This window comes from Chelonia mydas, chromosome 8 (genome assembly GCF_015237465.2).
Source record: "Chelonia mydas isolate rCheMyd1 chromosome 8, rCheMyd1.pri.v2, whole genome shotgun sequence".
Lineage (NCBI taxonomy): Eukaryota > Metazoa > Chordata > Testudines > Cheloniidae > Chelonia > Chelonia mydas.
The window spans coordinates 44,592,036-44,736,214 of record NC_057854.1 but is presented as its reverse complement, the minus strand read 5'-3'; the positions used below and the strand labels follow the sequence as shown (position 1 = coordinate 44,736,214).

The window sequence follows — 144,179 nt, the reverse complement described above, 5'->3', positions numbered from 1 at the left end:
ATCCTGTAGACGTCACCACAGCTGACAGTTTATTACACAGTCATAGTGGGGCTGAGCTCTTATCCTCATTAGAGTAAAACCTCGTCCGTTCCTCTGGGATGGGAGGAGCCTTTGTGGAGCAGACAAAGAGAGGAACTCTGCACTCCTTTGCAGAGCTTCATGCCAGTTGCACATAGCTCTGGGTGGTGTGGCTGGGACTGGGATTAGCCTTACTGCTGGCCACAAATTTCAGAGAGGGAGTGTGGGGACTCCAGGAGACCTGGCTCTGCCACTGGCCTGCTGGATGACCTTGGGCAGTCACTACCCCGCTCTGTGCCTCAGTTTCCCCATCTGTAAAATGGCAACAATGAGTCCCTTGGCTCTTTTTATAAGCACTTTGAGCGCTCCAGAGGAAAAGGGCTACATAAGTGCGAGGTAGTACTAGGAAGCTAGCGGGCAAGGATGGGCTGCAGAGTTGCTTGACACCCGCTCCAACGGTTTGGGTGTTGATTCCCTTCCCACAGCTCCTCTGGCATGCTCTGCCCAAAGCCCATTTAGTCAGGGAGAAAAGAGGGAATTTCACCCAGGTTGAATGAGCAATTGGGTGAATGATCGTACCATCCTGGGTCTTCTATTTAACAAAGCGCTGCCACCCTGCCATGTGACTGCTACTGTGGTCCTTTGCATTGAGAAGAAGTTGCTCTTCAGTAGCTAGTTTCATTTTAGTCCTAGAAGGCGCCTGCTGTGAAAGTGTAATTGTGATATGCGTATGGATCGCTGTCAGGCAGTGACCTCCCCATCTGACGGCTGTTTCCGTGCCCTCTGAGAAAGGCGTGCCGTGGAGTTGTGTTGCTGTGAATCTATGAATAGTTCAATCATCTGCTCCTTTAAAAATGTCTGGCTGTTCCACTAGAAGAGGGAAGGGGCTGGAATTTAACTGGCTGTGAGTGATCCAGGCATCCGAGTGGAGCTGTTTTTTGAAGACCAAAGTCTTCTGGGCAGTGCCCCACGTTTCTAATAAATCGATTTTAGCCGTCTGAGCCGACGCTAAGTGTACTGGTTTACGTCATTCCTGGCCTAGGATAAGCAGCTGTGTAACTGACGTTGGTGTTGTAAGGACCTAGATTAAGAAATAATCAACCGAGACCATTGTTACTATCTAACGTTACATTGTGGTAGTGCCTATAGGCACTTAGGTGAGGTACAAATATGTACTAAATGATAGTTGCGCTCCAAATGCTTTCAGCCTGAAAGCATTTGAGAACGGTGTATTGCACGTGTTACACACATTCTTAACCGACACACTGGAAAGACAGACCAGGGAATAAAGGCAGCTTAGTTTAGTTAATTGATTGATTATTCCCTTGATTGATTGCACTGACGTTCATTGCAATAAAGTGCCCAGCGTCTTGCATATGAACGAGACTGTTTGTTGTGGGACTGAATAATTCTGCCTCTCTCACAATAAACCCAGCCAGTCGCTTCCTGCTATGCTGCATTTGTGTTTGTTCATTTACCATTTACTTAGACTCCAGCTCCAGTGGCACAGAAATCCAGGGATTCTTTTTTTTGAGAGGTCCACACAGGGCAAAGGCTGTGCTCAAGTCTGACAGTTTAGCAGGCTCTTTAAATCTGTTGCATTTGTGCACTTGTGTTCAGCCGCCATATAGACCAAGCTTTCTTCTGACGTGATCCTGATCCTGAATGCATCACCTTAATTTCTGCTCATGAGCTATTGCTGGCCTGGGCCCAAACACATAAGAGCTTCATGGATTACTTTCAGGAACTGAAAGCCTGAGAAGTGGAAAGACAAACATCACAAGGAGGGCCAGGTTCCATGACGCAATGTGTACAGAGGAGGGAACAGAACAGGCCTGTTCCATCCTACGCTGCTCTGAAGCAGCCCACCATGTGCCAACTAATGCCAGATGCATTACTGCTGCAAATTGGGAAGAGCCCTCCTGACCATTCACCTCCCACCCACAAAACAATAGAATGAAAAAATCCCTGTAAACTCTGAGCAGCTGTAGTCCTGGGCAGAAAGTCTGAAGGCCTGTCTACATAATTACCAGCATTATTATACTGGTACAATTAGCCAGCTAGCAGTGGCCTAAGTGTGCACCCAGGCTAGTTATACCGGGATAGCTATTGTGGTATAATTATAGTGATACTGGTAAATTTCCCAAGCCTTTAACTATTGCAAATTTATAGAAAATTGATCTAATCTGGCTAGTTTCACAGCCTGTGTAACTTACATTTCTGTGACAGCGGAAGGGCAGGCATCATTTCTAACTCCCTCCTTCCAGGAGATGTTACAGTAGCCATGGGAGTCAGTGACACTGCCCCCTACCATGTGGCAGGGGTATTATCCTCTGTAACCCTGATCTGTGTAGAGTGACTACGGCCAGGTAATAAACATCAGGCTTTCACCAGCACTCCTTACCCTAATTACATAGTCATTTCTTGGCTTTTTATAACCGTGTATGGTCTTATGGTTAAAGCACAGGACTGGGGTTCCTGACCTGGTTTGGGTTCAGCAGCCTTCTGTTGTGAGGTTAGGAAAATAATTCACTTAACCACGCTGTGCCTCAGTTTGTCTGTAAAATAATACCTCCCCCCATACACTTGGGGTGAGCGAGGGAGCAAGGGCAAGTTAATTAACATGGAGCTCTTTAGATGGAAGGTGCTGTGCAAATGCAAACTGGCACAATTAACATTTGCCATTCTGTAATGGTTTCCAGCCAGGGAGCTTAATGTGTTATTAGTAATTAACTCCAGGAGTAAACAGCAGCACGTTTTTCCTTTGGAGATTTGCATGAGAATTAGAGTTATTAATCTGCTCTCGTCTCATGCTGAAACTGCAACCAAGACACATGCCACGAAGGATTCCTGCAAGAATGCAGCAGTAGCTGACTCTAGGCATTCATACATCCCCAAGAGTTGGTACGTAACCCTGACTCCTAACACTCTGGAACAAATTACCAGGAGTTGGCCTACAAAACAGGGGCCAGAGCAGGAAATTGCACTGAATGGGGAAACAGTCAGGTCCTATGCACATGGTAAGTTCAGTTGTTCATTTTGCAACATTAGTTGTGTAATGTAACGTATCTGATGGGTGTCAACTGCCTAAAAGACAGTGAGGTCTTGCTGCCGGGCTAGGGAGGGTCAAAGAAACATTTGACCCTCAGATGCATGCGACTGTCCCATGCTATCAGAGACAGCTGCTGCCCTGGAGAGGCATCATGGTGTCACAGGCAGTTTTCATATCTCCTTCCCCTGGGCGAGGCTGATATGGGAGCAGATTCCAGGGGATTCCAGGTGGCCTGCACCCCTGTTTGAAATGAGCGAGAAGCGAAGGTGTGTGGAATGCTGTTACGCTGTGCTAGTCGGCAGGGTAATCTCACAGCTATGCGCAATCAGTGGGAAAGGAGAACGGATGTGCTACAAAATATCGTCATATTTGGGTGTATGAAAGTGAGGGGGAGTTAGGCTGCCAACGCCCTTCAGTGCCATTGACAACCCCAGCTGTGATCGGGAGCAAGGCAGGACATCTCTTGCTCAAAGGGGGGGAGTTTGTACATCACTGTGATGGCAGCTAGACCCCACACTGGCCAATTAGGACATTGGGTGGCAACTACAGGGTGTGTCAGGGCCAATGAAGGATGAGACTCAGCTGTCAGGGGAGCTGGGTGGTTTGTATAAATTTAAAGGAAGGGCGTCAGGGCAGAAGGAGATGTCTAGGCCTTGGAAACATATCCTGAGAAGGGATCCCAGGGCTGTGAAAGCTGTGGCCAGGCTATAGGACAGACGTGCGCGCCTGTGGGGGGCCTGGATGGAGGGGCAGGGCTGTAGTGAGGGTCTCCAGGGGCAAAGCCCTGGGACTGGACACTGAACAGAGAAGAGACAAGGAGGAACATGAGCTGAAGGCTTGATCATCGATATCTCAGCAGATGTGGATTGGTGCAGCGTGTTGGTACCCTGGGATGGGTGGAACTGAACATGGCTTGGCTGGAGAGCCGAGTTACCACCCCAGTACTGAAGCAGCTGTTAGCCAGGGGGCGCCAGGGGAGGGGAGCCTGCTAGGCTGTCCCCAGCCAGGAGGGGCACACCAGCTGGTGAGTCTCTCGCCAACAATCCCCAGGAAGTATTTGGTCTCCCATAGCATGGCTTGCTGTGAATGCCAGCAGCACTGCTGAGCTTTCTATAGGCAGCAATTATTCCTGCTCTGCCCCCAGAGCTGGTGCCCAGAGCCACTCCTAGCTCTGATGTAGCAGTGTCTGGAATCTGGATCGTTCCTGTGCTCAGATGGCCAGTGGTGTCCCTTAGCCTCACAAGCAGCTACAGGCACAGACCTTTAATCTGTAATTTGCTTGCAGTCTCTCTCCCAGCCGGCCACCATGATTCCTGGTGCCAGTGCAGGCAGCTCCACTCCCCAAAGCAGTGCTGCTTGGAGTTTGGGGGCAGCTCCTCAAATACAGCTCAGCTGCCCCATGTCCTGGTGGGAGCCCAGTTCAGTGTGGGACCCAAAGGCTCCTCTGCCCCTCCCTACACTCTTACACTGGGTGGAGGCTGGTCCATTTGGAGGTGGGGAGTTGGTATCAGACTGTTTCACACCCTGCCCTACATGTTAAGGCTGACTCTGAAAGATTCCAACCCCTGCCCACACCCTCTGCCGCTACAAGATCAGAGCAGCTGTAGTAGTGCGAACTGCCCTCCTGCTCCAGGGGGACGCCCCCTGTTTGCTGCCCCACAGGTGCACGCGTACGTGCTTCAGCCTCCCCAACAGCTGCTGCAGAGGAGGAAAGGATGCAGGGCCCAACTACTGCTTCCCAGAGCGGGAGTGCTGCAGGTACTGCAGTTTGCCTCACTCTTGTTTAGCCCTAGAGCTGCCCCATCGTAGGTGGGGGGTTGGGATCAGCTGTCCCAGATGTGACCGGAAATGTCTGAAGAACGGGAGGAAGGGAAAGCCTGGCATGACTGAGGCCTCCTGGGCAGGGGCTGCACAGAGCCGCTCACTTGTGGGAACAAGACGAGAGGGGTATCTGCCATGGGGAGTGGGCCCCCTGGTCTAGGGGGCTGGATGCCCTCATCCCTTGGAAGAGCGGAGATGAACCAGTTTGCATGGTGCAAATTAGTTCGTCTTTCTTTCAGAGAGACTTCAATGCATTGCTCAGGTTCCTTTAATATAACATTCCCTTGCAAATACGGCCCCAGGCAGGGGCAGCCTGCAGGACAGGAGGATTCCCAGCTGGAATCCCAGCTTCTTCTCTGATTGTCTACAATCTCCCAGCACAATCGTTCTGGCTGTATCCTCAGTGGCCTCTAGTCCCTGCTCGCTTGGCCACCTCTCCATGGACCCAGCTCTGCTCCTATGGTGGTTAACGGAGAAAATTCCCAGTGAAAACAACGGAAGCGAGAAGGGGCCCAACATCGCCACATTTACGGGGCTCTCCTGCCACGGCTGCCAGATTGACCCAAAAAACAGATCGACCCAAAAATCTGAACATGTCCCCAAAAGATTAAACTATGATTAAAAAGAAAAGGAGTACTTGTGGCACCTTAGAGACTAACCAGTTTATTTGAGCATGAGCTTTCGTGAGCTACAGCTCACTTCATCGGATGCATGCATCCGATGAAGTGAGCTGTAGCTCACGAAAGCTCATGCTCAAATAAACTGGTTAGTCTCTAAGGTGCCACAAGTACTCCTTTTCTTTTTACGAATACAGACTAACACAGCTGTTACTCTGTAAACTATGATTATTATTCTTGCCCTGTGTGAGTTTTCCCAGACTCCCCCAGCTCATGCCCAATGTGCGTGTTTGACAATTACAGGGTTGCCAAAGCTAGCAGATCTGTAGTGAGGAAGGTGATTTTGGGCCCCCGCTGAGATCAAGGCCCCATGGCCAGCTCATGACTATTCCTGTACTCAAAAGGGCCCCCATCTCTTGTTATTGCCACTGGGGATGAAGCCAGCAAGATAGCAGCCACTTCCCTACAGTCGATCTGCATGTGGGTGCGGAAGGGAGGCAGCCCTTAAACTTGTCTGCTACCTCCCACTGTTTTTAGTGATTTTGAAGCATTGCCCACTGGCAAAATGGCTGCCAGTGTATGGTTGGGGGTGGGGCTGGACCCAGGGATTGTGAGAAGCAGCAGAGACACCCTGCAAGGTAGAGTGGGAGACCCAGAGGGAGCTAGAGGTAGAGTGACCAGATGTCCCGTTTTTAAAGGGACAGTCCCCTTTTTTGGGACTTTTTCTTATGTAATATTACCCTCCACCCCCTGTCCCCTTTTTTCACAGTTCATATCTGGTTACCCTAGCTAGAGGCAGAGTTAGAAGTTGCAAGGGAATGCGGTGCAGGAGGATGTGGGGTCAAGAGGGGGGCCCAGAGGAGGGGGGAAGGGTGCTGGAACAGGGGGAGAGGAGAGTGCTGCCCAGTCTCTGGCAAAGAAGTGGCAGGGGAGCAGGGAAGTATTGCTCCTTACAAAAGGTAACCCAGTCCCATATTGTTTTTACTGAGACGTTATTGCTAATATGACTAATTGATAGCAGGTTAAAGTTTGTTAAGCTGTATATCTGTAGTTCATCGACCGCAGCCAGTGATATCTAAGTGCGAGTGCGAATCAATTAATGGTCCTCAAATTGTTTACCATCCAGCCCTCCTTTTATCACAGGAAATAACTGAAGAGAGCACCCAGACAGGAATAAGAAGTGAATGGCAGGTCCTCTTTCTGAGGGGCGAGGAGAGGGTAAATGGAGTCTCCAGCTGAGGAGCAAGGAGAGGTGTGCGTTAAAGGTTGGCTTTGCCACCTGAAATTATCCTACACCCATTGGCAGAGGAGTGTCAAAAGACTAAAGCACATGGTTTAAGTCAGTGGTTCTCAAGCAGGGGTACACGTACCCCTGGGGGTACGCCGAAGTCTTCTGGGAGTACATCAGCTCATCTAGATATTTGCCTAGTTTTACAATAGGCTACATAAAAAACACTGGCAAAGTCAGTACCAACTAAAATTTCATAGAGACAATGACTTGTTTATAGTGCTCTATATACTATACACCAGGGGTAGGCAAACTTTTTGGCCTGAGGGCTACATCGGGGTTCTGAAACTGTATGGAGGGCCGGGTAGGGAAGGCTGTGCCTCCCCAAAAAGCCTGGCCCCCTCTCCCTCCCACTTTCCGCCCCCTGACTGACCCCCTCAGAACTCCCGACCCATCCAACCCCCCCTGCTCCTTGTCCCCTGACCGCCCCTTCCAAGGACCTCCTGCTCCTAACCACCCCCCCGGGACCACACCCCCATCCAACCCCCCCTGCTCCCTGTCCCCTGACTACCCCGACCCCTATCCACACCCCTGCCCTCTGACAGGCACCCCTGGACTCCCACGCCTATCCAACCCTCCCTGTCCCCTGACTGCCCCCTGGAACCCTCTGCCCCTTATCCAAGCCCCCTGCTCCTTGCCCCCTTACCATGCTGCGCAGAGCACCAGGACTGGCAGCCGCACCGCCTGCCTGCAGCCAGCCATGCTGTCGCGCAGTCTAGAGCAGTGGTTCTCAAAGCCGGTCCCTGGGCCCGCGCCGCTTCCCGCAGCCCCCGTTGGCCTGAGCGGCGAACGGCGGCCAGTGGGAGCCGCGATCGGCCGAACCTGTGGATGCGGCAGGTAAACAAACCGGTCCGGCCCGCCAGGGGCTTTCCCTGAACAAGCAGCGGACTGGCTTTGAGAATCACTGGGCTAGAGCACCAGGGCAGGCCGGCGGCTCTCGCAGCCGTGCTGCCCGGCAGGAGCTCGCAGCCCCGCCGCCCAGAGCGCTGGTGGCACGGTGAGCTGAGGCTGCGGGGGAGGGGCCGGGAGCTCAAGGGCCGGGCAGGAGGGTCCTGCGGGCCGGGTGTGGCCCATGGGCTGCAGTTCGCCCACCTTTGTTATACACTGACATGTAAGTACAATATTTATATTTCAGTTGATTCAGTTTATAGTTGTATGGTAAAAATGAGAACAGAAGCAATTGTTTAGTAATAGTGTGCTGGGACACCTTTGTATTTTTATGTCTGATTTTATAAGCAAGTAGTTTTTAAGTGAGGTCAAACTTGGGGGTACACAAGACAAATCAAAAAGGGGTACAGTAGTCTGGAAAGGTTGAGAGCCTTGTTTAAGTCTCATGGTTATTTGAGGCCAGCCCCATGATTTTGGGGGTTCCGACTCATGATTTTGGATCTCTTGAGGCTGGCCATACCAAATCCCTGCTGGGCAGGGCAGGATTCTAGCTGCAGAGGGCCCTCCAGGGGAAAGGCTCTAACGCTCACTGGCACTGCCTTGCGGCATCCAGTGCCCCTACATGCTGATGTGACACTGGGGTGTATAAACCCCACCCTGCCACAGACATGAAGGGGTTAAGGGACAGCATAGCTGCCTCCCCAGCTGTGCTTAAGTGTTTGACCAGCGACAGTTGGGATAAGAGGCTGCAGCCCAGGTAGAGCAAGTGGCCACCAGAGATGGTGAGGGCTAACCTCTGTCAGTCAGTAACAGGCTGCCAGCAAGCTGCCCAAAGAGCAGGACCAGAAGCCAGACTCCCTGGGGGAGACCCTAAGCGGCTACTCCTTTCCCTGCAGTGTGAGAGCTAGAGGAGAACTAGGATCTGGCTCCCAGGCCCAAAGGGATTTGAGGACCGCTGGAATTGAACTGGGCAAGCAAAGGGCTGGTTTATTTCCAAAGGACCTGAGGCCAGGTGAGAGGGGCAGATGATTGAACCAAATGCTGAGCTTTTAGAGCTGATGCGGGCCGGGTCTTCCATACCCTGGATATGTAGGTAACATCTCCCCCACACTGCTCTCAATTTCACATGCTAGCTCCTGGGTCAGTTCCCCACCCTGCCACAGATGCTCTGTGTGACCCTGGGCAAGACACTTGGGCAAGATCCTTAAAGGTATTTAGCACTTAAAGAGCGTGCTGCTTGGGAGAGAATGAGAGCATCGTGCACACTGACTTCTGCTAAGGGTGCTCATTGATCAAATAGTCAAACAGCAGCACTGTAATTAGAGATCGGCCTCCGGCACAAAGGCCCCAATCCTGCAAGTTGTCTGGTGTGCTCATACCCCTACGATGCCCCACTGGGTGTGTCTACATTGCATCTGGGAGCAAGCCTCTCAGCCCGGTTCCATAGACTTGTGATGGCAGGGCTCCCGCTAGTGCGCTAAAAGCAGCTGTGTAGACAGCGCTTTGACATTGTGGCTCAGGCTCTAAGCCCACCCCAGGTTTCAGAGCCCAATGTCTACACGGCTGTTTTTAATGTGGCATGAACCTGTGGCCCCGGGCTGGGCGGCCGGTTCCCAGATGCAGTGTAGGCACACACCGAGAGAACAGCTGCCAGGAACTGTGCGGCAGTTCCAATCCCAAGTTTGCAGGCTGCTCTAATTGTAACCCCTTGTATACAGTGTTTGGCATTTGATTGCTTCTAAACTCTTCCTGTAACTGGTGGTGGTTCTGGGCTGAACAGCAGCTCTCTGGAGTCTATGCAGGCCATGGGCAGTGAGGACTCACAGGGCTCTGTCTTGAGTGCAGCTATTCGCGCTCCAGCTTAGTTTCTGTGGCAACTGAGCCCAGGGCATTTCACTTTCAGTCCTTGTAATCATAGTCTCCCTTTGCAGGAATGTTTTGGGGGAGGTTGGCATAGTTCCAAATGCCAGAACTATCCATATCTCTGATCAGCCAGAGAAAATGTGTTCCTGCTGTAAATGGACCCTATTAGCCTGTTTTTCTTATCTCGTTCCAAATTTTGTTAACAGTCTACAGATTGTCTCAAAATAAATCCTGCCCAACAAAACAACCCAACGTTCCTGGACAGCCCTACAATAACAAACCGGTGCTCATGAGCCACTCGGCAAAATCAAGCCAATGTTCACAGCCAACATTTATGAGCAACCCTACAATAACAAACAAGCTTTGGCAGCCCAGTGCTTACAAGCAAATGTACCACACCAAACTGGTGTCAGGACTTGGGAATCCCCCAAAATTGAATTTAGCCAGCAGAGAAGCTGCCAAAGGAACTGCTGCTGTTGTGATTGAGAGTGGAGGTTGGGGAGACATGGAAGAGGGGTATTCCTCTCTGAGAGTGAGTAAGGAGGCATCTCAAAAGGTCACGGAGGGGAAAAGTCACAGAAGGGACCGGACCTGGGAAGTGGGAGACGCGGTATGAGGGCTGCAGGGGTTCAGGAGCAGAGCTGTGTGAATAACTGATTTTTCCAGTGTGGTGGTCAAAATGTAGGGGATGAGGAGGGAATGGCAGGGGAACCTTCATCTTGGGTCAACCTGAAATTAAACTTAAATTTTTTGGCAAAACAAAAAAAAAAGCTTTAAAAATTATGTTGAGTCAAACTGAAGGGTTCACTCGGCCTGAAACAAAACTTTTTCATTATTTTTTTTTTTACAAAATCAAGGTAAAATTCAGCACAAAAAGGCATTTCAAAATGAAAAACTGAAACAACACAAAAACAATGAGGAGTCCTTGTGTCACCTTAGAGACTAACAAATTTATCTGGGCATAAGCTTTCGTGGGCTAGAACCCACTTCATCAGATGCATGGCATGGAAAATACACTAGCAGGTATATATAAATGGTAAGGCAACTCCCATCTTTTCATGTACTATGTATATATACCTGCTACTGTATTTCCACTCCAGGGAGCTGATGAAGTGGGTTCTAGCCCATGAAAGCTTACGCCTAAATAAATTTGTTAGTTTCTAAGGTGACACAAGGACTCCTCGTTGTTTTTGCTGCTACAGACTAACACGGCTACCACTCTGAAACCTGAAACAACACAGTTCAACTTCTTTGGAATGTGTGTTTTTTTGTTTGTTTTTTTTGCTGAAACAATTCATAAAATTCATCAAATTTGACCCAGATCTCCATTTATTTCAGTGGAAAAAATTTCACCCAGCTCTCCTCAGAAGTTTTTGAATGTTTCCTGCTGTGCACTGTTTATCTAGCCTCACCTGAGCTGGAAATCTCATACCTCCCTGTTCTCACTTGTTTGCTTTTCTTGAAAAAAGAAAACAGGCCAAGTCCGCTCCAGCCAAATATCTGGAAATCAATCACCCTTCATCTGCTTGGCACCTGTGGTGTTCTTTCCAGGATCTAGCCCTTCATCCTGTTACTTGCCTTCTACCGGCGATGAGGGAAACCCCAGACGGCTCCACAGTAGGGTTCATCTATGTGGCAAAGTGTCCATGGCCGGGGATGGTGATAGCAGATAACACTGCCCTGATGAGCCCTAACTGTACTGTGTTAGACTCAGGCTAAGGGGTACAACTTCATTATAACCCAGTCTGTGCCAGCTTAAAGCGAGCTGGGTTGCAAGCCAGGCCAGACAGAGGTAGGGGACTCTGGTAAGGCTGGTCAGTGAAGAGCAGCCCGGTCTAAAGCAGCACGTTCCATCTAGCCAACAGGTCGTTCCCACCCCAGAGTAGTTCTTTTAGCGACGTGTTGCTGTGTCCATTGGTGAGAGAGGCCCTGATTCTGCAAAGCATTCCCACATGAGGGACTAATGATTAATAATGAGGGTAACTAACACCGGAACAACTTACATCTCTCCATCTCTAAAATCAAAACTCAGTGCTCTTCTAGATCTGTTCTAGTTCAACCAGCGCTGGTTGAACTAGAAGCAGGAATTAACCCTGGCCACAGGCCTTTCCTGAATTATGCAGGAGGTCAGACTGGATGATCACAGTGGCCTCTTCTGGCCTTAAACTATGAATCATGTGCACTGAAGTGCTTTGTGTCGAGCTGTGTAGCTCATGTAGGGCCCAGGTGGGTTTAATGTGCATTTCAGGTTGTGGAAATAAGTAACGGTGTGTTTCAGAGTAACAGCCGTGTTAGTCTGTATTCGCAAAATGAAAAGGAGTACTGGTGGCACCTTAGAGACTAACCAATTTATTTGAGCATAAGCTTTCGTGAGCTACAGCTCACTTCATCGGATGCATGTTCTTGGGTTTGGCATGGCTCCTATTCGCTAACCTATTCACCTCCCAGCAGCAGTCAGACAGCATTCAACTACCGGGGGGTGGGGGGGAGTGGTGGAGGAGAGGATGAACCTGGAAAGCAGTTGTTTGGCTTCAGGCTCCTTGCCAGGCTTTCCCCAGTTCTCACTCGCTTGTCTGGAGCGGGAGAATCCTTCTACATCTACATTAGTTAAGGGCTTGATGCAGGAATTACTGGGTGAGGTTCTCTGGCCTGGGTTATGCAGGAGGTCAGACTAGGTGACCACAGTGGTCTCTTCTGGCCTTACAATCTATGGGTCCTTTGGAGAAGCAGAAATTGACAGCACAGACACATCTTCCAATAACTCTGTTGCCCACCTAGGGGCTGGACTAAACCGCAGCATCGTAGATTCCAAGGCCAGAAAGGACCATTGTGATCATCCAGTCTGACTGCTTGTACAACACAGGTCAGAGAGCTGCCCCCAAATAATTCCTAGAGCAGATCTGTTAGGAAAACATCCAGTCTTGATTTTAAAATGTCAGTGATGGAGAATCCACCGTGGCCCTTGGTAAATTGTTCCAATGGGTAATTACTCTCCCTGTTAAATTATGCCTTATTTCTAGTCTGAATTTGTCTAGCTTCAATTTCCAGCCATTGGATGGCATTAGACCTTTCTCTGCTAGATTGAAGAGCCCATTATTAAGTATTTGTTCCCCATGTAGGTATTTATAGACTGTAATCAAATCACCCGCCCCAACTTTCTCTTTGTTAAGCAAACTACATTAGCTCGTTAGAAGGAACACTTAAGGAGCGGCACACGGCTAATTATCTGCAATGAGAGTATAACACAATACATTCCAGACACCTGACAAAGGAATGCTAATGCGATCAGTAACAACCTCAGATTAAAGGCACTTTCTTACCTCTGTGGTGGTGGCCAGTCTTGGGGCACAGTGCATGCTCATATTGGCAGGTCCTGGTGTCCTCCAGGTCACCAAGCATCAGTCCTTGTAGTCAGTGTGCTGTTAGATTTTTTTTTCCCCCCACCAAAATGGAACTTTTTTTACTTCCTATCGCTGGAGGGAAACAGGGAGTGATGGGTAAATTTAAAAACAGTTGGAGAGTATTTTCCCTCACTTTCATACCTCTTTCTGCCCTTTAATTTTCCAGTGGAAAAATGGTGTTGGGGGGAGGAGAATAATTGGGGCGGGGGGGGAATTTCCTGCAGAAACAAATGCTTCCTCTCCCAGAAAGTCTGAACTTCATTGAAAAATTTAAAAGGTTCAGAAAATGTAAATGAAAAATTTGCCATTTCTGTCCAAAAAATGTTCGGAAATTATAGGCAGAGCTGGTGGAACTGCTTATTAAGGTGGCCCAACATGTCCCATTATAAGACCATTTTCAGTTGATTATAACTTTGCCAACTTTGTCCATTTGGACTGCTATTTTCCATGCCAGGAGTCTGCCTCAGGCTGAGTGTTTTAAGTAAATTTCAGCCAGGACAGTTCAGCCATTTCCGGGAACCAGGTAGGGGAAAACATATCATTGACCATGTCAAAAAATTCAGGTAACCTTTTCTGTGAGCAGCTCTGGTGCCTCATGCTTGGGAGGAGTCCCAAGCATGGGGCGCCAGAGGTGGGGTGGCCTTTGGAACAGGGAAGTGCTTTTGGCTGTTCCTGGGAAATCCTCCAAATTTTGCCAAGCTGTCACCTCTGAAAAAATCATAGGGACCACAAGGGTCATCTAGTCTAACCCCCCCAGCCAAGATGCAGGACTTGTTGTGTCTAAACCATCCAAGACAGATGGCTGTCCAGCCTCCTTTAGAAAACCTCCAGTGAAGGAGCTTCCCTGACCTCCCTAGGTAGTCTGTCTTCGATTGCACTTGCACAGCTCAGGAACTGTTCTTAAATTCGGGAGCTTTTCCTGAGATTTAATCTAAATCTGCTGTGCTGTGGTTTGAGCCCATTGCCTCTTGAACTCCTGCCCTCTGTGGCAAGAGAACCACTTTTTTCCATCTTTTTTTGTGGCAGCCTTGAAGGATTTGAAGACCTCTATCATGTTCCCCCTTCATCTCTTTTTCCAAACTAAACATACCCAATTCCTTCAGCCATTGCTCATATGACTTGCATTCCATCCCTTGGATTATCTTTGTCGCTCACCTTTGGATCCTTTCCAGTTTCTCTACCTCCTTTCTATATATTGGTGACCAAAATTGGACACAGTACCCAAGCTGCGGCCTACCCAGCGCTGAGTAGAGCAGTACTATCCCCTCCCGTGATTTCCATGCTATGCCTCTGTTAATGCAGACTAAAATTGCAATTGCCTTTTTATTATTATTTATTTATTTATTAATTATCGCAACAGCATTGCATTGCTGGCTCATATTGAGGTTGTGATCCACCACACCTCCCAGATCCTTCTCAGCAGTGCTGCTGCCAAGCCAGTTTCCCCCCATTCTGCATATGTGCATTTGGTTTTTCTTCCCTAAGTGTAGCACCTTACATTTGTCTTTGTTGAATTTCATTTTGTTGTCTATAGCCCATTTCTCCAATTCATCAAGATTCCTCTGAATTTCAGCTTTATTTTCCAAATAGCAACCCCCCCCCCCCCCCAGCTTTGTGTCATCTGCAAATCTGATCAGTAGGTTCTCTATTCCTACATCCAGGTCATTAATAAAGATGTTAAACAACACTGGACCTAGAACAGCTCCCTGTGGAGCCCCACTTGAGCCTCGCTCCAAGCTGATCGTAGGTTGCATGTGCTCCAAAGAAACCTCTTAGATTTGTAGCAGTTATATGCCTGAAGATTCTGAGCAGGACTTTCCCTGCAATTGCAGCTCTGGTTTGCTGTGGGCCATGCTGGGTCCAAGCACCCAAACGGAGAGCAGGGAGAGCCTGTCTCTCCTGAGCTCTCAGCAACCCCCTGGCTGGGCCCAACCAACCTGGAGGAGGAAGCCACTGCCTGATTCAAATGCAGGGTGGGACATTTGTGGGGGACATTTGTGGGAGGAGGGAAAGGGGACTGGGGTGGGGGAGAGGGAAATGCACTGGTGGTTGAGGTCGGAGCAGGAGCGTGCGCAGAAATTTAACTTTGATATCTTGGGGGGGGGGGGCACGTTCTGTGTCCCCACCCTGGCCCGGTAGGAGGTTGCTCTTCCTTCCCTTGCCCTCCAGCCCCCAGGGCTGGGAGGAGTTCCTGCTGCCCCTCCCCCCCATTGCGCACACCCCTGGGTCAGAGGAAGAGGGAGAGTGATTGCAAAGAGGCAGATTGGGAGCCTCAAATGAGGACTGAGACTGGCTGGACAAGGAGAGTGGGACTGAGAACCAGTAGGGCAGGGGCAGGGAGGCAAAGGAGGAGGAGAGACAGATCTGACGAGGAGCCAGGGTGCATGAAGAAAACTGGCACTGGGTGGGCAAAGAGACTGGGGCGAAGAGCTGGGGGCACACTGAGCTTGGGCAAGGAACCCAAGGAGTTCGACTGGGACAGGGAGCCAGTGAGGATGGGAATATGGACTGGGATGGTGGTGACTGGTGGGGGAAGGTGGGGAAGAGACACAGAGTACATGAGGAGCCAGGAGAGGGGGAACTGGGACTGGCTGGGCTAGGAGAGCGGGGGTCCAGAGGAGTAAGAGTAGGACTTGCTGGGCAAGGAGGTGAGGGGAGTGGGGCTGGGTTGAGGAGCCAGGGGTGGGGAAAAGCCAGGATTGCAGAGGGTGGGGTTGGAGGCTGAAGGGCTCACGGTTGGAGGGAATGAGCAGAATGGTCTGTGCTGGCTAGACCCCACTCCCTTCCAGAGGAGAATTGGGGCCTGATCCTGACTGGTGCCTTCATTTGCTGTGGTAACAAATCTAGTAATAACAGTAAACAAAGAACAATGTCCAGTGAGAATTGTTAGTGTAAAAAAGGGCAACAAGGAAACACTCTTACGGCAGCATCAGCCTTCTCTCTCTGCACAACCCGGTGTCCAGGATGAAAGAGACAGAGAGGGGCTGTCTGTCTCCTCACAAGATTGTTACTGTGTGTTATCTCTAGGATCCCGGGGTGGGAGAGTATCTATTTTTGCTCCTGAGCTGTGCAAGTGCAACTGAAGACAGAAATAGAGGAGGGGCTATCTGAGGAAGTAGGATATGCAAACCGTCTGGCTTTTTTAGAAGGTGCGAATGTTGCAGTTTCGGAAATGTGTTTGCAGCATTCCTCTGGTGGAGGAAGAAGACGCTTTCTGCAGCCAGTGTATATGTGAAAATGCTCTCTCTGTGCAGAGAGCTGTGGCAGTGCTGAGTTCACAGGTGTTGTTTTGTTGTTAGGACTTCCCTGTAGGACTTAAGGCTCTGCACAGACTGTAGGGAGTGTGTACTTTTTATCTCTCCCCACGAAGACCCCATCACACTCTGGTCAGCCACAGCCATGGGTAGCAGGTAGCATAGATCTCCCCAAACAGCCTGGTGTAGCCCCGCCCACACTCCGCTCCCAGCCCTGCTCCTGCCTGCTTCCAATTCCCTCCCACTCTTCTGTGGCCAAGAGGCTGGGGCAGGCAGGCTGTGGATGGTGCTCACAAGGCCTAGGGCTGAGGGCGCTCCGGCTGCGTTGCCTGCCCAGCGCTCTTGGGCTGGGGGCATGGGCTGTGTGTGCTCTGGGCTCTGGTGGGGAGGGGGGATGAAAGTGGAGGGGCCAGGGGCTAGTCTCCCCCTACAGCTTGTTCGCCCACAACCCATGGCCACAGCTGAAGCCAGGATTTTTCTAACTAGCAATGGCTTAGTGATCGAATGGAATGCTTCTCCCCCATTTGTCCCAATTTCATCCCTGATGCAACTCGGCTGTTGTCAGTGGAATGACACCAGGGATGGGGCTGGCCCATAACCCTGTCGCTTGACAGTGGAGATGGATTGCTGACCGGTGTTTGTCTTTTGCTGCACAGCCAACTCCTGTTGCAGGCGGTAGGGGTGGGATTGTAAATTCTTGTGGAAAGACATTACTCTACAAGTCTTCAGCAGCCAGCCCTGCTGATCTGGCCCAGAGCATGGCTGTGTCTGTCCTGAGCTTTAAATCACATTCTCTCATCTGTGCATCTGAAAATTGACCTGTAATTGCCAACTATTCACTATTTGTATTCTGAGTGGCAGAAGGCATCCATGCAACTCCCCCGCTCCATTTTACCAGTGTATAAGTGTGCTGTTCAAACGTAACCTGTTTTCTCAATGAAGACACTCACCAGCTTAAGGAAAGCTAATACAGTGATGGACTGAGAAACATAAGCCCCGATCCTGCAAACAGTGAATCTTAATGCTGAACTCGAAGCACCTTGTGAGTGGGAATGAGTGCGGGGGAGCTGCTGATGCTCTGAGCGCAATGGAGAAGCCAACAAATTGATAAAAACAAGGTCTCGCTGTGAAGTGGCCTCTCCCGGGCCAGCAGCATGTCTCACACCAAAGGGGATGCTGGAGACAGGAGGGCCCCTGTCTGGGGAAGAGCAGTGACCCCATCATACTGCCAAGTCACAAGCACTGAGGAATGCAGTCCCTGGTGTGCCGGGCCCCGGAGATTCCAGTAACCTGCTCTTCTATTTTTAAATCTCTTTTTTTTTTTTTTGAAGGGGACTGGAACTTTGGTTAATTTTAGTGCTCGTGGGAGTGGACAAGTGAGAAACTGATACCCTGAGCAGTGCTGAGGTATGTCGAGCCTGCCCTGTAGCACCCCTGCTACTTCAGGCCGTGGCTCCGTTCAGCTCTGCCTTGTAGCAGTCTCTGCTGTTCGCTTCCAAGCCCCACACATAGCTTGTCAAAGGGAATAAAAAAGGCCTTCGGAACTGTAACACTTAGCTCCTCTGTGGCTCTCTTCGCCAACAGATCTGGGAGCAGCTTTACAGACGAGGTCAGTGTCATTTCCTCTGTTTTACATGTGGGGAAACCAAAGCTCAGAAAGTTCAAGTGACTTGCCCAGGGTCACCCAGCAGGCCATTAGCAGAGTTAGGAATAAAACCCAGATCTCCTGAGACCTAATTCAGTGCTCTAGCCACTTGGTCACACTGCTCAGGAAGCAAGGCAGAAAGCAGGCCTCCATCTGCCAGTGGGGTGGATTCTTCATCACTTGAAGTCTTCAGATCAAGGCTGGATGTCTTTTTTTCTTTTTCTTTTCTTTTCTTTCCTTTTCTTTTTTCCTTTTTTTTAAAGATGCTTTCAATCAGACTAGATGAGCATAATGGTCCCTTCTGGCCTGGGAGTCTTATGAATCTATTGTCTGTCATCATATGCCTAGATTGTAAGATTTTAGGGGCAGTGACTGTCTCCTTATTACGGTCATGTTCCAGTAAGGCGCTGAGCAGTAAAGCACTTAAGGGGGGAAATGGGTGAAAACTGAACATTTCTCAGTTTGGGAGTTGACTGATGAAAAACTGAAATTTTTGGAGGAAACTTTCTGTGAAAATTTTCCTGCAGTTGAAAACCCAATTCTCTATCACCCCCCACCCCCAGAAAAAAAAGTTTTGATAAGTTTTTGACCAGTCCTAAAGTACACAATCCCATTAAAGTCAATGGGATTACTCACATACTTTAAATTACATGTGCTTCAGTACTTCTCTGGAACAGGGGTCAGCATGCTCAGCAACTTGCTGAACTAAATCCTACCTTACAGTGCCTGTTGTCATGGGACCTTGATCCCTGTCTTGGTCCTCTCTAGACTCTAAAATAGTAAGAATCATCACTAGGGCCCTACCAAATTCACAGCCATGAAAAACATGTCACGGACCGTGAAATCTGGTCTTTTTATGTACTTTTATGCTATACTGTACAGATTTCATGGGGGAGACCAGCATTTCTGACCCCAAAGGGACTTGCAGGGGGTCCAAGGTTATTTTAAGGGGGGGGGGTTGCGGTATTGCCACCCTTACTTCTGTGCTGCCTTCAGAGGTGGGCGGCCGGAGAGTGGCATCTGTAGGCCAGGCACCCAGCTCTGAAGGCAGCACCCCGCCAGCAGCAGTGCAGAAGTAAGGGTGGCAATACCATACCATGCCATCCTTACTTCTATGCTGCTGCTGGCAGTGGCCCTGTTTTCAGAGCTGGGCTCCTGACCGTCAGCTGCCGCTTTCCAGTTGCCCAGCTCTGAAGGCTGTGCTGCCACCAGGAGCAGCTCAGAAGTAAGGGTAGCAGTACTGCAACCCCCCTACAATAACCTTATAACCCCCCCCCACACACACACACACACACACACTCCTTTTCAGGTCAGGACCCCTACAATTACACCTCTCATTATTTCAGCTATTTCAATCTGAAATTTCACAAATTTACTATTTTTAAAATCCTATGACCATGAAATTGACCAAAACTGACCATGAATTTGGTAGGGCCCTAATCATCACCAGTGTGGAGAAAGATGAGCCAAAAATGGCAGAGAAACTGAACTTTTAAAAACCTCTCTTGGAAAGAAGTTTGAACAGTTTTAAAGGAAGGAACATCCTGCTGAAATAAAGATTGGTGAGGAGCAGTATAAGGAGTGGCAAACACATCTGTATGTCCTGCTCCTTAGGGTGTGAAGTGAATTAGCTAATGAACTTATGGTACCATTGGCAATTGCTTATGAAAGATAAGCATGTTTCTGTGATATCAAAGATAGATGGATGGCAAGGAGACTTTTGAAAATTTATTGGGTTTTTTGGGATATCTCCAGTAAGGCTCCTTTCAGCAAATCACTTGAGCACATGCTTAACTTAAGCCTGTGATTAAGGCCCATTGATTTCAATGGGTTTCTTGGACAGGCCCTGATTTGGGAAAACATTCCTAAGTGCTTTGCTGAACAGGGATGGCTTGTTGAATCAGGGTGTAAATCAGTAAGTGATATAGTGCTATATCAGGGCCTATATCAGAAGATTTCCCAAAGAACACATTATTTAAAAAAACACCAGTGCAAAGCGCTCTCCTGGAAGCACTTTAATGCAATCTCTTTCATGGTAATTCGGATTTCAAGAGCTGCAAGATAGGTGGTGTTCAATGTATAGCTGATCTTTTAAAATCAAATTATTTTCAATTCTTTTGGTAACCTAAGACCTGATTTTTCTTCCTAAATAAATATTTGCCACCAGTATTTAGAGATGTCTGTAACAGTGTTAGAATGGGAGAATTCATGTGTAATGGCATGAAATGTAGCAATCAATCCAACACCTGAAGTACAGCAATATTTCTTGATGCAGGCTCTTTACTGGAATCCAAAATGATGCAAAACGGGGGAAAAAAGCAAATGGTGGAGACATAATACAGAGAACTCTGAGTTACTTTACATGCTTAATATAATATGGAATTGGATAAAGCTACACAAAACTGGGAAGGGCTTTCTATTTTGTCGTCTTTGGATGTTTTCTTATGCAATTTTATGCATCGCACAGCAATAAAGATCAGAAAATGCCCTGATACACAAATGGACTTGAGAAACTTCACAGTGCTTGTAAAGAAAGAAAAAAATAAGATTCTTGGTGGTATAAAAGAAACACTTCTTTCCATTATACCTCAGATCACCCCAATCCTGATCTACACAGGCAAACCTTTCCATCACATTGAAGCTATTGGAGTTCAGTGTGGGTACAGGACTGCCCATGGCCCCGATCCAGCAAAGCGCTTAAGCACGTGATTAGCTTTAAACACATTATTGGGACGCCTCCTGTGTCTAGTTAAAGATGTGTGTATCTGCTTTGCTGGATCAGGGCCTATGGTTGTCAAATCAAAGTCCTCACAAATGTAGGTATTTCTCTGTATGCCCATTTCAATTAAGGACCATCTTTTTACTAAACCTCTTAAGTGATTTGCTGAATGCCCCTCAGCCTGGTGAGAGGGACAGTTTAATTTTAGTTTTGCAGTTCCCCTTTAAGTGCTAAAGCTCTGAAGCAAACTTACTGGTGTCCTGGTTTGTTCATAATCAGCCACATTTAAATAACCTCCTGGATGGGTTAGCAGTAGGGATTGAACCTGAGACTGTCTTCACTGCAGAGTTAGCCCAGGTGATTGGCACCCAGCTGCGAGCCCTTGGGTTAGTATAGCCCAGGTGTGAACAGCCACCCTGCAAAAAGGCCTCCCTGGAGCTGCACGCTCTCTGTGTGTGTCATGAGGACTTCTCTAGGGGCACATCCCTTGGTTCTTTGGGCTGTGCTAAGCTGAGTCCCTCCCCTCTGTGATTCTGTCCGAGTGAATTGTGGGAGAATTTCTCTGTCCTGGACATACGTGGGGGAATGGTGGGAAGGTGTTGGAGGACAGTCAGCATCCAAGTGGTTTAGTCTATGCCCACTTTGCAGTAATGGACGGGTTAGTGGCCCAAGCGAAAGCAGCACCTAGGCTCTAACCTTACCTCTAGCCAGGCTGGGATGAAAGCCCCACTCAGGTGAGAGGGGGATCAGCAGCAGCACCTGGGCAGAGCTGCAGGGAAGATCTGCCCAACTCCAAAACACAGATTGTTGCCATGTGAGCTAAAGGGCTATGGCCTTTGGGAGCTGCAGCAGACAGCTGTCCCCAGGGATCAGCCATAAAGGGGGACAGATTCTTTTGGTTCGTATGTTACAGTTATCATCAGAATCCAGACATTTTTTGTCCTGAATCAGTCCACTGGGCAAGTTGTTGTGTAACAACAAAGTTACACTCCACGCTTGAGTCTCATGCTCCCCTGACTTCTAACCTGGGAGCTCCAGACTTCTATATTGGTTGCTATCATCCAGATTGTGTCTTTCATTTGTGTGTGTATGCGTAGGAATTCCTGCTCGTGATGGCAGCAGGATGTTAACAGATGGTCAGAGCAGGTCAGCTGCTACTGTCTTGTGTTTCTAACAGGCGGAGGGAGGGACAGCTTACTAAATATGCCTTCCTGAATGAGCTAGGTTACAGAAAACTGATCACTTCATTCCACACAGAATCCCCTTCCTCGCAAGCTCAGCAAACTTTCCAAATCCATTATCATGATGTGTGTGAGAGAAAACCAGGGGATCAGACAGAGACTGAGTTTGAATTAATTTCCTGTATGCAACTGTGGTGCCATTCTTTTGGCCCCGCCAGGTCACTGTGCTGCCTTCCATCATGAAATGCCATTGGCACACCCACCCTCTGGCTTCCTTGGGAATTGGGTAACTGCAGGACTGAGTTGGCAGCATTGTTCTGGTTGTGGTCACTCCTTTCTGCAACTGGGTAAATGCCAGTGGTGGAGGATACCCCATATCTGCAGTGCATGGATGTTCCTAACAACTGGAACCCTGCACTATGGCTTGCTTACTCTGCTCTGGCTCACTCTAACCAAAAACCTAAATACCAATGAGCCTGTCGTTTCCAGTAGGAGGTGCAAACAGGACACTTAAGGAATCCCATCTGGTTCTGTGCTGTGGTACCAGCATCTCAGGGCTGATGGGGGCTTGCCTTGGGCTGCTGCTAGGGGCTTCATCTTTCTGAGGGAATGTAAAATCAGAGGTCTCAGCCTACTGTGATTGTTCAAAGTCTCCTAGCTCTGCTTGTGGGAGTCAGGGTGTGTACCGAGGACCGAGATGCTCTAGCTACCTCACCATGTTAACAGGTGTGTTAGGCAGGTCCATGGCTGGGGTAGTTATGACTTGTTAGATCCACTCTGTATTGATAGTGAGAATGGCCCTCTGGGACAGGGTGCTGGGGCTTGGGAGGAACCGGTCCTGAGGGGGAGGAACCCTAGAAGCAGCCCAGCTTGCAGGGAAGGCTTACGATGAGGTTCGTGCACAGTTACTACCTACAAGGTAATACCAAGACAGCAGCCCCACGAGGGATTACTTTCTGGCTCTGCCAGTCAAGCTTTTGTCTGGAGCAAGGTGAGGATGCCACCTATCGGTAAAGTATCCTGGCCCAATCCCATCGGGAATATATTATTTTCTGACCCTCTAATTTCCCCCTCCCATTCCCTGCTCTTTCTGTTGGATGCACTGGGCTTTTCTTCCTGCATTAAACTGTCATTTTGTGCTGCAGAGTGGCTGCCTGCCCCGCCTGCCCCCGCCCCCGAAGAGCTGGCTGCATTTCAATGGGCTAAGAGGTGATCCCTGTGGATAGTTCATGAATGTGTTGGCTTAAACCTCACTGGGCTCTCCTGGGATGCAAAAATCTTTTAGTGGAGGAGCATCTTTCCTGGGTGTTCCTGGTTAAACTGGGATTAAAACCAAACATGCGGAATCAATTACTTTAAAAACAAACCAACCCAACCGTGGCTGCGTAAAGAAACCTTGTCCCGTCTGCCTGCGTGGATCCCTGCAGTGCTCTCCCGAGCTGGAGTTTGACACACGGCTTGCCACGCCGTTGCAGTCAGTTGACAGTGACACATCCTTTCGGTCGGACACAGGTAGCTTGGTGATGGTCCGGGTCAAAGTCCTCCGGTTCAGTGCAACGTAACTAAGCCTGATTGCAGTGGCAGGGGCAACCTCTGAGATCATGTAGCTTCCCAGCTAGCAGCTAATACAATTGCAAATGAAGAGAGGCACTTTAAGCAGGCTGACTTCTCTAACAGCAGCAGTTGCTGAACCTTTCCAGCCCAACTGGTTTGCCCTGGAAAGTGTGGTAATAGATGAGAGGCATTGAAATGACACTTTTGTCAGCAGCTGCTGTTCCCTTGAGGCTCTTCTCAAGCCCCCACAGCCAGGCTTGTCTCAGGGAAGAATATTCCTTGCAGTCTGAAGACATTGCACTAGCCCCTCGGTTGATCTGCAGCATGGTGGTGGATCCACATTGCTTCTCTCCCAGCCCCACCCAGCTGCAGAAAGGGATCATCCTAGAAATCCTGATCCCTGTACAGAGAAATCTCATCATGTCTGGAGCCCTGTGCAAGGGGGTGGGGTCAAGAATTTGCCCTTTGTATCTTCTGAGTCAGGCCTGCTGACTGGTGTCCCAAGCAAGCATCTCTTCCTCTCATCTCTGCAGAGCCCTTATAGCTGTGAGAGAGACCTGGGCTCCATTCTGTCTTGTACATCACCAGAGCTGACAGAAGTTCCCGCTGCAGAAACTTAATTGCTGGTGTCTGTGGATGAGCCAGAGACAGGACAGCCACAGGGGTTTCAGATTTCAGGGGGAATCTGTGGCGGTGGCTGTTTAGAAAGATCTTTTAATTTGTAAACAGAGCTGATCTGATCTAGAATCAGTGAAGGGGAATAAATATGGAACCCCTCACGGTCTGTTTCCAGAGCCCCTTGGTTGTCTATTACCCCCACTTTGTAGAGGAAATGGAATAAAATGAACACAGGGTAAAGCCCAGGGAGGGAGTATGAATTCTCTTGTTGAGAGCCAGTTTTGTTCTATTTTTAGTCACACTGAGCTGAATTTTCCTAAGCACCTAAGTGACTGAGCCCAAGTCCCATAGACTTACAATGCCTCTTAGGCTCCTAAGTCACTTAGGTATGTTTAGAAATGTTACCCTATTCTCTGCTGTGTGTAGTGGAAATCAAATCAAATCAAATCTGTGCTACCCTAGCATAGGTGAGGGCAAGCTGTGGGTGGCTGCAACCTGTGGCAGATGGCTATGGAGTCTAAGGGACCATACACCTGCTGAGCCTTGGCCATATGCATAAGATTCCCTTGTGCTGGGGCAAAGCAGGGGAGAGGATATAACCCAGGGGCTTGCTTCCCTGGCTCTGCACCAGCTGACATCTCCCCCACATTGGGGGAATTCTGTGCAGATCTGGCTGCTTTCTGGATCCGTTGCTCCTCAGGCAGTGCAAAGGGGCTAGAACCTATTTAGAATCTGTTCCATTGAGTAAAAGAAACAGGGTAACCAGGTTGTGCCCAAATGACCATACACATAAAGTTAAAACTGCTCAGGTAATGTATAACGTGAGTTACATCAGCCTGGATGCCTTTCAGCAAGTCACTCTGCTTGGACAGTTTCCCATAGTGACGTGCTCCAGTCAGATAGGTACTAGTCCTGCTCACTTGAACAGATCTCAAGTTTGGGTAGAAACATCTGGCTTCCTAGATAATTTGTCTAGTGAGTTATATCTGACAGGTGGCCACTTGTAGACTTCAGGCAAAGGTGAAGCCTGTAATAAATCCTTTAACAAGATGAACAAGTTTGAGTCACCTGTATTCCTCAGCCCTCTGTTGCATGTACCAGCTGACGTACAAGACTGCCAATTTCCAAAAGGTTTAGTTTGGAATCAAACTAAATGAAAATGAAAGAGAGAAAACAAATCTTAATTCCCCTCCTGGCCATCTGTGCAAACCACTGCCAAGGCCTTCCGCTTTGGGGCTGTTATTGGAGAAAAGACCGTGTCCTGTATGGAATGTCAGGACAGGTTGGCAATTTCATCTCTGCCTGCAAAAACGGGAAGTTGCCCTGTGGGGAAATATTTTGGATGGCGTGAATAGATGCAGAAACTACACTGGTGCCATGGCACTGTCTTCAAGGGAAAGGAGCAGAGCTTTCCTTTTCAGACAGAGCCAAGGAATGGGCACTGCACACTGTGAACCTCTTGCTGACATGTTAACTATCTGAAGACCGTGGCTTTATCTGTTAAAATCATGGGTGGGTGGTTAGGCCACCTAGGTCTATGCGTACGTGACTCTGTTTCAATACTAATAATAATACCTAGCTCTCGCATAGAGATTTTTCATCAGTAGATCTCCAAGCGCTTTACAAAGGCTCAGTATCTTTATCTCATGGAGGTGTGTATTTGCAGTGAGTTATACAACATGCCCTGGCTTATTCTATGAAGAATGTAACATCTATTCCTTTATGTCAAGCTCCATTGTATGTGACTTTTACTCCTGTCCTGGAAGTTTACTTTTTACACTAGATTATATGGCATTCAAAAGTGTTCACATTCCACTTGCCTGTACAAAGAGACATGGCTCTCCTTTGACAAGTGCTTTGTAAAGAGGATTTGTCAGGTCAGCAAAGCTGCAGTTGGGTGTCGACCTGTTTCCCTAAGGCCTTGAATGCTCAGAGAAGCCTGGTTTTGATTCCAGAAAGTGACACCCATAACTACTCTTGGGAATTTGTGTTTTTAGGAAGGTTCATGCTGGATTCTGGAAGCTTTCATGTGACTCGCTTGAAATCTTTGTTCTTTCTGCTTCTCTCTGGTATAAAGTTCCTCTCATCTAGTCAGGCAGCTGAAACAATAGACTGTGACCTACATGATCAGTCACACACCACAAATAGTGAATATCCAAGATGTATTTCAAGCAGATAGTTTGCGGAACGTGCGTTGAAATGGGTCTTCCATGACGTCTCAGTGGAACAATTTCAGATAGGGGACAAATTCCTAAAACTCAAACTGTGATTCTCAATTACTCTGTTCCTGCACTTGGGATGGGATCAGGGTGTGGGGTAAAGGTGGCTTTAAACCCTCTATGCTCCCTGTATTATGTGGCTATTTAAAGCCCTGCTCCTGCCCTTTGTATAAATTACAACCACCTCTGGGCTGCTCTAACTTAGTTCTGAGCTCTGGGTAGCAAAGAGTCATTGGAAGTCTGTGCTCTGGTTTTGCCCCCTCTTTGCACCTGACGCACCCCCTATGCTGGGGCCAGGGTAGAGTCCTTATACCAGGTCTATGCCAGGCCCCTGCATAGGGGATAGCCTCAGGGGTCAGTTTCTGTCCCCTTTATGTTGCCAGACTGGCCTACAGAGGCCTGAAGGTAACTGATTCAGACCCTAAGTCAGGAGTTCTCAACCTGGAGTTCTGGACCCCTCAAGGGGTCACGAGGTTATTACATGGGGGGGGGGTTGTGAGTTGTCAGCCTCCACCCCAAACCCCCTTTGCCTCCAACATTTATAATGGTGTTAAATATATAAAAAGTCTTTTTAATTCATAAGAGAGTCGCACTCAGAGGCTTGCTATGTGAAAGGGGTCACCAATGCAAAAGTTTGAGAACCACTGCCCTAAGTCTGTTTGTCAGTGACTTGCAAGCAGGAAAAGGGCAGAATCTGTCTGTATTTAGCTGTGATATTCTGAGAACGTTTCCCAGACCTGAAGAAGAGCTCTGTGCAGCTGGAAAGTGTGGCTCTCTCACTTACAGAAATTGGTCCAACAAAAGCTATTCCCTCCCCCACCTTGACTCTGCACATTCAGACCAGCTCTAATCTTGGATCTCATCTGATTGGCGTAACCAGGCTTCCTGGAGCCTCTTCACCAGAAAAGCCTGAGTTCTAGAGCCAGACTTACGCTGCCAGGGGCAGCTAGGAGCAGTTTGCACCTCTCTGTGTCCCTGGGCATGTGCACTAGGCAGTGGATTCACTAGAGACAGCAAGTGATGCCATAGGTGCTGTTCTCCTCAAGAGGAGAAGCTGTAAATGCCACTAAGCACTTGTCCCTGAGCCTGCTGCATGGCACACTGGGATGCTTTGTGAATTTTCCTGAAGTTTGCCCCAGAAAAATCCTTGTCCACTTTTCACAAAGCCATGTGGGCATGAGCACAGAGTAACAATCCGCCCAGGGCAGGTTTCAAGGCTTTTTACAGACCAGCTGGTTGAAAATTAGAACAGTGCCTGCTCGCGGGAGGTCATGCAGTCCTTGCCAAGAGTCATTGGTTGCATTATTCACCTGCCTGCCAATGGGGAAGGCTAGAAATCATCCCCTGTCTGGGCCAGACCTTTGTGTAACTGAGGGGTTTGTGCCTGTTCAGTGTCCAGGTACAAGTTGACGGGCTCAATAGCGGCTTTGTCACAAGTGCTAAGTAAGGGGCAGGACAGAGAGGCACAGTCTGGTCCCTGGCTATTCTGGGGGAGAAACAATCGGTGCCAGCCCTTCAGCTGGCACAGCTTTCTTCCCCTGCTGTGCTGGCTCTGCTCACTCCCTGCCCCTGGCCACCCATTCCCAGCCTCCCCTGCACACTTCCTGCCATGCAATAGGGTAGAAGCCCCCTCTCCTCCCCGATTGCTCTCCCTGCCATGCTGCTGCCTGCAGTACAGGTGGTCTGTGCAAGGGAGTAAAAGAGTGCTTTGTGCTCCCTGATTGCCCTGCAGGAGCACGTCACCAGGGTCACACTAAGCCCTGATGCTAGTGACTCAAGTCTATTTGTTCCATGAATTATATTGCAACCAGTAGCTGAAACCCTGGTGTTGGTGAAACGCAGTAACCAGGTGTCTGAGTCCATGCATATTTTAACCTTAATTTACTTAAGTGAATTTAGTGCTGGTGAAAAGTGCCAGGAGGAGATTCCTGGAAATGGAAATCCTTGACTCCCAGAACCTTGACGGCAGGGACAAGCACCGTTGGCCTGCCAGCATGCCCCAACTGTTACCACCTCTAGAGAAGCGAGAGCAGGTCTGTCCCTGTCCATTCTTAGCTTCCCAGCTGAGATTCTAAACAAGGGGTATGTCTGCACTGCATTGTAAACTTGGGTCTGTGAGACCTGGGCGTGTGGACTTGGTGTTTCCACACCCATTCTTGAGTGTCTAATGCTGCATTGTGAACCTGGGCTTACAATTGCTGGGCCTGGGTCTCTCAGCCGTGCTAACGCGTTCACACAGCACTGTGCAGACCTTCTGACTCAAGTCTGTGGCTTGAGTTGCATCCACACTGAAAAATGACTGGGCTTGGACCAAGTCACTGCAGGACTCTGGTCTGACCCACTCTCTAGCAGTGCCCTGGGACCCAGGTCCTGAGTCCTTGCTGACCTGAATTTGTGTGTAGATGGAAGTGGGGTTTGGGCTCAATCCTGAGTCAGCGCTCAGACTTAGTGTGCAGTGTAAACATACCCAAGAAGGCCAAGTAGAGCTAAATGGGATGGGGTTTTGGGATGAGGATGCTGGCCTAAGACCACAGATTCTTTCTATACAGGTCACTCACCAGCCAATGTGGCTGGGTGGGCTGAAGGATTTTGTAACAGGATTTGGGATGGGATTCACAAAAGTACTTGGGTACCTAAACCTCAGATTTAGGCACCCAAATCCCAGTTTTTGGCTCCACTCCAATTCACAAAAATTCCACTGAATGCTGTAGACACTTGAGATCATTCGGCACCTAAGTTCCTGCCTCTGAACATGCACCTTGCTGCCTCCCTCTAAGCGCCCAGATGCTTGCCTCCTGCGAAAGCCCCAGAGAAGCCATGAACCTGGGGAAGGTAGGCATTCACCCGCTTATGTCCAGTGCAGGTCCTGGTCCAGTAGGTGTGCACTGAGGCTGCCTACCAGGTCAGGTCCCATTCAAAATCTGGCAGGAAGAGACAGAGGAAGTGGTGGTGGCAGCAGTGGTGCTGGTGTATAGTTTATAACTTTTAGTCCAGTGGTTAGTGCACTCACCTGGGATGTGGGAGACCCAGGTTCAATTCCCACCTTCTGCCTGAGGGGGAGAGAGGATTTGAACAGGGGGCTGCCACCTCTCAGGAGTGCTCTGACCACAGGGCTGTAGGATATGCTGGTGCGGGGGGGCTCCCTCAGTTTCTCCTGTTGAAGCTGTTCTGACTAAATGCCAGACCACAGAATCATGCTCACTGGCCCGACGACGACTCCTCCTCCTCTTCTGGCCACTGTGAGTGGAGTGAGGAGGCCTCTCACAAAAACAGGCTTGGGTGCCAACACCAACTCACTCCAGGAAAGCAATTCCTGTTCGTGGGCCACTAGTAGAGCTAGGTGCTTCCCTACAGCCTGGACCTAGGCTCCCGTCTCCATGAGAGGGGCAGGTTTTAGGACACACCCCTGTCATCAGCATCTCCCATTGGCTAGCTGAGGCAGTTCCCCACCTAGAGTGCTGGCTTTGTGAATCGCATTCTAAGGTGCCTCTCTCTCTCCCCACTCATATAGGGAGCCTCCGTGCCTAAGTCAGGCTTTGGAGGTCATCGGGGTGTTCTTGTGATTTATTTCTAGGTGCCTAAAATGTAGGCACTGTGACACTCCGCATCACAATGCCTGCATGCCGTTGTGGATCTGGGCCTTGGAACACTAGTGCTTCTAGGTGACCAGATCTCATCATGCCTGGCTTGGTGACAATTGAAAGTTGTGTTATACAGAAAGGTGCTAACGGCTGGCTTGGATCCAAAGACAGTCACAGAGCTCACTAAAGCTAATGGATGCCGAGCACTCCTTCAGGCTCAACAGAAAGCGCAAGCAAGCAAGCCCCTTTAAGTATGAAAAACAGCTAGGAGGTACTGGGAGCAACAAAGTGCATAGCAGGTCAGAACTAAGCTGAGTGGACTGAGGTGTTTCTCTGGCTGCAAACACATGCGCTAGGCTGTTGGTTGTAGGCTGTGTGTGTTACAGGCAGAAAGCCAGGAGAGAGAATTGTGTGTGAGACACGGAGAAAAGCAGAGACAGGGGTTCTTGGGAACAGAGCTCACTGGAGTGGCAGACATGAGGTGTGTCTGAGTGAGGGAACTGCCTGCTTTTTGATGTTGTGTATATTCTTTGTACATAAACGGGGTTACACCAAGAATACACCTGATTTAGATTGCTGATTTCTAATCCAAACAGAACCAAGCCTGCAGGGTCCCAAACACTGGCTAATCATTAGGCTGCAGGGACCTTAGTGTCAGGGACCATTTTAATTTCAGTTTCTGATGCATCAGTCAGCTGTGACTCTAAAGAAAATATCACAGCAGTTAGACCAGCATAATGGTTGTTAAAAGAGCAGGCTGAAAAAATTCTAGCTGTAATTTTAGAAAGCGTGAAATGGGTGGGACTGGGACCCTGTGGGGGAGAATGAATATATATATACGCTCCTAGCATGGGAGGATTGGGAAACAGTCAAAGCCGATTTATAGCTATATTCACTTTCTGTAACTCAGTGCAATTAGGCATTTAAATAAAACACAGTGAAAATTCAAGCATGACAGAGGTTGGTGACCTGCCCCATTTTTGCAGATTAATCAACTGGTCACGTTGACCTTTGTTTTAAATCCAGAACCTGGTTGTTCCAACAGCAGCACCTGGCTCATGACAGACTTTAGGTAAACTCCAGATACAGTTCCTCTCTTTCATGTAGCTACCTTATGATGCAAGGAAATGATTTCAGGACCGTACACATGCATTACTAATATACGTACTTATACGGCACGCAGGTGCAGATTTGGCAATGATCTATTACAAACAGGATCTGTTGCAAGTGATAACTAAGTCAATATCCTTGTTGGAAGTTAATCTCTGGTGTGAAATCTTTCTATAGTTGTTAGGCGAAAACTGTACTTCAGACAGAGTTCATGTTGTACAGAGCCAGCAAATGCATCAGAAGTAAAAGGATTGGGACTTTGTAGTTTCGCAGATTCTGAGGCCAGAAGGAACCATTGTGATTGACCTCGTGTACAACAGACGACAGAGAACTGCCCCCAAATAATTCCTGGAGCAGATCTGTTAGAAAAACAGCCAATCTTGATTTTAAAATTGTTGTGGTGGATTCCCCATCATCACTGATCCTTTGTAAATTGTTGCCATGATTAATTACCCTTGCTGTTAAAAATATATCTTATTTCCAATCTGTATTTGTCCAGCTTCAACTGCCAGCCATTGGATCAAGTTAGACTTTTTGGAGGCAGTGAACTTAATAACTTAATAACTGCTGTGAGGGTCCAATGAGAGGGACTGGACACTGCAAAGGAGACTTCTTTTGGGGAGACGCAGGGCTGTTGGTGTCAGCCTGCAAGGAGTAATCAGGCTGGTGGAAGCCAGGGTGAGGCCACTGTGCCTTGAGCAGGCAGCTGGTGTCAGGGCTCTGAGCCACAACCGCACCACACAGGAGCGCCCAGAGATAGAGCGCAGATAGCGACACAATCCCTTACTGCTCTGGGTGAACCCCCAAAGCATCACAGTCAGGCTATGCCCCCATCCTCAATTTCTGCCGAAGGTCTTGTTGGTCTTCCATATCAGTCAAGATATCCATTTGCTGGTATCTTATCTCAAGCCCGCCACCTCATGAGAAGACACTAGCCTCAGCACCTTAACTGATAGAACGTCATTTGCCTTCTATCTGGACAGGATAAGAACCTTTAGGGATTCCCCCAGGGTGTTTGTATCCTTCACTGAAAGAATGAGGGACAATCAATTTCCATGCAGAGACTCAGTCCTCCCCTGCCATGAGGCCACTGAGGTGCATCCCCTCCAAGAGTGAAAGCTCACTGCAGCAGGGCTCGGGCCACTTCTATAGCCATTTTTAAGGATGTTCCTGTAGTGGAAATTTGCAAGGCTGCAACCTGGTCCTCAGTTCACGTGTTCTCCAAATGTTATGCTATACTACCTGCATCCAAGTCAGACATAATTGGTGATGCCATCCACTGAACTGTCTTGGGTCTGCCTCCTCAGCCCCTGCCTCCATGCTGAGCTACTGCTTGGGAGTCTCCTGTGGTGGAGCACCCATAGGGACATCTACTCAAAGAAGGAGACGTGCTACACCTCCTGCCCTCAATCACCTCTGCTGTGGATATTCTAGGCTCTGAAGGTGAGAAGGAACTGGAGCAGTGGAACGTTTACATCTCCCTATATGCCCTCACTCTGGAGCACGAGGTTGGGCAGTGCATAAGCAATGACCCATGGACACTGCTAATTTGAGAACTTGTGGGCATGGTCATACCCTAAGATGGAGCACCTATAGGGACAAAACATCCGGAAGGACTCAAGTTACTAATACTATAAGGTAAATAACCTCTCCTTCTGCAGTCAATTATAGGCTGTAGTTTAAAAATTGGATTGATGACTTATCATTTTTACTATGGTAGTTCATCATCTTATCAGAACTCAAAAACCAAGTATAACCGATTTAGCAAGGTTTGAGTCACTCAGTTATAACCCACATAGTGTCATCAGGCATGTACAACCCTTGATTCACCAAGGGTCTTTAAACACACTCCTTGCTATACGCATGCGAGTATTCCCAATAGGACTAGTTTGGAATGTACCTTGCTGAAGCAGGGCCCGAGCTGAGGGATTGGTAATTGGGCACATAGTCTTTCTGGTGGCATATTGTGCTTCTAGATTGCTGGGTTACATTTGGCTTGAGCTGGTAGTGGCTTAAATAAGTTACAATGTCATGGCTATTTGGTGGTCTGTGTGAAATGAATTTCAGGTATTCTTTGTTCAGCTCCTAATTGACATCATTAAAGCTACCATCACAAGGGGTGCTTGTGATACCATCAAGAGGCGTTTGTTCTCCAGGGCCATCTGCCTGGGACCTTTCACCAGCCCTAAACTCCAAATATCTTTTCATAAAGAAAACACACATTGTTCCTGTAAGGATTTAAAATTCACAGACATGTCTATCTTGAATGATAACTCTTTCTGTGTGAGTTGTATACACTTTATCCCTAGATGTACTAGGGCCATACTTTTCTTCTTGCAACACATGGGATCAGTGGTACTCCAGAGCAATCACCCAATCAGAGCAAACCTGGCTTCCAAACCTTCCTCCTCCCTCATTGAAGGAAATCACCATCTCTGGAGCAATACTATGGGATTATAAAACAAGCCAGTTCCACTCTGCCTGTTAGCACCATACCGCTGAACTACCACTTAACCTTGATTTGAGAGGAAACCTTTCCCCTTGCTCCGAGCTGTTTTTGGATAGATTATTTCAGTCACATTTCATATTAAGGCTCTACTTATACTTTGCAAAGGGTTAACAAATGATTGATAGATATTTTAGTAAATGGCTAATTGATTTGTTATGAAGTTCAACAGGTCAATAGGTTGCTTATTACCATGACGTATAACCAGCTATAACCCCTTATCCTGATGTGCTCCTAACCATCAATCCATACTGCTCATGCCTGTAGCATGCTTCCAACAATCATTTATTAACCTTTTATACATGGAACCATAACATAAAATGTGACCATTATTTGATTAAAACAGCTGTGTTAGCACAGTTACAGTTAAGCCACTGAAACCCACCTAAATGGCATAAAGGGACTATTCTCCTGGAAGCAGGGTCTGAATGAGCTCTCCCCTGATAGCTAACTGGGGAGGAGGAGAGACTTCAGGAGCAAACTGTATTTACATGAACACACCTACTCTGCTTAGGTATCCAGCAACACGTGGAACTGTGTTGCTCAAAGTGATCAACTTTGGTTGGTGTTGAGTTACAAACCACTTCAGTACTGAATGCAGGGGTAGTGAAATGTTATCAATGTTGTTATCTTTATTGTATGAGTAAAGGTGAGCAGAACTGTGCTTAATCTGTCCTGATTGGAGGGGTTACCCTCAGCTGAAAGGAACTCACTAAGCCAGGGGCTCAAATGCCAGATCCCCATGAAAGTGAAGAGGGGTGGGCAGAGATGTCCTAGCCAGGTGGTGTGGACTCTGCATAAGGGTCCCTGGTCTGGTTTAACCTGTTCCTCCCCACTGTTCAAAGATAGCACTAAATAGGCTCCATTAGGAGTCTTTTGTTATGTTAAGTGCTCACTAGAGCTGAAATCGCTTGTAGTGGGACAGCATTTCTGCCCAGCCTCTTCAGGTTCCCCCATTAAGAGCTGACAATCACTAAGAACTGGGTAGAACATCAAGAGACTTACCTGCAGAGATCCCAGCAGAGAGGCAGGTGACAGCAAAAGGTGACTGGTGAGCTGGCAGCTGATGAGGGTGGCCAGCGAGGTGGCCAGTGAGAGCAGCAGCTGGCAAGGTTGCCAGCAGAATGGAATGGCGGCTGGCAGGACGGCCTGCAGAGTGGAACGGAACAGAACAGTGGCTGGTGGGGTAGACAGCGGAGAGGAATGAGTGGCTGGCTAGGAGGCTCAGATGGTGGAGCAGTTAAGGTGCCTCCTTCTTCCCTGGGTGGGAGGTGAACTCTCACAGATGCACCTCTGAACCCTGGGTCCTCACTGATGAAGGACAACCACAGTGAGTGGGGTATGGTGAGGGAGCAGAGGGGAGCACAGTAAAGGAACTTTTGGTTGTAGAACTCAAGAACATGAGGCAGAAGACTCTGCCTCACGCACGCTGGGGTGGGTGTCTTGCTCACAGCTATATGATTATGAATCCTGCTTGTGGCATTTTCCCTAATTAATGTCGGGTGACTTCCCTCTTTTCATTAAAAGTTTCTTTGCTACACTCAGACTCTGTGCTTGTGAGTTGGGAAGTATTGCCTCTTAGAGGTGCCCAGAGGTGATGTGTAATTTTCCCAGGTTAGTGAGTGGGGGCTTGAGCCAGTTCTGTGTTGTATTGTTGAACAGGCACCCCTAGAAATTGAACCCGGCCCTGCTTGCTGCTGGCTCCACTTGGCAGAAGGGTTACACTCCCTTCAGTGAAGGATTAACAAGGGGAACTCAACTGAGTGCTATACACAAAGGCCCTATTTATTGATAGGACAGTAGACATCAAGGGAGACCATGCACTCCTAGCAATGGAGTTAGCAGGACACAAGTCTCTGTATTCATGTCATTGATTCATTTGAGGAGGGTGTAAGGTATCAGGCTGATGTACCCTGGAGCCATATCCAGGATGCATGGTGTCTGTTCTAACAGGGCAGATACGGTATGGGCAGCGGCAGAACAAGTCTGACTCAGAATCTTCCCTATCAACATGCTCCAACACTGCCCTGAAGGCACCATCTATAGGGAAGAGAGCAGTTTGGCCTCAATTCCCATTCAGTTCTTGGCCCTTGTGGACACTGCCAACCAGTGCTTATGCTGGTTTTGTGATGTGGATACTTGCCCACTCTTTGGGCTGAGGCCACCAACACCTCTCACAGAAGCTACTAAACAGGCATCGTATAGAAACAACCTTCAGTTTGGAGTCAGACAGCCCAGAGGTGAAAGTCTCTCTGTATTTCATAAAAATCATACAAATGTAGGACTGGAAGGGCCCTCAGTAGGTCATCTAGTCCAGTCCCCTGCACTGAGGCAGGACTAAGTATTATCTAGAGATTCTAGACCATCCCTGACAGGTGTTTTTCTATCCTTAAAAACCTCCAAGGATGGAGATTCCATAAGCTCCCTAGTGCTCCTGAGCCATCTGGTCCCCCTTATGTTTTATGTCCAAGAGCCACAGGCTTTCTTCTTTTCAGGTGGGCATTCCACCCCTGCATTCTGCCACTTCACCGAGGCCCTACCCCCACTCTGCCCCTCCCTCCAACACCTCCTGCCTGCCGCAGAGCAGCTGATTGGCAAGTGACATTTTTTTTCCATGGGTGCTCCAACCCCAGAGCACCCATGGAGTTGGCACCTATGGTCACACCCACTGCATTACTGGGAGGATAAAGCTGTTGGAACCAGTGAGTCAAGCTGTCAGAAGCACAAACCACTGAACACAAACTATCTCTCGGGGAAGTGTTCTCTATTTGACGAGGTTCTCGAGGTATTCAGGATTGCTTTGTCAGCTTGGGTAGAGCTGGCATTGCTGTTGGAAAGGAGTTAGCATTTCGGTGCATGGGTGCACCGCCTTGACACTGCCTTGGCTGGAATTTCACGTGCTCACAGAGAGCTCTGACTCAAACAGGGAGCTGCCAGGGGACTGATATCACAGAGTTATTTCCTGTAAGAAAGAGATGAATATTGTAGACTATGGGCGAAGATGCTCACTGTCAGACTTCCCCCAGGTGCATGAATTAGGAACAATAGTGTAACCCATGAGTCAACATTGCCCAGAAGATGCTAGTAGGAGACTGGGAGTCAGGACTCCTGGGTTCTATTACTGACATGCTGCACAATCTGGGCCAAGTCACTTAGCCTGGGGTGTCTCAGCTTTTCCATCTGTAAAGCAGGGATAAGAATATTTCTCTACCTCACAGGGGTGGCAGGACTTCAGTTAAGTCTTGCCTGTGTTATGGCTTTTAACCATTGAGCAGCAAGGTTTGCCTCCAGTAGCTACACAGTTAAAATTTGCTGCCACAGCTGAGTTGTTTTCTCACCCTTGCTAGGCTGTACGTAGAGTGAGGAAATGTAGGGGACTCTCCCACCAGTGCCTTAGTCCTGCTGCGGCTACCCTGGTGGTAGCAATAGTGAGAGCACTAGTGTAGACAGACTTTCACCACGGTGTGGTCAAACTCTACTCAGAGCAGGCCTAGATGAGAGAGGGATTAAAAACCTGCAGAGAGTGGTGGGGCCTCTGCTGTTGCACTCGCCCAAAGAGCTGTACCAGTGGTAGCAATGGTGGGCAAATTTAAGAAAAAAGTCTAGTGTAGAGAAGACTTGACAAAGGCCATGTGGCAAGTCAGTAGTGGGACCCAGGGGGCAATGGGACCTCAGGACCATATGGCAAGTCAGTAATGGAATACAGGCATCCTGCTATATCCTCTAGGCAACACAGTCTCTCATGAATTATATTAAGCAGGGTAAGCTGAACATGGTGATCCAAATACCAGTGGCCGGTCTGTGCTAGGTCTGGTTGAGCTGTATCAGTGCTGACACAATGGTAGGGGGACTTCCCTACATTTCTCTGTGTAGCCAAGAGAGGCCTCAGCTGGCACCCAGCTGTCTCCTGGAATGGGTTCCACAGACTGGTTTTGTAGTGTGGGCAGGAGCTCACCATGTTTGTGGAACCGGTTTGGCCAACTGTTCTTCCTTCCAGCTCTCTGTGTAGTAGGACATCCCCAAAGTCCCGCTAATGCCACACTCTATGCATGTCCTCCAGGCATTCTGTCATCCTACTGACACATTATGGGGTAGGTATCCAGCGTCTTCCCACAATGCGCTCATACACACATGGTTTAGGCAGCCCGGTGGGTTCAAACATGCAAACACAGCTGCAATCACAGACAAGCCATTGTGTGGACACACAGACTAAGATCCTCAAAGGTATTTAGCTATTTGAAATCAATGGAAGAAAGGTTTCAGAGTAACAGCTGTGTTAGTCTGTATTTGCAAAAAGAAAAAAGAAAAGGAGGACTTGTGGCACCTTAGAGACTAACCAATTTATTTGAGCATGAGCTTTTGTGAGCTACAGCTCACTTCATCGGATGCATACTGTGGAAATTGCAGAAGACATTATATACACAGACACCATGAAACAATACCTCCTCCCACTCCACTCTCCTGCTGGTAATAGCTTATCTAAAGTGATCATCAAGTTCGGCCATTTCCAGCACAAATCCAGGTTTTCTCACCCTTCCCCCCCGCACAGACAAACTCATTCTCTTGCTGGTAATAGCCCATCCAAAGTGACCACTGTCTTCACAATGTGTATGATAATCAAGGTGGGCCATTTCCTGCAGAAATCCAGGAGGTATTGTTTCATGGTGTTAATGGAAGAAAGGTGCCTAAATACTTTTGAGGGCCTGGGCCAAACTGACCCATGTTTCTTGTAACTGGTTAAGATGACTGTGCCTGTAACTAGTTACAAAATCATTATGATAACCACCCTATAGATGGGCCCCTGTGGTTTGTAACGAGCTTTGAGCTCCTTGTAGGAAAGGTACTGTAGAAATGCAGTGCACAGTCCTGCCTACAGAGTGTTAACAAAGCATATCTTTATTACATGAGCTTTTGCCTGACTTCTGTTTATACTGGGTCTATTCATTCTTTGCCCGGGCAATGATTACACATTCTAATGGATTGCACACTAATTGTCCTGACATGAAGACCAGTGCTACCCTGTATAAGGATAGGTCCCATTAGCAGAGTTTATGAAATATGGTGTACAGTAACCATTTATATCTGGTGTAGTCCAAATCAGGGGTGCTCAAACTTCCTAACTGAGGGGCCAACTTCCCAGGAGCCTAATTTGCAAAAAAAATTGAGCAAATTGCAGCTTCCTTACCTTTGCTATGGAAGTGATCTGTTCATCTAGACATGACCTTAGAAAAGCACACTGAAGGCAATCATTCCTCACTCTACCTCTCACAGAAAGGCACTCTGCTCCTCACAGAAGATGCTCTGCATTTTACAGGATCAGGTACTATGAGTGTGACCTCCAATTATCCAAGTGTCATTAGACCCAGAGTTAGGACGTGCCCCTGTATCAAAGTCCTCTTCCCAGTGCACATTATTAAAGCACTTACGAAAGAAGAACAGAAATTAGTGTGGCAAGAAATCATCAGACTTGGTAACACAGATGTATGTATGAAACCACTGATAAAATCAGGGGGCCAGGTCCTCTGCTAGTAGAGCTATGTTTAATCACAAAAGCTGGGGCTCTGTAGTGCACATTTCCTACACACGACAGGGGAAGGAAAGAGGTTGCCTTTGTTCCAAAGTATAAACTCACCTCTGTATTTCTTGAGTTTCTAAGATTTGCTATTTGTTCTCCTTTTCACCTGTGACATTCTTGTAACGAGTATGCACTCAAAACACAGCTATGTACCTGAAACCTTCTGTTGAGCCTAAAAGTAATTGGTGCAGAAGTCCATACATAATAGAGCTATTAGAGATTGTCAGAAGTGGTATTTTCCATGTGGAAAATTTCAATTTTTTTGGCAGAAATTCAAATACTGAAAAGTTTTGGCCAACATCTAAAATGTTTCCGGAATTCCATTTTTCAAAGGCAAATCAAAAATTTCAGACACTTCTTGCAAAAAATATTGCTGAGTCAAAAATGCAATTTGCCATCCACAGCAGTTTACATGGAAAATGTTCAACCAGTCCTAATACATACCTACATACTGCATGTCTGTCTTTTTCATAGGCATCGAGCACAGAGCTTCACAGTGGTCACTTTGAGGGCAAATATAATCTGTATTTCTGGAAGATTAATTTGTTTTTTTGTAATGCAAGTTAATGCTGAATCCAGTGTGTTTTTCCAATTTCTAAAGAAGAATTTCTCCCCACCCAACCTAATCAACCACTAACTAATCTTGAAATTCAAATCCAAGCTGAAACTTGCTCTGGAATGGCACATTTTGTTTCATATCCTGTGGATCACATTCCTCCCTGGTGAAACACCACAGGCTTCTAGAAAGAGACACCAGGGATTAATTTGGCCCTGTGTATCTGGGTTAATTTATGTCAAAGCTCTTTGTGTTTCAGACAGTAAAATGGGAAATCCATTCACAGAACCAGCCGCTGGTCATCTGACAAACCCCATACACTAAAAATGTTGAAGGTGTTAATTTTTTTAGACATCTGAGTTAATTGCTTCAATATTAAAGTCCATGTGAAAGGGATTTTGTAAGGAGTATAATGCTTAAGAAGATCAATAGAGGATTTTGGCCAGCTAATCCTGCTATAGATCAATGCCTAAGAGGTTGGAATTAGTACTCTGTTGGAGATCTTTTCCTTGCTATTAACAGTTATCCACGTGAGGATGTCTGAAGTTAATGGGAGACATAAGATGTATAATGCTGACTGGAAGAAATATCCCTGTTGAAAGTAAAAGAGGAGTGGCTCATTGCAGGAGGGGGGGTAGTCCCTGGTTACTTGCGATGCCACTGAGATTTCGTGTCCTGCCAGGGATCACTAGGAGCACTACTGATAAGGTCTGCTAATTGCTACAAGATTAGATTTGAGACACTTGGGCCTGATCCTCAGCTGCATTGCTGCTCATCTACATCATGATATGCCAGCACGGAGGGGTCTTAAAGCAACCATATCCACCTGCAGGAGGATCACCCCAGTGTAGGGAGATCCTCCAGCGGTGAGAATTTGCAAGATCCTCCCAGCAGGGGCCATGGGAAAAGGGGGCATGGTCAAAGCTTCTGTATGACCTGGTGATCTCCAGTCAAATATCAGCCCAATCCTTAGACTGCTCTAACTTCTACCAGGGAGTCAGCCCTGCATGCAGTCAGCCTAGGATCTTACTGAAGAAGTAAAAAGGCTGCAAAGGCAATCTGTCCCCCACTGATACTGCCCCATTCTGGGCACATTGCACCTTTCCCTGACAGACAGCTAGGTGCTCTGTTTCTCTGTCACCACAGCAGCACTTGCATAGCTTGCCTTGCCTGAGTGTGGGTCCCTGTGGCTCTAGGAGAGAGGCTGGACTTTAAAAACACCCATGTGGAGGAGATAGAAACAAAGGGAGGGGATCGAGACCACAATCAGGACGGGATACAGCTATGGATTATGCCAGGGCAGTCACTAGAGTGGCCAGGCTGCAGAGGGAATCTGTTTTGACATCTTGTCTGAGGGCCTGTAAATCTTGGCTATGGCCCTGTATCCATGCGTTCTCCTTTAACTTCAATGTAGTAAAATTCCTTCCCTGGTCATGGTAAAATTCACGCCTTGTCAAATGGCATAAATGAAGAAGGTTATGGAGAAACATGTAAGTATCAGATGCAACACCTGTCTCCTCCTGGAGATGCTTGTCTAGATCCTCAGCTGGGGTAAATCAGCACAGTACCCTAGATGCCAGTGGACCCACCCTGATGTACACCAGCTAGGGATCTCAGACAAAGTTGTTATTAACCAGGAGGACCCAAAGAAACATTATACCTCACTGGTTTCAGAGTAACAGCCGTGTTAGTCTGTATTCGCAAAAAGAAAAGGAGAACTTGTGGCACCTTAGAGACTAACCAATTTATTTGAGCATGAGCTTTCGTGAGCTACAGCTCACATCCGATGAAGTGAGCTGTAGCTCACGAAAGCTCATGCTCAAATAAATTGGTTAGTCTCTAAGGTGCCACAAGTTCTCCTTTTCATTATACCTCACTGTAACTGCACTCTTCAGTGCAACCTTTAATTACTGTGAACTTGTCACCAGTGCTCATTATAGGTGAACCTGGTTGCCTGACACTTTCCATTACAAGACTCCATTTTCAGGTACTTCTAACTTAGCCAAATTTTAATAGTTTGAGAGGAACTTTTCAATGCCTCGGGCTGGATTTTTTTGAGGGAACGTTTTAACCAGAATGGTTCAGTCATTTCAGATGTTCCTGTGCTCCTTAATTTGTCCCCCTGGTGCATACGCATTATGATACAGCCTTTAATTATTTGATCACATTCTGTTTTTCCACAGGACCCTGCCCCATTCAATGGACAGGCTGGATAGTGTATTGCGGATGAAGCAGGGTTGTGCAGTGAAGGAGTCTGTTGTCTGCCTCGTTTGTGGCAGGATTTGGAAGCCCCCAACCCCTGCCGCTTGAGGGTGTTTTACTAGGCAGCTTTCCCTAAGGCAGTGTTTTCCAAATTTCGGATGCCGTTTGTTCAGGGAAAGCCCCTGGCGGGCCCGGCCAGTTTGTTTACCTGCCGCATCCGCAGGTTCAGCCGATCGCGGCTCCCACTGGCCGCGGTTCGTTGTGCCCGGCCACTAGGGGCTGTGGGAAGCAGCGGCCAGTACGTCCCTCGGCCCTCGCCACTTCCAGCAGCCCCCATTGGCTGGGCACTGCGAACCGCGGCCATACAGCCCGACGTGTGGTGAAGGCTGACCTTTCTTTGGCGGATTCATCTAGCGGTACCTGCCAGTACCCCTTGGGTAAGTCCAAGGTAGAGATGAACTGGGCCCGTCCCAGTTTCTCTAATAGTTCATCTGTGTGTGGACCTGCGGATGCGGCAGGTAAACAACCCAGCCGGGCCCGCCAGGGACTTTCTCTGCACAAGTGGCGTCCCAAGTTTGGGAAACACTGCCTTAAAGGGTAGCACAGTGCCTGGGATACAGGAGACCTGGGTTCTAGTTAGGGTTGCCAGGTGTCCGGTTTTCGACCGGAACGCCCAGTCGAAAAGGTACCCTGGCGGTTCTGGTCAGCATCACCGACCGGGCCATTAAAAGTCTGCTTGGCGGCGCAGTGCGGGCCTGGGGTAAGACTGGCTCCCTACCTGCCCTGGCTCCGCATGGCTTCCGGAAGCGTCTCCAGGTCCCTGCAGCCCCTCGGCGCATGGGCAGCCAGCGATGCTCCGCATACTGCCCCCATCCTGAGTGCCGGCTCCGTAGCTCCCACTGGCTAGGAACTGCAACCAATGGGAGCTGCGGGGGCGGCGCCTGCAGGCACGAGAGCAGCATGCAGAGCCTCTCTGGCCGCCCCTGGGCCTAGGGGCCATAGCGACCTGACAGCCACTTCCTAGGAGCTCCTGCAAGTGCTGCTAGGACCCCGCACCCTGAACCCCCTCCCACATCCCAACCTTCTGCCCCAGCCTGGAGTCCCCTCCCACATCCAAACTCCCTCCCGGAGCCTGGAACCCCCCACGCCTCAATCCCCTTCCCCAACCCTGAGCCCCCTCCTGCACGCCAAATACCTCATCCCTGACCCCAGCCCTGAGCCCCCCGCCACAACTGAAGCCCTCACCCCCGACCCGCACCCCTGCCCCCGCCCGGTGAAAGTGAGTGAGGATGGGGGAAGAGTGAACAAGGGGGGAGGGGGATGGAGCAAACAAGGAGCAGGGTCTCGGATAAGGGGTGGAGACAAGGTTGTTCAGTTTTGTGCAATTAGAAAGTTGGCAACCCTAGTTCTAGTCCCAGCTCTGCCACTGGTCTGTTGGGTGCCTTGCTTCCCCACTCTGTGCCTCAGTTTCCCCATCTGTAAAATTGGGTTAAACAGAGCATGGGCTGGGTTGGGTAAAACGTCCCTCAGACCTTGGAAGGGAGGGATAGCTCAGTGGTTTGAGCATTGGCCTGGTAAACTGAGGGTTGTGAGTTCAATCCTTGAGGGGGCCACTTAGGGATCTACGGCAAAAATTGGGGATTGGTCCTGCTTTGAGCAGGGGGTTGGACTAGATGACCTCCTGAGGTCCCTTCCAACCCTGACAGTCTATGATTCTAAGACCTATGACGAAAACAGCATCAAGGCCCTGGAAAACTACAACCCCCAGCCTCCTCAGAGAGCCTTGGCCAATGGCTGCCAGCCTTAGGGCTGCAGCGATGCATGCTGGGATCCAGCCGAGAGCTACGGTGTCCCGCGGACTTGCTCACCCAACCTATTCTTGGGCCACAAAACCTCTCACTTTCCCTCCCCGCCCATTCTCCATAAGCCGCCCCTTTAGTTTGCCCCGGCTCAGGAACTTTCATCTTCGGGGACCTCAGCTCCCACCAATCAGGGCTCAGCTCTCTCGGGGCGGCGCCCACAGAAAGCCTGAATATAGCTAGGTCAATACTGACAGGTTTCAGTGCTGGCCGTGTTAGTCTGCTACCAGTCGCCCGGAAACGTTTATCATTATGTTGTAACTCATTTCGCTTATCTGTATATTTTTGTTGTTACTTCTATTATTAATTCTTCTAAAGACGCTTAAATCGGTCCTGGCTTTGGGGAGGGCACCCCTGGTTCGCCGCTCTCTGAGAGGGCACGATGCCGAGAGAAGACTACAACTCCCAGGGTGCGAGGGTCTTTTGAAGAGGCCCTTCCGTTTTGTAGTCCAATCACAGTGGGAGTTCTGACTGCGGGCTGGGGATGGTATCAGTCAGTGGTCCCTCTGAGCCAATCACTGTGAGGGGTGGGAGGAAGCCATCGAATGTGCAGGCCCAATTGTGTTCTGGCGACGAGTGGAGGCGTGGTTTATGTGAGGGGAGGTGACGTGACGCGTCTTCTTCCAGCTCAGCGCGTGAAGGGGGGACTTGGGGGGAGGGTAACGGCTTCGCTGGGTCCGCTCGCGCTGCGCTGACCTGGAGATCGCCCTGAGACGGGGGCAGCGGCGCGAGGCGGCTGGAAGTGTCTGAACCCCCAGCGAGGCTCCGGCTCCAGCCCCGCCGCTCTGGTCCCCCTCGGCAGCAGGCGGGAGGATGCGCCGCCGCCTCCTTGCCGCGGGAGGCAGAAGGGGGAGACGATGAGGAAGCCGCCCCGCCGGCTCCTGGCCCTGGCTTCCTGCCTCTTCTTCTGCTCCCTTCTCTGGTGAGTGGGTCTCTGAGCCCGGGGCAGGGGGCTGGGCCGGGGGGAGTCCTGCCCCGGGCTGGGAGGGGCGGTGGTCTCACCGACCCCTCTTCATGCCGGACTCCGTGGCCACTCCGAGCACTCCCCCAACCCGAGCCCTTCCCAAATGGAGCATGGGGGTCGCATCTGTTGTGTATGGCGGGCTCCCCCACTCCAATGAGGCCCTGGCTGTGGGGCACGTTCTCCCTCACCTGTGCTGTGTATGGCGGGCTCCCCCACTCCAATGGATCCCTATGGCACTGGGTGTGAGGGGTGCCTTCCATCACCCATGCTGTGTATTGCAGGCTTTGCCACTCCCATGGGGCCCTATAGCCCTGTATATGGGGGTTGTCTTTCCCCACCTGTGCTGTGTGCTGGGCTTTCCCTGCTTCTCCCTGGTCTTATAGCCCTGGGAATTAGGGGTGTCTTCCCTTGTGCTGTTTGATGGGATTCTCCACTTCTGTGGGACCCTGTAGCCCTGGGTGTTGGAGGGTTTGGGTGGTCTCCCCCCCCCCCCCCGCCCTGTGCTGTGAGTGGTGGGTTCTCCTGCTCCCAGTCACGCAAGTTTCCAGAGGAGATTTCCTTCCAGTTAGTATCTCCTTCCTGTGGCTTAGATATCTCTTCCCACAAAGATCCTGTGCTGCCCCCATAACCTCCAGTGACAGGTGTGTTGACTTCCTTTCTGGGGGACACTGCGTCTAAATTGCTGTACCAGCAAGCAAATCCCAATAATCAACTCCCATGTATGCTGCATTCACGGTGGCAGGAGAAGCAATGTTAGTGTAGTTTGGAAAGTGCTATGGGGCCTTTTAGGATGGAAGACCTTGTCTAATCACAGAATGGGATTGTCTCTCTGTTGCAGCCAGGGCTGAGCTTAATGGTTTACAAAGTGATTTAAGATCCTTGGTTGGGAAATATCTCTTCTACTCCCACCCATTGTGTGCTTGAGGTGATCGGGACCATCACCCCTAGTGAAGTAGTTGACGGTTGGGGTGTTTTTAAACTCTGTGGAATCCTGGGGATGACTTACAGCAATGTTTCTCAACTTTTTTTGATACCAGGGACCGGCTTGCTGCCTTCCTAAACTGTCAGAAAAATCTCAGAGACCAGCACCGGTCCATGGGCCGGTTGTTGAGAAACACTGACTTACTGTATTAACTTTCATTTAGCTATCTCACTTTTCACTTTGGCTGAATATCATTGTGGTGACCATGTCCTTTGACAGGGCTAACATATTTTCTTCATAGCCTGTTTGTAAAGAGTTTTGTGATCCTATGGCACCACCGTCCTTTCAGGCACGTAATCTTAGTGTCTTCTTCAACTCTGCTGCCTCTCTAGACCGCACATTTAGGCCATTTCAAATTCTTCCAGTTTCTTTCTCTAATATTTTTGAAATGCAGCTTTTCGTCTAAATTCATATTACTAGAACTGTCATCGAGGTCTGTATCTTCCATCCAGGCTACTGCAGCCTTTTCCCCTCTGGTTTTCCTGACCCCCATTTCCCACTGTGTGCCCCCTTACTCTTCAGATACATTGCAGCTAAAATAACCCTGTTTTGTTTTCTGATCATGTCACCCCCTTCATCACATCAAATGTTTTCTTGTCTTTAAATTTTAAAATTATGCACAACATAGCCTGTCAGGCCAGGATGTGAGACACAGATCTGAAGACCAGTTTGCTTTCAATTATGCCAGCCTCTATTTTTTCCCACAAACACCTTTGTGCTTGCTTCTTTACACATGGAATGCACTCCCTGAACTAGTCTGTAAAGCTTCTTCTGTTTCCTTCCAAGTCCTTGAGGTCTACTTCTGCTGTAGTGCCTAAGATAAGGTGCCAACCAATAATGACTAGACAACTGACTCAAAGGGACTTTAAAATTTATTTTTAAAAGCTGTGTATATATATGTGGCCTGTTAATGTGATCTTGCTATTTCCCTTGGCCTCGTTCTTCTGTTAGTCCAACAGTGGCATCTTTTTCTAAATTATTATAAGCTTTTGAGGCAGGGACTGTCCTTCTGCTGTTTTTAAATGCTATTGCTATGTAGAAGATAAAATAATCTTGAAGCTGCAAACAGAAGTAAATAGAAAGCAATAATACATCTAGAGAGAGAATGGTGTAGACTTCACAGAAACCTGTGGAGAGGGAAGTTGGTAAATGCACACTCCATGTGGAGTTTTATTGAATGTTAATGGAAAGTGAGAAAATTTGGGGAGGGGATATTTCCGTGTCTTCCTCTCCAATTTCATAAATAATCACTGGACTGACTTAGTTGCTTGCTTGTCACATTTCACGTATGACTGCCAGAGGAGTGTCACTCTGTAGCCTCCTCAGATTGGTGCCCCCAAAACACCCAAGAGGCACATGTTAGAAGTTCTTAAAGAAGTTGCAAACTTATGTTGAAGTAAGAGAATTTTTCTCTGTATATATTTTTGCTGCCAGTTAATTTTGTAGACAGTTACTGTCAGTATGAGCTCTTGAAAGTTATTGCCAGTGGATCATTGCTTTTCTCTTCCTCTGAAATCTATTTAATTTTGGTTACTTTTTTGAAGGATAACTGGTGATGCGGGATTCTCTTTTAAAAACAAATTACTACTTAAACCACTGAACTTGACTTTTTGAAAAATCTTAGAATAAAAAATCAATATAGCATTTTTGTACTAAAGCTGTAAGGGGATCCTCCACTTGAACAAACTACAAACATTTAGAGAATTAAGAGGGCAAGAATTAAAGGAACACCCTCAACATTGTTGTAAGAGAGTTGTGCACAGAGTACTTCATTCTGTAACATTGTAAATATTTTGCTGCTTGTGAAAACAAACATTTTTAAGTATCTGTAAATGGACAGTGCACTATGATTAATAGCTGAGGGTCCAATCCTACAGTTAACTCCATATGGGTGGACTCATGGGTAGCTCCTTGAATTGCATTTCCCCGGGGCATGGGAGTCAGCCTGTGCAGTCAATTGCATGATTGGGGCTCAAGGTTTGTAACTCTATCAGAAAGCATTGAGGCAAACTGTACTAATAGCTTAAAGCAGGGATCGGCAACCCTTGGCCTGTGCCGCTTCCTGCAGCCCCCATTGGCCTGGAATGGCAAATCGTGGCCAGTGGGAGCTGCGATCAGCCGAACCTGCGCACGCTGCAGGTAAACAAACCGCCCTGGTCGGCCAGCAGATTTCCCTGACAGGCCGCGTGCAAAAGGTTGCTGATCCCTGGCTTAAAGCATTTCTAGCACAAATCTCTCAGCTCATCCCTTTTTTAAGGTTGTGTGTGTGTGTGTGGGGGGGATTCAGTAAGAATCTAGCAAATAGTTCAAGTTGTTGGAAGAAGAGAATTGTTATAACCCATGTTTAAACAGTCAGTTGCCATTAGCTTTTCATACACAGATTTAACCTATTGAGCAAAACTGTATTGGGATGTTTTAATTGTTTCCACAAGGGTTTTTGATCCATTAACCAAATAAGATACTTAATAAAAGTAGAATAATTTCTTCTTTCTTTCTTGCGTACGTGCATTAATCTCCTCAGTGTCGTGTTTGGGGCTGATAACAAATTAAGTGTTCCAAAGCTGAAATTCATTAATAATGGAACAGGTTGTCCTCTTAAGTTCCCTGCATTTTAAGAATACAGCTAGCTTCTTTTATTAGTAACTGTTATATAGAAGGCACAGCAACTTTTATCTATTCCATGGTAGAGTAAGAAAAGTTAGGATCTCTTCTTCTTGGTTATAAGAGTGCCAAATTCTGCAGATTACTGAAAAGAAATGTGCTGTTTCTGTATCATAAGGTAACTGTTAAATTTCACTCAATTTTAGTTTGAGAGAAACTTGCTCTGAGATTTTTTTTGTTACCTTTTGTTATCTCTAAAGCATTCAAGGATGGACACATTCTTCTGTCAGGCAAGGTTCTACTGTCGTTTCTGTCAACTTCAGCGGTAAAATTGCAGACTCTTTACTATCCCAACTTGCTCCAACACTCTTCTTGGTGTCTCTTTTTTTTTAAATAGTCTAGATCAGTGGTTCTCAACCTAATTACCATTGTGGGCCGCATTCAATAGTACTTGTATTGCCCTGTGGATGTGACATGGGCCACAGCCCTGTGCTGATTAGGCTGCAGGTTGAGAACTGCTGGTCTAGATGTGGTAAGGAAATAAGATTGGGTACAACTCTCATTCTTTTAAAATACTTCTCTAAAGTGAACTTTGTGTTAGTAGAAGGTGCTGGTGGGCAACAATAGAGATTAAAATACTCTCTACAGAATGGCAGCACAACTTTCAGTTGTGGTATGGACACTTGATGATGGGTAAGAAATCCAAGAATACTAACTCTCATTTCCTACTAGCCACCAAATAATCCTCTAATATTTAAGGGACACCTGCTTAGACTTCAGTAAAATATGACTAAATTTCAAGTGTCTGCACACATGCCAGTGAGTTCTTATGACAAATGTTGTGGCTCTACAATCACATTTCCTCGTTATTAAAGTTTTTTTATGAAAAACCTCCACTAACACGGCATGGCTGTTTCTACAGGGGAAAGTAACAATGAAACAGACTACAACAAATGATCAGATATACAAAGGAAACTAGGAAAGATCTTCTTCTTTTATTTCTGTTACCATGGTTATAATACTTTTAGCCCCTGTAGATATGGCTTGCATCCATTCAGACTCTTAGTCTCACTCTTTTTAATTGGACTTCCTTAGTTCTCCTAGGTCAGCTAGATAATTCCTGAGTTTGAACCAAAATAAATTTTACTTAAAAGTGTTTTTACCTGTTCCAGCTGTGGATTCTAAGAAACCTAAAAGAATCTAGAAAAATCTCAACTTTGGTATTCCCATATTTCTTGTAACTTGGCCATTTGGGGTACTCATTATGCACTTAACTTTACATTTGTGATCCTCCTATAAACATGTATATTTATAGGGATAGTTTCTCTTTTAAAGATTACAGCAATCTTCTGTATTAAGTCAAAAAGAAAAGGAGTACTTGTTGCACCTTAGAGACTAACCAATTTATTTGAGCATAAGCTTTCGTGAGCTACAGCTCACTTCATCAGATGCATACTGTGGAAAGTGTAGAAGATTTTTTTTATACACACAAAGCATGAAAAAATGGGTGTTTACCACTACAAAAGGTTTTCTCTCCCCCCACCCCACTCTCCTGCTGGTAATAGCTTATCTAAAGTGATCACTCTCCTTACAATGTGTATGATAATCAAGGTGAGTCATTTCCAGCACAAATCCAGGGTTTAACAAGAACGTCGGGGGGGGGGGGAGGAAAAAACAAGGGGAAATAGGTTACCTTGCATAATGACTTAGCCACTCCCAGTCTCTATTCAAGCCTAAGTTAATTGTATCCAATTTGCAAATGAATTCCAATTCAACAGTCTCTCGCTGGAGTCTGGTTTTGAAGTTTTTTTTTGTTGTAATATCACAACTTTCATGTCTCCAATCGTGTGACCAGAGAGATTGAAGTGTTCTCCGACTGGTTTATGAATGTTATAATTCTTGACATCTGATTTATGTCCATTTATTCTTTTACGTAGAGACTGTCCAGTTTGACCAATGTACATGGCAGAGGGGCATTGCTGGCACATGATGGCATATATCACATTGGTGGATGTGCAGGTGAACGAGCCTCTGATAGTGTGGTTGATGTGATTAGGCCCTGTGATGGTGTCCCCTGAATAGATATGTGGGCACAGTTGGCAACGGGCTTTGTTGCAAGGATAGGTTCCTGGGTTAGTGGTTCTGTTGTGTGGAGTGTGGTTGCTGGTGAGTATTTGCTTCAGATTGGGGGGCTGTCTGTAGGCAAAGACTGGCCTGTCTTCCAAGATTTGTGAGAGTGTTGGGTCATCCTTCAGGATAGGTTGTAGATCCTTAATAATGCGTTGGGGGCTGAAGGTGACGGCTAGTGGCGTTCTGTTATTTTCTGTGTTAGGCCTGTCCTGTAGTAGGTGACTTCTGGGAACTCTTCTGGCTCTATCAATCTGTTTCTTCACTTCCGCAGGTGGGTATTTTAGTTGTAAGAATGCTTGATAGAGATCTTGTAGGTGTTTGTCTCTGTCTGAGGGGTGGGAGCAAATGTGGTTGTATCGCAGAGCTTGGCTGTAGACGATGGATCCTGTGGTGTGGTCAGGGTGAAAGCTGGAGGCATGTAGGTAGGAATAGCGGTCAGTAGGTTTCCAGTATAGGGTGGTGTTTATGTGACCATCGTTTATTAGCACTGTAGTGTCCAGGAAGTGGATCTCTTGTGTGGCCTGGACCAGGCTGAGGTTGATGGTGGGATGGAAATTGTTGAAATCATGGTGGAATTCCTCAAGGGCTTCTTTTCCATGGATCCAGATGATGAAGATGTCATCAATATAGCGCAAGTAGAGTAGGGGCGTTAGGGGAGGAGAGCTGAGGAAGCATTGTTCTAAGTCAGCCATAAAAATGTTGGCATACTGTGGGGCCATGCGGGTACCCATAGCCGTGCCGCTGATTTGAAGGTACACATTGTCCCCAAATGTAAAATAGTTATGGGTAAGGACAAAGTCACAAAGTTCAGCCACCAGGTTAGCCGTGACATTATCGGAGATAGTGTTCTTGATGGCTTGTAGTCCATCTTTGTGTGGAATGTTGGTGTAGAGGGCTAAAAGAAACTACAGCATTTGCTCAAGAAACTCCCTGAAAAAGCACAAGATCAAATCCACACAGACACACCCCTGGAACCCTGAGCTGGGATATTCTATCTACTACCCAAGATCCATAAACCTGGAAATCCTGGGTGCCCCATCATCTCAGGCATTGGCACCCTGACAGCAGGATTGTCTGGCTATGTAGACTCCCTCCTCAGGCCCTACACTACCAGCACTCCCAGCTACCTTCGAGACACCACTGACTTCCTGAGGAAACTACAATCCATCGGTGATCTTCCTGATAACACCATCCTGGCCACTGTGGATGTAGAAGCCCTCTACACCAATACTCTACTCTACTATTCCTTGAGGAATTCCACCATGATTTCAACAATTTCCATCCCACCATCAACCTCAGCCTGGTCCAGGCCACACAAGAGATCCACTTCCTGGACACTACAGTGCTAATAAACGATGGTCACATAAACACCACCCTATACTGGAAACCTACTGACCGCTATTCCTACCTACATGCCTCCAGCTTTCACCCTGACCACACCACAGGATCCATCGTCTACAGCCAAGCTCTGCGATACAACCACATTTGCTCCCACCCCTCAGACAGAGACAAACACCTACAAGATCTCTATCAAGCATTCTTACAACTACAATACCCACCTGCGGAAGTGAAGAAACAGATTGATAGAGCCAGAAGAGTTCCCAGAAGTCACCTACTACGGGATAGGCCTAACACAGAAAATAACAGAACGCCACTAGCCGTCACCTTCAGCCCCCAACGCATTATTAAGGATCTACAACCTATCCTGAAGGATGACCCAACACTCTCACAAATCTTGGAAGACAGGCCAGTCTTTGCCTACAGACAGCCCCCCAATCTGAAGCAAATACTCACCAGCAACCACACTCCACACAACAGAACCGCTAACCCAGGAACCTATCCTTGCAACAAAGCCCGTTGCCAACTGTGCCCACATATCTATTCAGGGGACACCATCACAGGGCCTAATCACATCAGCCACACTATCAGAGGCTCGTTCACCTGCACATCCACCAGTGTGATATATGCCATCATGTGCCAGCAATGCCCCTCTGCCATGTACATTGGTCAAACTGGACAGTCTCTACGTAAAAGAATAAATGGACATAAATCAGATGTCAAGAATTATAACATTCATAAACCAGTCGGAGAACACTTCAATCTCTCTGGTCACGCGATTAGAGACATGAAAGTTGCGATATTACAACAAAAAAACTTCAAATCCAGACTCCAGCGAGAGACTGTTGAATTGGAATTCATTTGCAAATTGGATACAATTAACTTAGGCTTGAATAGAGACTGGGAGTGGCTAAGTCATTATGCAAGGTAACCTATTTCCCCTTGTTTTTTCCTAACCCCCCCCCCCCCCCCCCCCGACGTTCTTGTTAAACCCTGGTTTTGTGCTGGAAATGGCCCACCTTGATTATCATACACATTGTAAGGAGAGTGAACACATTAGATAAGCTGTTACCAGCAGGAGAGTGGGGTGGGGGGAGAGAAAACCTTTTGTAGTGGTAAACACCCATTTTTTCATGCTTTGTGTGTATAAAAAGATCTTCTACACTTTCCACAGTATGCATCTGATGAAGTGAGCTGTAGCTCACGAAAGCTTATGCTCAAATTGGTTAGTCTCTAAGGTGCCACAAGTACTCCTTTGCTTTTTGCGAATACAGACTAACACGGCTGTTACTCTGAAACCTGTATTAAGTCAGTGGAGCAATAAAGGTTCATAATTTATGGGCCAGCAATTAAAACAGGTGTATCATTAATTTTCTTGTATTTTTTGGATTAAACTGTTATGTTTTGGAACTTCATCTGGACGTAAAACTTTGAGACAAAATGCACAAAGTACTGCTAAAATACAGAAAAACCACATCTTTCTAAAAACAAACCTGGATCAAGGGCATACTGACCCTGGTAACTGCTGAGAACGGGATGTTTGAATGGTTTCAGATAACTGCTTTTGATGCCAGGCTTCCATGCCCTATCAGTAATCAAGGGCAACATTAAGGAACTAAGCTTTAGGAATACATTCCTCTAAAAATATATATGTTGATATGGGTCAGAGTTCCGATTACATGAAGCATTTGTCAGGCAGTCCTAAGGGACCTGGGAAATGTGTAAAGGATGTTGTGTGTTTGCAAAACACTGTTCTTCGGCCCTCGGTGGTAACCTCAGGAAACAGTCAAAGTGTGTATCGTGCTGAACTTAACACTTAATAGTTTTGGTTTTCTGCAGAACCAATTAAATGGTGCAGCCCCAGAAGCTTTGAGATCACTTTGGGGTTCTTTGATACTTAATTGCACAGCATTTGCTGCTTTGTTTGAATTCAGACTATCTTTGATGGCTATTTAAACATTAAATAAAATGGTATAAATTGTTTTGAATCCAGCTTTTGTCCACTACTACTAGCATTTTCAGAAGCAATGTTGGATCTCAGGTTGATGAATGAAATGACTTTTGTAATCTTCACTTCTATAGCACCTTCCATCCCAGAATCTGAAAGTGCTTCACATGTCAGTTTAGCTTTACAAATCCTTATGAAGCAGGTATTACCCCATTTCACAGGTGTCGGGAGAGGGAAAATGAAGCACAGAGAGGTTAAAGGCTTTTCCACATGAGGGATTTTGGTCCTGGTATAGCTATGCTGGTACAGAATCCCCACTGTAGTTGTGCTACACTAGTGGAAAGCAGGGCTTTCACCCCCTATGAGTTATTCAGTAGGGCACAATGGAAGCAAGTCTACATATCTATGCTGGGGAATTGAACCAGAGTGGCTACATTGGTGCCAAAATCTCTGTGTACAAGCCTGAAATAACTTGTTCAGGGTCAGTGGCATAGCCTGGAGTAGAACCCAGGTGTCCTAATTCCCAGTCCTGTTTACTAAATACAAGATAATTCATCCTTCCCTTCCTGTAACAAATTAATTACATGAAAACTCATTATGAACCTTAATATTAAAGCTGAACTAAAATACTTTCCTCCCTAGTTTTCTTGCCTTTTATACTAACAGTCTTATTGGCACAAATATATAAGGTTACATGGATTTGTATGTTTGCTGGTTTATTACAAGCTTTCATAACTGAAATAACTATTAGGGGAAAAAATCTCAAATCTTGATAGTCTAAATAATAAACATTGCAAATTTTCCTTCTATGGCTGCCAGTCACAGAGGCTTCCAGAGATGCTGCTCAAGTCCTCCTTTCCCAAGAGGATACGCTGCAATGCCTGCATAGCAGTTGTTGTTTGCTAGTTTTGTCTTGTACAACAGCTCAAACTTGCCCTCTTGCCACAGATGGAATCAGGCTCTAGCCAAACTAGTTACCACAGTGGTGGGAAGTCTCCATTAGTGGCTCAACTGTTGCAAGCTAAATTGTAGGGATGAGGGAAGCCCTTCTTTCCCCCCATGTACTATGGATGAAATTATTCCTCATGCGTCAGTGATTGGAAAAGAGGCTGAGTAACAATGGCAGAAGGAGATTTTGCTGCATATATTCAGTGAATCCAACTCGCATCAATTTGTCCTCTTCTCTTCCCCCTCAAAAGTCCTGAGTTAGGGATGCACTCTGCGAGGCTCAGTGCCACCCTCTGAGTATGTCTACACTGTACTAAAACACTGGTGGCTGATCTGTGTCAGCTGACTTTGGCTTGGGCTGCAGGGCTATAAAACTGCAGTGTAGATGTTCAGGCTTGGGCCGGTCCCAGAGCCTGGGCTCCAGCCCGAGTCCAAGCATTTACACTGCAGTTTTATAGCCACACAGCCTGAGCCACACAAACCCGAGTCAGCTGAAACGGGCCAACCATGGGTGTTTTATTGCAGTGTAGACAAACCCTTTGTGAGACTCGGTGCCACCCTGTATTTGAGGCTTAGTGCCTCAGTGTATGAGAGGCTGTCAGAATAAGAGACAGACCAAAGATAGGGGATCATAGGAAGCTCACTTTCCGGAGTGTACAAAGCAACTCTACAATTCCGTTTCATTGTTGTTGTTTTTTTGTTGATGAATTGGAATAGGCAGTCTTTGCAGCAGGCTGGTCTCTCTTCTGCATAGAGATCTTAACATTTTAAATGGTATTGGGGTTCAGGACTTTTTTTTGTATTTCATTTAAATCTGTTCATAAAACTTTCTGCTGTGGCATTAAAATGTTTAATAAATCAAAATAAAATTACTTCATACCTGTTGTGAAGAAACTTTTTGTGAAGAAACAGACTTAGGCACTCAGTTTTATATATTCAAAACCTCTGTTTCCATCTGCTGACTTCTAAGTGAAATGCATGTTCTGTGTATAGAGAATTTTATTGTGGAGGTGCGAATTGTGGCTCTGTAGCTAAAGATGAGTATTTTTCAATTAAAGCAGGGATTTGCATACTTTTAGAATATGAATTTACCTCTTGATATCTACTTTGGCTTATGTTTTCGAGAAAAAAGTAATGTAGGCTTTCACTGTAAGCCCTATTTTTATTCCACACTAAATCCCTCATGGAGGTCCTTTTGAATTGAGGTGTTTCCTGTGGGTTTTTATGGTAACTTGAAATGAATTGGACAAACAGTTTCTGATGTATTGAGTTTTATTTTATTTTTTTAAGTTGTCTTCGAAAATTATTCAACTACCTCTGTGTCATGTCATATCTCAACAGTGACTTGTCCTAGAAACTTCAAATTTGTTTGTTCAAGGCGTGAGAGAATTGTACTTAAATGGAAATGCAACCCTGTAATTATAGTCACTGCCATTACTCTGTGAGACCCTACCTGTTGCAAAGACATGTCATCTTCCAGTTCTGGCTTTTTTACTCTTCTTTCTCCTTCCCTGCAGGTGGTCTATTGCTCCTTAATTCTTTAAGCTGCTGTTTATCCTGCGTATTGTAATGTTTTTTTCCTTTTTGGTTTTTTTCCAATGAAATCACGTAATGCCCAAGGAAAAATACATCATCTTTATTCTTAATCTGTCCTTCAGAAAAGCCATGTTTCTTTTGAAATGGACTATAACTATTAGTCTGGAGTAAAATATTTCAAATTCTGCTCTTGGTGCTCTTTGGTGGTTGTCTGCTTGGAGAGGTTAGTGGCTTTTGGAAAATGCAGGCTAGAATGCTTTTTAGTTTAAAACAAGGTATTCTAAAACCTGAGATTAGTGAAATGGTGAAATCCATAACTTTTTCACAAGGAGGGTGGTGAATGGGTTACCTAGGGAGGTGGTAGAATCTCCTTCCTTAGAGGTTTTTAAGGCCAGGTTGGGATGATTTAGTTGGGGATTGGCCCTGCTTTGAGCAGGGGGTTGGACTAGATGACCTCCTGAGGTCCCTTCCAACCCTGAGATTTTATGAAAACATTCCCATGTTTTTAAAATCTCTTGAAAATAGTTAATTAGGATTTGAACACTGCAGCATTGTGTTAGTGCAGGAGAACTAGAAACATGAAACTGAGTACAAACAAAAATGAAACTCACTAATCAATCTTAATTTTCCAAGATGCAAAAGTCAAAGAAATCAGCATTAATGGTAAACATATTAAAAATATTTATCTAGGAGTATTTTAATAAAAAAACAATTTTTAACTTGGCATTGTCCTTTCAGACTATTTTCTGTCTAAGCTTACATCACTTAAAAGGGAACCTTTTTAGTCTAAAAGCTTTTCTACTTTTAGCCCCATAAGATATCACAATAGGCCATTTCAGGACAGGAAGTTTATTATAAATCAGAGGTGGGCAAACTATGGCCCGCAGGCCGCATCTGGCCTGCCAGCTGATTTATTCTGGCCCTCGAGCTTCCACCTGGGAGCGGGGTCTGGGGCTTGCGCTGCTCCCATGCTCCAATCGAGGAGCAGGGTCAGGGGCTGCTCCGCACATGCGTGCCACAGTTCCCAGAAGCAGCGGCATGTCCTCCCTTCAACTCCTACGTTTAGAGGCAGCCAGGGGGCTCCATGCGCTGCCCCGTCCGCAGGCACCACACCTGCAGCTCCCATTGGCTGGGAACTGTGGCCAATGAGAGCTGCAAGGGCAGTGCCTGTGGACAGGGCAGTGCACAGAGCCACATGGCGGCACCTCCACATAGGAGCCGGAGGCTGGATATGCTGCTGCTTCCGGGAGCCGCTTGAAGTAAGCGCTGCCCGGAGCCTGCACCCTGTATCGTTTTTGTATTCAAAGTTTTATGAATATTGGCTGTGTACTTGTTTTGTTTTAAGTAGCCTTAGTAAGGCATTTGGTCAGCTTCTTAAGAAAGGAATTTGCGAGTTAGGTGCCCAAACAAGAAACACTTAATGGACAATGGAACCTTGGAAGACTCCAGTCCACATAAGAAGTCTACTTGGGACGTTCAAGGTAGCACGTGAACAATGACTGCCACCTCTAAAGTTTGAGTCATGCATGAACATGTGACTTGCCCATGTGACTCCAAAACTCCAGCTTGCAGCTGGATTCTGCATAGGAGAGAGAAGGGGGTCTCCACCCATGAGAGAGTCTATCGGAGACCCCTCCATTTGGTCTTCAGTTGGTTCAAGAGAGCCTCTCCACATCCAAAGGATACATGAAAGAAACTGAAACAAAGGACGGTAACCACAGGGGTGTGAGTGATTGCTGGACCCAGACTAGAAGGAGCCTAGTCTGTAAAAGAAACTTATTGGAACATCTCTGAGGGTGAGATTTCATCTGTAATCGCTTTCTTATTGTATTAGATTTAGACTTGGGTGTTTTGTTTTATTTTGTTTGGTAATTTACTTCTGTCTGTTATCACTTGGAACCACTTAAATCCTACTTTTTGTATTTAATAATATCACTTTTTTCCTTATTAATTAACCCAGAGTATGTATTAATACCTGGGGGGGGACGACAGCTGTGCATATCTCTCTATCAGTGTTATAGAGGGCAAACAGTTTATGAGTTTACCCTGTTTAAGTTTTATACAGGGTAAAACGGATTTATTTGGCGTTTGGACCCCATTGGGAGCTGGGCATCTGAGTGTTGGAGACAGGAGCACTTCTTAAGCCTGCAGTTTGCGGGACGAAGTTCAGGCCTGGGTCTGTGTCGCAGCAGGCTAGCGTGTCTGGCTCAGACAAGGCAAGGTTCTGAAGTCCCAAGCTGCCAGGGAAAACGGGCTCAGAGGTAGTCTCAGCACATCAGTTGGCAGCCACAACCCTGATCCCCGCCAGCCGAAGCCTGGAGCATCATCCCAGCCTGGAGCATCCTCCTACACCCCAAATCCCTCATTTCCAGCCCCACCCCAGAGCCCGCACCTCCAGCCAGAACCCTCATCCCTTCCTGCACCCCAACCCCAATTTCGTGAACATTCATGCCCTGCCATACAATTTCCATATCCAGATGTGGCACTCGGGCCAAAAAGTTTGCCCACCCCTGTTGTAAATCCATTATGTAAAGTGTCTGGCTGTTATACAGCATAATGGTTTTCAGACAAAATTTCTTATTCATACAGGTTGATGGCAGAATCCTGCTAACAACCATGTTTTAACATTGCTGCTCTTTGCCATTTCTGTTTCTCGTGTGGCCAGCACTGAACAGAGATAATGGCTGTCAGACTGTATTTGTTCTAGCCTTGTTCTAGAATAACTTCCCCCTGGTAAGGGGACTGTTTTTAACATAGGTGTGAACTTTCTGCCACCACAGCTATGCTGAATGAAGCATCTCTTTAACTTTTTAACAAGAAACTCTGTTCTTTACTAGATTTCAAGAGCTTTAAAAATATTTAACAGTTATCACAGCTGATGGTACACCTGGTGTTTGCACAAACTTGTGTTTAAAAACCCCAGTGTGGGAGATGCGGGGGAGTAAGCATCAAAGCCATGTGCTTTATTACCTGCCTGTGTTCTGCACATTTCACATAAGGCTTTGCTGTTTGTTTTTTCTAGCCAGAATGCATTAGTAGTATTTATGTATTTTTAATTTAATCCATCCACAAACTGTTCTCTTAAGATGGTAAGATGATCAGGTAGGGCCTCTTTACAGTGTCACATTTAGTGTCAGGGCACTGTGGTAAAGACCTGTGAAGACTAGGGTTCATATATTTAAAAGTGACAAGAGACTTGGAGTGCCACAATTTGAACACCTTAAGGGGCATCTGGTTTTCAGAGGGTCTGTGGTCTGCCATTTCTGAAAATATGGCCCATTTAAGGTGTGTGAAGTGGAACACCGAAACACTATAGACACTTTTGAAAGGTAAGGTACAGGGCTTTAGTCTTATTTCATAACAGGGTTCTAATTTTGTATTGGTGTAGTCCACACAGGAGACCAGCCCACTCAACACTCAATTACATCACAGTAAATTTAGCTGTGTTGGACATGATGAAACTAGATATTAGTAGTGAATGAAGACTGATTATTTCCATGATTCCTCTGCAGACCTTTGATTTGTTTTTACCATTTATATGCACTCTAATTTGTCTAGTAGCTTTCTGTATTTTTTTTTTAAATTTTACTTAAGCTACACTAAGATTGAGAGTTCTTGGTGCAAACTTAACTGATTTGCAAGATCTGATCTGCAGAAACAGGATATGCTCACTATTTTTGTGTATATGAATCCAGTTCTGTAAATGAAATGAAGAAATCCCTTTCTTAACATTCTGGATGGCAGGATTTAAAATATGAAAACTTTTTGCAAAAGAAAAGCGTAGTTGAGAGACACCACAAAAAGTATATTCTGCTTTGATCTATTTTTCATCAGTTTCAAGCGAGAAAGTAATGAAATATTTGTATGTTCTCAAAACAAACAGTGAGATGCATTGTGGTAAGAAACAAAGATTTTACTCCAGGCAATATGTGTAGATTCTTATCTTGTAGCATCCTTACTCATTTTGATTTTGTATATTTTGTGCTTACTGTTTTCTCTCAAAGGCAGTCATTTAAACTGATTCTCTTGTTGTAGCATCCTGCTCTAATAGTAGCAACTAGCTTTCTAAATCATTCAAAATTGTTTAGTCAGTCAAAAAGTTAGCTTTAACATTTCTCCATTGTGTGGTAGAAATGAAGGGTGGATAAACCCAAAACACCTCTGTAGGAATAAGAGAATGCTGTGTCTCATTGTATTTGGGTGAGATGGGATGATGCTAATGGCCATTTATAGTACCAGAGGTCTTTTTTTCCCTCTGGGAGTAACTGCCTTTGTTCCATGCTTCAGAGGTAAGCAGAGTACCTCTTACATTTTTTAAATTGATTGCTGTCTTTCTTTGTTGGCACACTTGAAGTGCTACAGCCACATTGAGAGCCCAGTCTTCTGCCTCTGTGTAGGCAGATGTAGATTCCTCAGGGGTCTTTCAGGAGGGCCTCCTTTTCAGGTACAATTTTATGACACTCCTCTCCTTCTGCCAAACAACTTTAATAGAGAGATGGTCCATTGGACAGAATCACCTCTGGAGCCGCCTTCTTTTTTTTTTTTTTTTTTTTTTTTTATTATGACCTTCAAGGATATTTTTCTTAAAACCTCAAACAGCTGACACTGACTATGGGACAGATTTTTGAAAACACCAGTGGCAGTTAGGTGCCTACCTGATATTGGTGTTTTTTTCAAAACCTATCTCATCATCCTTAACACTGGGTGGGTTTAGGTTGAACTGATGCGAAGTTTAGGGGCTTATGCCTTTATCTAGTAGGTGGGAAGACCCTGGAAATAAGAGTTTTCTGATAGCTATCCTTGATTATACTCTGTGCTTCATTGCCCACTGCTTGGAGTTGCCCCTGAACATAGGTCTGATTTTAAATTGTGTTGAACAAGTTCATGCTTTAAGTTCCCAATCTGATATGCCTCCAAAAATGAAGCCATTTTATTATGGGGAAAGTGGAAAAAAATTGTCCGGAACAAGGTGTGGTGGTTCATGTTTTATGGGTAGATATCACAATGTATTGGTATAAGAAAATATCCCTTAAAAAGCAGTTTTGGTTTTCTTTGCAGAGGAGGTCCCTGTAGTATAATGTACCAGATAAATCTCCATGTGCCATCATGGATGCTGCCATCAGATAATTATGTTTACATGGGTTCAATTTACTTTTGGCTAACTTGTCTAATTCACTCTTTCACTGGCTACTCACTTGGTGCTAACTCAGTTTTTGGTCCTTGACCAAAAACTATTATTATTCTAATAGTGTCTTCAGATAATAGTCTTCTGCATCAAGAATAACTGCTACCTTTTAAATGACTTTAAACAATGAGGAACTTATTAAGAGCTACGTTTAAAAAAACAAAACTGGACAGTCTACTAGATCAGCATCAGTTTCAAAGTCACTCAGATTTTACAATCATAACATTCTAATACAGCTTGGTTTGTTATGGATGCCTGGTTGTCAGTGGAACACTGCTAAATCATAACATCACACGTACTATTTTATTCAGAAGTGGTGAGCAGATGTTTTTTCCTTCCCCTTCAGTAAAGGAGAACAGCACATGCCTATCATATGAAGGGTAAAGTTTTCATCTTGTAAGCTTGGGCTAGCAGCCAAGACTTGGACTTGTATCTCTTCTGAACCTTAGGAATCCAGTGGGGCATCCAGGAAAGTCATGTGTAGAAATATACCAGTGAAAATGCCACATTGTTCTTTATCAGATTTAAATAGTTTCTGTTGCTGTCGTCATTGAACCATCTGTAGCAAACTTGAATTGTCATATAAAAACTTCTGCAAGGTCGGAGACTTTTAGAAACAGTGACTTATTCAGAGAGAGGGGATAAATCTTAATGCCAAAAGAGAAACATATAATAACAAGGACAGGGAATGATAAAATCTTAATAGAAAGCCTTAATGTCCAGATATTCTGAAAAAGACTGGTAGTTGTTTTAGCTATTCTCACTCAAGTACAAGATATATTTTGTTACTCCTCGATCAGTGTGGAAATATATGTTTGATACTATCTGCACACTGATACATAATAAACAATAGTGTGGCATGTTTGGCCTCAGGCAAAGGAAGTACTAACATTTGAAGAGGCATTTGCGTTAAGGAACTACTTAAATGGGTTTGCTGTATCTTGGACTGGTAGAGCTGCAAATATTATACGAGTTAGCATGTTAAAAAAGGGCAAGATTCCCTTTTGGTCAAACAAAACAATTAACTCCCTGCAGAAATGGATTCTATAAAATTTTGCTACTGATTACTGAGAGTCACCTTCTGCTCTAGTATAAGATTATATGCCAAATATACTCTATCTCCAAGTCTAACGTCTGTTAACCAGTGTTTAGAAATATCTGCTTAGTTTTCTTTATACGAGCATTATTTAGTGCAGAGGTGGGCAAACTACGGCCCACAGGCCACATCTGGCCCACGGGACCATCCTGCCTGGTCCCTGAGCTCCCGGCCGCAAAGGCTAGCCCCCAGCCCCTCCCCCGCTGTCCCTCCTCCACTGCAGCTGCATGGGCAGTGCGGCTTGTGCCTGCCCACCTCCCAGACTTTCCAATAAGCTTGTTCTGCCACTCTGAGCAGCATGGTAAGGGGACGGGAGGAGGAGGGGTTGGATAAGGGGCAGGAGGTCCCGGGGGGTAGTCAGGGGGTGGTAGGATGGGGTGGAGGTTTTGGCGGGGAGGGCGATCAGGAGACAGGGAGCAGGGGGATTGGATAGGGGGTGGGATCCTAGGGAGGCAGTTAGGGACGGGGGTCCTGGGAGGGGGCAGTCAGGGGACAAGGAGTGGGTCGGGGGGCCTGTCAGGGGGCAGGGGTGTGGCTATGGGTTGGGGCAGTCAGGGGAATGGGAGCAAGGGAGGGTTGGATAGGGGGTGGGGTCCTGGGGGGGCAGTTGAGGCAGGGGACCCCGGGAGGGGGCGGTCAGGGGACAAGGAGCAGGGGGGTTGGATGGGTTGGGGGTTCTGAGGGGGGCAGTCAGGGGGTGGGAAGTGGGAGGGGTTGGATAGGAGGCAGGGGCCAGGCTGTTTGCGGAGTCAACCCCCATTTTGCAACCTCAATGTGGCCCTCGGGCCAAAAAGTTTGCCCACCCGTGGTTTAGTGGCATATTGTACCAAATCAGCAGGCTGCAGACTTTACTTGACCCTGTTTTTGAGTGGATGCTTAAAATTAGAGTTTTTATAGAGAGGTATAGGTTAGAATTTTGGGTAGGAGGAGAAAGGTAACAGATGAAGACGTGCCAAGAAGGGGCTAGAGACTAGAGGAGGGTAGAATAGCTGCCCCATTTGAAAACACTCTTCTGCGTGTCTTTTTAGGTGGTCGTCTTTGGATTCTTGGGGGGTGGAGGGGATGTAGATTGGAAGTAGGGAATATCTGCAACATGAAGGCAAGATGACTCTCTGAATTTCAAATGAGAAGAATGATTCTGCCTGTTTGACGTGCCTGAATTATAATATTATGGTGATGTTAATAGAACTGAAATGTCAAAACTGCAGAGGTTGGTGATTGTATATAGTTAAGCAATACTTAGGAACATAAATATTTTCCAAATCGTTTCTTTTCGATCTTTGTTTCTGTAAATTACTTTAACTTAAAAACCACTTGTGTTATTTACTCTTGTCTGTTGTGGTGTTGAAGGTTTTAGTACTATTTTTAGAATAAACTTAATCCTCAACCACAGAATTGTAATCATTTCAAACCACATGAAAATGTTTTTGTAAAACTTGTTCTGTTGGTTGTCACCCATTTATATTCACCTTTCTCTGTTTTTTAGCTTCTCTAGCTTACGGAGGTCAAAGCCGTGGCTTATGTACATGTGGTGATTTTGTTTGTTTTGTTTGTTTTTTTAAATTCTCCCCTACCTCTTGTGGAGGGGGGAAAAAGTAGGTTGTGATTTGTTTTTTCATGAGAAGTGAAATCGAGCTGCTTAGCTTAGGAACTAAAATGTCCAGCCCTGGTTAGTAAAGCTGATCGCACATTATGAAAAATCTATTCCATAGATGCAGTACTCCTGGGGGAATTCTGCGCTATTGTGTGCATAATTAACGAGCCAGGCACATCTTTATTTTTATTTGCGCAGAAAAAAGCTTCTGCTGAAATGTTGCTGCAGTTCCACCTTTTGCCCACCAGAGGGCACTGGGGTGATAGACCACAGCAGCTGCTCCCAGCAAGATAAGGAAGAGTCTGCCTTATTCGCAGCACCTGTCAGGCCAGGTCAGGAGACAGGGACTATGGGGAGACAGACAGCATGGTATGCTGTGGGGGTCAGACGGGCTCATAAGGGCTAGTGGGGGAGGACAGCCTGGGACAGGAGCTGAATGGGAGTGGTGCCACAGGGCGACATCGTGATGGGGGAAGGGTGCAGAGCTACGTAGGGACAGGGGAGTGGGTGGGTGTGGGTACAGAGCCACATAGGTACAGAGCCATAAGGGGATGGGAGGAAGTGGGAGTCTGAGTGGGGGTGGAGGGACACATGGGAACATGGACAGATGTGACTGACTGAATAGGAGAGGCTAGGGATCGGCCAGAGTCTGTATGGGAGAATCTCCCTAACAATCCCCCCCCACCCCACCCCAACAAAAAACAAAACACTGTTCCATACTTTTCCCACTCATACTCAACAACCCTCCAAGTTCACACCCAGACTCCTTCCCAACAATTTACTTCCCTCTCCCTCAACTCCTCCGTTACCCCTGACTCTTTCAAGCCTTTGCACTGGTTCTGAGGGGGTGCAAGTATTGTAGTTTAAATGAATTATTACTCAGAGTTCTATATTAATATGCCTAGTAAGGACTCTATTTGTCAAAAAAACATTTCCTCAATCTTTTTTGTGGTATATATTGTTACAGACATACTTGCTGACAGGTATTTTGAAATAAATGACCAAAAATAATTGAAACTGGTGTGATTATATTTTTGTTTTAACAAAATATGCAGAATCTTTAAATTTAATGTGCAGAATTTTTAATTTTTTGTTGCAGAATTCCCCAAGGAGTAATGCATTTACATTGCTATGCTTTGTCTATTTTGTTAAGCACAAGCCATCATGGATACTACTTTTATTACTACACCCTATTTTAAGAGACATAGGCCACAACTATAGTAGGAAAATTGCTGCTTTTCATTCTGACAGTTCACAGAAGACTTCAGCTCAGTCTGCATCTGCAGTCAAAAAAGCAAACTCTGTTGATGTATAAGGAATGAGATGGAAAATACAGAATGGGATTATATAGATCAGTAGTTCACCCTTACCTAGTGTATTGGGTGAAGTACTGGTCAACCCACCACAGAAAGGATGTGGCAGAATTGGAGGGGGTTCAGAGAAGGGCAACAGTGATTAGGATGGTGGGAGAAAATGTCTTGAGTGCTTACTTCAAAAAAGAGAAGAAATAGGAAGGGACTTGATTAACAGATTAAAACAATTTGAGGTTGAAAAATCAAACAGGTTGTGAAATGCCAGATGTGTAGTGCAGCTTTAATTCTTCTCCCTTGAATGATGCAAGGGTCCTGTGGAAAGAATATGATTGTATAATTAAGCCTGTATTATAATTTATGTACATAAGGAGTCAGAACAAAGTTTGTGTGGGCAACTGTAAATCTTGCATTCCCTATCTTTTGACTTTGCCGTTTAAAAAACTTAACGTTTATATATGTAACTTCCTTTTTTATAGGACAAAACAAACTGTTAGGTGCAAATGTCACAACCCTCTGTTAACGCATCATAAGCAGAGTTTGAATCCTGAACCTTCATCTCTGCAGCGCACATTACCACGGTTTGAGCTAAAGAACTAACTGAATTAGCTGGCAGGAAGGGAAGGTTATTCCCCAGAGGTGGTGGTGGTGCGAACAGACTGCTGGGTTTTGGATGTGATTGGGTGCGAGATTCTAACCTGGCCCAGTTCTCCCTCTCTCCCACCATGCACACACATCTACTATGGCAGTACAATGTCTGCTACTGCTTTTGCAGTAAGGTGAGCCTGGCCTTAGAACAGAGATGGGCAAACTACAGCCACGGGACCGTCCTGTCTGGCCCCTGAGCTCCCAGCCGGGGAGGCTAGCCCCCGGCCCCTCCCCCGCGGCCTAAGCGTGCCATGCCACCAGTGCTCTGGCCTGCCGGGTAGTGCGGGCGGCGTGGCTGGCTGCGGTGGGGCTGTGAGCTCCTGCTGCTCCTCTGAGCAGCATGGTAAGGGGGCGGGGAGCGGGAGGGTTGGATAAGGGGCAGGGGTCCCGGGGGGGGGCAGTCGGGGTGGGGAACAGGGGGAAGTTGGATAGGCGTGGGAGTCCTTGGGGGCCTGTCTGGGGGTGGGGATGTGGATAGGGGTCGGGGCAGTCAGGGGATGGGGAGCAGGGGGGGTTGGATAGGGGGTGGGGTCCTGGGTTGGTCAGGGGACAAGGAGCAGGGTGGGTTGGATGGGTCGGGGGTTCTGAGGGGGGCAGTCAGGGGGTAGGAAGTGGGGAGGGGGCGGATAGGGGGTGGGGGGCACAGCCTTCCCTACCCAGCCCTCCGTACAGTTTTGCAACCGCGATGTGGCCCTTGGGCCAAAAAGTTTGCCCACCCCTGCCTTTGAATGTCTATTGTTCTGACACCGTGCCAACATTTTCCTTAGGAATGCAAGGGGAAGAAAAGTGATAGTGGTTATAGCAGCTTCTGTCACAGAAAAAAAAAATTTCAGTAAGTCAAAGAACAAACAGTAGAGGTGTGAAGGTTTGTCAAAGATCACAAAAATCTTTTATAATGGAAAGTGTTAGGCAACCTAAATATAGGGATCACTTGCTGTTCACCTTACAGTAATGAATATAGTATAGAGGAGCTATAAGTGATCTTCCATTCTCTCCCTCTCACCCCAACAATAAGGGGGAGGGATTCAATGAAATTGAGGGCAGCAAATAGAAAACTAATTACCCATTGCGTAGACACATTTCTTTGTCTGTAGAATTCATTGCCACAGGATGTCATTGAGTCCACCAGTTTAGCAAATTTCAAAGGAGGATTGGACTTTTACATAGATAAAAAGTATATCTAGTTGCAGTAGTTCATAGAGAGGGCAAACAATTTACGAATTTACCTTGTGTAAACTTTATACAGAGTAAAACGGATTTATTTGGCGTTTGGATCCCATTGGGATTTGGATGTCTGGGTGCTGGAGACAGGTAACCTGCTGAGCTGTTTTTACTTAGCCTGTAGCTTTGGGGGCGTGGCCCAGACCCTGGGTCTGTGTTGCAGCAGGCTAGTGTGTCCGGCTCAATAAGGCAGGTTCTGAAGTCCCAAGCTGGCAGGGAAAATGTGCTCAGAGGTAATTTCAGCACATCAGGTGACAATCCCAAGGGGATCTCTGTGACCGAACCTGTCACATTGTCTACCAGCATGCTCCTTTAGAATTAACTTTTTTGTTTGGAGTATACTAAGTCGATGATACTAGAATAATTAGAGGAAATAGTTTGTTTGGAAACTGAAGTATAAGTTGTAGTTGAAGTACAGTATGATGTGTCTCAGTGTGTTACTTGACAGTTATTTAATGTACATTTCAGAAAATAGTCCAAAATAAACTTTTACTTTCTAGTGGCATAATTGGACTTTTCATTTTCCCTGAAGTAAAAGAGGTATCATTGGGAGTATAAACTGTTTAATAAAACTAATATTCTAAAAAGTGCTGTTTTAAAAAAATCATTTGAAACAATGTTAGCCAACTTTTAAAAAGACATTTCTATTATAACATGGAAACTGAGCTGTCATTACATATTGCTCTAAGGCCCTGCTTGGTCTCCAGGCAGCTCTCATTCCCCGTACCACTTCAGAACATTTTTCACTCTGTTTAGGCATTTATATAGCCACTTTCACCTTTGAGTGCCTCAATTCTTTCTGAGCTAATAGGTTCTCCATCTAGCTCCTGAGTTTGTCCCTCAAATAAATATAGAATTTTGTGTAAACCAAATCATATCTATCTATTGGTATACAAGCCTAAATATCTTTCTTTACCAAGCAAGTTAAAGGGCAGTTTGCATGTCTACATCTAGAAAATATAGCACGAAGGGCACATCAAATTTTCTTTATCTACTTGGATCAGAACAGCTATTGAGCATATCCTCAACTAACAAAATTCCTCCTGAAGGAGCCGAAGGTGCAACTCCCTCATGAACCTCCCCCCCCCCCCCCCCAAAAAAAAAAAAAAAAAAGCCGTATACAAGCACATATGTAAAGCTACTATCTGGTTTACCATATATTTGTTCACGAAGCACTATAAAACTTGGGCTTTTCTTTACCTGACAGAGCTTTGTTAGCATCCTTCAGTTTGCTCTCAGCTTACAATATATACTTTAAATACATTTGTTTATATTTTCAGTTTGTATGGGACAACAGAGCCTGTTTTTAGGTATGGTAGTTATCTTTATTGCTCGTTACTGTTTGCTACTGCCCAAGGGTACAGTATCGTCAGTTGATCTGCGCATAGGCAACGGAGAAAACTTTGGTTTCTGACCTGTGACTAAAAGGTAAAGAAATCTCAAATTTTAGAGAGGCATGTATCCTTTTAATGATAGCTAGTCAGTATCTTGTCAACTTCCATTCTGTGCTTTTTGTTTTCCTGTGTTCAGCTCTGGAGGCATCTCCTTAGGCTGTGATGCCATGCAGATGGTGTGCTAAGGGAGTATTTTTCTGTGAAGTATTAAAAAAAATATCAGATGCCTTTATAGCCAGGTGGGTAGGAGTCCCCTACTGCACAGTGCCCATAATCACTGGATTTACCATTCTGACAAAGTAAGTTACAGATGATAAACTAAAATGTTCTTTTGAGAACTACTTATAAAAAAAATCTGAACTTTCTAATGAGAGGCTTTTTATCTCTTGATCAGAAAAATTCTGCATGTTCTATGTGGGCGAGTAGTACTCTGTACTACTGTGAGATTGCATCTGTCAATGCCACATCCCTTGACTACAATCCTGAAGGTCGTGGGTTCGAGTGTTACTCAATCTCATGCTGAAAAGCCACCTCCAGTTTACCCAACTGCAAAGTGGATACCTGATCCATTAGGTTAGGACAGTCAAAGGTGGTCGGACATGATGCTGGCCACATCACTCCCTTGTGTACTGTTGGCTATGAAATTAACTGTTTCAGCCCGATGGGCCAATGGCTTGGGGGAAACTTAGACTTTGACTATTGTCAGTCTAGTTTAGAATGTAATATCCCACGTGCCCAAGCATTGTCTATTTCTAAGATGAATAGAACACCCTGAGCCACTGAGCACACTGATGTCACTGCACAAGAAATGAGTGAATTTTGGCCTATATAGACTACACTTCTTAATTACAAATCAGTCAGTAAAAAGTACAAGTATATTTCAGAGCTAACTTCCCAGTCCATCCTGTTATGAGATTAGTTCGTAAAACTGAAGTGAGATTCCTAGCACTGCTTGCAAAGGATCATCGTTAGCCTAACAAAAGTGTTGGGCTTTTTTAATATATCCAGGTACTTTATAGGAACAAACAAAAATAAGGTTGAGTGAGATAATCTGTGTATTAATGTATGTATTTAAAATGAGACTTCAATTTTTAGTTCCTGTTTTGTCTGTGTTTTGTTTAACAGGCTTCCCAGCTGGCATGTTTTTTGTAACGAGAGCCCTTCATCTACATCACAGTACTCTCCAGATAACTATGCCCTGGCAAATGAGGATGAGAACATCCACGAAAAGGTACAGTGGAGGTTTGCATATTTTTCAGTAGATGGGCTTAATATCACATGACTAACTGCAAAGCTAGTGGTGGTCCTCATTTTAAGATTGGTTCTCAATCAGTGATTTTAAAAAATATGTACTGAATGCTCCAATTAACTAAGGTCCTAGGGCTCGTCATCTAGAAAATCTTCTTTTTTAACTTCCACCGTGTCCCTGTCTCTTAGATCATGCAATGTCCAGGCTCACTGTAGTTTTGCCAGCTTGTGCTCTAAGTGATGCCCAATCAGGATTGATTTGATTTAAATCACTAGTCAGGAAGACTTGATTTAAGCATGGTTTTCTACATAAAAGTGCATTCTTGTTGGTTGTTATAACCTTAATACATATTCTTCACAACTCGGAGATAGATGTAGGTTTCATTTTTAGAATGTACACACTGTACATTTTTAAACAGTGATTTATTTTGAAAACTTTTCAGATGAGTTTTTCAATGAGTTTTACAGCTGTATCAGAAAACGAATGCTTGTTTGATGATTTCATTTACCAAAGGTAATTGAAGCAGATATATATGAAGTCAGTGGGAGGGAACTATCTCCAGTTCAACAGGTTAATCATTAATATTTGGAAGATTTTTCTTGTCATGCTGTATTAGGAGGAGAATATCACCAGACAGACATTTAAATTATTTTTATTTAACTAACACAACAACGTTAAGTATTCTGGATTTTTTTCTTCAACAGCAAACATATAATATTTTAACAAAACAAGCATATGTCCCTCAATTCTCACATTTATCTCCAGACTTCTTGTCCAGATCTATTCTGCCCCCAACAATCTGATATTCATTGAGTTTTCTGAAACTTTGCACTTTTAGAGAGAGGTAAGGGATTAACTCTGTGTACACAAATTTGCAGAGGGACAACAGAGTTGAGGTCTGTTATTTCTCACCTCTATATATTTATTTATTTAAAAACATTTTTGCTGTTAACAAGCATGTAACCTCTGGGGAGACACATCTAGTTTGAGAACTGCAAAACTAAGCATCTCTGATGCTATCTGCTAGACTGAGCACTGAGTCCCATTGTGTAGATTAACCTAAATCTATACAGAAGCCTGTGGAACCCCATAAAATTGGGTCTCTCTAATCCATGTATTATTGGAACTCATTTACAAAACTTTTCGTAAACATTATATGAATATATTGTCTCATACTATAGAATTAGAATTTATAATCCCTATTCCATGATGAGATATCTTTGAGCTATAATGTATCTTAATTAAAACTATTTTTAGATAGGTTTTTCCTCAAAAAGCATTTTCTCAAAAAAATCTGATTTTCTTTTAAATCATTGGTTTTTATCCACTCTGTGCACAACCTTGCAGTTCTGATGACCTCAGCTAGAAGAATACAAGATAAAGTTTAAAATGAGCAAAACTACACAATCATAAAAAATGGGACTTGTCACTAACCCTTCATGCCCCAGTTTGATTTTATGGCTAATGTAATATGCGCACAGTACTCAAAGAAGGAGCCAAGTGATCTGTAGTGGGGCTTGAGTTTGTGAAACCACCCTTGTACACTTTGTACTGATTTTCTGATAACCACCTTCGCCCTTATTCCCTTAGAATGCTGATTTTGTTTCAGAAGCAGATGTCTAAAATTTAAACCTAGAGATTAAACTCATTCCACCAGATCCAAAGTATCTTTTGTAGCTTGTTTTAGAAATGACTCTGTGTATGAAGATGCAATTTAGAGCTGTTGATTCTTTACCATCTTACTCTTGACTGGGTCTTCAGAACTCCTCAATTCAGGAGGGCAATCTTGCAGCATTTGACTAGCCCTCCTTTTAGAGGAATTTCTGCTAGTTAATCTTTCAAGAGTGGGGATCTGAGCGGCTAATACATGAAAGAGAGGTCACTTACCTGAAAGTGTGCAAGATTTTCATATGCAGATCCATGCTTGCTTTTCTCCTTTTTTTGGAGTCTGTCTTAACCAACTGAGGGTTAGTTAGGAGCAACAGTTCATTATATAGCCTTGCTTCTCCTTGTGTATTCAGACATTTAGCATGTTTAGCCTTCAGAACCACTGATTTTTCAAGTGGGCATATACAATGAAGGCATGCATTTCTCAAGCTTGTGACTATATACAGACTATATTTCAAAGAACTGCAACTGTAGGTAAACAATTTCTCATATATCCTTCGCTGATCCAGCCGAGAGTGTAACTTCCCGCATATACAGTCCCTAAATTATTTTCTGTATGAGAAGTTATAGCAGTTTAAATCTATCTAGTTGAACTGACATAAACCCCTAACAGACACACTTACATAGATTTAAGAACTGTTAAGACTGTTTATTTTGTGTCAAATTAAGCTAAACAGATTTAGGCCACATTGTAGTGGCATGTCTGTGGCACCATAGCTGTGCCGGCATAACTCCATAGTGTAAATGCAGCCTATAGCAGCAAATAGGGTTTTTCCATCACTGTAGGAACACCGCTCCCTAAGTGACAGTAGCTAGATCAACAGAAGCATTCTTCAGTCAGCCTGGCTGGATCTACACCAGGATTAGGTTGGCATGGTTACAGTACTCAGATGTGAATTTTTCATAGCCCTGAGTGCTGTAGCTATGTCAACCTAAATCTTAAGTGTACACCAGGCCTTAAGGAAATGTTAAATTAGTTTGTGTTTCTTTTAGTGCAAACCCCTTAATTGAACTAAAATGGTTTAAACTGGTGTGACTTTTCTTGTACAGACAACGATTTAAGAGCATTTAGCTTATATACATTAGTGTGTAAGACATGTCTTCAGATGTTCCATAACTCAGCTATTCTTTTGTTGGTTATTCAGGTCTAGAAAGGTAAAATACTCCAAGGTTTGCCTCAAGACCAATAGTGGGAAAGTGTTTTTAGTAGAACACGGTTTAAATTCAAGCATGGTATGAATATTTATTATCCAATTGTTTCTTTACTTTGTATTGTACTAGGAGGAAACAGGCAGACCCATTGGAACGGAGTCTTTAGAACATGTGGACTCAAATATACACAGTTATCCCAGAGAAACTGATTTACTTGATGACTGCACAAAAGATCACCAGGCAAGCTTTTTCATTCATTTTTCATTTGGTGCATTTTTCAAACATTTAATGGGTTTGAGCTTTTCACTTTTGTTTCAAGGTTTTATAACTATTTATATTGCATTTTACTTGCATGGAGATATTAGGCACAGAGCTGCTGGAGGTGTCATTTTTCAGATGGGGGGAAAAAACCCAAGGACCAACACATTTTATTATTAAATTCCAGCACGTATAATTTTTAACAGTGAGGGTAATTGACGATTGCACAACTTACCAAGGATGTGGTGGATTCTCCATCACTAGAAGCTTTTAAATCAAGATTGGATGTCTTTCTATAAGCTGCTCAAGCACATAGCTACTTGTTTGGCTAGAAACAGGAGCCACTTGGTAGTATTCTATTGCCTGTCTTATATAGCAGCTCAGACTAGATGATTGTGCTGGTCCCTTCTGGCCTTGAAATCTATGAATCTGTAGTACTTTTTGCCTACCTAAATGCAGTATTCTTCATTTTCTAAACCGCTCTTACATTCCATCTTTAAGGTGGCTGCATTTCAATGGAGAGTGAAGGATTGTGCATAATAATGTACTTTGAGAACTTTGTATAAAAATTAAAGTTTAGAGAGAAGTTATTTGATTTCTGTTAAAACATACCCCATACTGTCTAGGGGTCAAAAGACAAAGTATGCTAACATATTTAACTGTGCATTTCAGGTTATAGATATAATTCCATCATAAATCCTTCCCAGCCTTTTTGTGTTTAGTGTAATGACGCAAGCTAATCCAACTGATGAGTAGGGGCGCTTGGTTAAGAGTACTTTCCATTCCTGAAGGAAATACTCTGGTCTGTTTTGCACTTACCACAGGCACATCTGCAAATGTATTTTACAGTTTATATAGTTTTGCATGGTGTAGTCAATGTGATCGGGTAGCTAAAATAGAAGACTAGGAATTAAAACCAATGGCAAGCTATTTGTTTGAACCTCATTTTGTTTATTTTCCTGTATGAAAAATGCATCTAAAATACTTACGTCTCAACTGGGATGTTGTCAAGGTTAATGTTTGTAAAATGTGTTGAAACCTTGAGATGAAAGCATTAGGTAGTATAAATTATTTTTGCTCTTAATGTGAGACCTTAAACATATTCCTGTTCCAATATAATTAAATTCAATTGCTTAAACATTTATTTATTTTGTAATGGCATTATTGGTTTAAAAAAAAGTGGTATACATTCTTGGTTTGGGGAATGTTACAATTTTTAGAAATATAGCATTAATAGGAAAAATTTCCCAATTGTATTGTTGGGTATAAAACAAAAGTTGCAAATATGTCCCAAAGTAGCATTTAGTATCACGTATGTTGCTTATGAATGAAAGCATGCAATGTTCCTTTATGGTGTCAGATTCTCACTTTCGTGTGTGTGTATTCGGTTTTCGAAGAGATCAGTAATTCAGATGTCTGTTTTTATGTAAATACAGGAGAAATGTACATTACATCTCACTTATCAGAAGTCATTCAAATTTTGCACTGATTTCTAATATTTTAAACAGACTACAGAAATGGGTGAATTAAGTCTGCCTCAGGTTGAGACACTACCTTCAGTAGACTTAAATGAAGCTTCTTCTAGCGTAGCTGCAAGCATTGAAAACATTTCCAGTTCATCTACCTCAGAGATCTCTCCAGTCTCGCAGCCTGAGTAAGCCTTTTATTTTGTTACCATTTTGGTCTTTATTGCAATAAATAGTATTTCCCCAAATAGGTGGCCCTTCTAAATTTTTAGGCCTGAGGAATTAGTTGTAATAATGTGTAGGTCTTGGGATTTTGCTTGCCTAGAGTACCTTTGCATTCTCATAGCTATATGTTTTTGTTAGAGAATGCCACCTGAAAGTATTTAATCAGTTCTTCAAAATCTCCATGGCAACAGCTTACTCATTGATTTACAGTGGCGGAAACTATTGTTGCTATTATGCAAACTTCAGCCTACCACACTCTTACTATTTTTGCTACATACTGATTTATGATAGCAAGGCTACTCCAATATACTGTACCACTTCTGCAGTGTACCTTTCCTGCACTGTTTGCCTGAAGTGTCAATATTGATTATCAACCTAGTGATATATACTGAGAACTGAAATATTTTTTTCATTTCACAATAGCAAGCTTGCTAACTGTATTTGATATACACTGCATAGTATATCTGAAAAATACATGTCTTTATCTGTTCCCTGTTAAAGGCCACTAGCCCTCACAAATAGGCTTTCATGTCTTTGCCAGAAAATAGGGCAGGGGTAGCCCCAGAACTGTTTCACTGCTGAGCTATAGTTTGTCCCTTAAGGAGATAAGTCTTTAAGAATTCTGTTATTCCCAGGCAGCAGCAACAGGGCTGTCCTAAACTCTCTGTTCTGACAGCAGGAGACTTTTTCCCCCCCTTAAATGGGATCGCAAAACATCTTCATTTAAAAGAATTCAGCAGTACCTGTACTGCTTCTGAGACTCCCAGTGGATCATAGTCTAGGTTATCAGTGGCTGGGTGGCTCTGAAGCAGTCTCTTCAAAGGGCATTCCTGGAACATAGAGGCATCACTCTGCTGCCCCCTCTATGATGACACAACATGCAGGAAAATAATAAGAAAAAGTTGAAGATCACTATAGAATTCAAGTTCTGTAAAATTCCAGTGCACCAAGTCCTAGCATAAGAATTTCGGCTTCTCTTGCAAAGTTCCCCTCAGTCCCCACAGACACATCAGGGTCTTAAAACAATGCTCAGCTAATCATTTTGCTGAAAAATCTCTGCTGCAGTACTTAGGCAGAACCGAACAAATTAAGCCTGACTCACTATCATTAAATTGACAGATTAAAGGAAAATCAAAATAAATTGGACTCATTAAATGTAATCAGTTAAAAAAAATTTAAAGTCCGAGGATACGTCTGCACTGCAATAAAAAAGCCCCAGCACTGAGTCTCAGAGCCTGGGTCGATTGATTCCGGCTGTGGGGCTACAAATTGCAGTGTAGCTACTGGAGCTCAGGCTGGAGCCCGGGCTCTGAGACCCACCCCCCTCGTGGCGTTTCAGAGCATATGCTCCATCCTAAACCCAAATGCCTCCATTGCAGTTTTTGTCCCTTAATTGCCCTATTCATCCTGATGCATTCACTGATATTCTTCTATGCCAGTGATGTTAGAGACTCCTGGTAAAAATCATAAGAGCTGGCAGCACTCCTAGTGGGCTTCTTAACCCCTTAGTTCATGGAGTCATATAACTTCATGAGACTTTCGCCTTTCATTAAAAACATTTCTAGCCCTCATGGCTGGGGGAAAGCTGGAAAAAGTGAGCCCTAAAGGCTGAAACAAGAAGGCAAACTTAAAACACATGTTTTTTAAAATCGTGATTTTTAGGGCTAGTCAATGATATTATGGGGCCTGATTCATGATTTTCAAATGGTTTGGATTGGCTTCCCTGAATAAATAAGGGAAGAAGGAACAGGTGACAAGAGAAGGTGAATGTTTCTTTACACTTAGAAATCTTTTTAATCAACAGAAAATGACTATTTTAATTTCTTTCTATATAGACGCTTTTAAGAAGCATGTGTTCAATCATAGACAACATATGGAAGTTTAATAAACATTTTTATAGTCCAAGATGTTAAAGAAAAAGTTGTATAGCTATCTTATTTTGTTGTGAGCATTGAGTTGTGAACTTCCTGTTTAGCTGCCTTCTCTGTTAGTATGAGACATTAGAACCACCACAAACATACTTGACTCATTCCATCTAAATTCCTGTTTTTACTCTGTAATAACTTAAGAGTTGTTCCTTTTGGACCTGAAACGGCTCATGATTCATCTCTGGCCAGACACCTTTTCAGAAAAATCAGTTGCCATCTGACTAAGAGAAGAGATTTTATGGTTATATAAACTTTATTTTCTAACTTCAGTTTCCGTTAGCGCTCAGTGTGAACAAATGATGTGCACATATTTTGTAGTAGTTTTTTTTAACAATTTACATTTGTAAATGACTAAACAGAACAAAGTACATGTGCCTAGTGTTCGTGCTACTCTTTCATATATGTAAACTACACATGTATATCTTCTGTGAAAAAAAATTCTCATTGTGGCTAATAAAGTTAAGGTATACCCTAAGATTTTTTCAGTTAATAGTTGCACCATATTTTATTGAATTACTGATTATTCATATTCACATTGTTCCTGTTCATTCATCTTCTTGGTCTTGTAGAGTCAAGAATGTGCAGAGCGATTTAATATTAATACGTTCAAGTTAAGTTTTACACCTTGGCATCTGAATTTGAGGTTTAATGCAAAGGCATGATTCACTTAGCTCTGCCACCGAAAGGGGTTTAAAGGAAATAGCTATTAATTTAATGGACAGAATAACTGGTAATTATAACCATTGGTTTTCAAGATTCATATTTAACACCAATCCTAAATGAACCTGTCTGGTAAAATCAATCTCTTAAACAGGATAATAAGTAGTCCTCCTTTTGTACTCGCAGGGATAGACAGATCCCTTTGCTGCATGATCAAGAATAAGTTTTTGAATGTCTGGGTTTTTTCTCCCATTTAGCATTTCCATTTGAAAGGTGCCAAAATTAGTTCCTTAAATGTTTGTTTCCTATTGCTGCTTCCGTTGTAGGAGTAGCACCAGATGGCAAACTGAAAGACTCAGCCTTTAGATTGGTAACCTGCTGTTATGCTTTGGAGGAGAGGGGGTAAGGGAGGGAACAGCATTTTGCAGCCCAGTGTCAGCATATTGGTGTGACAATGTTTGTATTGCCTCGAGTGAAGATTGCTAGTGCTGAGATATGAGAGGCAGAGCAAAGGCTTTTCTTAGTTCTGATTTATCACCCTTATAGATAATGTTCCCTCTAATTTTTCCCATCCATTGTGGAATTAATTTTATGTGCACCAATATGGAGGTGATGTGGGGCCGAGGGGTTGCGTGTGTGTGTGTGTGTGTGTGTGTGTGGCGGGGAGGGCTCAGGGTTGGGGTAAAGGATTGGGGTAAAGAGGGTGAGGGCTCTGGGGGTAGGGCTGGGGATGAGGAGTTTTAGGTGCAGGCTGCCCCGGGTTTGCAGCAGGGAGAGAGGACTCCCCGCAGCCATCTCTCCCTGTAACAGCACCTGGGCTGGGAGAGAGGAGCCTCGTCCCGCCACAGCCATCTTCCAGGCCCGCCTATGGCCACAACCCTGAACGCGATATGCACGCCTGCACGGCTCTGCTAATTTTGTGTGTGACCCCCTTCCCCCAATATAAATTAAAAACACTTGTTTTATATATTTAACTCCATTATAAATGCTGTAGGCAAAGCGGAGTTTGTGGTGGAGGCTGACAGCTTTTGACCTCCCATGTAATAACTTTGCAATCCCCTGAGGGGTCCCAACCCCAAGTTTGAGGACCCTTGTTATAGACCATTGTGTACTCTTACCCTGTATGAATGTAGGCAAAAAGGAACCAATCAAAAATTCATTTCTTCCCTCTTCTCTCTCCATTTTTTTTTTTCTGCTTCATCTCTGATGAAAGGCAGCCATGGCCTTTTATTGACCTAGCAAGTTCAAATTTTCTGGAAAGGAAATAATCAAGACACAAGGACAGATTCTTTAGCACAGTTGTGGCCCCTTTACACAGTGGCACAAAGGGGCTGTAATGCAGCATCATTTGGTCAGCAGAGAATTCCCCTAGCATAGGGGAATGGCCTGCTAGCACACATGTGGTGCTGCTGCCAGGCCCTGTGTCTTTTCATGCCACCCCCTCCTGGCATAAGAGGCATGACAGTGCTCTCTGTTCAGCTGTACATATCCTCCGCTGATGTGCAGGATTCTTCATAGACCATACCAGTGGTGCAACTTGCAGCCAGTCAGGCAGCTCCAAGTTGTGTTGGTTAAGGCTCACCCTGAGAATCTCACAAATGAGCTTGTTACAGCGCCCTTTCCCCCAGCCCAAGCAAAGTTTGGACAGAAGAGATAGTTTCCCTCTTTATTTTGTAATAGTAATGGAAAATTCACTACTGCAAGAGTGATAAGATGTCTTAATGGAGACTTTTGAGAGTGGGGGACTGGGCCTTCTATAAGACAAATGTTGTGTGCTGCTACTTGTACAATGGCAAATGGAATAGAGATGGGAAATAGATCATCCTTGATGTGAGCAATATGAGAATACACTTCCAAAGTAGTGGCATAACATTACATATTTTTCTTCATCCACTTACAAGATCCATGACTGACATTTCCATGGTACTGTATATATGTGTTCTCTCTTTTTCTCTATCAAAATAGCTTCATTAACTTACCTCTGTGATTAGCAGGGTACTTCTAATATCAGAAGGGTAAAAAGCATGTTATTTCTTTCCCTTCAGTGCAATAGAAAATTCCCGTGCTGATATCCCTGTAGTCAGCTCTAGTGAAGCTGAGCAGTCAGAACCTGACTGTGATATTGGTGGGGCACTTGAGGCTGACCCTCAGAGTGAGCCTTCCTCTTTTGTCAGTCCACCAGAGAGGTGAGTATTGAAGTAGGTTGTGAGCCTAAATAACTTCAATGTCTTTTGCTATGCTGGCTTTGCAACATGGTCATTCACCTGCTCTGCTTGCTTCTATATCCATTGTTTGTGTACAAGTTCATATGTAGTATATATTAAATGTTATATGAAGATCATAAAACTGCTGAATGTGTTTGTTATAGCTTCTAATATTCTTGTGTATTTTTCAGCCTTGTGGGTCAGCATATAGAGAACATCTCTTCTTCACATGGCAAGGGAAAGATGACTAAATCTGACTTTGAGTCAAAGGTTGCAGCAACTGAGAATGGGCCAGAGAAGGCGAAATCTGCTTTGAATGCTTCAGATAACTTGAAAAGGGAGGTATGTAATATAACTTGAAATATTCTGGCAGGACACACAGAATTAAGAAACTATCCAGGAGTTGTGTTTAAATTGTAAACTTATCTTTTTGCCTTTTCCTCTGCTTTGATATGTACATTGCCTCAAAGATTTCTTCAAAAACTCATTTCCCCCCTTGCTTTTCTTCAGTTTTAAGTATCAGGTTTTCATTTCCCTCTTGCTTTAAGAATTAGTATTCCCTTCATTTGGGGGATTGGTCTGTAGTTCTGATTTCTGCCTTGTGTGATGTGATTTCACTAGTTAGGTCACTGAATGATCTTGCCAAGATCCTTCATCACAGAGGACGAAGGGCTGATATTCTAAATCTAAAAAAATTGTAGAAAGCTGACCAGGAGGGTGGCAAACGAGGATCTTTTATCTCATAGTGGGGAGAACAGTAAAGGGAAAAAACAAATTTGATTTACAGCAGAAAAAGCACTTTCTTTTCAATATAAAAAAATGGTTTCTCTCCCCTGTACTGCCCCATTCTTCTGTGTAAAATGGGCAGTTCCTGTTGGAAGAGAAAAAGTCACAAAACTTACTTGGAAATAATGCAAGAACCCCAAAACAACTATTAAAAAAACCCTGATGACAGCCATCCAACACAAAAAGTGGAATCAGCTACAACTCCACAGCCCACACAATGCCATCTCTGGGAGAAACCATGGCACAAGGACCTGCAACGTGGACACTACACAACTCCCCAACATCATGAATTTATGAAGATTATCTCTAACCAGAGCTGAACTATCTGTACTCTCCAAGGGACTGACTTCGGCGATGACACAGAACCTGATACCATACTAAACATGGGGAGAACTATAAGAGTTCTTCTGCTGCCTTTTGCCTCAAAGAATTTTTTCACAACAATGGCGACACCACCCACAATTACCATGTCCCGACTGACAGTCATAAGAAAAAAGAATCGTCTGACTGGACCTCACAGAGAAGACAAAACCACACTCTTGATCATGTTGATTGCTTCAGGAAAAAAATTGACTGTGAAGTCCTTAACAAACATCACATCCACCACAATCTCTCCACTGCCAAGGGGACAGGTATACAGATCCTGAAATCCAACCACCAAATAGTGCTCAAATTAACAGACAAAGGAGGCATTATCGTAGTCCTCAACCATGACTCCATTAATGAGGCCAAGTGACATTTCTGCGACACCACCCACTACGAAGAATTCAAAGAAGACTGAACACCCCAATTTACCTAGGAAATTAAGGATATCATGAAATTCTTCCCCAAACTACTCCAAGAGAAACTCCACAACTTATCTTCCCACAAATCCAACCAAGACACCTTTTACAAGTTCCCAAGATACACAAACCAGGGAATCCAGGCAGACCCATAGAAACCATCCTCAAACCATTCACCACGCAAAGGGCCACCTTCCTCTAGGACACAACCGATTCTTCCAGAAACTCCACAACATTAGTAACCTCCCTCAGACCACCGTCTTTTTTGCACCATGGATGTCACCTCCCTATACACCAACATCCCTCACAGTGATGGCATGTATGTCTGCCTCAAATATTTACAAGATAATGGACAACCCTCTGATATCCACCTGCAGCACATCGCCAAATTCATTCATTTTCATCCTCACCCATAGGGTGACCAGATGTCCCGATTTTATAGGGACAGTCCCAATTTTGGGGGCTTTTTCTTTTATAGGCACCTGTTACTCCCCATCCCCGTCCCGATTTTTCACACTTGCCCTCGGGTCACCCTACTCACCCATAAGTTTTACATTCAACAACAAATACTTTGCCCAAACCATGGGAACAGCCCTAGGTACTAGGATGGCTCCCAAATGTGCCAACCTCTTCATGGGTCACCTTGAAGAATTTCTGGAAAAATGCACCACAAAATCAGTGATATACTTCACATATATCAATGATGTTTTCATCCTCTGGACAGATGACCTAAACTTCCTTAGACTTCCACCACAAGTTCAACCACCATGATCCATCCATTAAAATTTCCGTAGAACACTCTCACACTAGCATCAACTTCCTGGACACCATAATCCGCTTCAACAGTGAAACCCTCCAGACTACTATGTATGAGAAATCCACAGATCACCACATCTGCCTTCATAGATCCAGTAAGCACTTCAAACAGATCAAGAAATCTGCTATCTACAGCCAGGCATTCAGATACCACCGAATATGCTTCAAGTTGAAAGTCTGGGATATATAACTTCACACTTAAAACAATCTTCACCGAACAAGGACATTCCACCAGAGAAGTAGATTGCATCATGGAACAGGCCACCCAAATACCCTGAGAGAATCTGCTTCAATACAGAAATAAAAACCTCCTCTGACCACATACCTCTAGCTGTCACCTACCACCCCACACTGGAACCCGTACAGGGTATCATAAACTGTAATCCATATTTTTTGGGGACCCCATCCTGAAAGATCATTCCTGAACCCCTCTTCTGGCCTTCAAATAACCCTCTAGCCTCTCCAAGCTCATCATCAGAAGCAAGCTCCCCATAGACCAGGACACACCAACTCAAAGTGGCACCAGACGCTGCCAGAACAGATGCGCAACCTGCAGAAACATCTTTATTCTGCAATAATCAATACCACCATAATACACTTCTCAAGATCCATGGGTTCTACATATGTCTATTACAGCATGTGGTGTACCTCACCCAGTGCACTAAATGTCCCAATACTTGTGGGTGAAACAAGTCAATTGCTACACTCTCTCTCAAATGAACTCTGAGAAAAATGAGACAAAAACACCTTATCACCCGTGGGTGAACAGCTTTTTTTCACAAAGTGATCCATCTGTCTGACCTCTCAGTTCTCATCCACAAAGGAAAACTGCACAACAGCTTCAAAAGACAAACCTGGGAGCTTAAATTCATAACTTTGGTAGATACTAAAAATCATGAACTGAATATACACACTGGATTTATGGTTTATTATGACAATCTATAACCCACTTAACATTCCCTCCAGCTTCCCCCCTCCCCCCCATGACTGGAGAGGTGTTAACTGGCCACTTCACCTTGAATGGTCCCTTGAATGTGTTAACTACTTATGCTGTTTCACCTTATATTTACCTGAATAGGTAATCCAAAGATCATTTGATTACCTATTCGGTTAATTCCCTCTGAAGCGCCTGGCATTGGCCATTGTCTGAAGACAGGATATTTGGCTAGATGGACCTTTGGTCTGACCCAGTATGTACTCCTGGGGGAATTCTGCGCCATTGCGCATGCACAAAATTTATGTCCATCAGATTTATTTGCTTCCCCGCAGAAAAATGACACTGATGGGAAAGCAAAAGGAAGCCACAAGAGGGGTCATATGATCCTCCCTAGCAGTATGCGTTGGATGCCCAGGGCAGCCGGTAGAGAGATAAATCACTGTGGGGCAGGGGCAGGACTGGGGAAGACCTGGCTGGTGGCTCCTACCCTATGCCGGGCTCAGCTGCTAGACCTGGCTGGGCTGGGGAGGACAGGACTTCCTCTTTCCCTGCGCGGCATCCAGGGATGGATCAGACTTTCCCCCAGATTTCTCCCCCAGCTGTAGGAAGCTCTGCAAAGCCTCACTCCCCCCACACCCACTTCCTGCACCCATGGCTCCTCAGCTGTAGGGGAAAGGATCACTGTACAGGGAGCTGCTCCCCCATCCACCCAACCCCCGTGCATCCAGACCCCCTCATACCCAGATCCTCCTGCTGAGTCTCATTTCGTCCCTGCCCAATTCAGAGTCCCCCTGCTGAGCCCAATTCCCCCTACACCTGGACCACCCCAATGAGGTACCCAGATCCCCACGCTAGTGAGCCCCAACCGCTGCACCTGGTTGCTTACTCTACTGAGTCCCACTCCCCCAGCATCTGGATCCCCCACTGAGCTTCCCACACCCAGACCCCCTGCCGAGCTCTATCCCCCCCCCCCCCATCCCCCCCCTGCACTGATCCCCAACCACCTTCACCTGGATCCCCCTGCAGAGTCCCATTACTGCTGCCCCCATTACCTCCCAAGAAGCCTCTGGGCATCCAGATCCCTCCACACCCAGGTCCCCCCACTGAGCAGCTCGCACCCAGATTGCCCCACTCAGACCCCCCTCAACCCCCACCTGGAGCCCCCCACACTAAGCCCCTCCACACTTGGATCCTGCCTTGTTGAGCCTGTCTGCCCACACCTGGTGCACCTGGCATGGAGGGGCAGGGCCCTAGGGTATTTCTGGGGCAGCCCTGTCCTTATGCTATGTCAGGGTTGGTTGCAGCCTCACCACTGAGTTCGTGCCCGGGGCGGGAGCTACACAGTGATCTCCCACCTCTGCAGCCAGTGGCCTGTGCTCCCCAATGCCTTGCTGGAGCCTCCACATTTATTTGACAAAATTTGCAGAATTTTAAAATACTTTTAATTTTAAAACTTTAAATAATTTTAAAAATACAATTTTAATTTTTTGGCGCAGAATGCCCTCAGGAGTAAATATGGCCATTCTTATGCTCTTAAAGAGCTCCTCTTCCCAAACCTGCAGAGAAACCCTTTGTAAGCTCAGAAGCTTCTCTCATATCTACAGAATTTGGTCCAATAAAAGATATTAACTCCTCCACCTTGTCCATTTAATATTATTTTGATTTGGAATTTGTTTGGTTTTTAAAAAGCACTGCAGTTCTTTGTATTTTCTTGATTTAATGTTGCTGTCTAAAAACCTGAATCCTGTATATTGCTTGATATTTTGTTTTGCAGAAAGACTATAAAAAAGCAGGAGAAATTGACCCTACATCAGTAATAACCCCAAAGGACCCAGGAGACATCCCAACATTTGATGAGTGGAAGAAGAAGGTTATGGAAGTAGAAAAAGAAAAAAGTAATTTCTATGGTTAATTCCTTTGGTCTAAATATGAGCCACTTCCGTATTCTAGTGTTTTCTCTTCTATTAACTTTGTCTAAAATTTAAATAGAATTTAAATAGTACAAGTAAATGCATTAGGATACAGCCCAAAAGTCCACTTCTGTACTAAAAATATATAATACAGAAATGCAACTGACTTCCTTTTGTAGTTGTCTGTCAAAATATTATCCCTGTAGAATATGGCAAGACATTGGCATTTGGCAGTATTTCATAAACATCAAAATTGCAAGAATTTCAACGTTAAAGCAACTGGGACTTGTGTGCAGTTATTTCATTGCAAACTGTTAGGCAGACTTCCATTTTGCAGAAGAAACACTGATGCTGAAGCAGCTAGTCCTGCTCAAGTATCTCCTTAACTGAACATAGAAATATCAGACTTTAAAGATAGTAATCTTGCAGTCCTATAGAGCTGGGAAAGGGAACATTTCCCCATTTTCCTATGGAACCTGGTGCTTATTTCGAGCCCAGAAATGTCCTACAATGACTATTTTAAAGTCATGGCATATATAGTAAATCTAAACAAATTAATATTTAAAGGCTTTTATGGGTTTCCCTAAGATTTGTGCTGTTCTCACTCAATAATTAAGACACTTGACATTAGGCGGAGGTCTACAAAAAATAGTCTTAGTGACATTTTTAAAAACTCAAGTGTCTGTATTATTGAACTTTGGTAAAAGAGATGGCATATGGAGAATACATGATGGCAAAGTTTTATCAACAGTCATTTAGGATGTCCTGCATACCTTTCTTTTCCTTTGTCACCTGTGAGTAGAAGGAAGTTTCTGAATGAATGCTACTAAAACATGTCTATCCCACCATTACATAGCTGTGTCTGTAAATGTCCAAAAAGTTTTGACGTGTGGGCCATTATCTTCATTCCGATATCTACTGTATCTTTCTTGGTTTTTATAATATTTAAAACTTTACTACAAATTACATTAAAAAAAAATTTGTGGCCTTATTCCACAAAAGTCAGGGAATTCTGAGTAATGGTAATCACGGTAGCCTAAGCCTTGTCATACATGCGTCACATCAGACATTTGTACAGCTGTCGAGTGGTCAAGAACACAAGGTACGTATTACATTGTGTTTTATTTACAGAGCACCAGTCACTGAAATATCTATTTGAAATATTGTGCTCTCTTCTGATAGAGGCAATTATTTTCCCTTTTGGGAGTTTGTCAACAATTTAACACTTTAAAAATCATGCCCAAATCCTTGGTGCAGGATATTGTTTCGTATAGATGAAAGCTTCCCTGCATTGGCAAATTGAAGTGCTAACATGGGAACAAGATAAATTATTTAAGTTAACTACTAAGTTCCACATAAAAAATGAAAGAGGAACCTTAAAAGCAGCTCTATGGAGAGAGCATTATTTTTACACAGTTTTATCACATACAGTGAATTAATTTGTACACTTATGTTGAAGCTTGCAGCTTTGTTACTCAAATGTTGAATAACAATACTTTCTTCAGATCTGAAAAGATTAAGCCCATACAGGTCTTTTGTTACCTTGTTAACAATAAAATGTATGTTGTCTGCAGGTCAATCAATGCACCCATCCTCTAATGGAGGACAACATGCCACAAAAAAGGTTCAGAAAAACAGAAATAACTATGCCTCGGTAGAGTGTGGTGCCAAAATACTGGCAGCTAATCCAGAAGCAAAGGTAATTTTATTTACTAATTTGGGGTTATGAATGTATATGTGTGCATATTTTAAATATGATCTTGTACTGTGTTCTAGCCACACTTACCTTAAAACAAAACATTGGTTTTCCAAGTCAGTGTTTCTAACCATTTTTCAGTGGGTTTTTTTTTTTGGCTTTTGAAATACTGGAATTCTGTGAAAACATCTACCTAGCATAGGAATCTATATGGAAGCTAGTTATGTTGTGTGCTGTAAAATCTTGCCAGCTTATTTAATAAGGACTAATCCTCTGGGGGTATATGTGATCTGAGATGTGTTATCTTCTGCATGCTGTCCTGTTTAACCAGTTCCATAACTTGGTATTTGACTCTTAGAATTATATGTGCACTCTAAATGCAGAAGTATGGGTTGAAAGGCCATTTATGTTAAAGGAAATGTTGCTTTATTTTAATTCTTTATTACCTGTCATAACTTAAGAATTTTATTATTCATTTAGAGTACATCAGCAATTCTGATAGAAAACATGGACCTCTATATGCTAAATCCATGCAGTACTAAAATCTGGTAAGTTATGTAGCACTGTGCATAGGGTTTTTTGGTTTGCCATCCTGCTGGGAATATGTGCAAACTGGTCTATTTACTTGAGATCAGAATCTGCCTGCCTTAAGTGACACTAAACTATTCAGAGTGGGGTAGAGAGGGAAAATACTCAAGAGTTTAGAAGAAGGTGGACCTTCATTAATTTCCTCCGCTGCAGAGAAAACCCAATTTGGTGGTAGTACTACTTTCTCTATGGTGTTGAGATATGGTGATAGAGGGATGGGTTCACCTAAGTTTTGAGTTTTGTGCTTGATCTCTGTAGCTTAGTTGCTCCCATGGCATCTGAAACAAGGAGGTTGCTCTGCAGACTAAACCAAGGAGAGCAGCATAGGGAGAAGGGAAAAGAAAACACAGAAGGCAGTTCGGGCCCTTCCCACCTCAAAGAAAATAGTACTGTGGGGTTTTTTGGGAGTCAGGTCTCTCTTCTAAAGTTCCTATATTCTTTTCCTTTCTCCCCTGCTTCAGTCTAACCCTTCTTATACCATGCCCACTGTTGTCACAGGAGCCCTCTTCATGATCAGTTCTTTTGTAATCAGCAAGCTCAGCTTCCGAGTCCAAGAGCTGGTGCCACTTAGCTCAAGATTGGTTGCCCAATCTTTTCCATAATTCTGAATCTTCTCCACACATGAACCAGCAGAACATTTGAGTGCCATGGTTTTTAACAGAGCTGATGTTTTTCATGACACACTATTAATTTAGCTTTTTCTGTGAAATCTATGATCTTAGGGAAGAGAAAAACCTGTGCATCCACTTGGCCTTTGTAAAGACTTAAGTGAATCTTCCACAACTGTATAGTTGCTTTTGAAGGTGTTTAAAACACTGATTTGAATCGTATTTTTTTTTTCCAGGTTTGTGGTGATTTTAGTTTGGTCTGTATGTAGGATGGATTACCCTAGGTATATCAGATGTTGGCGCATATGGCATTTATCAGTATGCTATTTGAATATATGCTGTAAATCTGTTCCAATTGCATAAAAATTGAAAGTCTGCTTTTAATTCAAATTTTGACTTGTACAGTATTAAATGTACCTCGGGATTATAATTTTTTGAATAAACTGATTGATATTGTAGCACAGTGAGTTACTGTGCTGAAAATCTGAGTTTAGACAGTAACCCAGGGCTCTAACTCTCCTGGCCTGGGAGCACCATGGAAACAAATATATTCGAATCCTGGAGAGAGACTAGGACAGCTGTTTCTCTTCATTGTTGTGCCATATCTTCTCTGATTAAATCAGTTAGCATATTAAGTCCTTTTCAAATACAGGATAGTTAAGATGAGGCGCACTGAAGAAACGAATAAAGGGAAATGTTTAACCTGGAATGAGGCCTGGGAGTGGCTAATTAACAGAGTCCTTAGTAGTGAACTTGAAAGTTGAATATTCATAATGTCATCTGAAGAATTTACATTATTTACACTGGGCTTGTCACTTGACAGTTGATGTGGGCTCTTTTTTGCTAATCCTTTATGCTTTGAAATTTTCTTATGCATCTTCAGTTGGTGGCAGTGCTCTTGTTTCGGACTATTATTACTAAGTAACAATTAGCAGTCTGCACAAGCCTGCTTCTCCTCTAAACAGTTAGCATATGTAAAAATATTCAGGTATCTGGTTAGAATCATAGGAATATAGAACTGGAAGGGCCCTCAGTAGGTCATCTAGTCCAGTATGCTGCACAGAGGCAGGACTAAGTATTATCTAGTCCCATCCCTGGCAGGTTTTTATCTAACCTGTTCTTAAAAACTCCAGTGGTGGAGATTCCACAATCTCCATAAGTTAATTTTGTTCTAGTGCTTAACTACACTTACAGTTGGGAAGCTTCCTAATGTCTAACCTGGATGCAGTTTAATTAGTGCAATCCATTACTTCTTGTCCTATCCTCAGTGGATCAGGAGAACAATTGATCACCCTCCTCTTTATAACAATCTTTTACATGCTTGAAGACTGTTATCGTATCCCTCTTCAGTCTTCTCGTCTCCAGGCTAAACAAACCCAGTTTTTTCACTGTTTCCACGTAGATCATATTTTCTGGACCTTTAATCATTTTTCTTCTTCTCCTCAAGATGTTCTGCAATTCGTCCACGTTTCCTGAAATGTGATCTTGCTTACAAAACTGCTAATACATCCCAGAATGATGTCGGTTTTTTTCCACAGTATTACATTGTTGACTCATATTTAGTTTGTGATCCACTGTAATTCACAGATCATTTTCTGCGGTACTTCCTAGGCAGTCATAATCAATTGCACAAATGGCATATTCCTTCCAAGGGTAGTGCTTTGCATTTGTCCTTATTGAATTTCATCCTGTTTATTTCAGACCGTTTCTCCAGTCTGTCAAGATCATTTTGAATTTTAAGGCGCTTGCAATCCCTCCCAGCTTGGTATCATCTGTAAACTTTTTAAGCGTGTTCTCTATGCCATTGTCCAAACCATTTATGAAGATACTGAATAGAATAGGACAGAGCACCGATCCCTGCAGGATCCCATTCAGTATGCCCTTCCAGTTTAACTGTGAACCATTGATAATTACTCCGAGTATGGTTTTCCAACCAGTTGTGTACCCAACCTTATAGTGGGTTCATCTAGGCTATATTTCCCCAGTTTGCTTATGAGAAGGTCATGTGAGACCGTATAAAAAGCCTTACTAATGTCAAGATATCAATCTACTGCTTGCCCCCTATCTGCAAGGCTTGTTACCCTGTCAAAGAAGGATATTAGATTGGTTTGACATAATTTGTTCTCAATAAATCCAGGTTTACTGTTTATCACCTTATCGTCTAGGTGTTTACAAACTGATCATTTGCTCCATTACCTTTCCAGGTACTGAAGTTAAGCGAAATGATTTATAATTCCCTTGGTTGTCCTTATTGTCATAGGGCTTGTCTACATATACAGCATTGCAGTGGCATAACTGCACCACTGTAGTGCTTTAGTGAAGACACTACTATGCCAGTGGGAGAGCTTTTCTTGTCGGCATAGTTAATGTACTTCCATGAGATGCAGTAGCTATGGGAAGAGCTCTCCCCTTGACAGTGCTGTCTACACTGTGGGTTAGGTCAGTATAACTATATCTCACGGGTGTGGGTTTTTCACACTCCTCAGTGGTGTAGTTATACCGATGTAAGATTGTAGTGTAGACCTGGTAGAAAGCTGTATTGTGGAGTAGTTGCAGGTTCCACCATTTCCTGCATGCTATCTCAACTTTATACACTACATACTCTGGGCTGCATGAACAATTGGAGAAGTTAATATAAAACTTTTTTTTAATTTCTTGTGTGTATTACATGGAAATGCAATGATTGGGAGTGCTGCTCTGTTTTCCTTTGTGATCTTTAGAAATTTGGATCTTCAGAAGGACTAGAGAAAAGGTCATAGGAACTGCTATGGCAAAGTGAGACTATAAACTACAGACAACTTTATGTAGGTTCCCTCTTCAGTTCCCTCCATCTTCCTCACTTTTAAACTAGTAGTTTAACTCACCACCTTTTTTTCTTTTTATTTAATAAATGGTGTGAATTTTTGTTTTAATAGTTCAGTTCTCAAATTTGTACATAGGGTGGGCACAAGTCCTTAAAGCAATACATTTTCCAAACTACCAAATCCACAAACTGTCCAAAAACACCCTCTACGTACTTAAGGTATGTGTACACTACAGCAGCACAGCTACAACGTGGCACCTGTGCAGTGTCTACACTGACAGAAAGCATTGGTCCATCTGTGCAGGTAGTCCATCTCTCCAAGAGTTGGTAGCTAGGTCAATGGAAGAATTCTTCTGTTGATCTAGCTACTCCTACTGTGGGGGTTTAATAATTAATAATTTCCGTTAATAAAGAGCAAGCCAGAATAGAATCTAGTTTGCTCTTCTGGAGTTGTATTGGCTTTGGAATATTATCAGAAATAAACAGTAATAGGTACTTACTGAAATAAGTGGATATGGCCCTGAATACTCAAAGGGGGCAGATCTGTGGGATAAGATGTCACTTTTCCGAGTAGAGCTTAATTTGAAAGAAACAAGAGTTGCATTATTTTGCCTTGAGAAAATGGATGTTTTGAGCTAACATTTTATCCCTGTACGTAGAATTTAAGAGCAAAATAATCTGCAACCCACCCACACATCAGAGGAGCAGTTTTTTTGACAAATTTTCTGAAGGTAGCAGTGAGTGGTGCCTATGTATTGTTGTAAAGCTATCTTGTGGAACATTTCCATTGTGAATGAAAGATTCAGTAGCACTAACTGTTTTGAATTGTGTAATGAAATTGTGTGTTTGCTGGAGGTCACTTATTTCCAATATCCCTTTTTTGTCTTAAAGGTTTGTTATTGAGCTCTGTGAACCAATTCAAGTAAAGCAGCTTGACATTGCAAATCATGAATTATTTTCATCTACTCCTAAAGACTTCCTAGTGTCCATTAGCGACAGGTATGTCATATAATAAGAATTTGAATTTGTGATCACTTGCGTTCAGGAAGCTCAACATAAAGCAGGAATAATACTCAACAATTGCAATGATCTCATAACTAATAGAATTTGAATACCAAAATACTACTGTGTGGCTCATTCCTTTGCTTAATGTAAATGGTGTGAAATAATATGGAAGATTTACTCTGCATGTGTGTGTAATAGGTGTTTTTCAAATAGGTAGATCAGCTATTCAGCTTTCCTCAAAAAAGCAAAATAACTTAATCTACACTATTACCTTGATGTCCTGTGGTACTTTCTAGATCAATCTTTGTCATCCTAAATTGTGGAAAGCAAGTAACATCTTTTAAGAGATCCCACATCTTTACCTTCCAGTGGTACAAAACCAGTTGCCCACATCTTGAACTCCCAACCAATGTTATCATTAAAGTAAAATATTAACTCTTTAGTAGATCCCATATTTCTCCCCCCCCCTTTTTTTTTTTTGCTTTTTAAATCCTTTTATTTTCTTAGGTACCATTTTCAAAACAGAAGAAATGACACCATTAGGCATTATTTGCCCTTTCCCACCCTCTTGAAGTTGTTAATCATACATTTCTATCACATTGTTTTTGTACTAAAATCACTGCTTTTAAACTGTGTGTGTGTCAGAAAGCCGAAGTCCCATTGCATGGGGCTGAAGCCCAGGTTCCTGAGCCCTGCCACCTGGCGTTGAAGCTGAAGCCTGAGCAGTGTAGTTTCATGGGGGCCCCAGTGGCATGGGGCCCCAGGCAATTGCCCCGCTTTCTACCTCCTAACGTCACCCTGGCTTCTATATGCAGAAAACCAGTTATTGTGGCATAGGTGGGCCGTGGAGTTTTTATAGCATGTTCGTGGGGGGGAGGGGGCGGCACTCAGAAAGAGAGAGGTTCAGAACCCCTGGCATAGGGGATCTACTGATCACTCCTTCTCAGTAACTTGTGAAGGACATTATCTTCTCTTGAGCTTTGATGGCTCAGAAACTATGGGTGCCTGGTCATATTTCAAAATTCCAAACTTTGTAGCTGTCATGTTCTCTGTGCCCTAACCTCCAGCTACTTAAACGTGGGCAACACTTATAGCTATATATTCATCTAAAGCAGTCTGTAGTAAGAAGCAGACGCACACACCTTATTGCAATACTAAACTAGGTATTAACATGTTTGTAAACTTTATATTCAGTTAACTTGTTCTTAAGTTAGCAAGTCCTTAGCTAAAATCATCCCTGAGCATGAAAAAAACTTTGCTCTAGACTGTAGGTATTTTGAAATGCCTGGAATCTCAGTAATTTAGTAACTGAACTGGGACTAATTCTATCATCACTGAGTATGATACTTTAACAGCAGTGTTTTATCTAATGGTTTAGGGTCTCCTTTGTTAAAAGAACAATATTGATGTTCTGTTGAACTTGGGACTGACAAGCTTTTTTACTTTGCAACATCCAGACCATTTTTCCTTTTCAAAGCAAATACTTCAGTATATTTTGTCTGGATTTCAAAATCAGTGCCCAGCAACACAGGCCTTGTGCATAATCCTGTAATAATTGTATAGGCATTATGGAAGCAGGATTGATTTCAGTAAAAATATTTCCTTTAGAGTTTCCTAGAATGGCTAAACGGGGAATATTGAAGTTATGAAAAAAGAATTATGAAAAATATTTAAAAATGAAATATCCATTTTTAAAAAAATATTAATTAATCTTAATTATTCAAAGAATAGTAAAATTATGAAAAAAATTCTTGATGATTCTCTACTTTTTTTAAAGAAGTCAACATTTTTGATATTTTCCAGGTACCCAACTAATAAATGGATTAAATTAGGTACTTTTCATGCAAGAGATGAGAGAATTGTCCAAAGCTTTCCTTTGGACGAACAGATGTATGCGAAATACGTTAAGGTAATATTTTTAATGTGTACTGAATGCAACCATTCTCACTTTCAATGTAAAAAAGAATTTTGAAGAGTGACTTTCGCATGAGTCACCAATACAATGTTACTTGAGAGTCGGTTGAAAAGTCCTTGCTCAGTTAGCAATCTGAATTTTTGTTTACTGACCTACCATGATTAATTCAAACACAAGAGGTTATTAAGGAGAGGTTGATAACTTTAGCATTAATTTTCTCAACTGCAGCTGATTTTGTAACTTTGGTTTTGGCTGCCAGTGTTTTACTTTGCTTTTTAGGTTTAATGAAGCAAAACATTTTCAGAACCTTTATTTTCTTTATAAGTACACCTCTACCCTGATATAACGTGGTCCATGGGAGCCAAAAAATCTTACTGCGTTATATCGAACTTGCTTTGGCCCCCCTGCTCCTTGTCCCCTGAGTGCCCCCTCCAGAGACACCCTGCCCACTGACAGGTGCTCACCGGCAGTGGTGGGAAGCGGAGCACAGTGAGTGCCGTAAAATGCATGGTGCTACGCTTCCCACCGCCAGTGAGTGCAAGGAGGTTGGGGAAAGGACGCCCGCCGCCTTCACCGGCGGCAGGAAGTGGAGCACTGGGGCTGGGAGCTGGTGGAGTGGAGTGGGCTGGGGTCGGGCTTCTCTACTTCCGCCACCACCAGTGAGTGCGGGGGAGGGAATCCCTTCCCCCTCCCCTCCCCCGAGTGACACGGCTGGGGCTGGGGAAGCAGAGCGGGCGGCTCCCAGCCCTCCGCTAATCACCCAGGCCACTCTGGTCCTGCGGGACCCCCAAAAGTGTCCCCCCCCCAGCTCCTGCCTCCCAGACCCGGGGTGGGGTGGGGGAAGAGGCCTGCTTTACCACTTTATATGCGAACCCCTGTTATATCGGGGTAGAGGTGTACAGTATATACCAATACACATGTGGTGCACACTTCCACAGGTTCATATTACCTGCGGTAGTTTATTCTGTATCTCTACAGTGTAACCTACTCTCTAGCAATTATACACTTCCTCAGTATTTTTTACTTTATATTGCTACACAACTTCAAACAAAAATAATGATGCATTAAAATCTGAAAATTTTAGAACATCAGGTTTGATATCTAGTATAGTATTCATAGTGGACTTCTTGAGCTGTAACTGCCACATATGCTAATTCCTCTGAATTAGTTAGGCTTACTGCTGCTGGAGCCACAATTTAATAATTGATAAATTCACAAAGGCTTGTTTTTGCATTGAGAATACTTTAAGATTTTAGGAAAACGTGAAATCTAGCCTATTTAGAAATCCTCTCATAATTAATGAAGAGAATGCATTGGTACAATTGCAACTTGCTTTTGTTCTGAAAAGGATACTTTTGCTTCCAAATACTTGCTTTTTGATTTTATTTATTTATTTATTTATTTTATTTATTTTGAGAACAATTTCTTTCTGTAGTTAGCATCTCGTCTGAGCATCCAAAACCACATTATTTGATGCATTGGCATGCTTAATGTTTGTTTTCACTAATAAAAGTGAGCATGTAACAATGCCATAAGTAAACTTTAAATCTGAGATAGGCCAGCTTTCTCTTTTCATTTGGTTTTTTGTTCCTCCCCCTCCTCCCCTTCCTTAACTGCAATTCAAATATACTTGCACTGCAATGGTTTCTGGAGTAACACAATTTGAATGGAAACAGTGCGGATTTTGATTTGCTAATCTCCCCCACTTAAAAAAAATAAGTTGCAGCATACTAGCTTTCATTGAGCATTTTCTCTCTCCTTTGAACCTGTGTTTAGATTATAGTTGGTTAAAGTTGTAATGTTTTTTTTTAATGTTATCATGGTAATTTACTTTATACCCTTCTTTAAATTCTATCACAATACTGTTTAATTTTTTACAGAAATTAAACTTTGGCATTGTCCAAGGAAACGTAAACACTTGAAATTGCTGAATTTCTGTAAAAATTGGCTTGTGCCATAAAATTAAGCAATCAATTTTCCTAATGATGTGGGAGTGATTTAACTTGTAATCTATGCTAATAACTATCCAGATCTTTTACTCTTCAACTCTTAATTGCATAATTACACCCCCCAAAAAATCCTGCATGAGTCTGTAAAATGACATGATAAAGACTTCTATTTGCTCTGCCTGCTGGCTGAATTAATAGCCTAATCAGTATAGCCAGAACTGTGACTTTATCTGTTAGTAAAGTACCAAAAGTGTGCTAGATGCTATAGAATTTTTAAAATCTCTTGTGTATATAATCTGCCTTAAATATTATGGTCCAAAAACCATGAAATCTTAAGTGCTAATTGTTCTTGGAGTGTATTGGCTTTTATAATATCGAATGTAGTTTGCTAGCATGTTATAAATATAGTAGTGGCTAAAACTTTCCCATTGGTTCCTCAGCTGCTCTATCACCTATCTTCCCCTAGAAATATTTCTGTAAAACAGAACATGTTATATTGAAATTAGAACAGTTACAGTATGTATAAAGTTCATACTAAATGTTTCTTCTAAAAGTTCTCATCTTTCAGTAGGCTGTTTAATGCGCCCCTCATCCCCAACTTAATAATAATCACATTTATTAAGATTAATTCATTTCAATATTCTGTGTCTGGCATATCAAATTTTTTTATCATTCTATAACAGAAAATTTAGAGTCTGACTATATCTTTCGATTAATAGAAACAAAGATTTCTGTGCATGTTATTTCTTTCTGTCTGCAAATTACGGGCTAAAGTAAATCTAGGTTTACCTAAAGCAAACTATGTAGTATTGCAGCTTTATCCTTCACGTCTTATTTCTTTGTGCATTTTATAGTACTTATTTAAAAAAAAATTCTAGTTGCCTGTGGCATGGCCTTTGTACTGATATCTTTTTTTTTTTTCTTTTCCTTTCTCTTGCTTCAGATGTTCATCAAGTACATAAAGGTTAGCAACCTCCTTTCTGAATGTTGAATGCATAAGGCTTGGGTATAATCTGTGGCTTGGCATGTTAATGCACGGCAAGAATAAAGCTTTCCAAGAACCTTTCTGTAATGAGCAATCTGCACATCACTTACATAAACCTAACTTGCAGATTGAAAACTGTATGGATATGTTGAATGGAGGTTTAACTTGATGGTTCTTTGCTGGTCTTCCATTTTGAATACTTCTTATTCTTCAGGTGGAGTTGGTATCACATTTTGGATCAGAACACTTTTGTCCTCTAAGCCTTATAAGGTAATATAGAATGAAACATTTAAGCCGAGAGTTTTCTTTAGTTACTTTTGCAGCACTGCAGTAATGTTTTCTAGTGCCAACTGGAAAACGCAAGTTTAAGCTTTTAGTAGCTTTATTCCTTTTGAAATTCATCAGTGTATTGTTTGCTTATAAGATCAACAAGTTACAAGCTGCTGCATAGCTTGATGCTGCCAAGTCACTGAAAGCTTTTTTTATTTAAAAAAGGTAGCCTTATGGACTAATTCAAGTGTTCCATATTAAGTAGCAGCATGATAGAAAGCAGAGATGTTTGTAGAAGTGGACAAAGGCATTCAAGGCTGGCATAATTGGCAGAGCAAAGCATGGGGAGTGCAATACAATAAAACAAGTGAGTGGATAAGCAAGGAGGGGAAGGACTATGAAAGGCCTTAGGAAACATAGGTCTGATCAGTCTGGCAGTTCCTGAGCTCCATCTAGTCCAGTATCATACTGTCTTTGATAGTGGCCAGTATTAGGGGCTAGATTCATAAAAGGACTTAAATGCCTAATGGCCACCTTGGGTACCTAAATCCCAGAATCAGGCCCCACTAGGATTTGCAAAACCCTGATTCAGCTGCCCCTGAACCTTGTAGACACCTGCAATTACTTGGGGCCTAAATTTGTGTATTAAAAGTTTCCCTAGAAGCCTATGTTTATGCCTCTGATCATTCGCTCTGCAGTCCTACAGTAGGCGTCCAGACGTCTAAACCCTAGAACAATGCATGGACCAGGGAAAGATAGGGGTTCCTCCACTTATTCACCTGCAGAGCCCAATCTGTTAAGCATGCTCAGCCCTTGCCTACCGGCTCGGGCCATGTAGGTGAGCTTACACAAAACACTTGAAGGGGCAAGGAGGAAGAGGACCCCCTCAAACTTTTAGCCCACTGGTTACGGTACTCATTTGGGATGTGGGCGATCCCTGGTTCAAGTCCCCCCTCTGTCTAAGGGGAAGAAGGGATTTGAACTGGGATCTGCCACCTCTCAGGTGCATGCCCTAATTGCAGGGCTGTGGGTTATTCTGATATGGGGCTCTCTCAATATCTCCTGTTGAAGCTGTTCCACTATGGATAAATAATTTTAAAAAGTCATTTCATCAGGGGGACTGGATTTTGGGTCTTCCACTTCCCAGGTGAGTGTTCTAACCACCAGTCTATAGAGTCAGTCACATGTTTTCAGGTTCTCTCTTGCCCAATGAATTTTTCTTTGTGAATCTGGCCCTATGTAATTTAAAGGTACAAGCCACAGCCTCTTACACCCCCTTAAAGTCTCCTCGTCTTTAGGATTTTCATTTTCCCAAGCTTTGAACCTGGGACCTCTGGCACTGTAAGCCAGAACCATACCCCATGGCCTTTGAGCTAGCCTTGAACATAAAGACAAGAAGCTAGAAGATGGTGTAGGAAAACAGGGAGCCAGTGGAGGGATTCAAAGATCAAATGACATGGTCACTGTTGAGCCAAGAATGTGGTCTTAGAATCTGCATTTCGAATGGAAGTGGGGAAGAGGATGGTACTGTGTGCATCAGGGAGGCCAGAGGAGGAGGATGCAGTAATCAAGACTAAGGATAAGGGTCTGAATGAAAGTTCCAGTTGTGTAGATGTGGAAAAGGTCTTATTTTTTGGAAATGTTTTGGAGGAGTTAGCAGCAGGATTTGGTTCTAAATGCAACACTTGCAGAGTGCTAACAATTTATTTTTTGGAAGTGTGTTTGTTTCAAAGGAAGGGAGTTTGGTGAGCTTATGGAAGGTGTCAGTTTGCTGACTGGCTAACAAAGGACAAGCAGTGCTTAGTTAATACGTATTTATGGCAGAAAGTACAGCAATTAGATCTTTGCACTCAGTTTTAATTAAATGTTTATAGGGTGTTTGGCACTAGTATGGTTGAAGAATATGAAGAAATTGCTGACTCCCAATACCAATCAGAACGACAAGAGCTGTTTGATGAAGACTATGGTAAGCAAACAGAAATAACTGCTGCTTGTTAGTCATCAAACATACTTTCTGTACTTGGTGATTAGCTAGTATTTTTCCTCTGTCTGTGCTGAATGTTTTATTCTGAAGTTAAGGATTATTTTAGTTATCTTCATCCTTAAAGTGATAAAATCTGCCGGAAAATTAGGAATATGCTAGAGTTATAAGCTTATTACAGGGGTGGGTGGGTGAGGTGCTGTGGCTTGTGATATGATGGTCCCTTCTGGCCTTAGTCTATGAATCTGAGTAATGTGCCTGTTTTCAAGGGCTGTTAGAACATCCCATTAGGCCTTATACAACCTACCGTTCTTTGTTATAAACCTCTGCAAATTGTTCACTTGGGGGCACTACTATCTGAGTTGGTGAGAACTACAGTAGGCTGGCTGACCATATATACACCTCAGCCATCCTCCCCAGACCTGTCATATTGGATGTTGCGAGCATGCTTCTCCCTTTGTGAATCCTCAAGCCATCCTTCATCCACACACAGATTCACATGGTGACAGACATGCTCTGTCTTCAGGTGGTTACTGGCCCACCCTAAGCTGGCAACCATATTTCTGATTACCTCTGCTTCAGATGCAAGCCCTGGCTTCTTGCAGGACAGAGGGGAACAAAAGTGAGCTTAGTTTTGAAAGGAGGAGAGACACAGGAACGTAAATGAGAAAGATAGAACGGTGAGGGAAGGAAGACACAAAGCTGGCCTTGACATACAGTGAAGGCAATTAGACAAAGAAAATAAAAAGAATGTATTTGGAGTAAACATTGACTTTTCACTCAGCCTTGTGCTGAAGCATCCCGTTTTCATTCTTAAAGGGAAGAGAAGTGTAGAAGAAGTTTTGCTGGGCTGAGGAAGATAGAAAAGTGTGCGCATGCTTTCTCTTCCTACATCCCAGTTTCCAAAACACTCAGGGAGTACCTCTGGCTTCTTCATCCCCTTCCCCCATCAGAAATGTTTAAATTTTTCACTTTGAAAATCTAATCACCTTATTTCATAGGAGTTACCTGCAAGAGCTTCCTTCTGAACCTGCAGAACTGCCTTAAAAAGTACTGTCTGTAATTTATATAAAGGGGCTGCACCCCTCAACTGTCTTCAGTTCCTTCTTGGTGGCTGCAGAGAGATAATGGAACTCATCCTGTCATGTCTTCTAGGCTAAGGAAATGCCTATGCCTGAATCCTAGATGAAGATTTATTATAAATCACTAATGTACTATAAATAGCTTGCTCCCGTGTCCCCGGAGTCCACCGTCCCTTGCCAGGACTCTCAGGCCCTGAGGCTTGCAAAGACTTCAAGAGTTGTTTCTCTTGCCTTGTAGTCAGCCCTGAAAGGGATGAGCCATGTTTTGTGCTTCCTGTGTCTTGCTGAAACCCATTTTTTAACCAGATTTGTGGTTTGCTGTGCCTTTATTCCCTGGGTTACGGGGGAGAGAGATCTGAGGTTCTAGACTCCTCTGGCTTCAGTGCCTACAACCTGATACTCCAGTGGGCTCATTGACAGTATCGATGTACTTTTAACCCTGATTTTCAATTTTAGTTTGTCCTAGATACTGTAGTTTATTTTTACTTTGTGAGACTCTTTGCATATAACTCCAACACTAGACCTTGAGGTGTATTTTCACTGTTCATAAGGCATGTAACTTTCTATTGTTGCAACAATATTTTCTTCCATTTTAAACAGATTATCCATTGGATTACAATACCGGGGAAGAAAAATCTTCAAAAAATCTCCTTGGCTCTGCTACTAGTGAGTATAATTGCATGTTTCTCAGAACACTTTCATAATGCTGTCCAGTAATAAAATGATTTATTTTACGTGAAAGTGAGATTCCACTTTATTGTGACACATTTATTTCATTGAATAATGGGAAAAATCATGCTTTTGTAATAATTCAGATTTAGGGCAAAATTTTCAAACTCCTAAATGCCTTAGGAGCAGACTGAGACGAAGTGCCTAAGTCTCTTTTCTAAATAAGACTTAAACTCCTAAAATACCTAAAGCATTTTTGAAAATTTTACTTGGTCCTTTTCTCTTAGCATCAGAGCAATAAGCATGTTAACCTAAATAAGTGAAAAGTTAAATGTGACTGTTTTTTAAAGTATTTACTGTTTTGTTAACAGTGCAGTAGAACCTTGATTATTGAGCACCTGGTCAAAGGGAAAGGATAGAGAAGCACTATACGTCTCTGAGCCAAAATCTTTGTGCATAGCATAGCTTCTTTATCCATTCTTAAACCAGTCTGCTTTTGAGGGAGCTGATGGCTCAGGCACTTCTCACATTTTTCCTCTTTAACCAACTTCATTTAATCTTGGTGACTGTACCTAACCTTCTGAAAATAAGTGAGTTTTAGTGATCTAAGGTGACTAGTCATGGCACTACTTCAGTTTTAATGGGAGTCCTCGACTTCAACTGCATTATTTAAGATAGCACCAGTCATCAAGCCCGTCTAGAATAATTGTTGCCTCATTGAGCTTGTTCCTGTTTATCAATGCTAGTGATCTAGCTTTTGCATGCACAATGAATATTACTTCTGCATAGTGCTCAAACAGGTTAGTAGTCTTGTATCTGCATAGGCAAGCATTTTTTTAATCCCACACTGTACAAGTTTGTAATGTTTGCTTTCAGTTTTTCCTAGAGTATAGCTGTGGCTTAAGTATGAAAAGGTCATGGCCAGGAATGTTGCACAATATCTTAGTGGGAAGGAATAAATTCCCAAACAAACAGCAGTCTATTAATAAATGTTAAAGTGCCAGATATGTTGGGCTTTCAACTCAAAAAAGCAGCATGTTAGTTTCCCTGATGATGCCCCATTTATCCTTTTACCAGTCGTTAGTCTTGAGCTACCCATACCCAGAATAGTGTTGATAAAGTACTTTAAAATATGATGCTATATATGCAAATACAAGTGTATGTAACTTAATATGACCACAACTTTGATGGTGTGAGAAGTGCAGTGACTTTCTTTAATGGATGTCAAATAAGTTTTTATAAAAATGACGAGTCCGGTGGCATCTTAAAGACTAACAGATTTATTTGGGCATAAGCTTCCGTGGGTAAAAAACCCACTTCTTCAGATGCAACCGGACTCCTTGTTGTTTTTGTGGATACAGACTAACACCGCCTCTCCCCCCCCCACCCCCCCCGATACTTGACACTATGTTTTTATAGTGTCTTTAGTATGCCAAAGTTTGTTTAGAAACCAGTGACTATATAGCTATTAAGCATTCATTAACTCTTACATTGCCTTGGCTAGTAGTCTGTTGTTGAGAGAGCCATTTGACCAGTACTCTGGGATAATCTGCATTCCTTTTTCGAAAACCTTTGTGAGGCTTGTGCTTGGGCAAATGTAAGAGGGACAAAAGCGGCCTCCATTTAGTCAATCTAGTACAATGCCATCTCTAATCTCAAGTAGTGAGGCTAATATCTATGTAATAGTAGAACCCCTAAGTTATATGAAGGGTAAGGAGGGAAACATCAGAAATCTGATTAGGGATTTGGATGATCTTAAGAGCTGTCTTGCAGTTTTTCTTGCCATATTGACCAATGCAGGTAGCTCTTGTGCCCTCACTCCTTCTCTTCTCATCATCTGAAGGATTCACAGAGCAGCTTCAGTTGTCTCTCTTTCCTGTGTCTTACCTGCAGCAAGGAATCTGGTTCAGATTTCAGATCTGAGCTGACCTATGTTGGTTATGATCTCTTATAAGGCATTCAGAAACTACAGTGATAAGCATGGAATAAAAACCTAGAGGAACAGATAAAATTCATGGTGTTCAGGAGTGTAGCTCTCTTGAGCTTTTTAGACTGCAAAAGTACTGGTCTAATCAATGTTACCAAAACCCAAACACTTTTCAGTAATTCTGGTTCTGTAAAGATATCACTTGATAGGATGGGTAGGCTATCAGAGTAAAAAAGAAATAGTTTTATTTATTTATTTTATTTATTGTTCTAGATTACTTGGGCCATTCATTTATGCTTTCACCTCAGGGAACTCTTTCCTTCTATCTCATTGAGGAGCTGAAAATGTTCTAGAGGACATTGAGGCATTGACAGTTGAGCTTAATCTACTGTTGACTCAGAGGACTGAATTTTTTTGAGTGCTAGAGGGATTTCCACCTGTCTTGTGCTAGAAGTACAAGATTCAAGAGTAGAAAACCAATTCAATACTAATATAGCAAAAATTCTCACCTGGAATTCTGCTTCTCTGAACTTTTCTGCAGTCTACAGTAGATCTCTTATCCATTGTGGACCTGTATTGAATCAAGAAATACAAAAAGATCTATAACCTTCCACCAGCTTTGATAGTTGCTTTCATGGAAAAAGTCAAGAACAATATTTCTCGGTTCAGATGGAAGAGGAACATTTTGCTTCAATTGTAGTAAGACCTTTATTGCCGCCACCATGTGCAGGAAATATGTTAGCAGCATGTTGTTTCGGAAAAATTTTAATTGCCTTTTCTGCCAACATATTCTTGAAATAAAACATGTACATTTACAACTTCCTATTTTAAGTATGTTTGGAAGCCAGCACAAACCTTTTAACTGAGAGCCCCACATGTAAAGATTTGGCATAATTTTGCAAAATAACCTGGAAACCTGTATTTGAAATTATGTCAGGCAGAAAACCCAACCTTTTTTTAGATGAGGAGACCCATAAGGAGGAAGTAGGAGGGAATAGATGACTTGTTTGGATTGGAGAAAAAAAAATTGATGGATCCAAAGTTAGTTTGTGCAAATGAATGGGTAGATAATAGTACAAATTTCTGTGAGGATTTTTCATCATGTCCTCTCTGATCAGTCGTGTTTTTTGTTCAGATGCCATTCTAAATATGGTGAATATTGCTGCTAATATGCTTGGAGCAAAAACTGAAGAGATTTCTGAAGCTGAAGGTAAATGTTGTTTCCTTAGACGCATAATTTGTTAATTTATTAAAAGATCAGGATTTTAAACGTGTTGTAGATTCCTTGTTTCCCACCTTCATTTCTCCTAAGGACTTGGGTGATCTGAGTGCAGAGTAGTTCAAGAGTGGAAGGCACGTGTGCAATCACTTGGAATGCGTGTGCCTCATGCACAGTCATCGGAAACTCTTCCCTCAGTGGTATCAGTCAAGGCGCCTTGAGCACCCTCTGCCATCACAGCTGGGCCCTTTATACCAGCATATCTCGGAGACCCCTCACTTCCTTCTTACTGCCCGTGGTGGTTGTTAGAATTGCTTGGCTTGCCCTAGCAAATGCTCTGTGTGTTCATTGTAAATTCACTGAACAGTAAATAGTTTCTAGATTTATAGCTGATCAGTACTTCATAGCGTGGATACGATTAGTTACCTTCAGTTCCCAGTTTTGGGGTTTCCATTTCTCAGTACTGAGGGATGCCTCGGTCATCCGGCTTCAAACCCTGTATGTTTTGTGCTGGAGCTTAGCTGTCCTGAATCGGCACTGAGTGCTTCGGTGTCAGTGCACTTCCTATTGTGCCCAAGACCCAGCACTGTTCACCCTCCCAAGTACCTAAAAAGAGGCATAAGACCACTAGACAGACCACTGAGAGAGGAAGGTCATCAGCACCAAATCCCCTAAGTATAGGGAGTAGAGTACAGCTGAAACCTAAGCACTCCTCTGCTCTGGTACAGCTGAAACTGGCACCATTGACTCTGGTGCCAAGGCAGGTACCATCAAGTCCAGGACCCAAACGGCCCCTTCTACTTCTGCAGTACCACAATGACCTAAGACAATCTTGGTACTGATTAAGCCAGAGGTGGTTGTGGCAGTGAGAGATCTGCTGAGTCTATTGATACCAGTATCCACAGCAGTGCAGGAGACAGCGCTCCTGGTACTGGCAGATGGAGGGGTGCCAGTATCATTGGTGCATTACTCGGTACTGCAACAACCTCCTGTGCCTCAGACTTCCTACCATCAGTATGGTTGAAGGGGAAGCCTGCAGTGTTGACTTCTGTACATTCTTTGCCAACTCAGCACTGGTCTTCGACACCATCGTGAGCATCACCCCTCTTGGTTAGCAGAGGGTGATTCGCTGTCCTCTGAATGAGAGACTGGCTTCTTCTTTTCCTAACCTTGGAAGCAGTCACTGTATTCCCCACCTAGGTGTTACTCCCCTGGGTTGCCTTTGAGATCCTCTGGGTGGAATGGGATTGAGCATCTGGCCAGGGAGTCACTGAGGCCCACTACCAGCTCAGTGGTCCTTCTGGAAACTGTGGGGATTCCCCCCAGTTTCTAGGTCTTACACAAGTTGTTCCTTCTCTGTGTACTTGCAGAGGCATGGGGAGTCTACTTGCAAGGAGCTGCCTGGTCCTCAGTCTGGTATTAGGCCTAGTACCAGGCAAGGCAGAGGCAGTTCACAAGGAGCTGTGGGCTTCTGTGAGTTTTGCAACTCAGGAGTGCCATCTAACAATCTCTTTTGGAACATTATGATTTTAACATTTTGAGACTTCTTGTTTAAAGATTAAGGACATGTTCCTGGAGGATGCTAGACGTTCTCTTTAGTTGAGGGGAAATCCATACTGAGAAGTTTGCTGCAGGCTGGACTAGATGTTACAGACTTGGCTGCTAAGGTTGTTGTTTTTTTGTAGTTTCCATGCACAGGAGCTCTTGCCTGCAGTCCCTGGGGGTTTCCACATGAGGTTCAACAAACAATTCAAGGCCTGCCCTTTGAAGGGTCCTCACTTTTTTAGAGCAAACAGACTTTAAGCTCCATGAGTGGAAAGATTCTGGAATTACTTTAAAGTCTTTGGGGTTGTATGCTCCTGTCCCACCCAGGAAACTTTCTCCAGCAGCAGACCCACCGTTACTCTGCTGCTGCTCATCAGGACATGCAAAGAGTGAAAAGTAGAGGTTATAGACACAGGCGGCCTACGTTCTTTGGCTTCTACATCAATGCTTGCTCCATCTAGACACCCAGGGGTTGCTAAACAGGCATTTTGATGGGTGGCTCAAGGACGCCATACTAGTTTACAACTTCTTAGTGCTTGATCCCGGTCTACTTCAGACCAATGGGTCTTAAGTTCTGTGCAATTTATTTCTACCCCTCCCTCCCCCTCTCTCTTCAGGGACCACTCTCTCAAGGGTTTCCTCCTCCAGTAGGTTGTCTCCTTTGGGTGGGAGCCACAGAGGAGGCGCTGCAGTGTCTCATGGGGAAGGGGTTCTATTCCTGTTTTTCTAATCCTGAAAGCCAAGGGAGGTCTAATTTTAGACCTGCACCCTAACTCAACAGCTATCTCAAAGCTAAAGCTTTACATGGCCACCCTGGCTTCCGTTATTCCCTCCCTGGATCCTGCTATGCTGCCCTTGACTTAAGATGCCTACTCTCATGTGGCAATTTATCGAGATCATAGAAAATATCTGATTCATAATGAAGCACTCTCATTACCAGTTTACCATGTGGGTACTGCTGAGGGAAAATTTTCCAATGAGACTCTACAGCGTGTGCTCACACCAAGAGTGGAATCAACATGTGCAACACATTTTGAACAACAGTTACAGAAGGCTAACTGTGTTTTCTCTCCTTTTCTGTGATATCTTCCCCCATAGTGCTGCCACCATAAACTCACCCTTCTGATTAGGGAAAAGATACTACTATGATTTCTTTAACTATTCTTGATGGATTAAATAGCCTCGGGTTATGCATACCGGTCCAGATATCTTTGTTCTTTCCATGTCAAACTCTGCCTGATGTGGTCTTTAGCCTGTAGCTTTACACAATCTTAGTTATAGAGACTAAAATACTATCTATCTTCTCCCCTCCTTCTCCATAGAAATACTTCAGCACATCTTTCATATGCAAAACCACACCAACAGGTGTCCAATTCATCTAAATGTAAACATTGAGATTCTGTATCTCGTTTGTTTAGTGTAGTTTGTTTGTTAATGCTACCAAATAAATGTTTATAGAGAAAATAAATATGCCTGGTTAATGAGAATTCAGATTTTTGAGCATGCTGTATTAACGTTTCCTGTTTTCTCACCCATTTTTATGCTTCCTTCCTGTTGACTTCTGTGGTATTCATGCAGCTCTCAGGAAGCTTCTTATACTAATTTGATTTGTGGTTCCATATACTTCAATAGGAAATAACAGTATGTCTGAAAATACCACTGTTGCTGCTGCTGCCACTGCCACTTCGACAGATGCACCAAAACTGCCTGAACCAACCCTTCTTCCTTCACCAGAGTAAGTGATTGTGTGTTAAATTTAGTGCTAATGAGGTAGAGCTTGGCCATGACTAGAAATCTGCTGCATCAGACTGCTAGACCTCAGCCTTCGTTTATACTAGAAAACCCAAATGTAGACACACTTGCATTGGTTGAAACCTTGTCTATACAGGTACTTGGGCTTGACTTTAACATACTTGAGATTCAGGTCTCTCATATTTGTTGATAGTTTTCAGAACGTAGTTACTGTGTATTGCGATGGTCTTCACTGCATGAAAGTATGTGTAAGGTGATTTTTCCAGGAAAAGCTAAATTACTTCTTGCTTGACTCAATGAAACCATTGTATTGTACCTTTTTAAAACAGGAAGTCAAAGGTTCTGGGTCAAACTGGTTTTTGTGACCACTGAAACAGTTGAACAAAACCATACATAGGCTTTGTAAAACAATCTAATCACACAATGGACAATATTCTTAGGCAATATAAAATTTCTAAAAATTCAACCCAGAGAGAGTAGGCAACACATTGGACTAATTCATTTTCTTCTTTTCTGGGCCCTGGGTTCATATCTTAACTTGTCACAAGTGAATTGCACTTCATAAATCTGTATCATGTTGGCTATTGTTGCAAATAAACTTGTCTATTTTGGAGGCTAGGAAGGCCATTGTTGAAGGTTTTTGGTTTTGAATGTTAAGGAATTTAACACTTCCTTGGCATATTGACACTACAGATCAGACCACAGGCAACTTATTCTTTCGCCATTAATTACAACAATCTGGAACTGAGTTCTGCTTTGGAACCAAGCCTGGAATTCTTCTCTTCCTCTTTCTTCACAGCCCTTAGTCAAGTTTCTTGGGATCTGATTTCTGCTCTGCCCTTATTGTTGCAGGGTACCTCTACTCAGTCCCATGTAGAACTGGCTCTAATAGGGAAGACTAGGTTCTATAGGTTCTGTGTAATTGATACTCTGTTCTATGGGTCTCTGGGTTTGAGGAACCAACCTAGAAAATATGTATCCTGATACATGAAAATAAATTTAGTGATCTTCAAATTGACATTTGTCCATGGTACAAAGCCACTATGTGATTTGCCACAGTTGTCAATTTTTGTTCAAGAGAAGCCTATGTCTGGGATAGTCAGGGATATTAAACCAAGTAGGATTGAGATTATTGCTGAGATAAATGAGTGATTTACTTAATTGGAATGGCTCCTGCTTACATTATTTCTGACATTTATTAACTGATATTAGTCTTTCCTGAGCATCACTTTCATGCATTCATTTTTTACAACTACCACCATATCCTACAAAGGTATATGCTGTGTTTATTTTAACTTCTGTTTGTAGGCTTGTAACTACAGAGATACCACAAATAGATAAGGAACAACTAGTCAAGGAACAATTAGTCCTGGAATTAACGAAGGAGAGCCCCATTGTTCAGCTAGTTCAAGAGTATGAAGAGGAGGCAAGTCAATCAACAGTGACCCTGCTGCCTAGTGATGAACAAGAGGAAGAAACACCAACATGGTTTGAATCTGAGACAGAAATCTATTGCTATGAGCTGGTGACGGTTTGTTGTATTTCTAGCTTTTCAGAATATCTATATAAGTGGTGTTCAGCTGCAGAAGCTGTTCATCGGCAACGTAGCAAAACTTCTGAGAGCAAGCAAGGGGATTACTCTGTTACCATTCAGCATTCACAGCCAGTTCCAACAGAATCTTTACATGTTTCAATAGATGAACCTCTGCCTGAGAAACTAGACAGTGAAATTACAGGGAGAGCACCTGGATCTACTATAGCAAGTGACTTAAGCAGTGTACTCCATGAGGATATCACTAACCAGACTATCGATTCCATTGAATTGGAACCCAGTCATCCTCAGACTGTCTCTCAATCTCTCCCTTTAGAAGTTACTTCTGAAATTAAGCCATTATCTACAGTGGAGGTCTCCTTGGAGCCTACAAAACGTGAGGCAGCACAGTTAACTTCCCAAATAATTCCCCAAGAGGATACTGTTGAGATACATACTGAAACAGAAAAGAAAGCTGAGAGCTCTGGTTTTGAGAAACAGTCTGTGGTCTCTGAAACAAACGTTGTCAGTGAATTCAAGGAGATCAGCACAAGAGAGACCGATTCTGTCCAAATCCTCTCAAAACCTACAGAGACTGTACCACAGCCTGAATACACAATAGCTACAGTAGGCAATGATGTTGGGGAAGCAAAAGTGAGTGCTTCAGAAATGCAGAAGCAAGTATTGTCTCCTGTTGTAGAATCTTCTACATCAACAGAAATAAAATATGATGAGCAAACAACTGAAGAAGCTTTTCTAACTATTCCCGTTTCTGGTGGACAGCAGAGAATGGCTACAGACTTCTATGCTGAATTGCAGAATTCCACAGATCTAGGTTATACTAATGGAAATCTTGTTCATGGATCTAATCAAAAGGAGTCTGTGTTTATGAGACTTAATAATCGTATTAAAGCCCTGGAAGTAAACATGTCTCTCAGCAGCCGCTATCTAGAAGAACTTAGTCAAAGGTAAGACTCCTAATAAATTATGAAAATCTACCTTTATCATGTCTTAAAATTGTGTTTAACATGACACAGCCAATGATTAGAAAAATTTGTAGGCAACATGTATTTGAGTAACCGATCAGCAGTGTAAAGCTTTTTTTCAGACAATTGAGAAATAACTGACCATTAGTAGAAGCTGCCAAAAGTTTAGATTTCTGTATCTGAATCTTTCCCTATGTATTTCAAGCTGCCACTGAATTTTATATTCTACTGCAGAATACACAGTGCTCCATTTTTAAGGAGTTTATGTATTTTGCCTGGGGATGTGCGCTAATCCTTCTGCAAGCCTTCCAGTGTAGGATCTGATTCTGCTGTCTCTTAAGTCACTTGCAGAAGCATCCAGGCCTATAGTAATTTCCCTTACTAAGTGCGACAATCTGTGGTGGCATGTAGTCCTTTTGGTTAATACAGTAATGTCAAACTCCTGTGTTTGTGTTTTTAAAAAGAGAAGGATAGGGAGGGGGAACACAACCTGCAGATTATAATGAAGTTAGTATAACTATTCAATAGTTATTTTTGATGCATGCATGGGAGTAAAGGTTGGTTAATCTTCTCGTCATACACTAATTACAGAATCGTTTCTTAATAAAGGCTATAGTTGTAAATGTTTGCATTTCTCCTATTTGCTGCTTCCTCAACACTGAAAGCTTTTTGCAGTGCATTCACCCTAATGTAGCTCCCATAACCATGCTTATCGACTCCAATCTTCTGGTTAGTGCTATTTAATGCTGCTTCCTGTGAGTCACTATTAATCAGCACCAACAGTAAGTAGCAGAAACACCTTCCCACTCCAAACGTTTCTGGCATACAACCCATTGCTAACTCTTTTAATATTAAAATAAATTCATAGCTACTAAGGTCAAAAGGGACCATTATGATCATCTAGTCCGACCCCCTGCACAACGCAGACCACAGAATCTCACCCACCCATTAAATAGGCTTTAATTTGGCTCCTAAACAGTGTTAAAAGTTATCTGAGAATTAAACGAGTAAAGACAGGAAAACAGCAGAGTTGTTCCAGAGGGTGGGAAACTTCAAAGGAGAGAGGTTTTCTCCCTAAAACTGGTTAGATTGTGGGAAGGGGAAGAGAGGAAGTTAGTACTAGATGAATGGAAGAAGGTGCTGTGGTGACAATCTGTGAAATTGTAGTCTTTAATATGGAACCCAATTCATTTTATAGGTACCGAAAGCAAATGGAAGAAATGCAGAAGGCTTTCAATAAGACCATAGTCAAACTTCAGAACACTTCAAGAATAGCAGAAGAGCAGGTACGAACTGCTTCTGTTTAGAAGTAGGTGACGGTATATCTTAACCAAGAGATTCTCAAGAATGTGTAAAAGCTTACAAGGACAATGTCAGTATTTTAAAACTTTTTGTTTAGTGACTGTATTGAGCACAAATCTTCAGGAATAGTCATGTTTTGTTACTCTGAAACAGTTATGTAAAAGCTGCATATTTGATAAGGATTGCTTTTCTATTTAATGTCCTCCTGTTCTCCATTTTGTAATTAATTAAATTTTAGGTGATTTCCTTTTCTGTAAATGAATGGGAAGCTCAGACTCTTTTCCCTTCCATCTTAATTTCTTAAATTTACTTTTCGAGAAAAATAAATAACTGGTATAAGTAATCTGAAGGCGATGGATACAATTTTCCAGAAGGGCTTCCAAGTCCCATTTTCAAAAATCGTTTAAGCACTTCTGCTTCTAAATCACATAAGCATTTTTGAAAATTTTACCTTTTGTTTATACAGATCCATACCTGATCACTTGCTTCTTTTGAACTCTTATTTTCAACCCTTATAAATGTAGGTCACCCTACTTTGAAAATGAATGAATTGACAGCTGCTGTGAGAGAGGTTTGCGGGGCTGGGAACCCCCTGTAGATAGTCATGCTTGCATAAGAGTTTCCATTCCAACTCTCTGCTTTCAGTAATTTAAAGCTTCTGAAACTTATTTGAGCTGAAATCTTCCAGGCTAAGTCTTGGTCCAAAAGTGAAATTTCTTTTTAGAAAGTGTAAGCAAAAGTTTTGTTTGCTACACTGGTGCCTTCAGAAAGCACAATACTTTTTTTCATCCACCTTCCTTGTGTATACTGGGAAGTCATATGTATCAGCCACTTTAGACAAGGCTTTGCCTCAGACTTGTGGTGTTTTTGTTTTTTGTTTTTTTTAACATATGTTGTACCTTCCTTAATGTATTTAGAGGGTGAAGATTGAAACTGCTTGAGCATGCTTTAAGTTGATTCAGTAATCTCCCTCCCCCGAATGTACTAAAGTAGTTTGCAGAGCAATTGGCAATGCAAGGTAATAGAAGCAATTCCAGACTTTAAACGCAAGGTTTTTTAAACATCCTGTTTCCACTAGATCCTGAAGCATTTTAAGCGTCATCTCACCAAAATATAGTTCTTGACAAGTGACTTATCAGGGATAGGATATTTATATTGCTATGGTAACTGTTGAAATTCAGGGGAAAAACTGTTCTAAACAACATATCACAAGTATTATTGCATTCAGACTTTCACTGGAAGTCTTTCAACTACTGCTATTTGAACACAACGTAAATTCCATTTAATGAACTTACCATAAGATACATTGGTTTCATTTTTGTTATGCACTTTACAGAAGGGAATAGTTAGAAATCATCATAGTGGGATGTATTGGTATTGTATTACAAAAGATTATTGGATGCAGTTAGGGCTCTTAGAACTGCTAAAGGTTTTCAATAAAGCTTTTCATGCAGAAATCTGACACAGCTAAAATATTGCTTTTACTCTGTTTCAGGTGCTGTGTAGAGAATAGCTTTCTGTATTACAGAATAAGATCTCCTAACTACTGTAAATGTTTTCTGTGTCTTTAGTCAGCATGTAAATGAATTTTTCGTAAGCCTTTGGCTATGTAGTGTCTGTTGCTTTCGTGGATAAGATGGAATTATAATTTGATAAATAGTATGGTACGTGTTAGCAGAATCCCACATACTGAACTAAGTGGGGGTAAACCAACTTTTTTTAAACCCAGGATCAGCGGCAAACAGAAGCCATCCAACTGCTACAAGCACAGTTGACCAACATGACACAGCTGGTTTCCAATCTGTCAACAACTGTGGCTGAACTAAAACATGAGGTAATCAGAACTCAACAGTACTGCATCAGAGACTTGTATGAAATGTTTCTTGGATTGTTGGTGGCTGAGTCTTGCTGGGGTAAAACTTAATCTGCAAGGAGATGCAGGTAGCATTGCTTTCAACCCCCTTTGGCAGCCAGCCAAGTATTTAGTCATCAATGAGAGTTTTCTTGGCTGCAGCAGGACTGCTAATAAAAATAGCTGCTGAAATATGGGGACAAGGGGCTGCAGGAGTATAGAATGTAGTAATGGGTAGAAAATTAAAGGCTCTAGTCAGGTTGACCTAATACCTGGAGTTCATGCCTTAATAGTGAGAGCTGTTGGTCAAGTGAGGTGGAAAAGCAGCAGCAGCTCACTCTCTGATGCATGGTGCCTCCAACGAAACTAAAATGAGACTAGGCAGCTAATTAAATCTTTGTCTTGATGAATACCAACTGATTCAAAGAGAAAACAAAAGCAATTAAAAGCCATTTAATAAAAATGTCATAACTAAACTTAAAACCAACACTATCTATTCATTTTTGGTTATTGAGTATCAAGTCATTGATTTGCAGGATCAAAAGAATGAAAGGGACTTTCAGAAGTATGTGTGGTATTTCTAAAATCTGCATAGAGACAAGTGGAAAAGTGTTAGTTTACCTTTTCATCATAGTGCTGCTAAGGATAAACAAAAGACTAATGTTTCAGCTTCATGGTAAATGAACAAGAAGATAGAAGAAATAACCATTTCCTGTTGTTCTCCAGTCTTTGCCAGGAATTCAGGATTGTTAATTATTCTGTGGATTCCCATAAATTATAGTGTAGCAGAATTACTGAGCCACATATAAAGTTTCTGTAATGGACCAAGGCATATGCGGTCTGGCCTAATTGTCACAGCTGGGCTGAGGTCTGCCCACCAGGGGATGGTAGTCTCTGGACAGGAGCTGGAGGAATCGCAAGAGCCAGGTTCCATAAGCAAGGGTCAGGATCAGGCTGGGATCAAAGGCCAGAGATCAGAGGCAGTGCCATGTTAGCATAAAGAGGCAGGAATCAGGATCAGAGGCAGGCTGGAGTCAAAGATTGGAGATCAGAGATCAAGCAGTGTCAGGATATTGCAGCAGGCTGAAGTCTGTGTTGCCCAGATAACTTCCTGGGTCAACTCCTAGGGTTAAATAGGGGCAAATCAGAGGGCCACAGGGTACTGTCACTGTGGATGTCTTGGGCTGCACTTCCTGCAGCACCTACTTTCAATAGTGCTCCCTGGCTGTGCCTCGTCATGGCCTCCCAGTGGTACTGTGGGACTACAACCTGTTGCATGCTCCACAGATGCGGGTTCTAGTCCTGGAGTACTTACAATGGCTTCTCTAGCAACTGGTATGCTTTACTAAACAATTAAGGCTGTGTGACACGACATGCAGCATAAAGACACAGTCAGATATGAAGCAGACCAACAATGTGTAAAGATGATGTGGAGTTTTATTTGCCTAACTAAGCTAAATGAAAATTCTCTAATATTCAGAAGTACTAAAGGAACATAATTCTAAATACTAACATGCTATTTCTCGATCAATGAATATGGCTTTGTAGTTACCGCTAAAGAAAAATAAATTAAACAGTACAGAATGGTGTACCTTATAGTAAATACATATTGTGATCTTGAGTTGAAATTGTTGTTGCATTATTGTGTGAAATGTGTACATAGTCCACTGTGGAAATAATTTAAAAAAAAGAAAACTTAGAAAAAAATTACAAATTCACTTAAAAAGTAAGTAGCTCGCATAAAGTGCAAGAGTGGAATTTTGTTTCTCCTGCAGTAATTGATGAAACTCAAGCACCTAAACCTTGCATGAGGAAAAGGTTGGTCTTTTGTTTCAGGTGCTGGACTGGAACTTGAGAGATCTGGGTTTAATCTCCAGGCTTCCTGTGTATGACCTTGGTTAGATCGTGTCATCTGTTCTTCAATTCTCCATCTGTAAAATGGGAATGTTTTCTTCCACTTGTTTGTCTTGTGTATTTAGTTAGTAAAACAGTCTGTGCCTTGAGTTTACAGTGTGCATGCACAGCGCCTAGGACAGTCTCAGTCAAGGTCACTTTGATATAATAGTAAACAATAAAGCAGGGAATGCAACTCCTTGCACTGTTTAGGTGTTGGGGTGTCATAATTTATCAGTTGTTAACAGGTCCAAAAATACATGCTTTTTGAAGGAAAAAGTTGAAATTCCATGGAACACCCCTCAAAGATATTTAATATTAGCAGTCTTCAGGGACCATATTGCCACAGCTGTGGTCAGCAGAGGCACTTGAGCAGGATCCCTGTTAAAGAGTGGGAAAGGTGGGCAGGGCATTCTGTGAAGGCTTCAAGATACTGGAATTTGCTTCAATCCCCAGGGTCCAAAATAGCTTGAGATTGGTGAATTTCTGAACATGCTGCCAAAGACATCTTTTAAGGTGTTTGGAAAGGGTTGGGAGTGTTTCCAACAACAATAAAGGAATAGAAAGGAGTTTCTGTAAGTGGCTGGCTGGCAGTGTTCCTGTTAAAATGATTATTTTAATGCTTCTGGGGTTTTATTGTATCAGGGCGTCTAGAGCCTTGGATAGGCATCTTTTATATTTTAAATCTAAAGAAATGTAATTTAAAATGCATACTGCTTTTTTCTGATTAGCTGATGACATTTGGCCTTATGTTGTTGTACATTCACTTGGTTGGGAATTGTGAAATAGCTTATTGTGCTTTTTAATATAATATGAACGCTTAGCACAAAACTCTAAACCTTTTTAAAAATAAACATGGAAAGTGTAGCTAGAGCTCCCCCCCACCCCCCAAAAAAATAGCTGGAATAATTCCCCTTTGAAAGTTACTTTGATTGTAAAGTAATGCCCTTGGATTTCAGTTTTTTGCTACAATAATAGCAAGCTTAATAAAGTTTGTCAGCCAGTGATCTTCAGAATCAAGCACTATTTATAATGTGTATACATTAAAAAAAAAATCCTCCCACGTAGATGAGGCGTGGTAAGGGACGTGTCCCTTCAAAGTAGATGAGTGACCTTTTAAGAGATCAGCTTTATATAAAATAAGATTAACCAGGTTCCATGGAGTAGAACGGTTTTTCTTCAGAGAAGAAAGTTTCTTATTAAAAATGTTCTTACATGTGTATCTGAAACCTAAATTAAGATATTTTTATATGCTCTTCATGGGAGAAACTATAACTCCATCTGTTTAGAAATCACCTAACTTACTGTGAGTTCCAGCACAATTTGAAAAATAAGCATTTGTTTAACAGAAATGTACTCATTTTCTATACTAATGAGAAGTCATTGTAATCCAGGCAGTGTACTCGCATATCTCTTCAAAGTTGTAATGAAATTCAGAAGCACATAAGAGCAGCCATACTGGGTCAGACCAAAGATCTATCTAGCCCAGTAGTCTGTCTTCCGACAGTGGCAAATGCCAGGTGCCCCAGAGGGAATGAACAGAACGGGTATTTATCAAGCGATCCATCCCCTGTTGCCCATTCCCAGCTTCTGGCAAACCCTAACCCTAAGGCCATGTATGACTGTGAACGTGTTTGAACATTTCTTTAATGCAGCTGAACTTTTATCTGATCTTAATGCTGTAAAACGTCCTTTGAAAATGCTGGGTATACTGGCTTTAATAGCTGTCAAACTTCACTGGTAGATACACTTACAGCATATTAAATGCCGGGACTTGACCTGTTGGCTATGTAGCAGACTGCTTAACTTTGAGAAATAGATATTATGAAGTGAAACAGTGAAAAATCCCTAGAGTTGATTTGAAAACTGATCTATTCATTAAAGTTTACATGAAGCTGAACATGTTCGGCTTCAGCTGCTAGCTCCACTGTATTTAAACTCCTCTTATTTAGTCTTTTGGATTTTTTATTTTTAAAATCCAATTATTTTTCAGGTGTCTGACCGACAAAGCTATCTTGTGATTTCTTTGGTTCTCTGTGTCATCCTGGGTTTGATGCTTTGTATGCAGCGTTGCAGAAATACATCTCAATTCAATGAAGATTACCTCTCAAAAATCCCCAAAAGTAATCACTACCCAAGTCCCAAAAGGTAATATCTCTGACATTTTAATCAGTTCTTACAACTTTATATTTACAGTTTTTATCTAGCATTTGATAGTTGCTCGCTTATTCTATTTCCATCCAGTTGAATTGTTTGTCAATTTTAATTATACCAGTCTGTGCTTTTCTGTAAGTTCAGAAGTTTGGGTTCTGATAAGCAAAAGACATACCCTTTAACATCTAGACTTCTATAGAAGAACAGTTCCTGTGAAGGAGTTTGGAGAAAGTAGTGCCTTTTATTTGCAAAAGGGTCTAACATCACTAATGTAGGAATGGGATCAGATCCTGGATGTGAAGAGAGAACACTGCATCTCACTCTCCAGTAGCTTTCTTTGCCATCAGGAGGAGCACCACTGGCAAGGTCCAGAGCAGTTTTGAGAAACCTTGCCATGGGGAAGGCTTGCTGCAGTGTGAAGGTGTAACGCTCACAGAGCCTGGTCATCTGCAGGTGGGATCGAACCTGGGACCTCTGGAGCTAAATGCATGAGCTAAAAGTCACGTGGCCCTTAGATAAGGCTGTAGAGCTGACTCATTGATCTCTCTCTCTCTCGTCTCAGTGCCATGAGATGGGGCAGAGCACCACACCCAGGAGGTGTGTGGGTTACAAAACTATAAAGAGTGGTAATGGGGGAAGTAAGTATCTCCCAAGAGTACTCTGGGAAATGGAACTTTATTGTGTTTTTTGTCATTACAGGTGTTTTTCCTCCTATGACGATATGAATCTAAAAAGAAGAACTTCTTTTCCACTTGTCAGGTCCCAGTCTTTTCAGCTAACTAGCAAAGAAGGTATGTTTCATGTACGGCTAATTCTTCCTAGTGGTGGTTGTAAAGTCTGTATCATATGAGTTATGTATTGTAGATGTATGATCATGTAGTTTGTAAACCAATTTCAAAAAAGGTAATCCAGAAGCACTCTACTTGTAGGCTGCTGAAGTGTACATTGGGAAATAGTGAATTGAAGTAGTTCAGTGGGTAATGTGGTTTTTTTTTTTCATAGTCTCTAAAACAGAAATGTATAAAAGTTCTGAGTTCAGCGCAAAAAATCAAAATCGTTTAGGGTTACTACAGTGGAATTAACAAAAGCTTTCATGGGGTGGGGGAATCCTAGAACATTTTACAAACTTAAACAAAATGCCAACTCTACACAGTCAGCCACATCAAGAGTAAGAGCACTTTATTTTAATACTTTAAAAGCAAACAGTAATGCTAAACTATTTAGGAAAGAAGAGGAGAATAGCAAACCATTGAAACTGCAGGGAAACTTTAGGTGGGCAAGATATAATAAAGCTGGAATTTGGTTAAGACACAGGGTCTAACACTCTTACAGAAATACTTTGATATCAATAAAGATAAATAGGCAGGACTTTGGTTTTAATGTCTCCTCCACCATTGTACATTTGGGGCATTAGTTCAAAACTGACTGAGCACATGCACCACTTGAAGCCCCTAGCACAGAAATCACTTGGCCTGACCTTGTTTAGCTAGAAATTGGAGGTCAGAGTGCTATGTGATACTACTGCACCATATGCTCACTTTAATATAAGACTCCTCAGCAAGCCAAAAAATTTTGACTCCTTAATCTTGGAACTTTTTAAAAGAAATACAAGGAATGCTGCATGTTTTACTAAAAAAAAAAAAGAGAGAGAGAGAGAGAAACCTTTTTGGCATGAGTTACACAGCTGAATTTGGAGTTTCAGAAGTGGACAAGCCTATTCTTTAAGAAAGTCATGAAAATTTTTTTTTTCTGTAAACCCTGAAATATAATACTTAAGTTTTTGCTGCTCTAGATTAACATTGAGTTGGATTTCCATTTTTTGGGTAGCGAGTGGATACTCTGATACCAGACTAGATTAAAAAAAAAATTTTCATTTGTCTTGTTTTTTTTTTTCTATGTCAGCATAGATGTTGGCCAGCAACTATATTTCCAGTCTTTTTTTTTTAATCCCCCATTTTAGTCCACATGAGCCTATGTGGAAACTACTTCCTGCTTCAGGAACAGAGTTTCAGAAGAGAAAAGAGTAAATCAGGAGAGTCCAGTTGGCGATCACCAAGCCTTGAGAACAATCAAGTGGGGGTAGAAATCAGTCATTGTAGGGCTGAATTCTTACTCTAAATTAAATGGAGAGCACTTTTATATTTGGGAGTCTTAAGAAACTGGGTTCATTTTAGAATAGTTTTGTCAACATTGAATAAACGAATTGCGGTTCAAAGAATATTGCTAAATATTTTTCAATGAAATGAGGGCACAGAATATGTAAACTGAACTCCTATTAAAAACCTGTGTATAATTATAGACTTAACTTGAATTTGAGTATTGTTATACCTGGTGGAAGCTTAATTTTTTTCCCAAAGTTCAAGATTTTCTGAAATGTGAGCCTAAATTTAAGCTCCTAAATAAGTGAGCGCACAGCAGCTCCCATTCAATCCATACGTCATCAGAAATGTGCGCTTACAGTACCCCATGCTCTGCAGAGAAGAATGTGTGTTTGTTAAATCAGGCATCTGGTTGAGTTTATGTAAACTGGGGGATACTAAATTCAAAAAAGTAATGTTCTGAGAGATTGCTGTTGATTGATGTTAAAATAATCTCTTGGTGTTTCTAGCAAACTTGAACTCCCTTTATCCATGGCTATGCTAGCTAGACTTTTAGTCTGTTATACAGTAATGTATACATAAAAAAGTATTTATTTTTTAATTCTTTTGGAGGTCCTTGATGACACTAAATATATGTTTACAACCCCCTCCATTACTCCCAACCAGCAACGGCCAAGCAAAAATATTGTAAACATGTTTTATTTGATACGTTCAACAATATAATACTAAATACCAAGAAGACTGCCATAGTTAGATTTACACTTCATATCTTGTAAATTTGGGGTCACTGTCTTTAAGGGGTTAACATCATCTGCACCTAGCTGTGGAATCTGCTGGTAAGTTGTGCTATTTTTGGAGGATCGCTTCCCCAGACCATGTATCTTCACTCTAGCACTTCTAAAGTCGGGGGAATTAGCCCAGAACTAAGCCATATTTTGCTAAGAGGAACTCTGAAAGGAAAAATCTGAGTCTGATAGAATGTTGACCTTAACTTTAATTTACACTTGTCAGTATCCACAACTCTCTATGCACTGGTATGTTTACAGTTTGTGTGTGTGAGAGATCTGAAAAAAATTAATCCAATATGAAATTTAGCATTCTATAATACGTTGATTTGTAACAACCCTGAAGGAGTTTAGGTTCCAAAAACATTTCCCTCAACATTTTGGGTGCCCAGCTTGATACCATTTAAAAAAGATCATAACTCTCTCTGACGGTGAACACCTGTCTTAAAGTGGCACAAGCTGAGCAACCAAAATATTAAGGCATCCAAATTCACTAGTGACTTTGCCTCTTTCACAGATAAAATCTTTTTTCCAGCTTTCATGTTAAAGGAAAATTGAATCCAATTTCCTCAGGTCAGCACCCAGCTAAAATAAATGAAGTGCTGCTAATCACCAGTTAACCGAGAAATTATGCTTTTTTTTGCCACGTGAGATTTTTTTCTACCTGTGAGCCAAAAGAATCCATGCAAACAAAAGTGAGAGTGAATTTCAAAAGTGTAGTTATGGAGACCAGCTAATGCCCAAATTACTTTCTTTACTAATATCCTCCATGTTTGGTGGGGTAAACCTTTGTGCTTGGAAGCATGACTATGAAAATATTGAAGGCATGGTACGCTGCTGTCGTGTCAGTCTGTTTCTTACAGCCCTAGGTACACATTGTGATGCCTCCAATTATATCCTGCGGTAGACAGGCTTTCTGTGACGTAGCCTTTTCCAAAATATTTCTGCAGAAGAATCTTTAGTTATATGGTCTTTCAGCACAAGCAAGTTTGTTTAATCCTGAGCTTGTTAGGAGGATGATCAGTGAACTTCTAAGGAGAATTGTACAAGGAGGCCAGAAAAAAGCACTTTTTTATTTAATAAGGAAATACTTAAATCTGCCCCAAATACAGGGTCCTTGAACACTCCCCTCTCTTCCCTCTGAAAATGTATTTTGCAAATCTTGCCTATGGTCTAATCCCTCAAATGAGATCTGCAGTTGCAAAATGATATAATTGGGTAGAAATTAGCTACTCTGGAGATATCACAATGTTCAGTATAAAGTTCTGAGTTTACTTTCCATGCACATGCATCCTGTTAATATCTAATAGGAGCTTAAGATGTCTGCATGGAAAGCAGACTAATAGTCCTTGTGGGGGGGAGGAATGAAATATCCTGTGTAGTTTCATGGTTTTAGAAATTGTCTATGGTTTCAATTACATTTTTATTGTCCTTTCATATGTATCCTTTCTTTTCTTACAGTGGATCCAGATGACTTCTACATTGTAGAACCGCTAAAGTTTTCACCAGAAAAAAAGGTACAGTAGCTTCCTTCCGGTTTCTGCAAGGGGAAAAAGTGTTTTGAAAACACGACCAGTAGATGGTGCTTTTGTCAGTCACTTCTCTACAACCAGTCTTGAAAGAATTAGGTTTTTATCGGTAAATGTCAGTAAATGCTGACTTCACCGTACACACACACACAAGCTGATGATAAACATTTACATCGATGATAAACATTTACAGATAGGGACAGTAAGAAAAATGCTGCCTGAGAACTTTAGTTTGATTTAAAGATATTTACTGTGTGTATTTTGCCATGTGATGTTGATAATTTAACGGTTAAAACTTTTTAACTTTTTGAATTTCAGCATCTATAATCATTAAATAATTCTAACCCCTCCCCACAATTTCCTGCAACTGTGAAAATTTAAATAAAAATTAAAAACTGCTTAAAAATAAACATCAGTGTTATCTATCAGTTACAAGAGTTCTGCCCAGCCTATGTATGACCTACCAGTATTCATACTGGATATTATTTCCTGTTTGCGTTGCACAATCTAATGGTTTCCTTTTTTCTGCTTTAGAAAAAACGTTGCAAATTTAAAAGTGAAAAAATTGAGACTATCAAACCAGCATCAGAGCCTCTGCAGCCATTAGCCAATGGGGAAATAAAAGGAAGGAAACCCTTTACGAACCAGAGAGATTTCTCGAATATTGGAGAGGTATATCACTCCTCATATAAGGGTCCTCCATCTGAAGGAAGCTCCGAAACCTCATCACAATCTGAGGAATCCTATTTTTGTGGCATTTCAGCATGCACAAGTCTGTGCAATGGACAGACGCAAAAGACAAAAACGGAGAAGAGGGCTTTAAAACGAAGGCAGTCTAAAGTTCCAGACCAAGGGAAGTTCATAAAAACTCTAATACAGACTAAGACGGGGTCAATGCCAAGCCTGCATGACATAATCAAAGGAAACAAGGATATAACAGTAGGAACACTTGGTGTCACAGCTGTTTCTGGACAAATCTAAAACTAGTCGAACTTCTCATACAGGAGGGTTTTTGTTCATCTGAGAACAGTCTGTTGTATCTTGTGGGAGAGTGGTGAGAGAAGAGATGAGCTAACTGGAAAGTATTCAGAAATTATGGTTTCTGCCTTTTTTTAAATAGATGGGATTGTGTCAATCTTGGTTATGAGTTTCAGCTTTACAAGGCTGAAGACTTTCTATGTGGACAGCTTGGGGGTGGGAGGGATCATTTTATAAAGCTTTTTTCACAATTACTGGGGCAAAGATTGTTGAAGCCCAGTTTGTTGGGTGGAATAGGATAAAAGCTTAATCCTCTTCCTTTAGCTTTGTTCCTACTTCTTGCACCTTCCCGTATTTATGTGCCTTTTGTCTATTTATAATGCCACTGGAAGAGGGAGAAAGATAAAATTGTCATTTGATTTCTCTTGTAACATCTCTCTTTTTTGAGGATGCAACACTACAGTGCTGTAAAAGGACTTGTTGGCGTTCAGCTGGACTCAGTAATGTGGGCTGGATACTGTAGAAATACTAACATGGTAGACTTGTTGATTAGATCTCCATTTTGAAAACTCACTTGGGGAAAATACCTTGTTAGAAGGAATTGTAATGCCATTAATTGCATTTGTAATCAATTTCAGATGTGTATTTTATTTAGATGCGTTACGTTAGTGACCGCTGTACAGTAACACTCACTGTATGTGACGGATCTCCTACTGACAAACATGCCTTTGTTTCCCAGACTGACTTTCGGAATTCTCTGTTACGATATTTAACCAAAAAGGATCGATGCTTTATTTTGGTCACTCTGTTTTCTGTTCTAAGAATTTGGAGACTGGGGACTATCTACAAGGAGAAATGTAAGGGTGACTAGGTACAACTGAATATATCACTATCCTAACCAGTGCTGGGTACAAGTTCACATGACAAATGAAAGTGAGTTTGCCAAGCCTTGAAGTCTAACAGCTCAAGTCTATTTAAAAGTGGATATTTCCATAAAGTTTGCTTTTGTATTGGCTAACACATGTGCAGTGTGTGTATGTATGTATGTTCGTTACTTTCATATCTGAGTGTTTTTTATTTTGACCATGAGTGTATATTTGGATAAAATGGAATGTGTGACTGCATAAAACCTTGTGAATGTGTAGCTGAGTGAATGGGACAAAAGGTTATTCCCTTTTGAGAGGTGTTATAGGTTCATGTTGTAAAACTAAGTTAACTTATTGAGCACTTTCAGTGGTACCCTTTTTAAAACAGATCGAATGCCTTTTCTGGGTATTGTATGTAATGTGACTTATTTAAAGCCTTTGTTTTTGCTGCTTTCATGTTAGTTTATAAATAAGATGATGGACTTTCAGAGTCGGTCTGCACAATTAGTCATTCAGCACACATGGATCTGATTTATAGAACATGTTATCAGAAAGGGCTCCAAACAAGAATGAAGAAAAAATGTTTATACTATCTGAGTGCAGCATACAACATTGTGGAACAAGAATATGTAACTACAGAGCTGTAGTGCCATTAGAAACTGTGAATTTCCAAATAAATCTGAACACTTGTCTTATAAATTTAGTGGCATTTCTTTTCTTTTATAAATCACATGTTAATGGGTTGAAGCTCAAACTCATGAAGCAGTGTGGCTTAGTTCATAGGGCACTGGACTGGGCACTAGACTGGTTCTTCTTCGAGTGCTTGCTCATGTCGATTCTATTCTAGGTGCATGTGCGTCCACGTGCACAGTTGTCGGAGACTTTTGCCTGAGCGGTATCCGTAGGTGCCACACTCATGCGTCGGTATATTACGTGCCGCCGACCCTACGCCCTCTCAGTTCCTTCTTAGCGCCCGTGATAGTGGGTTGGAGTGCCTTGTCTTGCCTTTAGCAAGAGTGTTAGCAGTTCTTCATAGTCTTTTGTTCTACCTAATCTGTACATAGCTCATAGTAGTCAGAGGAGGAACATACACTGCATGCCTTGGACGTTAAGAGGGCGCTAGCTTTCTACATCAACAGGGCCAAGCCCTTCTGTAAGTCTACGTAATTGTTCATCACGGTGGCTGACCGGATGAAAGGGCACCCCGTATCCACCCAGAGAATTTCTTCTTGGATCACTGCCTGCATGTGCCACTCCCAACAATTCTCACCACCCACTCAACCAGTGTGCAGGCCTCTTCGGCAACTTTTCTGGCCCAGGTGCCTATCCAGGACATCTGCAGGGCGGCCAGCTGGTCGTCTGTCGATGCATTTATGTCCCACTACGTGCTTACCCAGCAGGCCCGGGCCGATTCTGGCTTTAGCAGGGCAGTACTGCAAGCCGCGAAACTGAACTCCGAGCCCACCTCCACAGATACTGCGTGTGAGTCCCCTGGAATGGAATCAACATGAGCAAGGACTTGAAGAAAAAAGGTTACCTTTCGTAACTGTTGTTCTTCAAGATGTGTTGCTTATGTCCATTCCATTACCCACCCTCCTACCCCTCTGTCGGAGTTGCCAAGAAGAAGGAACTGAGAGGGCATAGGGTCAGTGGCGCCTAATATACCAATGCGTGAGTGCAGCACTCCAGGGGCCGCCACAGACAACCTGACGGATATTGCTAAGAAAAAGTCTCAAACAACTCTGCTCGTGGGCGTGCACGCACCTAGAATGGAATGGACATGAGCAACACATCTCGAACAACAGTTACAAAAGGTAGCCTTTATTTTTTTTTAATCCTGGCTCGGCCACTGATATGCTGTGTGATCTTGGACAAGTCACTTTACCTCTCTGTGCTCTGGTTTACCCTCCCATCATCTGTGTTCTCTAATTAGATTGTAAACTCTTGGGACAAGGACTTTTTCTTATTTGTTTTGAAGAGCACCCTGCATCAGGGAGCCCTGATCTCAGGGCCTTTAGATGTTGCTGTAATATAAATAACCTATTTTACCACTTCTATCTTGATTTATCGTTTCAACTTCACTGGTAAGAAACTTAATTTGTGCAACTTTTTCTTGTTCCGGTGTCTTTAATTGTAATTTACCCGGAGCATCATTTGAAGACAAAGTGGGCATACTGTCACATTTCCACAGGCAAGAGGTTGTTAGGCCTGTGTTTAAAAAAAGAAAATCTTGATCTTGACATCGTGCTAATTATTGCCCTGTCTCCTATAGCCTTCTCTCTTTTTTGTAAGATTACTGCCAAGTGCAAACAGGTTATTCTTGAACTTGGAAACTACAGCTAGGGAAGAATATTGCTAATTGCTTGCTTAATTGTTTTGGCCACATGGAGCATATTACAGCTGTTCTCCAAAGGCAGCACTAGCTATTTCTGGATGCATTTCAAATTATCAATAAATTCCTTATGACTCAAATCCTAGCTGTCCAAGAAGCCCAGTCTCTCCCTTTGTGCTGTCATGATAGGTGAGACCAGTGGGGGCTGTTTTATTTATACTCTCTCTCTACATCAGGGACAGAACATTCTTTCATGAGAACAGAATTGCAAGGAATACAGTGACCTTTACTCTTGAGTGGAAGTCTTTGACACTTCTCAATAAGTGGTATATACGGTCTTAGCTCTTGTCTAGACTAAGAGTGTGCAGCAAGCTGGGGTGTAAATATACAGTGCACTAGCATGCTGTGCACTCTCTGTATGGACCCTGCTACTGCACACTAAAAGTTCCCTAGTGCATAGTGACCTACCCTTGTATCAAAGCAGAGTAGATCAAATTGCACTAGAGAACTTGTTGTGCATGGCAGCAGGGTCCACGTGGACAGGTGGTGTAGTGTAGATTTACACCCTAGCTTGCCGTGCACTAACTGTTCATCTTAAACAAGTCCTTACCTTTCTAAGCATCTCTAGAGACTGTGATAGGCACGTCTTATAAATATCCAGGTAAGCTAAGTATTGCATGCCACGCTGTGGAGTCTTCTACGATAAGATCCTTGCCTTCCTGGTAAGTTTAAAATGAGCAGTATTGGAATATTTTATGAAGTCACTGCATACTACTGGTTGTACTGTACTAAGAGCAGCATCAGAATTTGACCTGCCATTGTGGTCATTCCATGAGCACAGGCGTCAAAGGTAATACGCAACAATGGGGAGGGAACAGAGCTATCAAGTTAACTTGAATGGAGGAAACTTCTTAAAGACACTGTGGCTCTTAAAATTCCCCACTGCAGCCTAAAGCCGAAAGCGATATATGAGAGAGAGAGAGAACTGGGAGTGCTCCGATACCATAGTGATGGGTTTCATATCTAATCCTTGGGCAATAGAACAAAATCGTTCATAAAAGTAAGATTTTTAAAATTGCATTAAATTTCTTATAAAAGGGCATCTTTGACTGAGTGAAAGTTGGCAGCGCTGATTCAAAGAACCAGAGAGAATGGCAGCTTAGTGACTTTCCATTAGAGGAGAGCTCACATAACCACATCACCATCTTCAAATAGTGTCTGTGGTTGCTCCACTTCAGATGCACATGCACATCTTGCCCTTGATTGGAGATATATAGCTAGGAGGATCTGTTCGGACCACACCTGTGCCCTCTTCCTCCTCATGGCAGACACAGGTCATATGGGGGTTGTGATGGGTTCCCTTTGGGGTGCCACCTGGAACTGGGGTGACACTGAGCCCTCTGACCTATCAGCCTGGGTGCTCTCTCACACTGTGCTGCTGTGACAAGCTGCAGACCTGCTCCCGGCCTTACACTTCCACCAGCATTCACACAGGCAGGGACACACCCAGCTGCTGTTACGTGCAAGCTCTCTGACCAGCCACTGCATGAACCAACAATAGAGAGGCTACAGCCAAAATAACCACCAGCTTCCCAGCCTAGGACCGCAGAGCTGTACCACCTTGCCCTGTCCATATCCCAACCAGTATGAATTTATCATCCAGTTTACCTCCCCCTCAATGGGCAGAGGAAATGCAACAAGCCTGTGTTAAAGCAAGCTGTGATTTCCCCCCCCCCCCCCGGCCCCTTTCACTTAAAGGCACACCGGGTTTAAATGAAAACATAAAACAAGTTTCAGAGTAGCAGCTGTGTTAGTCTGTATTCGCAAAATGAAAAGGAGTACTTGTGGCACCTTAGAGACTAACCAATTTATTTGAGCATAAGCTTTCGTGAGCTACAGCTCACTTCATCAGATGCATGAAGTGGAAAGTACAGTGAGGAGATTTTATATACACACAGACCATGAAAAAATATACATTGTATGGAGAGTGATCACTTAAGATGAGCTATTACCAGCAGGAGAGTGGGGTGGGGGGAGAGAGAACCTTTTGAAGTGATAATCAAGGTGGGCCATTTCCAGCACATTTCCAGGAATTAACAAGAACGTCTGAGGAACAGTGGGGGGGGGAATAAACAAGGGAAAATAGTTTCACTTAGTATAATGACTCAACCACTCCCAGTCTCTATTCAAACCTAAGTTAATTGTATCCAATTTGCAAATTAATTCCAATTCAGTAGTCTCTCGTTGGAGCCTGTTTTCAAGGTTTTCTTGTTGAAGGATAGTCACTTTGAGGTCAGAAATCGAGTGACCAGAGGGATTGAAGTGTTCTCCGACTGGTTTATGAATGTTATAATTCTTGACATCTGATTTGTGTCCATTTATTCTTTTACGTAGAGACTGTCCAGTTTGCCCAATGTACATGGCAGAAGGGCATTGCTGGCAGATGATGGCATATATCACATTGGTAGGTGTGCAGGTGAACGAGCCTCTGACAGTATGGCTGATGTGATTACATTGGGCAAACTGGACACTTCCCCCAGTTCAGTCTTTGTTCCTCAGGTGTTTCCAGGAGTCTTCTTGTGTGGGGAGTGAAGAACAACATGATGATGATATCACTCCCAGCCTTATATAGCTTTAGCATATGGCGGGAACCATTTGTTCCAAAACGAGTTTCCAGACCAATGTGTGGAAAAATACAGACTACCCCAAAATGGAGTCCAGAGTCATGTGGCCTTGTCACATGCCCCTGCATACTTTGCTGAGTCATAGCAGCCATTGCTTACAAGCTGTCTGGAATGCTTACAGGAAGGTTAAGTTTTTCCAGGGTCCATTGTCTTTGCTGATGGGCCATCACCACTGGTTGGCTTCTTCATTGTTGTACCTGAAAGGCTAGTTGGGGGGTCACCCAGAGTAAGCACACTGGAATACAGATATATAGTCAATATTCATAACTTTAGATTCAAAAATGATACAGCATACATCCAAATAGGATAATCATATTCAGCAAATCATAACTTTTCTGATGACACCTCACATGATCCATCTTGTACAAAATGCATCATAATTATGCCATAATCATCATATAATATCACTGTGAAGAATATGGGGTGCAGTGTCACAGGGATTTATGTGCAAACCACCTTCAGTTACTTCTCTACTGCCTCAACCTGAAACAGAACACTAGCATGTCTTCCTAGAGCATACTCTGCCTTTTCTCTTTCTCAAAGTTAGTTTGTAGTTTTAGTTTTGTTTACTGTTTTAGATGAGAGGACTGTTTTCCCCCTCTTTTCCCTAGGGAGACAGGTCTTCTCCTGGCAGGGTATGCCTGGTTCATCAGTCTTCAAATGTTGCCTTTCTTGCCAGGAGGCTGTAATGGTAAGCCTCAGGCACTCCAAATGTGTAGGACTTCTCAAGAACTACAGCATATGACAAGGACCAAAAATGACTTATTTTTGGACAAAAGTCTTACTCATCCACAACCCTGCAGTTCCAGATGGCGAACTATCAGGTGGTCATGGTCAAACACAATTTTACGAATCACAACAAGCTCACAGCCTTTATTGAACAGCTGCCACATGGCTTTTGGGAGCAATTCCAGTCCATAGTTGGAGGGCCAGCTCTTGGCCAGAGTGGCTCTCCAGGCATCCCTAGATGCTGCAGACACTTCTGCCAGATCTGTCTCTGCAGCGGTAGTTATGCGCAGAGTTCCTGCTCTAAGGAGGTGCAGCAGGTGTTGTTAAACAGTAGAAAAACATGAATGCACATTACATACCTGAAGAAATGGAAGAGATTCATCTATTGGTGTGATCGTTATTCCCTCTGGCCAGAATCCATTCCTCTTTCCCTCATTACCTGCTAGATCGGAAGACACCTGGGTTATCCATCAGGGTACACCTGACTGCCATATCAGCCTTTCATCCATGGTCAATGGATTCTATATTTTTGCTCATGCAGTATAGTCCAGATTTATTAAGGGTCTGGGTAATCTCTTCCCACACATTAGACACCCCATTGTTGCCGGCACAGAGTGCCCGAGGCAAGCAACAGCTGGGTTTGTTGCCCGGTGTGCGTCGTGTCAATGACCACAACGGGGTGGAGAAGCAGAGAGATTTATTTGGAGCTCCAAATAGGGCGCAGGGATACTGAGCTGTCTCAAATCCTGCAGCAGTGTAGCAGATTCCAGTATACATTTTATACCTTTTCCTACTTCACTACATAAGCTTATGCAACCAATTACATGTTGCCCCGTACAATACCGTAGCCAATCAGCTAAAGCAGCCAATTGTGTTTTTCCTCAGTAGCATTGCCCGAGCCTTGCCTTATTTGGTCCTATTTGTTCTGGTTTTTGCTAAACATTTCTGCCTTATCTATCTGTTTCCCAGGCCGAAGCTGGCCTTGGCTGGCGAGCTGTGTGCAAACCTGTCTGTTTGTGTGCTAGCTTCCTCAGTGTTATGCAGGATCACAGAGGGTTCAAGAAGCAAAGGGGCCTTGGTTTATCTGGGCCTAGAGCAGGAGGGCTTCCTCGACACTCATGGTCTTCCACCCTCCCGAGTTACCTAATGTAGTGCCCAGTGTCCCCAACACCATCCCATCCTGGAACCTCAACCTGATTCTCAGCCACTTCATGAGACCTCCATTTGAACCAATGGTTCATTTATCTATGAAGATGGCCTTCTTAGTTGCCAACGTGTTGGTTGGTGGGGTCAAGGAGATTGGAGACTTGAGGGCAGATCTTCTCTCTTCTCCCCCCCCCCAGTTTGCCATGTTTTTTAATAATGTTTCTACATTCACATCGTAAGCTCCTCCCAATGGCTAAATTGGATTTTCATCTTAACCAATCTATCTATCTACCAGTTATTTTTTTTCTCAAAACCTCTTAGTTCTCAGCATGAATCCTATTCCTATACTCTGGATGTTTAGAAAGGCTGTGGCTTTCTACCTGGGTGGGACTAAGCAGTTCAGAAGATCTAGAACAGGGTGGGCAACGGCCACATTGGGGTTGCAAAACTGTATGGAGGACCTAGTAGAGAAGGCTGTGCTTCCCCAAACAGCCTGGCCCCTGCCCCCTGACTGCTCCCCTCAGAACCCCCGACCCATCCAACCCCCCTGTCCCCTGACTGCCCTAACCCCTATCCACACCCCCGCCCCCTGACAGGCCCGCCGGGACTCCCACGCCTATCCAGCCCCCCCCGTCCACTGACTGCTCTCCCCCCCAGAACCTCCGCCCCATCCAACCACCCCCTGCTCCCTGTCCCCTGACTGCCTCCGGGACCCCCTGCCCCTTATACGACCCCCTGCTCCTTATCCAACCCCCCGGTCCCCTTACCATACCGCTCAGAGCGGCATGTCTGGCAGCCACACTACCTGGTCGAAGCCAGACCCGCCGTCGCGCTGGCCTGCAGGATTGTGCAGCCTCGCTGCCCGGTGCGCTGTCCGCACAGCGACGTGGCTGCGGGGGAGGGGGCTAGCCTCCCCAGCCAGGAGCTCAGGAGCTGGGCAGGACAGTCCCGTGGGCCGGATGTGGCCCGTGGGCCGTAGTTTGCCCACCTCTGATCTAGACTCTCTAGATAGATCTAGGGGAACTTCTAGTTCTGCTCAAAGGCTTTCAAAATGGATATTGGGTTTTATCTCTGTTATGAGTTTGCAGGTGCTCAGACTTCCCCCTCCTTCCCCCCCCCCCCCCCCGGGTGGTCAGAGCACATTCAACCTGATTGCAGGCATGTAGAGCTGCTACATGGACCTCAGTCCACAGGTTTTCAGTGTATTATGCCCTGCTCTGTGCCGTCAGATCTGATGCGACATTTGGCTCTGCAGTACTGTCTTCAGTTCTGGAACCTGTTCTGAAGTGCCTTCCTCCTCCTCGGGATACTGCTCAGAAGTCACCTGAATCGGAGTACCCATAGGGACCCTACTTGAAGGAAATGTTACCCTGTGCTGTAACTAATTCTTTGAGATCCTGGTCCCTATGAGTGCTCCACTACCTGTCATCTTTCCCCTCTTTTTCGGTTGTTCCCTAGGCCGAGGGGATGACCAAGTAGAGAAGGAACTGAGGGTGGTTCACCCGCGTACCCATATATAGCTTCGGTGTCCGCCATGAGGAGGCATAGGATGCATACACAGGCCAAACGGACACTGCTACCTAGAAATCTCTGATGAAGGGCTCTAGAGGAGCACTCGTAGGGGGACACATCTCAAAGGACCACAGTTACTGCACAGGGTGAGTAACGGTTCCTTATGTAGTTTGAAAAACAGCTGTCAAACTCATTCTGCTATTTCCAACTGGTGTCCAAGTGAAAATGTAGAATGTTCTAATTAAATAGTATAAGCAGGATAGAAATCTGAATTTCCCAATATGTGGGTAGATCACTTCTGATATGGTCAGGATTTCAGTTCCTAAATGTTGCAGACACTGGGCCAGATCCAGAAAAACTGGCATCAGGCACACATTATAGGTCTGTGTGCCTGTTAAAACCACCTGTGTAAGAGGGGATTTATCCAGGGGAGGTTAAGTGGCTTGTCACCACTGACAACAGATCTCCCCTATTTTTTCCACCAGTAGGAGGATGGTTTGGGTGTTCCATCAGGTCTCATTTGGAGTTCCACCACCAAGAAGCTTTGGCTATGCCCCCTTTCAGGTCAGTGTCACTATTCTGCAGGCTGCACTGGTCTGACTAGTCAGCAGTGTAGATTGTTTTAAATCAAAACAATTTAAATCAGCAAGCAAGAACCCTTGATTTACATCATTGATTTTAATCTTATTTTGCATTTGTACTTTTGGCTATTTTCCTAAAGAAAAGTTTATTCTCATTGGTTAGTAACCATTAAAACATGTTGATTTGCAACTAAATAATTTAGTCTTTATGCTAAATTTGGTTCTACTTTTTGCTAACTAGGGGAATATGCTATATCTGTACATATGTAAGTAATGATATAGCTTAACGTACGTTCAGATCTTAGTTTTTACATTTTTTTATTATGTTAGAAAAAGGTGAATGATGCATTTCTTACCAGCAACGATTCATTTTTTTTATTTGTGACTTGTGTCAAGCTCTTTGGGTGGAAATTCAAATTCAATTAAAAATCTAGAAAAACAGCATTTTAATTCTATTAAATAAAGCTACTCTTAAAATTGCTGAATACACAAGAAAAATGTTTATCAAAACATGTTTTTTATTTAAAACTGATTTAATAAAAGAAGTGTTGACTGTAGTCAGTGAATTGAACTGGTTGTTTCTGGTTGCCATGTCCTTCAAGATTTTAGAAGTAGTAGGTCTCATAATCTCGCACCTAGTTTTTATTCATAAATTGGAAGAGGAAAATAAGTTTTCCTGCTTGTTCAGCTCCCAGCTGGCTTCTTAACTTTGAATGAACTCAGCATTGAGCTGATTTCAGACTTCAGCAAACTCTGGTTTAGGTGCATGGCCAGTGACTTCCACTGTTTTCAGTGGTTTGATTTATTTTTAAAAAGGTTTGGAAGCAAACATACTGTGTAATATTAATTTTTTTATGTAAATAGTCAATTTAGGCCTTATCGTAGGGTTGTCATAATTTCAAAATTAATTTGAAATGGGTTTACTTTTTAAACCAGAAACGAATTTAATTTAAATAAAAATTCAATTTAAATAAAGCTTGTTAAACTTTTTTAATAATTGATTTTTAACCACCCTGTTGTTCGCCACCCTGAAGTTGGAGTCTTTAGGCGAGCACCTGGTTGTCTACCCACCACAAGGGCTTCAGCACAGTTCATACCAGCATCCTTGGGAGAATTTGGTCCAGAATCTTTGTTCTGAACTCTGAATTAGTTCTGATCAACTAATCCCCTGATTTTGCATATGACCAACAAGAGGCTCATCACTGGATTAATTACTTATGCTACAACTGAATTCCTTCATTTAAAAATTCTCACATCATAGTCTTTCAAGGTTTGTTCCTGGCAAGTTCATAGTTTAGTGGAGCACCAGCTGCACTATAGTTGAAGTTGAGAAGCCATCACTACATAAAAGTTGACTCTTTTAAGTGCTCTAAAATTTCCATGTCTACTCAGAATGTTTACTTGCCTTGAAATTTGGGGTGCCATGTGAGGTCGAATTAGTGATCTGCTAGCAAGGGGTTCACTAGAGTCCCCCCCAGCCCCCGAAGCTTTTCTTAAAGTTGACACAATCTATCACCATTTATTTATTTTATTTTATTTTTTATTGCATTCACCTGGAACTCAAACCATGGCTTGGATCATCCCCCAACTGATCTGTTACTCATCATTTATCCCAGCTAATGCATCCTTTGGGGATGCAATATTGAAAATGTGATTTTAAAAATTAGGTACTCTGACTTGGTGCGTGCCAAATACATTACAATGCACATGTGCAGAAAGGCTAGCCAACAGGGTTTCTAGCCAGTCAGTTGTCCATGACCTGGATGGCTTGAGAGTACTTGCTGTGGCTATTGAACATGAGCTACAGCCATGCTGTCATAAATATAAAGGGAAGGGTAACCACCTTTCTGTATACAGTGCTATAAAATCCCTCCTGGCCAGAAGCAAAATCCTTTCACCTGTTAAGGGTTAAGAAGCAAACGTAACCTCACTGGCACCTGACCCAAAATGACCAATGAGGGGACAAGATACTTTCAAATCTGGAGGGAGGGAAAAAGGCTTTTGCCTGTCTGTCTCTGTGTGATGCCTCTGCCAGGGACAGATCAAGAAAGCAAGCAATTCAACTCCTGTAAAGTTAGTAAATAATCTAGCTAGAAAATGCATTAGGTTTTTCTTTGTTTTGCGTTGTAAATTCGCTGTGCTGGAGGGAATGTGTATTCCTGTTTTTGTGTCTTTTTGTAATTTAAGGTTTTGCCAAGAGGGATTCTCTGTGTTTTGAATCTGATTACCCTGTAAAGTATTTACCATTCTGATTTTACAGAGGTGATTCTTTTACCTTTTCTTTTAATAAAATTCTTCTGTTAAGAACCTGATTGATTTTTTCATTGTTCTTAAGATCCAAGGGTTTGGGTCTGTGTTCCCCTGTACCAATTGGTGAGGATATTATCATCAAGCCTTTCCCAGGAAAGGGGGTATAGGGCTTGGGGGAATATTTTGGGAGAATAGGACTCCAAGTGGTCATAGAATCATAGAATATCAGGGTTGGAAGGGACCTCAGGAGGTCATCTAGTCCAACCCCCTGCTCAAAGCAGGACCAATCCCCAATCAAATCATCCCAGCCAGGGCTTTGTCAAGCCTGACCTTAAAAACTTCTAAGGAAGGAGATTCTACCACCTCCCTAGGTAACGCATTCCAGTGTTTCACCACCCTCCTAGTGAAAAAGTTTTTCCTAATATCCAACCTAAACCTCCCCCACTGCAACTTGAGACCATTACTCCTTGTCTTGTCCTCTTCTACCACTGAGAATAGTCTAGAACCATCCTCTCTGGAACCACCTCTCAGGTAGTTGAAAGCAGCTATCAAATCCCCCCTCATTCTTCTCTTCTGCAGACTAAACAATCCCAGTTCCCTCAGCCTCTCCTCATAAGTCATGTGTTCCAGACCCCTAATCATTTTTGTTGCCCTTCGCTGGACTCTCTCCAATTTATCCACATCCTTCTTGTAGTGTGGGGCCCAAAACTGGACACAGTACTCCAGATGAGGCCTCACCAATGTTGAATAGAGGGGAACGATCACGTCCCTCGATCTGCTCGCTATGCCCCTACTTATACATCCCAAAATGCCATTGGCCTTCTTGGCAACAAGGGCACACTGCTGACTCATATCCAGCTTCTCGTCCACTGTAACCCCTAGGTCCTTTTCCGCAGAACTGCTGCCTAGCCATTCGGTCCCTAGTCTGTAGCTGAGCATTGGGTTCTTCCGTCCTAAGTGCAGGACCCTGCACTTATCCTTATTGAACCTCATCAGATTTCTTTTGGCCCAATCCTCCAATTTGTCTAGGTCCCTCTGTATCCTATCCCTGCCCTCCAGCGTATCTACCACTCCTCCCAGTTTAGTATCATCTGCAAATTTGCTGAGAGTGCAATCCACACCATCCTCCAGATCATTTATGAAGATATTGAACAAAACCGGCCCCAGGACCGACCCCTGGGGCACTCCACTTGACACTGGCTGCCAACTAGACATGGAGCCATTGATCACTACCCGTTGAGCCCGACAATCTACCCAACTTTCTACCCACCTTATAGTGCATTCATCCAGCCTATACTACTTTAACTTGCTGACAAGAATACTGTGGGAGACCGTGTCAAAAGCTTTGCTAAAGTCAAGAAACAATAAGTCCACTTCTTTCCCTTCATCCACAGAACCAGTAATCTCATCATAGAAGGCGATTAGATTAGTCAGGCATGACCTACCCTTGGTGAATCCATGCTGACTGTTCCTGATCACTTTCCTCTCGTGTAAGTGCTTCAGGATTGATTCCTTGAGGACCTGCTCCATGATTTTTCTGGGGACTGAGGTGAGGCTGACTGGCCTGTAGTTCCCAGGATCCTCCTTCTTCCCTTTTTTAAAGATTGGCACTACATTAGCCTTTTTCCAGTCATCCGGGACTTCCCCCGTTCGCCACGAGTTTTCAAAGATAATGGCCAATGGCTCTGCAATCACATCCGCCAATTCCTTTAGCACTCTCGGATGCAACTCGTCCGGCCCCATGGACTTGTGCACGTCCAGCTTTTCTAAATAGTCCCTAACCACCTCTTTCTCCACAGAGGGCTGGCCATCTACTCCCCATGTTGTGATGCCCAGCACAGCAGTCTGGGAGCTGTCCTTGTTAGTGAAGACAGAGGCAAAAAAAGCATTGAGCACATTTAGCTTTTTCCACATCCTCTGTCACTAGGTTGCCTCCCTCATTCAGTAAGGGACCCACACTTTCCTTGGCTTTCTTCTTGTTGCCAACATACCTGAAGAAACCCTTCTTGTTACTCTTGAAATCTCTTGCTAGCTGCAGCTCCAGGTGCGATTTGGCCCTCCTGATTTCATTCCTACATGCCCGAGCAATATTTTTATACTCTTCCCTCGTCATATGTCCAACTTTCCACTTCTTGTAAGCTTCTTTTTTATGTTTAAGATCCGCTAGGATTTCACCGTTAAGCCAAGCTGGTCGCCTGCCATATTTACTATTTTTTCGACTCATCGGGATGGTTTGTCCCTGTAACCTCAACAGGGATTCCTTGAAATACAGCCAGCTCTCCTGGACTCCTTTCCCCTTCATGTTAGTCCCCCAGGGGATCCTACCCATCCGCTCCCTGAGGTCCTTTCCCTGTTTTGTCTAAAACACTTGGTTGTGGCAGGGTTTTACCTAATCCAAAGGCAAAGACTTTGTGCCTTGGGGAAGTTTTTAACCTAAGATGGTAGAAATAATCTTAGGGGGTCTTTCAGGCGGGTCCCCACAGCTGTACCCTAGAGTTCAGAGTGGGGAAGGAACCCTGACATGGTGGCAGAGTGGTTGGATCATTTTGAACCAGAGATCATTTTGAACCAGAAGCACAGCAGGATTTTAAAAGGTTTTTTAAAAGGTGATTACAGCTGCAGGTCCTGTCTCTTTGCCTGGGGACAGAGCAGCTCCATAACAAAATGATTCTTCTGTAGGCTGGGAACAGATACCAGAGACAAAGGTATCATGTTTCAGCACAGCAAATTTTACAAGCCAGGTTGTTTTTTTCTTTCTAACTCTTAGGTATAGCTAGGTTAAAAACAGAGGGGCTAAGATGACAGAAAGCAATGCCCAACAGAAACTGGAGTTAGCCAGAGCAAAAGCGGAAGAGAATGGTTGAATTAAAACGACTCGATGAGGAGGCTGCCCACCAGAGAGCTGAGGAGGCTGCCCACCAGAGAGCTATGGAGGCAGCTCGAGAGGCAGAGAAAGCCCAGGAGGCTGCCCACCCGAGAGCAATGGAGGCAAAAGTAAAAGAAATGGAGAGGGAAAAAGAGAGGAACCATGCACTGGAGATAGAGAAGGCAAGAGCTCAGCAGAATATACCGAATTACCCTAACAATCCTTCCCCAACAATCCAAAAAAGGGAGCAACTATGTCCACAGTATGATGAATCCAGTGATATTGCTGAATATTTTCTCACCTTGGAGAGACTGTGCACACTCCATAAAATTCCTGATGCTCACAAGATGACCACATTGGTCACAAAATTGACTGGAAGAGCTCTGGACATATTCAATAAGATGCCTATTGATGAGGCTCCTGACTATGGTAAATTCAAGGATTTGGTTTTGAAACAATTTCAAGTTACACCTGAAACTTATAGAATAAAATTTCAAACCCTTAAGAGAGGGCCTGGACTAAGTAATGTGGCTTATGTAAACCAGATGACAGATCTGTTTGATAAATGGCTCAAAGGATGGGATGTAACTAGCTTTGGAGGAATGCGGGATTTGATGATACAGGAGCAATTCCTGAATATGTCCAAGGATGATATAAAACAGTGTTTATGGGATAAGAAAATGGACTCAGCAGGAAGTCTTGCTGCTTATGCTTATCAATACGAGCAGTCCCAGACCGCCAGAGAGGCGGGGGCAAACTGGAACAAAAACAGGTGGAGGGAGGAGAGAGAAACAACCCTGGTCACAGTTTGAGCGGATACCAGAAGGGACACCCTCAGACTACATCCCAAGAAAAACCCCAAACACCTTATCTCACCGCACCATTCTCCAGCAACCCACCTCGCCCCAGTGACCAGTCAGCTGGGCGATGTTTTAAATGTAATGAGCCGGGGCATGTAAGGGCCAACTGCCCCAAGAACCCCAACAGATTACAGTTCATTGCACTGGGGTCCCACCAAAGGTCCTCAGGCCCAGATGCCTCCCAGATACCCTCAGAGTGGAGGGAAACTGAGAGTGTGGGCGGGAAGAAGGTTACAGCATGGATGGACACCGGAGCACGAGTGTTGGCTATCCACACTTCCTTAGTGGACCCCAATTTAATCGACCCAGAGGTCCAAGTGACGATTCAACCCTTCAAGTCAAACTCTTTTGACTTGCCTACAGCCAAGTTGCTGGTCCAGTACAAGGGCTGATCAGGAATGTGGACTTTTGCAGTCTATGATGATTATCCCATCCCCATGCTGTTTGGGGGAAGACTTGGCCAATCATGTGAAGCTAGTCAAGAGGGTGGGAATGGTCACCCACAGCCAGGCTAAGCAAGCTGTCACACTTAGCTCTGTTCCTGAGACTTCTACCAGGACCCGGTCAGAGGCGATGGAACCAGACCCCATGCCAAAGTCTGCAACAGTAGTAGTGGATCCAGTCCCAGAGACCCAGACAGAGCCAGTCCCAGAACCGGAACCAGTGGAACAACCAGCACCAGAACCATTGCCAGAGCTGAATCCAGTGCTTGCAACCCCAACTCCAGAGGGCCCCACCGAAACTGCACTGGCAGCAGCCGATAACCCCACACAAGAGGCTCAGCCGGAGCCTGAATCCCAACATAGTGCACCAGTGGAGAGCAGTTGACAGTCAGCGGAAACAGCCCCATCACCTGCATCGCTTCCAGAGGGACCAAACCCAGGTCCACAATCCAATGAGGAACTGATGTCTCCAGCATCAAGGGAACAGTTCCAGAGCAAACAGGAAGCAGATGAAAGCCTCCAGAGAGCTTGGATGGTGGCACGGAGCAACTCACCGCCTCTCAGCTCTTCTAATCAATCTAGGTTTTTTGTAGAAAGAGGACTTTTTTATAAAAGGAAACTCTTTCTGGTAGACACCAGGAAGACTGGCATCCTCAGAGACAGTTGGTAGTTCCAACTGAGTACCGGGTAAAGTTCTTAAGCTTAGCCCATGATCATCCTAGTGGCCATGCTGGGGTGAACAGAACCAAAGACTATTTGGGAAAGTCGGTCCACTGGGAGGGAATGTGCAAGGATGTTTCTACCTATGTCCGGTCTTGAGGCGTGCCAAAGAGTGGGGAAAACCCCAAGACCAGGTCAAAGCCCCTCTCCAGCCACTTCCCATCATTGAGATTCCATTTCAGTGAGTAGCTGTGGATATTCTGGGTCCTTTTCTGAAAAAGACACCCAGAGGAAAGCAGTACATACTGACTTTCATGGATTTTGCCACCCGATGGCTGGAAGCAGTAGCTCTAAGCAACACCAGGGCTAAAAGTGTGTGCCAGGCACTAACATACATTTTTGCCAGGGTAGGTTGACCCTCCGACATCCCCACAGATGCAGGAACTAATTTCCTGGCAGGAACCATGGAAAGCCTTTGGGAAGCTCATGGGGTGAATCACTTGGTTGCCACCCCTTACCACCATCAAACAAATGGCCTGGTGGAGAAATTTAATGGAACTCTGGGGGCCATGATAAGTAAATTCGTAAATGAGAACTCCAATGATTGGACCTAGTGTTGCAGCAGTTGCTCTTTGCCTACAGAGCTGTACCACATCCCAGTTTAGGGTTTTCACCATTTGAACTTGTATATGGCTGTTGGAGACCCCAGGGCATGGCCACTAGTTAAGTCGAGGGGATGGAAGGCCATAAGGGTGGAGGAAGTCTCCCTGCTGAAGGTCTAAGGGCTTCTTTTCAACTCCCCTTAATAGAACTCAGGCCTGGCTAGTTTGAGTAAGCTCTTTTGCTCTTAAAACAATGTTGCAGTTGTAGATAATGCCTCATAGTGTAAGGTTTGCTGATGCCAAGTTAAAGATAACAGGAGAGACAGCTACAAGGCCAGACAGGATGTGCTGGTTGTTTAAGTTGCTAGGAATGCTTGTTAGAGGTTACAGGAAATAAACATTGTTGTAACCCATATAAGGAAGGCAGAGTATTTGTGCAAAGCTTTGATTGGCTGATGTGTAGTGCAGTAGCATTAAGGAATATAAAAGTGTGTGTAATGACCTGCTCTGATGTGCAGGATTTGAGATTTCTCTCCCTGTACCTTTCTTTGGAATTCCAAATAAACTTTTCTGCTTCTCCACCCCGTTGTGTTTATTGGGTGACGCACACCAGGTAACGAACCCCTGCTGCTGTTTGCCTCTGGGTACTGGGTGCCGGCAACGTGGCCGCGAGGTTAAGGGGCCATTACAGTTGGTGAAGCAGCAATGGGAGGGATTTACACCTTCTCTAGGAACTAACATTCTGGACTTTGCAACCAACCTACAAAACACCCTCGGAACCTCTTTAGTCCTTGCTAAAGAAAACCTAAAAGATGCTCAAAAAGAGCAAAAAAGCATGGTATGATAAACATGCCAGAGAGCGTTCCTTCAAAGTAGGGGACCAGGTCATGGCCTTAAAGGTGCTCCAGGCCCATAAAATGGAAGCCTCGGGGGAAGGGCCATTCACAGTCCAAGAGCACCTGGAAGCTCATCACATCTCATCACATTCCCCACCTCAAACCGAAAGCCTAAGGTGTACCATATTAATTCTCTAAAGCCCTTTTATTCCAGAGAATTAAAGGTTTGTCAGTTTACAGCCCGGGGAGGAGATTACACCGAGTGGCCTGAAGGTGTCTACTATGAAGGGAAAAGTGATGGTGGCGTGGAAGAGGTGAACCTCTCCATGACCCTTGGGCATATGCAGGAACAGCAGATCAAGGGACTGTGCACTAGTTACACGCCGACGTTCTCAGCCACCCCAGGACTGACTGAATGGGCATACCACTCCATTGACACAGGTAATGCTCACCCAATTAGAGCCCAACCTTACCAGGTGTCTCCTCAAGCTAAAGCTTCTATAGAATGGGAGATCCAGGATATGCTACAGATAGGTGTAATCCGCCCCTCCCACAGTGCCTGGGCATCTCCAGTGGTTCTAGTTCCCGAACCAGATGGGGAGATGTGTTTTTGCGTGGACTACCGTAAGCTAAATGCTGTAACTCGCCCAGACAACCATCCAATGCCACGCACAGATGAACTATTGGAGAAAATGGGATGGGCCCAGTTCATCTCTACCTTGGACTTAACCAAGGAGTACTGGCAGGTACCGCTAGAAGAATCCGCCAAGGAAAGGTCAGCCTTCACCACACATGTCGGGCTGTATGAATTTAATGTGCTCCCTTTCGGGCTGCGGAATGCAACCACCACCTTCCAAAAACTTGTAGATGGTCTCCTAGCAGGATTTGGAGAATATGCAGTTGCCTACCTTGATGATGTGGCCATATTTTCGGATTCCTGGGCAGAACACCTGGAACATCTACAAAAAGTCTTTGAGCGCATAAGGGAAGCAGGACTGTTAAGCTAAGAAGTGTCAAATAGGCCACAACAGAGTGACTTACCTTGGACACAAGGTGGGTCAAGGAACTATCAACCCCCTACAGGCCAAAGTGGATGCTATCCAAAAGTGGCCTGTCCCAAAGTCAAAGAAATAGGTTCAATCCTTTTTAGGCTTGGCCGGATGTTACAGGCGATTTGTACCGCAATACAGCCAAATTGCCGCCCCGCTGACAGACCTAACCAAAAAGAAACAGCCAAATGCCGTTCAGTGGACCGAAGAGTGTCAGAAGGCCTTTAACCAGCTTAAAGCGACACCCATGTCTGACCCTGTGCTAAGGGCCCCAGACTTTGTCAAACCGTTCCTAGTAACCATAGATGCGTCCGAGCATGGTGTGGGAGCAGTCTGAATGCAGGAAGGACCGAATCAAGAATTCCATCCTGTCATGTTTCTCAGCAAGAAGCTGTCTGAGAGGGAAAGCAACTGGTCAATCAGTGAAAAGGAATGTTACGCCATTGTCTACACTCTGGAAAAGCTACGCCCATACGTTTGGGGACGGCGTTTCCACCTGCAATCCGACCATGCTGCACTACAGTGGCTTCATACTGCCAAGGGAAATAACAAAAAAATCTTGGGTGGAGTTTAGGCCTCCAAGATTTTGATTTCGACATACAACATGTTTCAGGAGCTTCTATCAAAGTGGCTGATGCACTCTCCCATGAAAGTTTCCCAGAATCAACTGGTTAAAATCATCCTTGAGATGTGGAAAATATTGTTAGTCTTTATACAGTTAGTAGTATATTTAGAGGTGCATGTATCTTATTAACTCTGTTTTCTCCTAGAGCTCCAGGAAGAAATCACAGCCAGTGTTTCACCCTATCTGTGATTTGAGGGGAGTGTCATAAATATAAAGGAAAGGGTAACCATCTTTCTGTATACAGTGCCAGATAGCCAAGCACAGCTCTTCACATGCCAATAACTTAATAGGAGAGGAAGAGGAGGGCAAGCTGGAAATGTTGGCAAGTGGCAGGAGGGGCTATATGTTTTGGGCAATGGTGAGGGAGGTGGAGAAGGAGAGACATTCCAGTCTTCTCGGATGTGCTTAGTTTAGTACATACAAAAACTTTATCAGGATTCTGTGCCATAGATCATGTTTGGCGCTTTCTCTCCTGCCCATTAGGAATGACACACTCTCTGAACATTTCAAAGCATGACCATTATCCCTGTTCCACTACGAGTTTACAGGAGGGGGGAGAAGCGTTTAGGAATCACTGAGCAGCCATGTGGCTTGGGTGGAGAGAATACTGGATGGGGATTCAGGAGATCTGCATTCTATTCCTGGGGTAAGTCATTTCACTTATCTGTGCCTCAGTTTCCCCACCTGTTAAATGGGGATAATGATGGTTACCTCCTGTGTAAAGTGCTCTGAGAAGGACTAATAAAAAGTGCTATATTAAGAGCTAGGTTTGATTACCTCTCCTCAGCAGTGTCTCAACCACAAACCTATGTGATAACTATAACAGCCTGAAGGGCCACAAACTCCTACAGAAAACATCTTTGTTTTAAAAAAACAACAAAAACAACACCAAACAAATCGGGCAATTCACTGACACAAAGCATTGTTAATGCGGAGTTAAGTTTGCCCTGCAGCGTCCTGTGCCTTTCCAGAACTCTAACTTCTAAAAACCAGGAAATAAGAGTTAAGGTACCTGCCCACAGAACCTTAATTCTGCCTTCTTTGAGCAATGCCTCAGTACACCCATAACACAGCAATAACTCCTCTCTTGCTAAATTTGACAGCCCCATTGCTCTTACCCAGGGGATTCCATCTAACACTGTACTTCCTCTTCCACAGCCCTCTCTCGTTTCCTACCTCACTGCTGACAATCTCCAAGGCCAGAAGACTCCTGTGCTCTGCTACTGACAAAATCTACAGGATTCACCAGTGAGTTGAGGCAGCCTGGATCACACATGCACCTCTCTCCTCTGATCACATGAGGAGGGGTTCAACCCACCCAGAGGCAAAAAGCCCCACAGACGTCGTCCGACTCCAATCACAGCTTGGACAAGCTGCTCCAACAGTTGTTCCTAGCTCCAGGGGTGCAGAGTTAAGGTGCATTGGTGGGTATCTTAACTCTTCATTCCCTGTTTCTTTCAGAAGCTTGTGTGTCATTTGAAATTTGAGCTAGAAGGGCACAGGATACAATCGGACTGCTTTAATGAAGCATTGTCAGTGATTTGTCTATGCCAGGCTACAAAAGATAACGGGTTTTAGCTCTTGCCTCGCTCCACCAACTGATAGGTAATCAGATTATTTGTTGGGAGTCTCAGCCCATTGAAACAGGGAAGCAGAGGCCTGCAGCCTCTTTGGAGAGTTCAATAACTATTGACCGCATGATGTACTTGAGTGGGTGTGTGGTGAGCAACTGGTGTCATGTAAGAACAAAGGCCTTGGCTACCCTAGAAAGAGTTTGCTATACCAGCCTCCTAGTGGAGACACATTTTATACCAACGAGAGAGTCCTTTTTTCCCAGTGTAGCTTATACCAGGTTCCCAAACAAAATAAGCTCTGCTGCCAAGGTTGTCTACAAGAGAACTTTTCCAAGCAGTTTTAGGAGGGGTGTTTTGTTTTGTTTTTTTCACACTCCTAATCAACAGAGTTATGGCAGCAAAATTTTGAAATGTAGGCCCCTTTAGTCCCTTGGGTATACCTTGCATCTGCTTTGGCTGGAAGGACCAGCACTCGAAGAACTTTCAAATGTGAGACCACTTTGCTGATAGTCGTTCAGTGCCTTCTCTCAGCGAAAGCTAGGACAGAGTGAACCACAGCTTCCTCTTTTGCTGTGCTGGTAGTTTTTTCTTTACTATTAGCAACACCTCTTTGATGAAAAACCTCTTAGAATTTCAAGCTCCCTCATTGCTTAGTTTTTCTCTTCATGTGGGCTCCCCAGTCATCTTTCATTTCCTATTTCACAGTTTTATTAACATGATGCTGTATTTCAAAATGTCGGTTTCTTTCTAGGCCTTTTTCTCAAATTGATCATAATGCGAGTTTATAGAGATTATAGATCTTTCATTCAAAGTGCTCAACAGAGTCTTACCTGAAATTACTGTAAAAGAAGGGTCTCATTTCATCTGGTGATGTCTCACAAACTAAGCAGGGTCAGGCTTGGATGGGACGCCCAACAATGCCAATATGCTGCATTGGGGTGAGCTCTAACTTCATGTTGCCAATTCTTGTGATTTTTATCACGAGTCTTGAAATATTT

At 43.8% G+C, this 144,179-nt stretch overlaps 2 protein-coding genes across 9 annotated transcripts in view; both read left to right on the top strand.

The window, feature by feature from the left end:
* Positions 1-1,019, top strand: part of LOC119566955 — a 37,250-nt gene extending 36,231 nt beyond the window's left edge. For both annotated transcript variants that reach the window (XM_043552744.1, XM_037907449.2), the window contains exon 6: positions 1-1,019. This exon is cut by the window's left edge and continues 555 nt beyond it. The gene's annotated coding sequence lies outside the window, so the exon portion shown is untranslated.
* A 42,978-nt stretch (positions 1,020-43,997) lies between these two features.
* Positions 43,998-123,131, top strand: SUCO (SUN domain containing ossification factor). Of its 7 annotated transcripts, XM_037906511.2 has the most exons (24): positions 44,108-44,449; positions 69,548-69,653; positions 72,621-72,731; positions 74,258-74,403; positions 79,074-79,214; positions 79,424-79,574; positions 84,328-84,448; positions 86,038-86,162; positions 86,640-86,707; positions 91,050-91,157; positions 92,967-93,072; positions 95,971-95,991; positions 96,227-96,282; positions 98,157-98,248; positions 99,946-100,011; positions 103,077-103,151; positions 106,338-106,440; positions 107,766-108,956; positions 110,173-110,260; positions 112,006-112,110; positions 116,015-116,169; positions 116,875-116,966; positions 120,521-120,576; positions 121,123-123,131. In XM_037906511.2, exons 1-24 carry the CDS (start codon positions 44,385-44,387, stop codon positions 121,567-121,569), a joined length of 3,795 nt encoding a protein of 1,264 aa, XP_037762439.1. In that variant the 5' UTR covers positions 44,108-44,384; the 3' UTR covers positions 121,570-123,131. The 7 variants fall into 7 exon arrangements, with proteins under 7 accessions (XP_043408676.1, XP_037762439.1, XP_043408675.1 ...); XM_043552741.1 differs by lacking the exon at positions 79,074-79,214 and having other exon boundaries at positions 43,998-44,449; XM_043552740.1 differs by lacking the exon at positions 95,971-95,991 and having other exon boundaries at positions 44,117-44,449.
* Positions 123,132-144,179: the final 21,048 nt, after the last annotated feature.

Bases quoted from the DNA above. Each gene is read 5' to 3' on its own strand.
- SUCO (XM_037906511.2), top strand. From the start codon at position 44,385: ATGAGGAAGCCGCCCCGCCGGCTCCTGGCCCTGGCTTCCTGCCTCTTC. The intron at 79,215-79,423 runs GTGAGTATTGAA...TGTATTTTTCAG, and splicing joins TTTGTCAGTCCACCAGAGAG to CCTTGTGGGTCAGCATATAG. The intron at 96,283-98,156 runs GTAATATAGAAT...AAATGTTTATAG, and splicing joins TGTCCTCTAAGCCTTATAAG to GGTGTTTGGCACTAGTATGG.